This window comes from Vipera ursinii (genome assembly GCF_947247035.1).
Source record: "Vipera ursinii genome assembly, chromosome: Z".
NCBI classification, from domain to species: Eukaryota; Metazoa; Chordata; class Lepidosauria; order Squamata; family Viperidae; genus Vipera; species Vipera ursinii.
The window spans coordinates 83,243,146-83,387,324 of record NC_139517.1 but is presented as its reverse complement, the minus strand read 5'-3'; the positions used below and the strand labels follow the sequence as shown (position 1 = coordinate 83,387,324).

Here is a 144,179-nt window from a genome sequence, read left to right as displayed (position 1 = left end):
GTTTGCCAATAAATAAGCAAAAAGGGTGTGATAACACAGTAAAAGATTTTTTTCTCTGAAAAAAATAACATTAAATATTTAAAAATAACATTAAAATAACATTATTGGATTAAATTTTCTGAATATATTTCTTTTTATTTTAAAATTAAAATACATAAAAAACAGTACATATAAAGAAAAAAAAGAGAAAAGAGAAAGTTAAAGAAGCTGTTTCCAATCTTCAGACTTCTATTATTTATCTTCCTTTTAAAATTACATTTTATAGTTCACTTCTTCTGACATTCAAACCCTTTTATTCAGCAAATCCAGAAATCCACTGATTATTTTTGTCTATTTTCAGCCAAAAAAATCATAATTGCTAAACAAATTGTTGAAGTACCGTATTTTCCGGCGTATAAGACGACTGGGCGTATAAGACGACCCCCAACTTTTGAGATGATTTTCATGGGTTAAAGTCTTATACGCCGGAAAATACGGGTAAGTAGGAAGTCAGGGCTGCTTCTCAATTAGGTGAAGGTTTATCAAGAGCTTTTGGCCTCGAGATCAGCTTTGCTCTGCCTCACCTAAACCTCGTCTCCTTTCGCCTTGGCGCCCCCTTCTACTTCAGCCACACGCGCTGGCTGTTTCGGTCAGGAGCGACGAGCATTGTGGCCCAACACTTTGGGAAGGCACCAGATCCGAAAGAAGGCGGTTCTTTCCATAGGTTAGTTAGTGAACAGGGCAGTGGAGGAGTGGGGGGGAAGAAATGGGTTCAGCCCTGCGCCGCAAGTTTAAGATTCACACACACACCCTCCCCAAGGCCGCCTTCTACTTCAGGGCGGAGGGGTGACCCCGGGCTGCTGAAGCCGCAGCGCCAGCTTTCCGCTGCGGTCTGCCTGTCACAATTCCTGAGCTGCGCCTTCCCGGGCGGGTGTTGCTGTAGGTTTGCCGTGGCACCACACCCTGAAGTCAAACTCCCAGGGTCAGGTGAAGCTTAGCTCTGCACGAACATGTCAGGTCGGCCTCCGCCTGGCTTCCCGCGCTCCCTTGAGCTCTCATGCTCGCGGAGCGCCAGCGGCTCGGCACACGCTTAACTCCCGCTCCCTTCCAAAAAAAGGGCTGCTACCGTAGGATACCGGTAAGCTGGAGCCTCAACCTCGGTTGGGCTGGTTGGTTTATTTATGAGGAGGCCGTCTTTCGCCATTCTCGAGCACTGGATTTGTCCGTTTCCACTAACGTCTCTGCTCCCAAGGATTTACTATTTTCCGGCCTATAAGGCGACTGGGCGTATAAGACGACCCCCGACTTTTGAGAAGATTTTTATGCGTTAAAAAGTTGTCTTATACACCGGAAAATACGGTAGGTGAGAGTCAAGGGAATCAATGGATGCCAACAGTCCTTCTAAAAGCACTACCTATGAGAATGTAAAACTTTAAAAGTTCACAAAAAAGAAAGGTCCAATGTTTTGGATACTCCAGAAACCACAAGCAGATAAGAAACTGGGTCCACCTATAGAGATTGGGAGCTCTTCTGGATGTGCTAAGAAGGTTGGAAAAGGTGGGAAAGCAATAGTGCTCATAAAGCATCTTAGTAAAGTTTATTCACTGCTGAAAGCCCCAAGAAAGCTCTTTCTTGGGTAGATTCTCTGCTAAGTTGAAACAACATGCAACAGAATTTTGTCCAACAAGGCAGTTGAGATAAGAATAAATCCAAATCAATTCAACATAAAAAAGACTTGCTTCCATAAGGATATAAGAAACCATTTTAGGTACTCTGTGAAACAAAGGTCCACATTATTTTTAGCAATTTATTTTTCAGTTCTATGGATAGACATTATTATAATATTCCCATCAAACTATACCAAAAACAGGAGCATATGCTTTCTCTTTGAAGCATATGATGTAACCCCCACAAATACATACCTTTTTAATATATAATTATAGCCAGGCGTATCAAACTTGCAACATCACGTGACATCACATGATCTATCATGACTTTTTTCCCATTGCCAGCAATGGGATGGGTGCAGATTCGGTGTGACATATCCGGCCTGCAGGCCAGCAGTTTGACATGCCTGATTATAGCTGGGGTTTTTTCTTTTTTCAAAACTCTCTTCTTTCCCTCATCACAAAACAAGGTGTTACTGAAATTGGAATGGTTTTTAATGTCTGGAATGGTTGTCTGAACCGAAAAAGATCTGAAAGTCTGAGTAGCCTACAAAGTTATGAATCCTTTTCAGACAAAATTCCATTTGAATAGTAACTTAATAGTAAGATTTCACATCAGCAGCATATATAGTAGCTTCCTGGTAGTCAGAAGTTCTTAAGACTGAATACCAGTATATCTGGACAGTACCAAGTTGGGGAAATCTAGAATGGAATGGAATGGAATGGAATGGAATGGAATGGAATAGAATGGAATGGAATGGAATGGAATGGAATAGAATGAAATGAAATGGAATAGAATAGAATAGAGCTGGAAGGGACCTTGGAGGTCTTCTAGTCCAGTCCCCTGCTCAAGCAGGAGAACCTACAACAGTGGTGGCGAATCTATGGCACGCGTGTCATATGCACCATTGCCTCAGTACTAGGCCTCCACCGACGTGTGCAAATATATATATATAAATCAATTTCAACTTCTCACAGGAAAAAGAAAGATCTCACAAAGTTGGAATTGCTTGATTGAACTTTATTTTCAATCCCACACAGCGGCAGAGGAAGTGACACATCAGAGCTGGAAAAAAGGTGCCATGGGGGTGGGGGGAATGGCGGGAGAAGGGCATTCCATGTTAGGGGTGGGGCGGGGCTGTTGCTTCCCTCTCCCTTCCATACACCTGCCAAAGCCGCTCAGGGTAAGGTTGCCGCCCCCGCCCAGATGCCCTCGTCTCCCCCAAGCGTTTTTTTTTACTAACCTGCATTTCAGTTACATTCCATTTCTCCCTTCTCTTCTCAGCCTTTGCCACGTGTTTGTGGGACAAAAAAAAGTTCCATGAGACTTTCTAACTTCTCGTGATAGTCCCACAAACATGTGGCAAAGGCTGAGAAGCAAATGGAGAAACGAAATGCAGCTGAAAGGCAGGTTAGTAAAGGCGAGGACATCTGGGTGGTCCTTCATCTAAGTCAAAGTGGTTTCATGTGGCCTGCAAACCCATCCTGGAAACAGTAAGGGAACAGCCCCTGCTGCCTTGGCCCTGGCCCTGGCCGGCCGTGAGCCAATGTACAATTTTGTGGTGGCAATCTATGCTGAAACGCATTCAGTCTTAGCTCCACAAGGCCATCTGGAAACAGCGAGGGACCAGCCCCTGCCACATCGACCCCACCCACTGGGTGTGCGCTGGGGAGTTATCACCCTTTGTGAGGAATGAAGAAATGCACCATTGCCTGGAAGTGGCCAGCACATGGCCCTCCCTACTTTGGACAGGCTAGGGACTGGGCAGCATTGTGCTTCTCTTCAGATTCATGCCACCTGGCTCAGCTTCTCGGCACTCTGAGGAGAGCACCCTGCTGCCTGCCAAAACTGGGCAGGCTTGGGGCTGGGCAGTATTACGCAGGTAACATTGACTCATGCTGCTCATGGCATCCCCTCCCCAAGAACCCAACAAGCCGGATATGTGAAGTAGGCGACTGACTATCCAGGGGAGTTTTAAAACATTGAAAGAATAACTTGATCCTAATTGGAATTTTATTTTTTAAAGTTTGTGAACTAAAAGATTTTCTATTCTTACTGAATATCAGGGGTTTTACTTATAAAAAAGAAGCAAAACTGAAAAGATTATAAAAACTTTAGATTTAAAAGAAAACTTTAAATGGTAGGGGTGACATCTTGTGGCTAAACCTGATACTACAATTTGTTATTGCTTAAAAGAGACTTGGACAGCAGCCCAGACAATAAATAAAACTTATGTAACCTTGAGACATCAGCTGTGAGAAGCTCAGCTGTGTTCCATATTCAGTGACAATTTTTTTTGCATTTTCTGATTGTAAAGCTTTTAACCTGATACACTACTAAGAGAATATAGATGAAGATCAGGAGCAGATTCTCTTTATGTTGAAAGCAATTCATCAAACTATTCTTACAGCTACTGATGAAATAAGAGGTTACAGAAATGAACAAGATGTCAGCCCAGATATACAAACTCAGACTTTGATTACAACTAAAAAATCAACTACACAGAATATAACAGAAAAGGTGGAACAATTAAAGTTCATGACAGAAGATTCAACTGATCAACAAAATACAGTCAATGGAAAACCCAGAAAAGGGACTGACAACATGGAAAAAGGAAAAGGTTTTCTACATAAATGAGAAGGAACCTGAGGATCAAGAAGAACAGATTGAAGAGAAGATAAACAATTCAGGGTTGAGATGGAAAAATAGAAAGACGATTTGTTAGTCCTCTCAAAAAAAATGGTGACTGGATGGTTTTTTCTATGTCAAACAATCTACATAAAAATACAGGGAGATTTGTTTGATGACTCAAAAGCACGGACATGGAAGACAACTTGACAAAGAAAGAAAGCCAGAATAAGACTGAAGAAAATTGGTGTTTTGACTTACTTGTGAGAATTAAAATAGAATATACTCAAATAGATAAGATATGTACTTTGAATACTAGATATTGTTATGAGTTGAGATAAAGAAAACCTTGGTCATTTATAACTTAGAAGTATAAATATTAATAGTTAAATTTGAACATTGATTTGCTTATAAAAGGTTAAATGAAAAGATAATTAAGACATATATAACCTAAAAATCTATCGATGAATAATAAATATGCATTTATTTAGTGGTAATAATAAAATTATTAGTTTAAATATGAGATAGTAGATATTAAGAGAAAAAGACAGGAAGTATTAAATGTTGAAATAGCAGGAATTTTGGTTACTAAATTTAAGATATATGAAAATTACCAGAAAATAAGAATATTATATTGTATTACTAATTAGTTGGTGTAAGATAGTGAGAATTCAAATAGATAAGATGTGTATCCTGAACATTAGATCTTGTGATGAATTGTGATAAAGGGAATTGAGAGTTATTTAAAATTTGGAAATTATAAATATCAAATATTAAATATAAATATTAATGGGAAACTAAAAATTGGGAAAAATTAACCAGGACATTGATTGTCTAAAAAGATTGAATGTTAAAACAACTAGGATACGTATAAACTAAAAATTATTGAGAAATGTAAGAAAAGTTATTTTTATTTAATTGATATAATAAGAATTGTATTAATTTAAATATGAGACAGTAAATACTAAGGGGAAAAGAGAGGAAACATTTAATGTAATAGTTTGAGATCTGTACTAAAGATATTTGTATGTTGAATTATTGACCAACCCAGCCACCACGTTGCTTTTCAAATATTTAAATGTAAAACTAGAAAACCAATAAAATTTTATTTAAAAAAAACACTTTAAGGAGACAATGGTAGTCAAGTCCTGGTAGCAGCACCTGGCATACAACAGTAATTGTTGGTCCCTAGTAACAGCAACCTGCTTAGGACAATGTTAGCCAGTCTCTGATAGTAGCAACTTGCCTATGACAATGTTAGTCAGTCTCTGGTAACAGCGACTTGCCTAGGGTGATGGTAGTCAGTCTCTTGTGATGGCAGCTTGCCTAAGCCAATGGTAATCAGTCTCTGGTGACAGCAACTTGCCAAAGACGATGGTAATCAGTCCCTCTCTGGAGCTCACAGGAGCCCTTTATCCATACTCCTTCTCTCTCTCTGCCCTCAATATATGTAATCCCCCCTTCCCTTCTTTATCCCTTTTTTGCCTCCTCCAGCGGTTCCTATAAAAACCCCTCTACTTCCCACTAAAAGACATACCCTCAACCCGGTGAAACTCTTTCCTGGCTCTCCCTTTGCCCAGCTGGCTCCAACAAGGGAGAAGAAATAAAACTCCCCAACCTACCCTCTTTTCCTCTCTTCATCTGGCCTTCTTATTCTCTATCTATCTCTTTGCTCAGCTAGCTCTGGATGGCAGGCTCCATTAAGCTAAGCTCTCGCTCTCTTTTCCTCAGCTGGCTCCACCCAATCTCCCACCAAAAACCTCCCTCTGGTCTCTTTCTCTCCCCCCTCCCGTCGGCTTTCTCCTCCCTTTTCTTCCCTCCTCAGAGCCATGCCCCGCTGCCAGACCCACAGCAATTGCCGGAGCTCCTCATTTCCCTGCCGGATTGGCAGGGCTCCCACAAAACCTCTCAGCCAGCCCCATTCTCACCCCAGCTCCGCTACACTAGTTTCTTCCCTCTATTTTTTTTAAAGTTTTTGAGCTCCAATTCTTTTTTGTTCTTTACTGGGGGTCTTCCCTCCCTTCCTATTGGGACATCAAAATTAACTGTTGCCTTCACTTCTGTTGCTTGCTACTCCTGCCTCTTGTTGTTTTCTCTGCTAGCTCCCTTCTGTCTTTGGTGCTCATCTCTGCTATGGTCAGGCCTCTCGTTGGCTGCTCTGTCTGGTCTGTTCTTCTCAGCTGGCCTCTCAGTTTGAGAAATCAGAGAGGTCTCTGGCTTGAAGTGTCTCTGTTGCTACTGCTGCTGTGTTTCTCCCCCTCCCCTCAGGTTTGGTGCCTCCAATTCCTCATAGCCAAGCTGTAGGCCTTTTGTCCTCTGCCGGCCAGGCTAGTAGGAAGTGGGGGAGGAGGCTGCTGATCTCACTGGGGAGAGAACGCTGATCCAGTCCTCCCGCTGAGGCTGGAGGGAGGCAGGGAGAGGGCTGTGGGAGTCGGGCTGTCTCTGCTTTGCTGGACCCTGGCTTGGGCTGCTTGGCTGCCCCCTCGAGCTGGGCTGCCTTGATGGGGGTGTAGGCCTAGGCAATTGCTGAGTGAATGCTGTGACCCACCGGTTCACTGCTTCCAATAGTCTCCCTCCTTCTCTGCTGTTCAGATACCAGTTCACTGCTCTCCATTACCTTTTTTCCAGTGTTGGGCTGCTTAGCTGTGCTCCGGAGCTGGCTCTCTTGTTCTCTGTTGTCGGCTGCCTCCGACTCCATGTGCAGCCATTCATTCGCCATGTTATGCTGTTTCTTTGTCCCACTTCTCCCTGATTGCATTTCATATTTTCACATTTATAAAATCAAACATAGCTTAGTTTTCTGAAAATGTGGGAGGAAAAATGATCCTGTAATTACAGCACTCAGTGGCTTGCATATTTAACCTGGTTACTGACAATCCAACTTCTGGCTTCACATGTCATGAACCCATAAAACAAACCAACTTTAATTCTTGTGTTACCATGTTGTGCAAATACAATCATTAGATCTTCTAGTATAGATCTAGGTTATATGAATGAATGAATGAATGAATGAATGGCCACTAGATGGCTTCCAACCACAGATCAAACAGAATTTTGTAGCTCAGATCCCATAGTCCTGAATTTATATGTGTTACATGAACACATTTTTCTAGATAAATCTAGTTGCAGCCTTTCCAGTGTTTTAATCATGAACTTTTGTACCCTGACATTTTGCATGAAAAGCAAATATTCTGCTCTACTCTACTGGCCTCTCTTTTAATTAGAGTAAGACTGCTTGAAAATTGCTATCGTGCAAAGCTGAATCAGCTGAGAGCCTGCTCCAAGAATGCCATATCTGCATATCTTTTTTCCACAGGTCATTTGTGCAGTACTACCCAGATTGAGAATGTGTTCCAACCAGTTAGTTGAAGTATATTTGACATTTTTTAGCTAAAATGCCAGAAACAGCAGCCATTTCCTTAGAGAAACATCACACCTTTGACTGGCTAATTCATTATATCTAGATTGTAAAATTAGCTGCCCATGTTGTAAATTTTGTGGTAATAAATTATGTATAACATAACCTTCATTTTGTAATATGATTTGTTTTTTCCAACTGAAAAAAAAGAGAAGCAAATTTTTAAAATGCTCTTTTGTGCCAAGCAATAATAGGACCCTTTATTTCTTTATCAATCAAATTATTTTTTAAAACTTACTCTATTATTGTCCTGATTAATCTCTACCTCTGACAGTCATAGCCATTAGTATGTTAATAAATAATGTTCCACTGTCAGACAATTCATTCTGGGATAATTTTAATTTATTTTTTTAATTTTAAAAACTTGTATTAAAAAGTATAAAAACCTTAAAAGAAAATTATTAAAAAGAAAAAGTTATTAATTATTGGAACTATACCCATTATACCTATAATATGAATTTTTTTCTATCCAATATCAAATTGGAAGAACAATTTGTAAGAGTATTATACACCCAAGAATAATTTAGAAAATATCTCAATTTTCTGCCAAAAATAATGTGCAATGTACAATAATGCATCAGATTAAATTCCAGAAATATTTTTTCTGTTCTCCATTCTTTCTTTCTTTCTTTCCAGTCCTCCTTCTTGATGTACTCATTCAAATATAATGGGAACATATGTATATTATTACAAGATGAAGCAAATTTGGTTTTTCCCCCCTTTTATTTTAATGTACAAAATTTAAAATGTGTGCAACTGTGGTTTGATTTCCTTATATGGTAAAATATGATCTGTACAAACCAAAGGGCTGGATTCAAATTTAATTTCAAAACAGATCTTCTGAAACCAATGACACTTAGGATCCTTGGTTTTCACCTTGCCTACTGAAATTATAATTAAGTTTGGGCAATCTTATTTTAATTAATCAAAAAAGCTAGCATCATGGATTTTTATATATGAGTCAAGCAAATTTTCCAAACTTAAAAATATTTAGTCCTTATGAAATATTTGGTAGATATTATTTAGTTCTGGCAATTATCAGCAGTGAATCAAGTTTTTGTAAATTAAGATTCTGTGGCTATCAAAGTAACTAAAGAATATTGTCATTAGGTCTTTAGTGGAATTATAGTTTAACTATACAGTAGTTTAACTTTAATGAGCCTCCAACTATGGCAAACAAAGATGTTGTCAATATTATTTCTAGTAGTTCTGACAGAAAAGCTCAGTCACAATGACTTTTGTACATATCTAGTCTATTATCATTTTATGCTAATAGAAATAATCTCCTCATGTAAGACTAGTTGATTTTAATGGTCCACCAAGTGTCAGAGAACATCTGGAAAGTAATTTAGCCAATCTGGAGAATGACCCACATTGGGGTCTATGAATCACAGAAGTGTTGAAAAATCCCCTAGTAAACAAAGGAACTCCAGGAGATGAAGTGCCAAAAGAGATTCCTGGATTAACACTGGGAAAAAGCCACTGCAAATAAGTATGAGTTTAGGATTAAGCATACCAAAAAAAAAGAGTAGGGTAGTAGTAACACTTTTCCATTCTTATAGCATCTTAAAGCAACCTGGTGTTTATTGAGACAAAATAGAGTAGAAGACTAGTGTGACTACTGTGACTTTCTGGCTGCTCATTTCTCAGTAAAATTGCTGACTTTGCTTGGAGTTTGAAGCTAGGCGGGCAGATTCTAAAGAAGGGTGAGGGGTGACATATTGCAGTATCATTAAGAATTAGTTCGGCCTGTAAATCCTGAAGAAGCCAGTTTTTGTGAAACAAATTATGTCACTTGCAGGCTTAATCCTTGTCCCATCTAGCTGGTTCAATTAGCCCCACATAAATAAGGGAAGCTGTCTCTTTACAAAAGGAAAATTGTAACCTCTGTTTAAAGGAACTAGTCCTGACCCACTACATGAGTCAACCATTGGCCACTTCCATTTTGGGGGACAGTTGTTGAGAAAGCCACATGGTTTTTCTCAAGAGCAGCAGACATGATTTTTGCCCCATGATGGGCCTGAACGCTGGCTGAAAAAGAGGGGAGGTAATCATCCTGCTCTAGTACTTTGTAGAAGATCAGCTGATCTTAAGGAATGACCTGTGGCAGGATTTGTATATGGGAAGTGTGAGTCCCTTTCCCTGCTGGATTTCTCAGCAGACTTCAGGATTATTAACCTTGGTGTCCTGAATTGCCTGCAAGTATTAGGATTGGGAGGGAACATTTTGCTTAGTTCTGTTCTTTCCTACTTGGATGGTTCCATTTGGTATGAGTAGGAGAGAAGAGTACACTGTACTGTAGGGTTTCCCAGGGATTTCTTTGATTTATTCAAAATCTATATTTATTATTTTATTGAATTTATTTGCTGCCCATCTTGTGATAAAACAATTCTGAGCACCTTAAAACATTGAAATCATAACAAATAAATATCTCTAAAACAATAAAAATAGAAAACCTAGTCCAGATAAAATTATAGTTAAAAGTTGGGGAGGGAGGAAACAGGATGCACAGGGTGAGGTGGGGTTGCCTCTTAATTCATCAACCATGTCCAGCGTGATGCTTCCCCATTGGAACCCCAAGTCCTCTGCAGAGTCAGGTCTGGAGGCTCTTGTGGAAGGTTAGCAAACTGGGAGCCAATCTCACCTCAGGACACAGGTTGGCAACCTGTAGCTCCGGAGCCACATGCGGCTCTTTCAGCCGTCTCCTGTGGCTCCCAGTCCTCCAGCATGTGCAGTCCCCCCCCCCACAAAAAAAGTGGGACTAAAAAAGTTCAACCAATCAATTCAAACTTCTCACGGAAAAAAAACCCTCGTGAAGTTTGAATTGATTGGTTGAACTTCTTTGGTTTGTGGGACTGCCCACAAACCTCCTTTCTTCTTCGGACTCCACATGGCAGCAGCGGAGGAAGACACTGGAGGACTGCTCGAAAGGTGAGTGAGCCAATTTTATGTCTGTTGCGCCTTCCTCGGGCTCCCCTCCTCCGAACACACCGCTGCCATCTCACCCAACTCTCTTTCCACCCCACTCTTTTGCGGCAGGGCCATTCAGGCATTTTTCCATCTGCTGTGCCTTCCTCAGGCTCCCCTCCTCCAAACACTCCACTGCCGTGTCGCCCGACTCTCTTTCCACCCCACTCTTTCGCGGCAGGGCTGTTCAGGCATTTTCCCACCTGCTGCAACTTCGTTGGGCTCCCCTCCTCCAAACACCACTGCCGTCTCACCCAACTCTCTCCTGACCTCACTGGGCAAAACAGTGGAGCCCAAGGAAGGCGCAGCAGACGGAAAAACGCCCGAATGGCCCTGCCGCGAAAGAGTGGGGTGGAAAGAGAGGCAGGCGAGATGGCAGTGGTGTGTTTGGAGGAGGGGAGCCCAACAAAGTTGCAGCAGGTGGAAAAAGGGCTGGATGGCCCTGCTGTGAAAGAGTGGGGTGGGGAGGGAGTTGGGCGGCACAACAGCAGCATGGTCGGAAGAGGGGAGCCCGAGGAAGGCACAGCAGGTGGAAAAAGGGCCAGACGGCCCTGCTGCTAAAGAGAGGGGTAGGGAAGGAGTTGGGCAAGTCGGCAGCAGCCCTTTTTCCACCTGCTGTGCCTTCCTTGGGCTCTCCTGCTGCAAAAATGCCGCTGCAATCTCTCATGCCTTTCATTATTTTTTATGATGATGAGGGAATTGCAGGAAAAAGAGAGGGCCAGCGAGTTCGATGCTTGCAGGAGGGTGGAGCCGTGCTATTGGATGGCTGGAGAGAAGCCGAGCAGGCAAACTTAAACAATGAAAGCAAAAGAGAGGAAGAGAAACACCGGGTGGGGGGGAAGCACCCCGTTTCTTCTTCTTCTGGCACAAACTCTGTGCTCAAGCCGGAATGGGGAGGGGGAGGAGGAGGAGGAAGAGCAGCGACTGACAAACTGCCAGCCAAACTCTTTGGGAGAGGGGGCACAGGATGGAGAGGAGGGCAGCTTGCCTTGGAGAGGGAGGGAGGAGCCCTTCTCATCTGCCTTTCATTCTCTCTTTCTCTACCCTATTCCCCTCGCTGCTCCGCCCTTCTTCCTCCTCCTTCCCCCCCAAGTAAACTGCATGCAAAAATCCCACAAAAACCCTCAAATCCCACAGCAAGCTGAGATAGGCAAGTCCGAGCAGCAGCCTCGGAAGATTTGCTGCAATAGCTCCTTCTCCCCATCAGCCTTTTCCTCCACTCCCTTGGAGCAGTCTTTTCCAAGGGGAGGAGAAGCCAGGACGGCAGAGCCGTCCATACCAGAGCTGGATGGGGGCAGGGACGGTGCATGTCTCACCTTAGGGCGGCTCTACTCTTCAATCAAGCCCCCTGTTGTGTGCATGTGCATGCGCGTGCGCATGTGTGCACACATTTTGCGGCTCCCTGGGGTTTTTTGCGGGAACCGGTTCCAAGTAGCTCTTTCACTGTTTCAGGTTGCCGACCCCTGGACTATGGCTACTTGCATATTACGTAATAGGGAGATCTCATTAGTTCATGTTACATTGTGTAACAGGACTAGTGTTGGGTTTTTTAAATTTGTTTCTGCATGCAGTTAAAGTGATGTTATAACTAATAAAGTTCTATGTGATTTGGGACCAGGTTAGTTTTGTGTTCACCCAAGCCAAGTGACATCCATCCACCTAAAATGTTCAACCTGCACATTGACGAATGCTGGAAGGTAGTTCAGAAACATGCATGAACTGTTGGGGTTTTCATCTTCTTCTTCGCCTAAACTATATCACTTCTTCTTCCTCAATCAAATCTATGATCCTGGTTGTCTAGATATGCATTATTTCAGTGCAGAATCTGCACAAGTTCCTGTTCTGCCACAACACAGATAAAAAATCATGTATATTCTTTCTTTCTTTCTTTCTTTCTTTCTTTCTTTCTTTCTTTCTCTCTCTCTCTCTCTCTCTCTCTCTCTCTCTCTCTCTCTCTCTCTCTCTTTCCCTTTAGGCTTCCTTAACTTTATCTCACTTTTTATTGCTTTTCCTATGGGTTCTGCTATTGCTCATCAGTTACTGCCAGGATCTTATTCCTTTTTCTGCTAAGCCTACATATAGCTTAAGCTTTCCTTTTTAAAAAAAAAAAACCTACAATCACATGCGCTCTTAGCTATACTTTCTTCCTTGTCTTCTTACCAGAGGTGCAGTTATCCCCTCCCTCACCCTCTGCATTCCTTTGCCACATTAATCAGGATTTTAGTACATAATTTAGCTTCTCCATTACAAATTTTTATTTTGCATATGAACTGAGCATAGCTGAGTGGTTTCTCATTAGAAATTGTATTTACCCCATTATTTTGCAAATAATAATCACTATTGTATATAGGTAAATTTACAAAGCATTAAAAGTAAAGTAAAATATAGTAGATTGTACTGTTGTATTCAGTTTTACATATTCTATTGCATGTGGATTAAGACTGGAGCAATATGCTTTAATATGCTCCTTGATGCAATATTTTCTCTCACCACATGAGGGCAGCGTCAAACAACATTTTTGGAAATCACAGACATACTTCAAGGCAATTATTTTAATGGCAAAAGCTCAAGATTACTCTAGCTTCATAAAAGACTGTAAATCAGATTCACTAGTTAAAATCAATGAAATTAAAACCACCTGAGACCAAAGCTACATTCTAGACATCATACATTACCATAGTAGCTTAATATAAGTCATTCAAATGTTATGTTATCTGCAAACCTACATTGTATCAAATACTCACTACTACAAATAAAGGACTTATTCTCCACATGATTTTTGTTTACTAAGGAAGGAAACAAAACAACAAAATAATCCATCATCAATGTGTCTGCTTTTGTTACCTGGTTTTTTTTAAAAAAATAGGATCAGACTGCATAAGGAGGGTTGGAGACCCCTGGTGTAGATAAGGTGGCAAATGAAACAATGTCAGCAAGGAGTATTATTTACATCACATGTTTTTCTTTTTTCTTTTTTTCCTGCATTGCCCTTTGGTGTAGAATATTGTAATGACAAAATTTGGTAAAAGCATCTGCAAAAACCTGACTCAATTGAGTCTCAGGAGACATATTGTCCAGGGCAAGGAAAAACAATTTTGGGTTACAACTAATTCAGTAACAAACTAGAGGCCTCAAATTTTTGAATCATTACCTACAAATCATAAATAAAGGATCATGAACAAGGAGCACACTTGAGAATAATCTAATTCTCACTAGAAAAAAATATGTTACAATGTTGTATTGCATGAAATAGGCAAACATTTGTTGTGAATTTGGTAAGAGAACAGAAATATTATTTAGCTATAAAAAGAAATAAAACTGATTGAAGCTAGTATAACTTTTCCAGTGGTATGCACAGTTCATAGTTGAAAAGAAAAAAAAGTGCATTGTATGGCCTCTATTTTGACTTTCTTGATCATATCCTGCATACATCCTGTCTGCAGTTTTCTATTTTTGAAATTACAAATTACTAGAAATATCTAATCTTCTCTTGACTGTTTAACTCAGAGAATACTACCTAATTTGAGTTATGATACAGCTTTTCTTTAGTTATATCCAGCGGTGTGTGTTTTTTTTTTGTAAAAGAAAAAGGTGCCGGAACTCACACATGTCATACAACCCGCCTTGCCTACCCTACAAGGTTCCATCCAAAAAAGGTGCCGGAACTCCGTTGTGAGCGTTCTATGACAAAAAAAGCCCTGGTTATATCAGAAGAAACCACAAGCTGTCCAATTAATTTCTCAAGTCTTTCTAAATTTCTGTAAGGCCACCAGAATATTTAGGATAATTAATTTGACTCAAAATGAGCTAAACTGCAACATGTGACAAATAATGTTGGTATGTGACAGATACAATTAGGTTGCTCTAAGGTTAGCTAAACTACCTGGTCTAGCATAGATACTGCTGATCTCATTTTTCTCTTCAGATGAACACTCAAGGCAGCAAACAAAATGTTAATATAATACAAAAGACTAAAAGAAGGAAATTAATACTAAAAATCAGTCTGAATTATTACTCTAAAATATGAACATTTGAACAAATTGTTTGTGTGTGTCTGTGAAGATAAAGGTAAAGGTAAAGGTTTCCTCTGTTCACTTATGTCCGATTCTAGGGAGGGGTGCTGGCAATGGGGAAAAGCTCCGATATGTCGTGCAATGTCACGTGACGTCTCATGTTTGACATGTCTGCTCTACACCAAGGTGCATGGAACACTGCTACTTTCCCAAGACTGCTACCTGTTTATCTACTTGCATTTACATGCTTTCAAACTGCTATATCCAGACAATTTGAATATGCTATATATTCTATTAATTTAAAATCTTTTTTGTTGATGTCAAGTCTCTAAGCAACAAATAAAGCTACTTTTTGTATCAAGTATTATTTTTATTTTTAGTATTATTTAGAGAGCCATAATGGTGCAGTGGTTAAAATGCAGTTTTGCAGGCTAATTCTGCCAAGTGCCAGAAATTTGATTCTGACCAGCTCAAGGTTAACTCAGAATTTCATCCTTCTGAGGTCAGTAAAATGAGGACCCAGATTGTTGGGGGCCATATGCTGATTCTGTAAACTGCTTAGAGAGGGCTGAAAAGTACTGTGAAATGTTACATAAGTCCAAACGCTCTTATTATTGCTATTTCTGAAAAATAAATAATAATAATAATAATAATAATAATAATAATAATAATAATAATAATAATAATAATAATAATAATAATAAAATAAAAAATAAAAGACTATGAACAATATATATAGTAAGTCAAGTTAAAGTTGTTCTTAAGTTCTACATCACTTTTTAGGAAAGGGATGAACTTTCTGAATATAATTGAAAATTCACAATCTTTACAGGATTCATTGCCTACAGCAGCACTATATTACCAGCTCTTGGAATAGTAAACTATTAAACTGGCAAAGCTTTCTGTAAGACTAATCTAAACTATCTAAAACAATAATAGGTATCAAACCAGTACGTACTACTTTTCCATACCTCACATTCTGTCCCAGTAATACCAATGCATACAACCAATTCTTCACAATTTTGAAGCCAACCGAGCATTAGAAATAACCACTGCCCTGAGAAAATCATCAAGCTTCAGCAGCAATATGATCTACAGTATTCAAATAATGAAGCTTTTTATAGCACAGAGTTCAAGAAAAAATATGGTAAATTAAGTAGCAGGTTTCACAGTTAGCAAGTCAGCTTTGAGGAGATCATGCAGAGATGCAAAATTTAGCCATAAAGGCAATTCCAATTTAATTTCTCAATTTAATTTAATTTCTCAATTAATTTCTTAATTTTCTATTGTTGCTGTACGTGGAACAATTTATTCACAAAGCGTGTTAGAATAGGTTTTTTTAAATAATGTGCTACAATGCAATCTGTATTTAGAAGAGGTTTTAACAGATATTTCTTACTAATTTGTACACTGTTAGCAGTTTCCATAAATTTTAATTTATTAAGTATAATTCAGTCTATTCGCTACTGTTCTTTATTGTTTGTATTGAACTTCAGAAAATTAAGAGTGAGTTCACAGCAATGCATTTTTCCACCTTATCTACACCAGGGGTCTCCAACCCTCCTTATGCAGTCTGATGCCAGGCTCCAGTCCATTCAGAACTGGGCCATGGAAGTGGTGTGAGTGCATGTGTGCATGCACAAAACTGCATTTGTGAAAGCGGTGCATGTGTGCAACCATCCTCTCTCCTCCCCTGCCACCTCCTATGGTTTGCTGAGCCAGAAAAGTTGGGGACCACTGATCTACACCATTCTTCCATGTGCTGAAATGTTGCATAGGCTTAGGGCACCCTAATAAACAGGCTGCAGTACAATAGAAAAGGACGTTTTTCTCAAAGTTGGTAGAGGCATATTTCATGAACAAAGTGTCAACTCTACAACAAACCTGGGTGCAGCCATCTTGCTCATTCTAGGTTGCCACATGAATGAGAAGGGGTGCGGAGGATCTTTGCTAGTCTAAACAATTCTATGTCCTCTGGGAACCACAGTCATTCTATCAGTTATGCTAGGGGGTTGGGCGGGGTATTAGCACGTCAAACTATTCTATTGGGGAATGTAGCCGATTGCATAGTATTGAGGTGGGAAGTTTGGCTTTGCAATAGTGTAACTCTCTGGAGGGAACTTTAGACTTGGTTTCACTTTTGACTGTGCTGATATTTTGTATCCAATAACATGTTGTTTGAGGAAGCTTCTAGCTAAGTTGTGTGTAGCCACCTGAGTGTTATTCAAAGAAAAGAAAGATGGGTCTTTGAGATTGTGCATGGACTTTAAAGGGTTCCGTGCTGTCAGCATAGAAAACATGTACCCCCTTCCTCTAATGAAAGACATGGTAGCCCACCGAGCTAAAGGAAAGATCTTCACAAAACTAGATTTAAGGGAGTTTTATTACTGGGTGCAAATTAAGGAGGGGGATGAATGGAGGACAGCCTTCAATTGCCCCTTAGGAAGTTTCTAGTTCAAGGTGATGCCTTCCGGCTTCCAAAGGGCTCCTGCAGTGTTCATGCAATTGATTAACCAAGTGCTACATGACCATCTGTATAAGGGAGGTTTGGTTTACCTTGACTTAATCCTCATCTACATTGAGACTATGGAGGAGCACATTATGTTAGTTCATGAAGTGCTCAAAAAGCTACTACATGCTAAACTCTATGCTAAGCTTTCTAAATGTGAATTCCATGAGACGCGCCTCGACTACCTGTGATACCAAATCTCTAGCGAGGGAGTAGAAATAGACCCTGTCAAGGTCAAGGCATTCTAGAATGGCAGCTTCCATGGAACCATAAGCAGCTTCAAAGTTTTTTAAGATTCACAAACTTTTACCGGCGGTTCATCCCCTCCTTCATGAAAATAACTATGCCAATTACTGAGCTATTGAAAACCAGAAAAGGCAGGGAACCCCCGACCTTGTCAACCTTTGCAATGGATCATGGAATGCAGGTGGAATTTGAGCGATTAAAAAGACTGTTCACTGCAGAACCAATCCTTAAACATCCTGATCCTGAGGAACAATTGATCATCCATGCTGGTGCAAGTGAAGTCACAGTGGGAGCTGTCCTCCTACAAAGAAGCCATAAGGGGTACCTACAACATTGCGCCTATACTTCAAGAATGCTCACAGACACAGAGTGGAGGTGGGCTGTTTGGGAGAAGGAAGCTTTTGCGATAAGATGGGCATTAGTAACTTGGTGCCATTTCCTGGAGAGGAACAAGATGCCTTTCAAAGTATGGACTGTTCATAAAATCTTAGAGGCACTAAAGACCCCTCAAACATTATCCCCCAAGCAAGGTTGGTAGGCAAAGTATTTCAATCATTTTAATTTTACTCTAAAATACCTCCCTGGGGAAAAAAACTTTCTGGTGGATGCTTTATCTAGAATGCCCCAATATAAAAGACGTGGGAGGAAGTTATCAATTCCATCATTCCTCTACCACAGTCAGCTTCTCAGGTAACCACAAGAAATAAAACATAAAGGCAATCTGATGAGCCTGATAGTTGTTTAATGCAGAAGCTCAAGGAGGAACTAAAAAACAAACTCCTGGTTCAGGGACAATAAATCGCTATTAACCTATCAAGATGGGTAACCTGGAAGGGAACTAAGCTGTAACTTCTGATTCCCATCAGAATCCAAGTCCTTCAATGTAGACATGATGCCAAGCAAGCTGGTCATTTTGGTTTTCTAAAAACTTTGCATTTGGTACAGCGGCAGTTTTGATGGCCAGGAATGAAAAAGGACATTGAAAATTATGTAAAAGGTTGTGCTACCCGTGCGGCTATGAAAAAACATCCTGATAAGCCTCCTGGTCTATTGCAGCAGGTAACAGATCCTTCCAAACCCTGGGAGGAAATATTCAGGGATTCTATTATGGAATTGCCCAAGAGAAGGGAAAACACAGTAATCTGGACTGTTATTGACCTTTTTTCAAAGCAAGCTCATTTCATCCCTTGTTTGGGGCTTCTGTCTGCCCCAAACCTAGCCAAGCTATTTTTGAAGAACATCTATTGACTCCATGGAGCCCCCAAAATAATTATATCATACAAGGGGATTCAATTTACCACAAAATTCTGGAGGGATTTGTAAAACTGATTGGGTCCACCCAGGGGCTTTCATCTGCTTTTCATCTGTGTATGAAAGGTTTGACAAAATGTACGAATGCAATGGTAGAACAATACCTCAGATGCTGTGTTAATTCCCAACAGACTAACTGGGCAGACCTCCTACCTTTTGCTGAAGTGGCATACAACAGTACAGTACACAGTAGCACTGGATTTATTCCCTTTAAAATAGCTACTGGTCGAGACTTTGTTCCATTGACTGAATATCCCTGGGAGCCTCCCACTTTGCAGACCCTCGACCAGTGAATTAAAGCTCCCACAGGTTTTAGGGAAAGTTCACCCTGTTTTCCATTGTACTTTGTTAAAGCCAGTCACAGAGTCATCCTTGAGATCTATTCCCAAGAAGGCACCTGGTCCCATTCTTGTAGAAGGACAAACCCACTATGAGATAAACTGCATTCTTGTCTCTAGATTATATAAAGGAAAATTACAATATTTAGTGCAGTGGAAAGGTTACCCCTTGTCAGAAGCTACCTGGATGAAAAGTACTGATGTGAAGGCAGAAAGGCTAATAAGAAGGTCTTATGACAAACATCCTCAGAAACCCAGGGGGAATTCCTAACTCATATTTTTGTTTCTTCTGCAGGAATTGTTTTCTCTTTGGGGGGGAATCTGACTGTCAACTCTACAATGAATCTGGCTGCAGCCATCTTGCTCGTTCTATGTTGCAAGATGAATGGGAGGGGGTGCAGAGGATTTTTGCTAGTCTAAACAATACTGTGTCCTATGGGAACCAAGGTAATTCTATCGGTTATGCTATGGGGTTGGGCAGGGCATTAGAAAGTCCATCAAACAGCTTCCGGTTTGCACCTGCGGTGCTTTCAGATGCGCAGGGGAGAGCTCCCTCCCTGCCGCCCGATCCTTCTTCATTGGAGGACCCTGAAAAGAGTCAAAAGTCACCCTGGGGGGCAACCACAACAAGGAGACCCTCCTGTGATCGTGGAAGGGTGGCAACCCTCCACTTGAATCCAGAGCAGCTCCTTTTGGCCCGAAGAAGAGACCGGCCAGCAACATGGCTGATCACTAAGCCGCTCCCTGCTGAAAGCCAAAAGCACCATCTAGCACAACGAAGCAATCTGGAGGACCTGGGTGAGACCTTTCCTTTTCTATTTCCCTAACTGCCTGCCTGTGGGACTTTTCTGAAAATTTTCTCCCCCCTCTTTTTGACAAAATGGCTTTTGTATACCTGGGGGATCAACATTTTAAGCTTTAAAGCATTGAAGAGAAAAGAAAAAAACCCTAGCTGATTAAACAAAGAAACTATATAATCTCATTCCTACTTATTAAAAAGCTCCTATTTTTGTGGGGATCTACTACCCTATTTTCTGTTTAAGATGTGAACTAAGGAAAAAAGAATGGACTAATTATACAAAAGCTTTATATTAATTTTGGGGAAAAAAGAACTTTACAACTTATTCTATATGCCACTGATGACATTCTGTGGCTAAACCTGGAATTGCAAGTAAACCTTTTGCTTATTTTGAGACCTGAGAGCTGTCCTTGATATTATCTTTAAAGACAAGTGTGGGAACACCTGGCACTGTAAACAACTTTTAGAAACATTGGAGGTGGAAAATTACTGACTCTTATTAAAATAGCCTCCATGGAAGACTTAGCTGTAAACACTAATGAAATGGATGATTATATCCCACCACTTAACTACAAATTGATATTGGACACAATATTGGCTATAACTGAACAAATTAAAGCCAAATTGCATGATAAATCTGACAACTCAAAGCCACCAAACCAAACTTTGACCTTAAATAATGAACTGACAACCCAAAAACAAATAGAAGTGGAAATCAATACTAAAATAGGAGACTTCAAAGAGCAACAAACTCAGCCCCAAAATCCAACTTTAACTACAAAACTTACAATTCAAAAAACAACAATACCCCAAGAAAGCAACATTAAGAGCGAAGATATCAAAGGTCTCCAAATACAGTATGTTGAGGATTCATCTAATCAAATGATAACAACATTAGCTACTACTTACTACCTAACCCAGAAGGAAATGGAACAAGAAAAAGATCAGACTGAATTAATGGCAATCATATCACATCAAACATCAAAAACTGAGCTATTAAAGCAATATTTCAACGATTATAAAGGGGACACTAGCTTGGCAAAACTGTCATGTGGATGGTCTCCATGGATTCAAATAAGAGGTGGAGGAAGAAAGCGAGACACATTGGAGAACTTAAAGGCATTAAGATGGAAGCCTGATTGGCACAAAAAGAAGGCGAGAGTTAGATTTAAAGACTTAGATTTGTCTCTTTTTGTTTTGGGATTTGTAAAGACAGAACTTAAAAAATTTCTTTTGATGGACTAAGGGGAATCTTAAAAAATATATAAACTGATTTCATATTTAGGTTCTAGATTTTAAAAAGAAAACAAAATTAAGCTTTTAGAATAAAACTTTGAATTATACAATAGAATTTAGAATCTAGCGCTGATCTTTTTGGATGCTGAAAAAGCTTTTGATCAATTGGACTGGAAATTTTTATTTAAGGTATTGGAGAAAATGGAGTTTGGGGATAATTTTTACAACCTGTTAGGGCAATATATCAGAAGCAAACACCTCAAATAATAGTCAATGGTAGTTTGACAGAAACATGTAATATTGAAAAGGGTACAAGACAGGGGTGTCCGTTGTCACCTTTGTTGTTTGTTTTAACGTTGGAAATATTATTAAGATACGAGTTTCAAATAAAATTAAGGGAATTAAAATAAGAGATCAAGATTATAGATTGTGAGCGTTTGCGGATGACTTGGTTATTACATTAAGTCAACCAACTTACTCAGTTGTAGAATTGATGGAGATAATAATGTCATATGGAAAAGTTTCTGGATTTAAAATAAACACGCAAAAAAACTAAAATATTGTCTAAAAATATGACCATAGAACAGAAGGTTGTTTTAGAAGAGCTAACGGGATTTGAAATAGTTAAAAAGATTAAATATTTGGGGGTATATCTCTGGGCCTCAAATGTAAAATTATACAAAAATAATTATGAATTGTTATGGTTAAAAATACAAAAAGAGTTAAGATAGTTGGAAAAAATTACAATTATCCTTATTGGGAAGAATTGCAGCAGTAAAAATGAATGTTTTGTCAAAATTTTTATTTTTGTTTCAAATGATACCTATTACTTAAAAAAGATTCAAATTTGGAGGAATGGCAGAAAGGTATTAATAAATTTGTTTGGGCAGGGAAAAGGCCAAGAGTCAAATTTAAGATAATACAAGATGTACGTGAAACAGGTGGTCTTAAAATGCCCAATTTTAAATTATATTATGAGGCTGCTGCTTTATCATCAATTAGTGATTGGTTTACTTTAACACAAGGGAGATTATTGAATATTGAGGGTCATGATTTGTTATTTGGTTGGCATTCATATTTATTGTATGATAAGAAGGTGGATAATGTTTTTAAGATACATATATTAAGGTATGCTCTGTTGCGAGTTTGGAAAAAATATCGACATAAGTTAAATTATACAGTAAAATACCAATTTGGGCAATACCTAAACATGCAATAGAAAATATAAATTTGGGATTTAAACATGATGTTATTACATACAAAGAAATTTTAAGGATAGAAAGGAATGTATGGCAACTAAAGCCATATAATATTTTAAAAGAAGAAAAGATAGTACAAACTTGGTTCCAGTATGGGCAGTTACAAGCAAGATGGAAAGAAGATCAGAAAGTTGGTATCTCGATAACTGATGGAAATTTGGTAAAACAAATTAGTTTTAGTTTTAGTTTTATTTGATTTCTATACCGCCCTTCTCCCTAGGGACTCAGGGCGGTTCACAGGGCATATATAAATAACGGTACAAAAGTTAAAAGGAAATTAAACCAGTGCCCAGTTAAAAAACAATAATAAAATACTAAAAAACACCAATTTAAAAAACCCATATTCCCCCATCAGGCCAGACCAGCTAATTCAAATAAGTGGGTCTTCAGCCCGCGGCAAAAGGTTCGGAGGTCTGATGCCATCCGGAGCTCAACCGGCAGTTGGTTCCATAATGCCGGAGTGCCCACAGAGAAGGCCCTCCCCCTGGGGGCCACCAGTCGGCATTCCCTGACCGGAGGCACCCTGAGGAGGCCCTCTCTGTGGGCACGTACTGGGCGGAGGGAAGTTGACGCCGGCAGCAGGTGGTCCCCGAGGTAACCCGGACCCATGCCATGTAAGGACTTGAAGATCATGACCAAGACCTTGAACCTCACCCGGAAGACAACTGGTAGCCAATGCAGCTCGCGGAGCAAAGGTGTAACATTAGGTGTAACAAAGGTGTAAATTAGAGATCAAGGTCATATAATAAGGATATATAATGCATTGATAGAAATTGACTCAGAAACGGAACTTGTTAAAGACTGTATGATAAAGTGGGCCCAGAACTTTCAGGAGGTTATAACAATGGATACATGGGAAAAGATTTGGGTCAGAAATGTAAAATTTACACAGGCTTTAAGAGAGAATTTTTATAAAATGTTTTATAGATGGTATTTAGACCTTAAAAATTAGCAAGTATGTATCCGAACTGCCAGCCTAAATGTTGGAGGTGTGGTTGTGAGGATGCAACGTATTATCATATATGGTGGACTTGTAAAAAAGTCAAAGCTTTTTGGATTAAAATTTGGTGGAACATGCAGAAGATATTTAAGAAAAAGATAAGGTTTTCTCCACAGTTATTTCTGTTGGGTATCATCACATATTGTACTGTCATAGATACTAAATTGATGTTGAATTTAATTATGGCAGCAAGACTTTTAGTAGTGCAATATTGGAAGAAGGAAGAACTGCCTACCATAGAAGAGTGGACTTTGAAAGTTTCAAACCTGGCGGAAATGGCAAAGATTTCAGCATATTTGAAAGAACAATCGCAACAGAGATACATTGTGGAATGGAGAAGATGGATCGAATATATTCAGAATAAATATGGGACTAAAAAGTTTCATTTAGCATTTGAATAAGTATTAGTTTTATATGATGTATTATTAGTTATTCATTATTTGTTAGTAATTTAGTTATGTTTAAGGGGAGTTAAAGTGCGCTGGAATTTAATGTGTCTTTTTTAGTTAGTTAGCATATTTTAGCTTAAGCTTGTAAGTTTATACCCTATATTCAGCTCTGGGAAGTCGGGAGGGGAGGGTAAGGGAGGGGAGGGGGGAGGGGAGGGAGGGAGTTTATGTTTTTAAAATGTATCTTAAAACTCTTCAATAAAAAAGAAGAATTTAGAATCTTATAATAGAAGATAGTATTTTATTAAGTGTTGAATGGTTAAGACAAAAAAATCTTTTTTAATAATTGGTGATGTGTTAAGATGAAAATTAGATTTTACTGTTAAATCATAAGTATGATTTGTAATGAACAATGTAAGTTTTATAGACAAGAGAATTACTTTTTATTGAAATAGGGAATTGTAGGTTACCCAAAAAGTAAGCTCTTTTTTGTATATTATAGGCTACCTTAGAGTATTTTTATTGTAATTAGGTAAAACTTAAAAACAGGATTTTGATATGTATTAGTCTAAGTATATTGAAAACTTTGTTAATTGACTAGCTCATAACTAGAAATGTATTAACTTAATTACTTTGACTATGTGAAAATTAAGGGAATCAGAGAGGGAATTTTTATTGATGCAAGCTGAACTACCTACAAACAACTTATTTGTTACTTTTGACTACCCAACCACCATATTGCTTCACAAATATATGTATATACCCCAACCCCTAGCCTTAACCTTTCCACTACCCTATTCCAAATCCCCATTTCCTTACCTTCCTTTTTAACCCTATAAAACTAATTAAAAAAAATCCAAAAAAGAGAAAGCCCATCATATTGGGGAACGTAGTTGATTCCATAGTACTGGAGTGGGAGGTTTGGCTTTGCAATAGTGTAACTCTCTGGAGGGAACTTTAGACTTGTTTTCACTTTTGACCATACCAATATTTTGCATCAATAAAAATGTTCTTTGAAGAAGCTTCTAGCCTCGGAGTTCTGATTTATTTGGCTCTATCAGAACCATGACACAAAAATAATGTAAATGATCAGTTTATATACAAACTATCAAAATATTTATATAAATATATAGGGATTTTGTCTTTCTAGCAATGCTTTTAGAGTCAGTTTTGTCTGGGGGGAGGGAATGAAATGCATCAGCAATTAAAAAATAGTGACAGATTGTGATATTCAATCTAGTGTATTATTTAAGATATGTCTGAATACAATGCATTATGTGAATATTTCTTTGAGTGCTTCCCAATGAAAAGTATTTCATAGCCTTGCTAGGCAATTGAACTTTAAAATTAAACAGAATAAGCCCCCTCTCAGATTTCAGAATTATTTGTATTTTCTTAAAATTAGAGTAGTAAGGCCCTGGCTGTATTCCCATTGTTATGTATCCAAGTCATCTGCAAAGCAACAGCCACCAGGGGGCGTTGGCCTGGACGGTTTTGGCGGGAAACCTAGTTTTGGCGGGAAACCTAGGGCCAACCCCATTGGCTGGTCGCCTACCTGGCTGGTATTTAAGGAGGTCAGGTAGCCCTTGTTCCCCAGTACGCTACCACCCCCAATAAAGAGCTGAACACGTACTCCGGCTGGCGTCTCTTCCTTGCGTCGTACCCACTACCTTACAGTGGCGACGAAGGTGGGATACTGCCGACAGAAGGATCCAGGGAGAATCCATCAAGGCCGTCTGCAAAGAGTTCGCAGACATCTTCGATGGGACGCTGGGCAGGTACACAGGGCCCCCCATCTCATTCAAACTAAACCCGAACGTTCCCCCCCTTAGGGTCAGGCCGCGGCGAGTTCCCTCCACGCTCAAGCACAAGATCGAGTGCGAACTGGATAAGCTGGTGGCCCAGGGAATCTTAGAGCCCATAGATGGGGGGAATGGGAGACCCCGATAGTCACCCCACTCTAAACCAATGGGGAGGTGAGGATCTGCGCTGACTACAATTGCTCAGTGAACCGTGCCTTAAACCCACACACTTACCCAGTCCCCACGGTCAGCCACGTTCTCGCTTCCCTCCAAGGCAGCGCCATCTTTGCAAGGCTCAATCTTGCGCAGGCGTACCAGCAACTCACGATCACCCAGGCAATGGCTGATGCCCAGACGATAGTGACTCACAGGGGAGCGTTCAGGATGAACAGGCTGCAGTTTGGGATCAGCGTAGCTCCTGGCATTTTCCAGGAGATCATGGAGAAGACGCACAGGGGCATTCCAGGGGTTTGTCCTTATTTTGATGATGTCCTGATCGCAGGAGCATCAACGGAAGAACTGGCAGGTAGGCTGAGGGAGGTCCTATCCAGGCTGCGCACTGCTGGGCTCAAATTGAAGAGGGAGAAGTGCAGCATTGGGGTCCAATCCACGGAATTTCTGGGATTCAGGGTAGATGCCAAGGGAATCCACCCCACAGAGTCCAAAGTGAGGGCAATCAAACTGGCACCCACACCCAAGAACAAGGCAGAGCTACAGGCATTCCTGGGCCTGCTTAACTTCTATCACACATTCCTTCCACACAAGGCAGCCATTGCAGAGCCACTTCACAGGTTACTGGACAAGCAGGCAGCATGGGTCTGGACTTCCGTCCACAACCAAAGCTTCAGGGCCTTAAAAGCACTACTGTCAGATAAGTCCACAGTAACCCACTTCATCGAAACAAAGCCCATATGCATCGCGTGTGATGCATCCCCTTATGGTGTGGGCGCAGTACTAAGTCACCTCAAGCCTAATGGGGCTTAAATCCCCATAGCCTACTATTCCAGGACGCTGTCTGGAGCAGAGAGGAACTATGCCCAAATTGACAGGGAAGCCCTGGCAATCGTGGCCAGAATCAAGAAGTTCCACGATTATCTGTATGGCAGGGAGTTCACTGTCTACACAGACCATAAGCCCCTGCTAGGCCTATTCACAACGGACAAGCAGACCCCCCAAATAAAGTCCCCCCAGAATGCTCGTGGTACATCTTCCTTGCAGCTTACCATTGCAAGCTGGTGCACAAGCCAGGGAAGGAGATAGGCCACGCAGACGGCCTAAGTAGGCTACCCATAGACACTACTGAACCAGACCCAGCACCAGCAACACAAATCCTAGCCCTGCAGGAACTATCAGAATGCCCAGTATATGTCAAGGACATTGCAACCAGCACAGCTGCTGACAACATCATGAGCAGGGTACACTCATGGGTTTGCACGGGGTGGCAGGACAAGTCTCTGGGGACTGAGTTCCAGGCCTATTTCACCAGGCGACATGAGCTCTCCACGCACCGGGGTTGCCTCCTTTGGGGAAGCAGGGTCATCATTCCCACCGCAGTCCGGGGCAGGGTATTGGAATCCTTACATGAGGGACATCCGGGGGTGGTTAGGATGAAGGCACTGGCCAGAAGCTACCACTGGTGGCCAGGGCTGGACAAGGACATTGAGGAATGGGTCAAGGCCTGTTACACATGCCAGAGATCCAGGTCAGAGATGCCTCACACCCCAGTGCACAGGTGGGAAGCCACACACACACCCTGGTCCCGCATTCACATCAACTATGCGGGGCCGTTCCAGCACCAACTGTTCTTAGTAGTAGTGGACAGCCAAAGTGGCTGGAGGTAGTCCCTGTTCCCAACATGACCTCAGCAAGGACAATCCAGCTGCTCAGAGCCCTCTTTGCCACACACGGTTTCCCCGATGTAATTGTGTCTGATAACGGGCCTCAGTTTACCGCTACTGATTTCCAGGCATTCTTGAAGGCGAATTGGATTAGGCACGCCACCTCTGCGCCCTTCCACCCATCAACTAACTGGCAAGCTGAACGGATGGTGAGGACAACCAAGGACGCACTCCGGCGCATCATCAGTGGGGACTGGCATCACAGACTGGCAAAATTTCTACTTGCCCAACACACTACACCATGTGTTGCTACCGGAAAGAGCCCAGCAGAACTACGATGGGAACGGCGCCTCATCACCAAGCTGGACCATTTACACCCAGACCGAGTAGCAGCCGAGACAGTTAGACCACCATCACCATCAGCATCATCACCATCATTATCTTCATCGCCACCATCACCAGCACACAGAGTGCTCAAAGTGGGGGACCTGGTTTGGGCAAGGAACTACGGGGCAGGGCATCCATGGGTTCCAGGGACAGTGGTTGAGAAAACTGGACCCCTCTCTTACATCGTGGGGGTGGAGGGGGATAGACACATAAGGCGACACATCGACCAGCTCAGAGGAAGGGTCCCTGAGTGCACCACACACGCCCAACAGGATAGCCACACCCCAAGGGAGGTCAGCCCAACCGGAAACAACTCAGAACCAGAACCAGAGGAGGAGGGCCTCCTGCAACCAGCTCTGCTCAACCCAGCACAGAGGCTTCACAAGCCTGCTGTCCAAGTCCAGGGCCAAGGCACACCCAGACGATCCACCAGGCCCCACAGGACACGTGCCTACTTAGCGGACTATGTGTGCAAGTGACCTTCCAGTAGCTAAATGTGTATTGGCACATTGTATATAGTTGTGTATGTACATAGTTGTAATGTGGTTCTTCTCTAAGGGGGGAGGGGTGTTATGTATCCAAGTCATCTGCATAGCAACAGCCACCAGGGGGCGTTGGCCTGGATGGTTTTGGCGGGAAACCTAGTTTTGGCGGGAAACCTAGGGCCAACCCCATTGGCTGGTCACCTACCTGGCTGGGTATTTAAGGAGGTCCGGTAGCCCTTGTTCCCCAGTACGCTACCCCCCCAATAAAGAGCTGAACACGTACTCCAGCTAGTGTCTCTTCCTTGCATCGGACCCACTACATTACACCCATAATGCAGTTTATGTGTTTATACATACTACAATAAGATATACAGCAATTCATTTTGCTTTCTTACATCTCAAGGATATCTGTCCCAGAAAAAAGAAACCAGACCCATCTGTTAGGCTTTAAAGGAAACCAATGACTTGAATTTGACCCAGCTTAGCTCAAAACAAGAAATAAATACAATCATTTGGGCTTAACTAATTTGTGGTATGCAGTCCTACAGAAATTCTGAGATAAGGTGAAAAGTTGATGGTAAGTTTAACTCAAGCTTCTGTTTTTCCATACTAAGCAACATGTGACGAGAGAAAATATACAATTTCCTGCAATATGGGAAAGTTGTAAATAAAAGCCAGTTTGGGATAATGGTTAGGATGTTGGATTTAGTTACTCTCTTTTTACTCTTGCAACTGAGTGACCTAATGACCATCCCTTTTTCTCAATGCAATTTATCTTACATGTTTGCTATACAGATAAAATAGTTTATGTTCGCTTCCTTAGGTTTTGGTTTTTTTTACAGAGGACAAAACCTTTTCCCATGTGTTGTTTTAAAGATGTAAAAAATTCTGAAGTGATTTATCTTGGTCTGATTTTTTTATATCTTAAAACCTGGCATTTTAACAGGTGTGTGTAAACTTTTTATATCCACTTTGTGCATGTAACTCATTCAAATGCAGAAAAAATATATACAGTAATCCTCTCATTTTTGTTTTATTGGCCTAGTCTAAGTTAGAAGGGTTTTGGCAGTAAGGTTAAAAAGCCAGAATGATTGCTGTGACTCTGTGATCAGTTGTGTGTTTCTTTTTATGTGCATTGCAGGGTTCTGACACATGGTCATAACTGCCATCTTGACCTTTTTTTTTACACCCCTTCACCTGGTTGCCCCTACTAAATTAGAATTTAGTTTTGGCTTACTGTATGTCATGAAGCTATGATAGCTGATAAGGCAGACGTGTTAAACACAAGGCCCGGGGGCCAGATCCGGCCTGCGAAGTGGTTTCATACGGCCCGCAAAGCCACCCTGGAAACAGTGAGGGAACGGCCCCCACTGCCTTGGCCCTGGCCCAGAGACCCTACTTCCGCCAGAGACCCTCAGATCTGTCCCACTCCTGCGCAGGCCCCCATAGGCACCCTTGATGCGAACCATGGAGAGCTGGCCACGCCCACCCAGTAGGCCATACACACTCTAGCCACACCCACCCAGCAGGCCACGCCTACCCAGGCCACACCCACCCGCCCCCCTGAGGGCAACCGCAACGCTGATGCGGCCCTCAATGAAATTGAGTTTGACAGCCCTGTGATAAGGCAAAATTCATGAGATGCAATAAACCGAAAGTATGGATTGTGAGAGACTATGTTGTTTAAAGCCTGTTGTGCTTATTTAGTACATTGTTAAGCAAGCAGAAGTAACTTTTTTTTTTTTAGCAGGGAAGTACAATTCTGTGGGCATAGCCATGAAATAACTGTTATGCTTGTTTTCAAACTGGCTGCCATGCCAGAGAAGTTACATTTATAAAAGACAAATTTAGGTAGGGGTGGGGGGAGGGGGGGATTGTTAAAGATAAAATGTACTCTAAAACTTTTCAATAAAAAAAAGACAAATTTAGGTCTCCAGAATATCAATAAAGGAAAATATTTGTAGCTCAGAGTTGAAATGAGGTGTCGTTGGTGCTCTCCAGCTTGGTTGTTTTCTTGCAGACATCTCATTACCCAAACTAAGCAACATCATCAATGATGTCAAGTGATGTCAATGATGATGATATCTAGTTTGGGTAATAAAACATCTGCAAGGAAACAGCCAACCTCAGAGAGCATCAAGGATCTCTCATCTCTAGAATATATTCTGCTATTCCAGTATAACTGAGCCCCAAAGACATTCCTGAAAATGATGTAAATATTATATCATGCTAGGGGCTGGTTCTTGTATATGTTAGTTACTATTTATTTATATTATGAAAATAAGGCAAATGAAACAATAAACAAAATTATAAATTATCTCATTCAGAAATGAAATAATTTGGTCTTCATTAACACGATTCACCTAATTTTTCCCTAACACCACAGACAAAATCAGTTACAGACTCATTACTTGAAAAGTTTTAATTTGATCAGCATTCTAACATAGATGAATTTCATAAATTCTTGTTCATTTCTCTCAGTCTAAAGCAAGATGGCTAAGACAGCAACTGTTGCCTGTAGGGAAAAGAAGGAAGGCTATCAATGTAAAGATTTTTATATAATCAAACAGCTTGAATTATAGCAAGCTCTATTTACAAAATTAAAAGAAATAAAAGATCCACATGCTTGAATAACATTGTTAAATAATCTTGCAACCAAACAGTTAGTGGAAACTATCTTACGCACAAACATGTGAATAATATCGCAGATCAAAGAAAGTATAACAAGCATTCAGAAGGATACAGCAGATGACTATATCCCCCACCCAGATCCTCAGTTAGCTATCTTCTTCTCAACAAGGACAAGATAGATGGATTTGTTTTATTTTTATATGCATACAAAATCAAATAAGCCACAAGACAAGTGAATTGTTTGAAATCAATAACTCATTAATGTTTCATTTATAATTTATTCCCATGGGAACAATAATGATAAAAGGAAGCAAAAATGTTTAATAATATTAGATGGTTACCAACATCATGAACTGAGGCCAGAATGCTATTAGGAATCAAAGGAGGTATTGTTGAAGTAGCACGTTTGTCTCATGACGAATTGGATCACTGGATTCTATACTAGCTGCAGCTACCAAATAACTTTCAAAGCAGTTCCAGATATAGTATATTGCAACAGCCACTGATGTTGGTAGACCAATAACTGGTATATCAGCCAACCCTATGGCCCAGCTTCTAGGAGAAGCCAAGATTCTGAAGGTTCCAAAACTCATGAGAGGGACAAGACTATAAGTAGAATAACTAACATGGCTGATATTTATCTGGATGTTTACAGATAAACAGCATGCTGTCATGACAGAATTTAATCTAAGCATCTTTCTTCCCAGAATTTTTACATCTCAGGCTTAGCCTGAGGTGATAGCCAAGGGGTCAAACACACTCATGTCCTCTGACTACTGTTTGGTACAGCTTGCTCAGAGGCTCCAGGCCTTTGCAGAATGCAATGGTTGATGATATGAAACACCACCAACATATCAGACCCCAAAAGACTGCTCTTCCCCTCAAGATCTACTGTAGAAAATTTATTTCTTCTAGTACTACATTCTCTTCATTTCTCAAAAGCAAAGATTGGTGATGGGGCAAAATTTGTTAAAAAGCCCAGAGCAAGAGATGGTTCTTGAAGTTATAGTGTACTACTTCAATTTTCATTCCTGGAGGCATTAACACCTTCCCTCAGAGAACCAGTGGCCATTTCCTGAATTGAACTGCACAACTCTACCTGGCTGCCTGAAGGACTCAATAATGGATCAGGAAGGGCATGGGTCTAATCTGCAGGTGGAAAAATTAATAGTTTAAACTATCTGCTGCTTCAAGCTCCACAGATCATAAGAATAATAAAAAAGATTATAGCACAAGGTATTATTCTGTTAAAATGGATCCAAACCATAGTGGACACAAATGACTTTCTCTGGAAGAAAACCACAAATTCATATGGCAGTCATTTTGTGCCATCTATTCTTTCCTGTCTTATTGTGAACTTAGTTGCTTGGAAGGAATCTGGCAAAGAAGAATTGATGCTTTACTGCTCTTAATGCCACTGTATAGGCTGGAACATGTGCTAAAACCAGTGCTTAATCTTATCCACAATTATTCCCCCAAGTAGTGCTAATGCAGTTGGCCTGGAAAAACCCAACACCAAGAGGCAGATCTTCCCTCTATTATAATGGCCAACTTGCTATTCCCCACTATATCTACCTTTGTGCACCATGGTCCAAATGTGAAGATGGTACTAAGTTTGACACTTCTATCCAGATTGAGATATGCTCCTAATTGCTCTTTCAATATCTGGAGGCTATAGGGATCTGGATGATGAAAAGCAGAATTCAACACAATCCTAATAAGATCAAATGGCTCTGGTTTTACCTGAATCAGGTAATTTGTTCTGTTTAGTTTTATTTGGGGTTGCACTATCCCAAACAGAACCAAATTGCAGTTTTGCATTTCTCCTGGATTCAAGACTCTTGTTCAAATAAGACCCAGCAGTTCAAGGAAGAACTGCTAGCTCTTCTTTGAACAGGAGCTTTGAGTCCAGGAGAAATAGCACCATTTCCTGTATCAAAAGGCACCATTCATGGTCGCTCCTACCCCAGCATTAATTTATTGCAATGTATTCTACAAGGGTTATCTTTGAAGAACATTTGGATCTTCAGATGGTCCAGAATCCTTGAGAATCCTTAAGTCCAAGAGGAATTGCACCTTTTCCTGGATCAAAAGGCACCATTCATGGTTGCTCTCACCCTGGTAGACTATTGCAATGTATTCGACAAGGGCTATCTTTGAAGAACATTTGGATCTTCAGATGACCCAGAATACAACAGTCAAGCAGTCAAAGGTGTACCTTGATATGCCCATGTTATACTTTTGCTCCATGAGTTGCACTGGCTTTCAATATGTTCCTGGATGCAATTCAAGGTCCCTATCTTCCGTGCAATAGAGCCAGATTATCTGTGGCACTGCCTTTCTGAAATTATTTCTAGCTGTCCCACCTGGTTCAACAGAAAAGAAGTGGTCTAGTTCCATCTATTAGGAAATGTCATCCAGCAGATCCTTGGAAGAGAGACATTTCTATTATGTTAGCTCCTCAGAATCACTGTGTGAAATGGGTGGCTATATAAATTGATTGCTTCACTGGCTGAAACAAACAAACAAACAAACAAACAAACAAACAAACAAACAGGGGCTGGACTAGAAGATCTCCAAGGTCCCTTCCAGCTATATTTTATTCTACAAACATACATACAATATGTTGAACAGAAATTAGTCAAATATTCAGTACTAATGAATAACACCTAAAGAATTAGAATTAACTTTTTAATTAAGCTTCTTTAAGAAACACTGTTTACTTTAAACCTTGTATTAAAACTGAAGCATACAAACCTAGATTTTAGAAAAATAGACTAAATGGCTTATATGATTTAAAAAATTTAAGTATTTAAAATAAAAATGATAGTTTTACAAATCTCTCTCCCATTTAGAAATCAAATTTGTTTGATAAACTGCTTACTAATTTCTGATGCCTTTCTTGTCCAGTTCTGCCAAATCTTCTCATGAAAAGCATAGAAAGAGACTATAAGATTGTCACCAGTTAGTTCTGTCTAATTGTTATGAAGGCTAATTGCATGTTCTACTGCATGAATAAACAACTTAAGCTAAGGCTATATGTCAGTCTCAAAATGTATAGGTCTGGAATAGAAAAAGAAAATGCCACCAACCTATAATTTCTAAAATGACAAGAAGAAAGAGGAAGCTGGCTTAAGGTAAATGGACTATGTGTATCGTTTTAATAAACTTAACATATACAGCGTTCTTAATTAACTTGTTATGAATTAATGTAACATAACTTACCTACATTTAAATTAAGACAAATTTTATTTTTGTCCTCAGCATGTTCACATATTTGTCCTTTTTCTTCCATGTCTCCACGCTCCAACACATCATATTTACGCTTAGAGCTAAAAAATATAAAAGGATGACATTGATCTTGATTTTATACCAAATTGATAAGGTATCACAGATAAATTAGAGAATTGCAAATATTTCATACTATTAATTTAAGCTGTGAACTTCGCCTCTGTTGTGAATTTCATTCTTTCTATGCAACTGAAGAGTTGTCAGGAAAGTATAATTTTGAAATGCAGGCAGTTGTATCCACAGGATATGCATCTAAAAAATCAAGGCTTTCATCATGATGTGTGACATTGCTTTCATAATTCTGACATCCCCATCTCCTAAGAGAGAATTAACAGGAAAACAAATTTTATCAATTGTCTTAAGCAATTTCAAGAGGATGGAACAACATACAATATTATCTAGAATGGAAACACAAATGGAGTAAGTGGAAACTTATTTGAGAAAACTGAATACATATTCTATGTTTTAATTAGACAACTATATACAATATTTATCCTCTTACACTTGGAATTGTAAAATACACGTAAACACATTTCCTCTCCTTTTTCTTTCCTTGAATTGGCAAGCTGGCAAAGATATTGACTCAAATCTTAAACAGAGTAAGTACTAGAAGGATTTTTGAGACAGGTGTACTGGAATCTAGTTAGAGAAGTCAATGAATAGCAAAATAAATACGTTCCATTATGAAATATGTGAGTTTATTATATATAATACTACACCTTTCAACTATGAAGGCCTTCAACCTAAGATAAAGACTTCTGCTGATTTATGCAACCATATAAAAGATGATTCTGGTTGCAGCTGCTACAGGTACTGTCTGATTTCTTCCTCCAGTGAAAGTGTAGTGGTGCAGATGGACACCATTATTGGATAAAGGATAAAAGTGAAAATCCATAGAAGATAATGGGAAAGAAAGGATTCTGAGGGAAGGTCAACTCTCTTGGCAGTTTCTAATATGGCTCTACAAATGAAAACAAATCGTGTGGTGATTTATTCAAGCTGTATTTACTTCTGGGATGGAGCTGTTGAACTACAGTGAATATAAAATGTTTATGCACCGGTTAAAAATGCCAGGTTTCTCAGATGTAAAAAAATCAGACCAAGAGAAATCACTTCAGAAATTTTTTTTACCTTTAAGGCAATATGCTTTAATTAAGAAGCAGGCGAGACAGCAAGTTGAACAATTAACTTTTTATTCCGAACCAGGCAAACAACAGAAGACATGACTCTTATTTATACTGGCAGCTGTCAACAGGTTAGCCAATCAGGGCTGAGCTGGTTCCCGCGCCGTTCGTCTCCCCCAATCGGAGCCGGCTGGTTTTGACAGCTCGGAGCTGTCAGTGGTGGCGCGTGCAGAACTGTCAGTCGGTTGCGCTTGCGTAGTTCTGTCCGGCAGCTTTTGACAGCTGTCAAAAGCTGCCGTGGCTTTTACCTCAGCCCTGTTAATCTCTATTACAATAATATGTGAATACATAACAATGTGAATAATGAATACATAACAATGTGAATAATATGTGAATACATAACACCCCTTACCCCTCCCTCTGATTGTGTTGATTTTTCCCCAACTGTTTCTTTTTTGGGTTTCCCCATTCGAAGTCTTGTAAGTAGGCGGGGGGTCTTTTTATCCTTTCGGAGCGCCGGGGTGTTGTCTCAGCTGGTTGTTCCTTTTCCCCAGGCATCTCGAGGACTGGTTCAGGTGTCATGGGGCATGGTTCCGTCGTTCCAGCGTCGTTTGGAGTGGGGTTTTGAAGTGGTACATTCTGATCGGGGGGGTTTTGGCGTGAAAGTGTTTGCGGTGGGGCTTCTGCCTGCATTTCGTCGTTCCCCCTTTCCCCTATATTTTGTGGGCTGCGCCGCCGGAGTTGGTCGATGTGTCTGCGGATGTGGGAATTGTGTCCTGTGTCTATGATGTATGATAGGGGACCAGTTTGTTCAATGACAACCCCCTGTGTCCATTTGTTGCCCCCCCGTAGTTCCTTGCCCAGACAGCTTGCCCTGTGCTGAGAGTTCTATGCTGGAGGGGCAGTTCTGGGTCTGGAGGGGATCTGTCAGGATGTAGACGGTCCAGTCTGGTAGTTAGTCTTTTGCCCCAGCGAAGCTCTGCTGGAGACTTTCCAGTAGTTGTGCATGGGGTGGTGTGTTGCGATAAAAGGAATTGAGCCAGTCTGCGGTGCCAGTTGCCGGAGATGATTTTCCGCAGTGCCTCTTTGGTTGATTTCACCATCACCTTTGCCAAGCCGTTCGTGGATGGGTGAAAAGGAGCCGTGGTGGTGTGCCTAATAGAGTTCGCCGTTGTGAAACTCTGGAATTCGTAGGAAGTAAATTGGGGGCCATTATCGGAGACTATTACATCTGGAAGCCCATGTGTTGCGAACAACCCCCTTAGAACTTGTATTGTGGCTGCTGAAGTTGTGCTAGTCACTGGTGCCACCTCTAGCCATCTCGAATAGCTATCCACGACTATTAGGAATGATTGTCCCTGGAATGGACCTGCATAGTCTATGTGGATACGGGACCAGGGTGTCTTTGTAGTTTCCCATCTGTGTATGGGAGCCTGTGGCTGGGTGGCTCTAACAAGTTGGCAGGAATAGCAGCCGGCTACATGTGTTTCAATTTGCTTGTCTAATCCTGGCCACCAGACATAGCTTCTGGCCAGAGCCTTCATTTTGACGGTCCCAGGGTGACCTTCGTGGAGGCTCTCTAACACCTTGAGTCTGTGTTTTTCAGGTATGATTACCCTGCTGCCCCATAATAGACACCCCTGATGGGTGGATAATTCCTTTTGCTTTAAAATATAAGGTTGGAATTCTGGGTCTGGGGGTGTGCATTGCCAGCCAGACGTGACATAGCCTAAGACTCTGCCTAATATTTTATCTGCAGCAGTGGCTGCAGAGATGTCTTTTACAGATAATGGACATTCAGGCAGGTCTGAGATAGCCAGTATCTTTCCAGCTGGTGCTGGGTCTGGGTCGACTATCGGTTGGGGCAGTCTGCTAAGCCCATCAGCATGGCCCATGGATTTCCCTGGCTTGTATTCTAAGTTGTACGAATAGGCTGACAGAAAGGTAGACCATCTCAGGATGCGGGGAGATATTTGTGGGGTTAGTTTGTTTACTGTAAAGAGTCCTAATAGGGGCTTATGGTCCGTAAAAATGGTAAAGGGTCGGCCGTATAGGTAGTCATGAAACTTTTTTACGCTAGCCACTATAGCTAAAGCCTCTTTATCAATCTGAGCGTAATTACGCTCAGGTTTTGACAGCGTTCTGGAATAGAACGCTACAGGGGTCTGCGTTCCTTCCTTAGTTAAGTGGCTTAGGACCGCTCCGATGCCGTAGGGGGAGGCATCACAAGCCAGACATAAGGGCAGCTGTTCGTTAAACAGGGCTACTGTTGCATTGCTGGAGAGTAAGTTTTTTAGTAGATTAAAACTTTTATCATGCTCAGATGACCAGTTCCAGGGTTTGCCTTTATCTAATAGCCTGTGTAGGGGTTCAGCGATGGAGGCTTTATGAGGCAGGAAGGTATGATAAAAATTAACTAACCCTAGGAAGGCTTGAAGTTCTTGTTTGTTTTTAGGGGTTGGTGCTGTTTTAATGGCTTTAATTTTTGTTTCAGTGGGGTGAATTCCCTTAGCATCAATTTTAAATCCTAAAAACTCTGTTGAAGGCACCCCGATGGAGCATTTGTCTCGTTTTAATTTGAGGCCAGCCTCCCTGAATCTAAGGAGCACCTTAGTTAATTTGTCAGCTAGGTCTTTTTCTGATTCCCCTGCAATTAGGATGTCGTCGAAATATGGACAGACCCCGGGGATCCCTTTAAGTGTTTTTTTCCATGATTTCTTGGAAGATCCCCGGGGCTGCAGAGATGCTGAATTGAAGGCGGTTAATTTTAAATGCTCCTTTGTGGGTGACGATTGTCTGAGCTAAGGCGGTGTCAGGGGTGACAGGCAGCTGTAAATACGCCTGCACCAAGTCTAACTTGGCAAAAATGGCGCCTGACTTAATGGCTGCGAGGATGTCTTTGACAGCCGGGACCGGGTAGGCATGGGCATTTAATGCACGGTTGAGGGTCGCTTTATAATCGGCACATAATCTTATTTGGCCATTTGGTTTAATTGGGGTCACTATGGGTGTCTCCCACTCTGCCCCTTCTACTGGTTCTAGGACTCCTAAGTTAGTTAATCGGTCTAGCTCAGTTTCTATTTTTTCTCTCAAGGCGAAGGGAACTCTTCTTGCCTTGATTCTGACAGGCATTACATTAGGGTTTAGTTTAAGCGATACAGGCGGTCCTGTGTACTTCCCTAGCGAGCTGTCAAAGACGTCCGCGAATTGAAGGCAGACGGTTTCTAAGTTTGACAGCTGAATGGCGTTGATGCCTGTCAACGCTATCCCTAGCGCCTCAAACCAGTCTAATCCTAGCAGGCTGATTCTGTTTTCCTGGGTCACTAGTATAGGGAGGGATCCTTTAAATTGTTTGAACTCCACGGGGACGGAGGCTTTTCCCCGGAGTTTAATGGGCGTTTTCTGAAAGTCAGCTAGGCGGAGTTTGGTGGGTCGAAGCGCGGGCCGTTTTCTACTTTGGTTACAAATGTCCCTGTAGGTTTGCCACGAAATGAGTGAGACGGAGGACCCAGAGTCCACTTCCATCTCACAGGGAATTCCATGAATCAGAACGTCCACCTTGACTTTGGGCTTAAGAGTGCTGTGGACTGTGTGTTCCCCCGCCCTTCCCCTCACATTAAGCACTAGGGGTTTGGAACTGTGCCTGGCCCTGGGTGTGTGTTGGCTCATACCTGCGGGCGTCACCTCCAGTTCATGCAGATTTTCTCGGCTCTGGCTGCGGCACACGGCTTTGAGGTGACCTGTCTTTCCGCACCCGTGGCATTTGGCACTGCGGAACCGGCACGTTGCTCTTGGGTGGCTTCCGCCGCAGCTGGCACACTTAGCCCTGTTTGGCTGGAAGTTAGCGCCCCTCTGATTGTTGGCAGGTCCCCCTCTGTAGTTGCGTTGCAGCCTGAGCTTTTCGAACCGCCGCTGTACCGCATCAATGTCCATGGAGACGTCGCCATCTTCGGGACCGCTGAAACCGCCGTCCTCTTGGTGCACGGACCCACTGGGCCCGCTGTCAGGTGAACGTCGGTTGTCACCGTGGCTGTCCTCATATGCAATGACTTCCCTCGCCACATCAGTCATTGTCAGTTCTGGCTTGGCGATCAGCTTCTTCCTCAGCCGCTCATCTTTGAGCCCTATGACGATTTGGTCCCGGATTCGGTCTTCTAAGTCCGGGAACCGACACCGCCGTGCGGCGTGTCTGACCCGGGTTATGAAGTCATTTGCTGGCTCGTCAGGAAGCTGTAGTCTTCGGGCGAAATTTACCCTCCAGAAGAGTTCTGACTTGATGGGCATGAAGTATTTACTCAGTCCCTCGGTGAGATCGGCGTAGGAGATAGTGGCGATCGGTTCAGGAGTGAAGATTCCCACAGCGGCATCATAGACAGCGGGCCCGCTGAGCCAGAGGAGGGCGGCTGCCTTGGCCCGGTCGTCCGTAATCTTCTTTACCACCAGGTATCCTTCTACCTGGCCCAGATGAGATTCCCAGCATTCTGGGTGGCGGGTGTTGAACTCTCGAATGTGGCCATGGTTCGTCATGCTGTCTGTGAGCCGTGGGTGCAGCTGCTTGCGTTATATGGAAGTTCGGCTTCCGAGTGACTTCAGCGAGTGACTAGCTCGAGCTAAGGGAAAAAATCTCTTCTCCCCTTAGGTAGTGACTTCAGCTTAGGCAAGCAGGCATCCCATCCTCGTCGCCAGTGCTTTAATTAAGAAGCAGGCGAGACAGCAAGTTGAACGATTAACTTTTTATTCCGAACCAGGCAAACAACAGAAGACATGACTCTTATTTATACTGGCAGCTGTCAACAGGTTAGCCAATCAGGGCTGAGCTGGTTCCTGCGCCGTTTGTCTCCCCCAATCGGAGCCGGCGGGTTTTGACAGCTCGGAGCTGTCAGTGGTGGCGCGTGCAGAACTGTCAGTCGGTTGCGCTTGCGTAGTTCTGTCCGGCAGCCTTTGACAGCTGTCAAAAGCTGCCGCGGCTTTTACCTCAGCCCTGTTAATCTCTATTACAATAATATGTGAATACATAACAATGTGAATAATGAATACATAACAATGTGAATAATATGTGAATACATAACATAATATATATACACTGTACAATTCAATTGACAAACTGAAATCTTTTAGGTGGAAAAATAATAAAAAATGAAGAAATTTCATATCCATTATAGGTCTGCTGAAGATAGCCTGTTGGTGATTCCCCCCACCCCCAATGTCATTTCATTTCCCCTGACTAGTTCCTAAATTCCTGAGAACAATACTGCTGCCAAAATTGAGAATTTATGACCAATACCTCCTTGACTACTCTTACTTGTAAGCATTCTACCCCCATTTCTTTTGCCCATCTGGTTGACATCACTATTCTTTCCCTTTAACTTTTCAATGTACTTATCTAGAATTTATCTTAGTAGGTGGCAGAATCTGTTGACTTTGTCTGAGATGTCAAGAAGAATACTAGGGTTGTAGATTAAATGTTAAATCTACCTACCTCTAGCCATTACTTGCATCACATTCTGATCGCATCATGCCTTCTGATACTCCATAAAGCTTATCTAATAAGTAGAAAGGAAAAAGAGGCATGATAAGTGATAATGCTAAACTGAGAGGCATGATAAGTGATAATGCTAAACTGAGGCTCTTCAAGACAGTGAAATAGGCCCAATGGCCTATTTTTTGATAGAGAAGTGAGACTGAAGCCTCATTTTTAAGGTTAGAGGAAGCAAACCCAGAGGAGGAATGGCAGGAAACCAGTGATGCATTGTCAGTTATTTTATTTTCTTATTAAAAGCTGTATATAGCACTGATAATTTACATAATTGGTAACACTTGATCATCTTTTATACTACTCTGAATTCAAACCCTAAATTAGCTTCTGCAGATCCTAATTAACAGTGAAATCTAATTTTCTAGTGGATTCTTCTTCCTGTTATATGCTAATCAAGTTACTTAAATGTTAATTGATAATTAAAATTGTGATTACATCTTTATTATAGGTGTAATTTAGTTTCATTCTTTTTCAACCACACTTCCAATTTGCATATTCATAAGTCTCTGTGGGTGCTCTTTATAAAGCCAAGTGAATTTAATAAACCTGACAAAAACTGGTTTATTAAAGTCAAATTAAAGCTTTAGGCCCATAATTTAAACTATAGCTCAGAACAAATTAGTTTTAAAACCAAGAACTAGTGAAAAGAACAATCACAATTTGAAACATGGACAGGACTATTCTCCACTACTGCCAATTAATGTTAATAGTTAGTGAAATAGGAGCTGAGTTCAAAGCACTAGAAGTTTATTACATACTACCAATACACACAAGAATTTGGTCTACTTATGGTCAAGCCAAATTGGCCCAAGATCAGGGGTCCCCAACCCCTGGTCTATGGACCAGTATTGGGCTGTGGCATGCCAGCAACCAGTCTGCACAAACAAAGCCCCCCATCCATGAGATAAGGCAGCACACTAAACCACACACCCTCTGGTCCACGGAAAAACCTTTTCCCACAGAACCGGTCTCTGGTGTCCAAAAGGTTGGGGACCTCTGCCCTAGATGAAGGTCAATGGAATTCACAGCAATACATCTACAGGTTCTAATCACCGCTCCTAAAATAATGAAAGTGAACTAAATCTGATCACAAAAATCACTTCAAGGGCAGAGCCATCAATTACTAAATCCACTATTCTCTTTTCTTCCCTTCCCCACCAAAAGAGTAAAACACACTTTTTCTTCACTTATTCTGGTATGTGAAATTATATTAGCTTAATATAATAGCAAAGATTCTTGGAGACTTTTGAAAAAAGAAACAAGAATAAATAAGAGCTATCAAGTCTACCTTGAGGAAATTAAAATGATTCTGAGCTTGCCTAATATATTCTGAATATTTATTTGATACATATAGTATCTTAATTTTCAATCAGAAACTCAAAGCATACAGAGCTGTACAATTTTATGAAATTAAGTTACTCCAATCAAATTTAACTATTTTATATATACACACATTGCTTGGAATACATCAATGGATAGGATAGGATAGGATAGGACAGGACAGGACAGGACAGGACAGAACAGAACAGAACAGAACTTATAGGTCTTTTAGGCTAACTCCCTGCCCATAGCAGGAGACTGATTTATCCTTCCCAGACAAATAGTTGACCAATCTTTGCTTGAAAACCTCCAGCGATGGAGTACCCACAACTCCAAGAAACAACCTGTTCCACTGATTAATTATTCTCACTGTCAGGCAATTTCTCCTTGGTTCCAGATTGGATCTCTCTTTAACAAGCTTCCATCCATAGCATCTCTCCTTCCCTTAGGAGCTTTGGAAAATAAGTTGATCTTCTCATTTTTGTGGTACCCCATACCGGAAGACAGCTATCATGCCATATTTTAATACACTCTATGTATTTAGTATACAGCTGTAAACATACATAATGGAAGTATATTTAACAGGAAAATAGTTCAAGTTGATGTTGGAAGTTTGAACAAACACTATATTACTGTTTATTTTGAATACAACCCAATTTAGCTAACTAGTTCTGATGGCCATGAATATGAAGACATAGACTTCAAGGTAATACTTCATATCATTCACAGATGTTACACACTGCACTCCCTTGGCTAATTTTACATCCTATGTGTAAAACTGCCTGGAAATTTGTTACTTTTTTAATCAGAACAAACATTTGCCAGTTTTTCTGGTATAATAAAATAAATAAAGCTGTTGCCTCCCCTGATGTCAACAGTGTTTGCTGACTTTTTTACCCAGCATTCTAGGCATGAAGCCAATATTTTTTTCCTTCTTTCCCTAATCTTACTTCTGATTATCACAAAGTACTCCAACATAAAAAAAATAATTCTAAAAGAACTTCATGAGTGTATAATATGTGCAGGATTACCTAAACAATTATCAATGTACATTTGGATACCTGGATCTGTGATTTCTTGCAGAATCCACAAGGTTTTTGGAAGAAAAACAAAATACAAAATATAGGCCTCATTTAACTTTTTAGAAAGCATAATAGTAAATCCTTTGTACGTTATAGCTATGGACTTTAATAAGGTACAATGGAGCATTTAAACATGGGTAGCATGTATAATTGTGAAGGTAAAACAAATTCTTAAGTCTTTCTTGTAAGCAATTTCAGATATGCTTGGGTGATTTAAGGGATGTCTCACAGTAAAGCATCTTTTTGTATACTTTGATTTGAGCTGCCATTCTGTTAGTGGAACATATTTTAAAATTTCAACATACATTTTGTGAATCCTCAAATCATCCAATGCAATGTATTTGTCATATATAGGTGAAACTCGAAAAATTAGAATATCGTGCAAAAGTTCATTTATTTCAGTAATGCAACTTAAAAGGGGAAAGTAATATATGAGATAGACTCATTACATGCAAAGCAAAATAGTTCAAGCCGTGATTTGTCATAATTGTGATGATTATGGCTTACAGCTCATGAAAACCCCAAATCCACAATCTCAGAAAATTAGAATATTGTGAAAAGGTGCAATATTCTAGGCTCAAGGTGTCCCACTCTAATTAGCTAATTAAGCCATAACACCTGCAAAGGGTTCCAGAGCCTTTAAATGGTCTCTCAGTCTGGTTCAGTAGGAATCACAATCATGGGGAAGACTGCTGACCTGACAGTTGTGCAGAAAACCATCAATGACACCCTCCATAAGGAGGGAAAGCCTCAAAAGGTAATTGCAAAAGAAGTTGGATGTTCCCAAAGTGCTGTATCAAAGTACATTAATAGAAAGTTATGTGGAAGGGAAAAGTGTGGAAGAAAAAGGTGCACAAGCCGCAGGGATGACTGCAGCCTGGAGAGGATTGTCAGGAAAAGGCCATTCAAAAGTGTTGGGGACTTTCACAAGGAGTGGACTGAGGCTGGAGTCAGTACATCAAGAGCCACCACACACAGACGGAACCTGGCCATGGGCTTCAAATGTCGTATTCCTCTTGTCAAGCCACTCCTGAACAACAAACAATGTCAGAAGCGTCTTACCTGGGCTAAAGAAAAACAGACCTGGTCTGTTGCTCAGTGGTCCAAAGTCCTCTTTTCTGATGAGAGCAACTTTTGCATCTCATTTGGAAACCAAGGACCCAGAGTCTGGAGGAAGAATGGAGAGGCACACACTGCAAGATGCTTGAAGTCCAGTGTGAAGTTTCCACAGTCTGTGTTTATTTGGGGAGCCATGTCATCTGCTGGTGTTGGTCCACTGTGCTTCATTAAGTCCAGGGTCAACGCAGCCGTCTACCAGGAGATTTTGGAGCACTTCATGCTTCCTTCCGCAGACAAGCTTTATGGGGATGCTGACTTCATTTTCCAACAGGACATGGCACCTGCCCATACTGCCAAAAGCACCAAAACCTGGTTCAATGACCGTGGGATTACTGTGCTTGATTGGCCAGCAAACTCGCCTGACCTGAACCCCATAGAGAATCTATGGGGCATTGCCAAGAGAAATTTAATTAATTTAATTTAATTTATTGAGATTTATATACCGCCCTTCTCCCAAAGGGACTCAGGGCGGTTTACAGGGCATAAATATAAATAAGATGAGAGACATGAGACCGGACAATGCAGAAGAGCTGAAGGCTGCTATTGAAGCATCCTGGTCTTCCATAACACCTCAGCAGTGCCATGGGCTGATAGCTTCCATGCCATTCTCATTGAGGCAGTAATTGCTGCAAAAGGGGCCCAAACCAAGTACTAAGTACATATGCATGCTTATACTTTTCAGAGGTCCGATATTGTTCTATGTACACTCCTTGTTTTATTGATTGCATGTAACATTCTAATTTTCTGAGGTTGTGGATTTGGGGTTTTCATGAGCTATAATCATCACAATTATGACAAATTACGGCTTGAACTATCTTGCTTTGCATGTAATGAGTCTATCTCATATATTAGTTTCCCCTTTTAAGTTGCATTACTGAAATAAATGAACTTTTGCACGATATTCTAATTTTTCGAGTTTCACCTGTGTAGAAGAGAGTGAAGTAGGTTTAGGTTTAGGTTTATTTGATTTGTATACCGCCCTTCTCCCTAGGGACTCAGGGCGGTTCACAGGGCATACATAAACAACAATACAAAAGTTAAAAGAAAATTAAACCAGTGCCCAGTTAAAACAACCATAATAAATACTAAAAAACCAATTTAAAAACCCATATTCCCCCATCAGGCCAGACCAGCTAATTCAAATAAGTGGGTCTTCAACCCGCGGCGGAAGGATCGGAGGTCAGATGCCATCCGGAGCTCAACCGGCAGTTGATTCCATAATGCTGGAGCGCCCACAGAGAAGGCCCTCCCCCTGGGGACCACCAGTCGACATTCCCTGACCGGAGGCACCCTGAGGAGGCCCTCTCTGTGGGCACGCACAAGGCGGAGGGAAGTTGACGCCAGCAGCAGGTGGTCCCCGAGGTAACCCAGACCCATGCCATGTAAGGACTTAAAGATCATAACTAGGACCTTGAACCTCACCCGGAAGACAACTGGTAACCAATGCAGCTCGCGGAGCAAAGGTGTAACATGGGAGTATCGGGAAACTCCCAACTCTCGCGGCCGCATTCTGTACCAGTTGGAGCCTCCGAGCGGTCTTCAAGGGAAGCCCCATGTAGACAGCGTTACAGTAGTCTAGGCGAGAGGTCACGAGCGCATGAGTGACCGTACACAGGGCATCCCAGTCCAGATAGGGCCGCAACTGGCACACCAGGCGAACCTGGGCGAAAGCCCCCCTAGTCACAGCTGCTACATGATCTTCCAGGGTAAGTCGTGAATCTAGGAGGACTCCCAAGTTGCGAGCCCTATCCACGGGGGGTAACAGCTCACCCCCCATAGAAAGAGATGGAACATTTTGAATGTCCCGGGATGCCGGAATGTACAGCCACTCAGTCTTGTCAGGGTTGAGTTGAAGTCTGTTCCTCCCCATCCAGACCCGAACCGCCTCCAGGCAACGGGACATCACAGCGAGGGCATCACTGGGGTGGTTTGGGGTCGAAATAAAAAGTTGGGTATCATCAGCATATTGGTGATACCCAACTCCAAAACCACGAATGATCTCACCCAGCGGTTTCATGTAGATGTTGAACAGGAGAGGCAAGAGAACCGACCCCTGAGGAACTCCACAAACGAGAGACCTAGGGGCCGATCTCTGCCCCCCTGCCAACACCGACTGCGAGCGTCCCAGGAGATAGGAGGAGAACCACTGAAGAACTGTGCCTCCCACTCCCAATCCCCTGAGACGCCGCAGCAAGATACCATGGTCGATGGTATCGAAAGCCGCTGAGAGGTCTAATAGGACTAGGACAGAGGAATGTCCCCTATCCCGAGCCCTCCAGAGATCATTCACCAGAGCGACCAATGCTGTCTCCGTGCTGTACCCGGGCCTGAAACCCGATTGGTAAGGGTCCAGATAATCCGCTTCCTGCAGGACCAGAGGGAGCTGACGCGCCACCACTCTCAACAACCTTCGCAAGAAAGCGAAGGTTGGAGACTGGACGAAAGTTGTTCAATACAGCTGGGTCCAAGGCAGGCTTCTTGAGGAGAGGTCTCACCACCGCCTCCTTCAAGGCGGTGGGGAAATAACCCTCACTCAAAGAAGCAGATATAACCGCCTGGAGCCAGCCTCGTGTCCTCTCCCTAGCTGCATAAACCAGCCAGGAAGGGCACGGATCCAATAAACATGTGGTGGAGCTCAGCTTCCCCATAATCCTGTCCACTTCATCAGGGGTCACAGAATCAAACTCTTCCCAGATAACGTTGACAAGACCGCCCGTGTCCTGATCGCCAGACTCTGCCCAGCTGGAGTCCAAACCGGTCCGAATCCGAGCGATTTTATCCGACAGATGTTGACTAAATTCCTCGGCACGACCCTGCAAGGGATCCTCCCTCACCTCCTGATTAAGAAGGGAGCGAGTCACCCTAAACAGGGCGGCCGGGCGATTATCTGCGGACGCGATGAGGGTGGAGAAGTAATTACACCTCGCCACCCTCATCGCTGCGAGATAAGACCTAATATAGGTTCTTAACCGCAACCGGTCGGATTCAGTTCGGCTAGACCTGCAGCAGCTCTCTAGGCCCCGTTTTTGACGCTTCATCTCCCGGAGCTCCACGGAGAACCATGGAGCTCGCTGGGATCTGCACCGGGTCAGGGGCCGCAAGGGTACAACCCGGTCAAGTGCCTCAGTGGCTGCCCTTTCCCAGGCTTCCACTAAGGCATCCGCCGAGTTGTGAGCAATGGAGGCAGGTGGGGACCCCAGCGCTGCTTGGAATCTATCAGGATCCATTAAGCGTCTGGGGCGGAACCATCTAATTGGCTCCGTACCCCCACGGCGGGGGGTGGCAAAACGGAAGACCATCCGCAGGAGATGATGATCGGTCCATGACAGGGGCATAATAAATGGAGAGCCCCCACCAAGATCATCCAACCACCGTCCAGATAAAAAAAATCAGGTCAAGGGTGTGGCCTCCCTCATGAGTTGGTTCAGAAATTACTTGCGTCAGGTCCATGGCCGTCATGGAAGCCATAAACTCCCGAGCTAGTTCAGATGAACCTCCCAGGGATGGTAGATTGAAGTCTCCCAAAACTATAAGTTTGGGAAACTCAACCACCAACCCCGAGAGGGTATCGAGCAGCTCGGGCAGGGCTGCTGCTGCGTGACTAGGCGAAATGTACACCAGCAGCAAGCCCAACTGCGCCCCATAACCAAATCTCACAAAGAGAGACTCACACCCGACTATCTGAGAAACGGTGGTCTCCCGCGGACATAAGGTCTCCCTAATAATCACCGCCACTCCCCCACCCCTACCATGAGCTCGTGGCCGATGTAGCACCCGGAAGCCTGGTGGGCAGAGGTCAACCAAAGGGACCCCACCCTCTGGGCCCAATCAAGTCTCCGTGATGCAAGCCAGGTCCGCGTGCTCACCCTCAACTAAATCCCTACCGAGGGGAGCTTTATTAACCACGGACCTGGCATTCAGGTACACCAGCCGGAGCTCAGGAGGCTGCACATCCTCGCTCCCGGAGCCTCGGGGAAGAAGCAGAGGGTCGGAGCGCCCAACCGCTTGCAAATAGCAGAGACGGCCCTCCCGGTAACGATACGGCCCTCTGTCTATCCACCTGCTGCCATTCCCCATCGTGGGAATCGGTAATCCCACGACCCGCTCATGAGCCCCGGAGACAACCACACCCCGCTCTCCCCCCGAGCGGTCGGACCCAAGTCTGGCCTGAGCCATGGTTGATTGGCCACCCCCCATAGCCAAACAACCCCTATCTCCCACCCCTCTCCCTAACCCCATAAAAAATTTCGATAAAAAAGTAATCAGAGGCCTTCTATTAAATTTGTATTAAAGGCCTCTGCCCCTGCCCAGCCATCTCTCCGGGTCCCAAAACTCGGGCCCGTCATTGAGGTTACGAGTATTTAAGGAGGCGGGTCGCACCCAGGAGAGGGGGGCACCCCTGAGGGCGTACAAGTCCGTGCTAGTGTATTGTCGCATGAGTCTAGGAAGTCCAGGATAGGCATCCCATTAGTTGTCCATGGGAGGATCGAACATGGAGACAGATATCTGGGTCCCCACCCAACTTCACTGCCACTCAGTCGGGTGCCCCAGAGACGGGCCGCCCCCCGCCCTCTCACGACGGGTTGCAACTCTGTTCCTGGAGGTGGACCAGATATCCTCTGGGTAGGCAAACCCCATAGAGCTCCCACCTCTATGGGGCTGCAAAAGTAGAGTTCTCATAAGTAGATATTCATTTATAGAACATACGATGTAAGTATAGTTTCCATTTTAACAAAAGTAAAATAAATCCAGCTTTTGGAAACTCAAAATATTCTCTTATCTGGTGAAGAAGCCAAGATTTATAGCCCAGGCTTCCAGTGTCTTTTTATATGTGACATTCAGTTTAACCTAATTCAATTTTGACTCTAGATTACATAGGAACGTTACAGTACTTCTGTTTTTGGCTAGAATTGATCTGTTCTTTTTTGTTGCAAAATATAGCTCCAAAGATAAGTAATATCTCATCAAATTACATCAATGTTTTAAACAAGTAGACTATTCCAGTATCTTCAGTTTTAATGTGATATTGTCTCAAGGCACTGAGTATTGGAAAATGCAGGATGAGTGTTATATTCATCTGTACAATCACTAAACAACCCATTACTTTTTAAATAGCTTTGAGATTCTGTGAGACTGAAAGGCATTACATAAAATCAAGTTCTCCTGTAGTCAATTTACTTGTTGTCTGTAAGACACAACCAGTGAAATAGGAAAAATGGTAAGTTAAAGTGACATAAAAACCATGAAGGTCTCTATTCAACAGGGTTAGTGTAGCATTTCTCAAGCGTCTGTCAGGAGAACTCATGTAAATGTCTCAGGGGGGTTAACTGTGTATTTCTCCTCATGGAGGTTTTTTTTAGGCCAAATTGTTTTTATACTCTACGCAAGGAAATGCTAATAGAACATTAAGATTATATGGGAAAACCTAAGTAAAAGGAAGGAAACAAACAAACAAACCAGAGTTAATGACCCCTTTATATATCTGGAATTTCGGAAAGAAAGAAATATAAGGAAACTCCATAAGCTGGCAACAGGTATTATTAAACATTGAGAATTGAATCCATACAATGTATTCATTTTTATGATGAATGTTGGATATGATAATCTTGTCAAGCGGTTTATTTCAAGTACTAACATGAATCTGAGGTTCCCTGAAAAATGGATATGTAGAATTTTATAGCAGGAAATAAAGTTTGATTAACTTTGTGGTGAAGTAGGTGATCAGTAGCCCAGGGCTTTCTGTGGTCTTATTGTATTACTAATAATGGAAATCACTGTGTGACTTTTGAACAAGAAACAAAAAAAGGATAGATGATGGTCTAACAGAGGCTTAAGTTGGTTTGCTTTTCATTTTGTTAAAGTAAAACCTCAAAATTATATTGGGAAAGAGGGTACAGGTAATCACAATGTTGTGTATATTACATCATCACTTTTGGCCTTCAGAAAGAAAAATCATGGCAGCAGCTGAAACATTTTTCCTTTCCTGCTGTAGGGCAATCTTTCTTAACTTAGGGGTGGAGGGCATCAACACATATAGACGGTAAAGATTAGAGAAGTTATTCTGTTACGTTTGATTCATCAGTCCAGGTTGGCCTTAGGTTTTTACTGTTGATTAAAGTAAAAACCAGCTCCAACCCCTTTGATGTCTAATCCAAGTATGTAATACATATGAAAGAAGTATACTGCAGCATAGTTGTGTCATTAATTAACATTTCAAAGGATTGATGAAAAAATATATTTAGCTGTGTGGGTACAGTTCAGCACAGCAAACTTGTAGTTATTTAAGGTGCTGGATTTAAGGTGCTGGTACTTACCTTTAAAGGCCTACATGGCCTAGGCCCGGGATATTTGCAGGACCATCTGCTGCCGGGGACGACTTCCCATCGCCCAGTGCGCTCACACAGAGAGGGCCTCCTCAGGGTGCCGTCGGCTAGACAATATCGGCTGGCGACCCCCAGGGGGAGGACCTTCTCTGTGGGAGCGCCAGCCCTGTGGAACCAACTCCCCCTTGAGCTCCAGATGGCCCCGGATCTCCGGTCCTTTCGCCATGACCTCAAAACTTTCCTTTTTCATCAGGCTGACCTGGATTGACGACGGGTTTTTAAAATGTTTTAATTTTTAATTGTTTAGTTAATTTATTTTGGGGCTGTTTGTTTAATTTCTTTTAACTTTTGTATTGTTGTTTTTATTGTTGTTAGCCGCCCTGAGTCCTTCGGGAGATAGGGCGGCATATAAGTCCCAAAAATAAATAAATAAATAAATAAATAAATAAATAAATAAATAAATAAATATTTCTATAGCACTAAAGAGTGAAGTAGCTTTTAAAATATGGCATATATTTATAAGTTATGCTTCCATTTCTTCCACTTCCAGGCTAAGCTTTGTATAAGTAACTTTTTTAATTAATAAATTAATAAACACATAGATATTTTGTTATATAATAGCTAAACTGAAATATTCTGGTTTCCTTTGGGATTGTATAGGATTCCTTAAAAATATGTAAAGTTCCAATTGCTAAGGTTTCATTAACATAAACCCATCAATCAATAGCAGCTGGAATGAGATTGTATTTTAGCTGATATTAACTGCAAGTTTCAACTGTTTTTTTAAGTACATTCAGATATTTTATTTGAAATATTTCCAAAGTTATGAATAGATTTATTGAATTATATCATTTATTATATACAAAAGGAAAAGAGAGATGAAAGAAATGGAGGAAAAGGCCCTCTATTTTTATTTTTTGTAAAACTGTAGTGGGAAATTGAGACAAGGCTAGTTTATCCATCTTATAATTCCATTTCTTTTTTCTTGTCTGTATAATACCATGAGGACTCTGTTAAGTATTGGGTTCCGACACGTAGAGAAGACGCCAGGGAGATGAGTACAAACAAACTAATGTTTTATTAGCAGTCATTATCTGTACTGAGGGGTTAGGGCATACAAGCAAGCTTATATACTTTTGTACAGCCAGTCAGATTGAACCTAACAATCCTGCCACTAAAACTCCTGCCAGAACTGTTAAGAGTTCAAATATGTGAATAGCTGTTTCCAAAAACCTAACACACAACAGACTCCTTATCTGAAGAGGAACAGGGGAACAGAAGAATCAAAGACAGAAGGAAGCAGCAGTTCCAGGCTTGTGAAGGTCAGAAGCTGAATAATATAACAGAGCTATATGACCTGTAGAGCCTCCTTCAAATCCTAGAGAATGAATCCTAGAGCATTTGAAAATGCATTCATTCACCAGCGAAACTTATTGTATGTGTATTGATCTATCTCAAATAAAAATTTAACATTTGGATAGTTGGCTACTTTTGTTGTCAAAGCGAGACATCAGGTTCACTGACTCACATGATCTTTATTTTTATTTTTTGGGAGATAGCTGGTTCAAATCTTTATATGTGATATTATCATTCTGTGTGAACATAAAGCAGTTCAATATGTAAATGTGATACTGAGTTGTACTCCAGAAAAAAATGGAATTGATATCATATGAAGAAGTCTAGCTGCATCAAGCAAATATTATGAAGATAGAAATAAATGCATATTCCTGTATTTAAAGAATGGATTCAAGTGTTTATACTATAAAAATTAAAAATGGAATAGTATCTTTCTATGCAGTCTAGATTTATGTTAAGGCGTTGAGCTCTGTATTAATATTATATAGCTCTTTTCCCTCAGTTTTCCTTCATTTTGATCGGTATTAAGCTTACAATTATTTTTTTAAAAAATATGTTTTATTATTTTTTTAACATAATAACCTTAATATTCAGTAAACAGTGTGTTGTCTGGGTTTACATTTAAGAAACATTCACTAACAGTTGATTTCTATAATCTATAATCCACATAATAACTTTACTTTATTTCCTCTTTTTCCCATAATGTTCTCTTTTAACAACCTTAAATTAATACAATTCTTGTTGTTTTAATGAATGATGATTGAGAATATTTCTAATATTTCTACAGGTAATAATCACATCCTTTTCTATCTAGTCATTCTGGTGGTATCATCATAGATCCTGTTTACAGTTCTTGTTTACATCTGTTTTTCTCATAATGTTCAAAACATTCTTACTGGTTAAGATTTTCTCAAAGTTAATTACATTTAAATATTTAAGTCTATTTTTTCTCATGTAAGCCAACCCAATACTTTTACCTTTCTTAAGGAATAAATAAGACTAAAAAGGAAAAAAGAATAAGAATAAAAAAATAATAATAAAAAGATAGCATGGTACTTAAAATCCCTATTTCCTATAAGCTAATACATATTTATTTCCAAAATGTTTTCATTCTTTTTTACCACAATTAAAAATATATTTAATCTTTAAATATTCCATTTAATAAATCTAGTCCTCTAGTCTTTTAACTCTTATTCAAAACATTTTTTAATCCATTGTAATTGTCTTAAAGGGACACGGTGGCTCAGTGGGTTAAGACGCTGAGCTTGTCGATCAGAAGGTCGGCAGTTTGGCGGGTCGAATCCAGAGTGCTGCGTAACAGAGTGAGCGCCTGTTACTCGTCCCAGCTTCTGCCAACCTAGCAGTTTGAAAGCACGTAAAAGTGGAAGTAGAAAAATAGGGACCACTACGGTTGGGAAGGTAACAGTGTTCCGTGTGCCTTTGGCGTCTAGTCATGCTGGCCACATGACCACGGAGACGTCCTCGGACAAGCACTGGCTCTTCGGCTTTGAAATGGAGATGAGCAGCGGCCCCTAGAGTCGGAAATGACTAGCACACATGTGCGGGGGAACCTTTACCTTTAATTGTCTTAAAGTCAATCATCTTTAGATATCTAGAACATTTCCTTTATATAAGCCATTCCAACTCTTTTATATTACTCATATCAAGAAATAAAATTTAAAAAAAGAAGAAAAAGAAAGTACTATGTTACTTGAGGGGCTCTTCCCTATTAAAGTCAAATTCACATCCAAAATTTTTCTATTTCTTTAACCATATTTGAACAGGTGTTTCTTTTTTAAATATTCTCTCTGATAGGCCCCATTATCTATTTTCTTAATTTTCATTTTAGCCTTTTTCTTTTGCCCAGTATTTTTCTTAATCAATATATTCTTGTAGGTGTTACTGTAGATATAAAAGGTAAGTCAAATACAATATCTTTCTGAGAGGCATTTGCCCATTCATTTTTGTTGAAAATCTTGTTTTCTTTTTTGTCACAGCTGTTCTTTATTGTTAGAGCTTTGAAGGTCACAATTAGAGATTAGTTTTTTCCAGATTTTGCCAAGTCCTGCATGAAAGCCATAGCTGTCGTAGTCTTCATCCACCACTAGATGTCAGCACTGGTTTATTTTCCAAATTTTCAAAATGAACAAATTGCCTTTAAAATGAGAATCTTAACCATTCAGTAACTTCAAACTTACCCAAATTTAGGTTTTATAGTAATTTTATTTCATTTCAATATGTTTTGGTCCTCCGTAAAAGGTTTAATTCACCACTTCCATTAGTAAAAGGGTGGGGCAAAAATCCCCCCCTTCACTTTCAGAAATTTTTGGCTTCTTGGGATTTTTTTCTTCAGGGAAGTTGATAAGTAGGATAGAGAAAATCGATGTTCTTACCCAGATTCAAACATGCTGTTTACAATCAGCTTAAAATTGTGCTTTTAACTTTGGTTGCTTGCAGCTTGGGCTAGACTTGAAAGTTAGGCTAGCCTTTCTCCTGTTGGTTTCTGGAAGGCTTCTCCTGGACCGATTGGATCGACCTCCATCTCCCCACGGTCACCAGGACTTACTTCCTTCTTTGCTGGCTTTTTGGGGTGGCTTCCGGCCATTTAGGGTCCCTTAACAGGAAGAAACTCAGCCGAAGGGCATGGAGTCCCGAACCTTCAACTGCTGCGCTGCTGCGCAGGACTGGAAATCTAAGCTTACAATTATTTTCTGATCATATTGTCAGTGTTGAATTATTCTCTATTAATTCATTGTTAATCCATTTTCTATTTCAACAAAATGATTAAAAATAAGTTTGAATATGAAAGCTATGAACTGTAACACCCATTTAAAGCAGAGGCTTGGTAGAATTCACCCTTATGAATTCACCTTATGAGTTCACCCTTGCATTGGAAATGTTTCTCCAAGTCATGTTTGCCTAGGTCAGGGGTCTTCAAACTTGGCCTTTTATGACTTGTGAACTTCAATTCCCAGAATTCCTCAGCCAGGCACGCTGGCTGAGGAATTCTGGGAGTTGAAGTTTACAAGTCATAAAAGGGCCAAGATTGAAGACCCCTGGCCTTGGTGGATGAGTCTGCTAGAGAAGCAGACCCAAGACCTGTGGGAATCTGATAAGGAAGGATGAGTGGGAGAGGTAGGCAAGGGTGCAGTATTCCTATGGTCATTCATAAGGGTGAATGACAATAGGGGTGCTGCAGAAGCTGTAACTGAAGCTGGGTTGTAAGTAACTTTTTGGGGAGGTCTGTTGTAATTTTGTCAGGCTGTAAGTCAAGATCTGCCTGTGATGCAAGATAGCTGAAACAGTAAGAACATTCGGATGCTAAGGAATAGATGAACATTGCCTTGATGATTGTTTGCTGCTATAAATATGAATGCCTGGTACCAATATCCCCCTCTCCCCACCATAAATGAGAAGGAATGTAGGTTTCAGTCAGAGAAGGAGGAGGGGTATGTGAAACCACTACAAAAATGATATTTGATTCCTGGGAAAAGAGAAACAGAAACTCAAAAGAACTCAAAAGGTATAATTAGAGAGAGGCTTTAGAACAGGCATGTCAAACTGCTGGCCTGTGGGCCGGATGCGCCATACCGAAACTGTACCCACCACATTGCCGGCAATAGGGAAAAAGTCGCAATATGTCGTGTGGTGTCACGTGATGTCACGAGTTTGACATGCCTGCTTTAGAAGGCTTTCAAGAGCCTGCTGCAAAATCCTAACTGCATTACATTAAGACTCCCAATGATACTTGTTTCCTTAGGCTGACAGATTTCAATTTCCTGCTGGTTGATTCCTATTAAAACATTAGTTCATATTAAATATTTTTATTACTGTATATATCTAAAATACAAATGAAAATGAAAATAGTGGGAAAATGGGAAAGAGATAAAAAAAGAGAGAGGTATAGGATAAAGAAGGAAGAACAAGGAAAACATTGATATCTGACTTTTTAGTGCAGTAGAATAAAATAACTTTGTACATACTTAATAATTAAGTAGCTACACTATTTCTGTAACAACAAAGATAACTAATCAGCAAAATCCAAAGTCAACATAAAATCCAGAAGTTGAATGTATTCTTTATTTTGATTAAACCAGTTAATTCAGCCATCTCTGCTAATTCCATTAGTCTTTCCAGCCATTCTTCCATTGTAGAAATTGGGCTATCTTTTCATTTTTGTGCATAAAGCATTCTTGCTGCTTTCAATACAGCAATACTTATCTTACAATATATAACAACAAAGTTCCAGATTCTATTTCAAGTTAAGCCTAAAATCCATTAATAAAAGTCCATAAAAGAAAAGTCGCTGGTTTGATTTTTATATTCTGAGAATCTTTTGTACTTAAATCTGAATCTTACCTCATTTGCTTTATCACAAGTCTACCAAAAGATGATAAAAAAGTTCTTCTTTTACATTTATATTTCCAACATATATTTGAAATGCTTTTATACATATTTGAAATACTTTTATACCTCTTAGAAAAAATACCAATCAAACTTCCGGTGGCGGCGCGGCGCCGAAGACAGCCTCCCCTGGCTGCCCGCGGCTCAGCTGTTTGTTTTTTCGCCCGAAACAGCGCCGATCAGCTGTTCGGGCGAAATTGAAGCCCCCTCCTCGGGAGAAGAGGAGGGGGTGAGGCCCCAGGTAGGGGTAGAGTTCTCCGGGGCCGCCTGAGCTTGGAGCTTGGGCGGCTGAAGGATTGAACTCCCCCGAAGCCTGGGTTGCTCCCAGCTGGCCGTCGTCTCTGCTCCGAACTTCTTGGAGCAGAGCCAGGCGTCTGCGAACCATCCCTGCCTGAAGAAAGGACTATGATTTAAAGGAGCAGGCAGAGCGGTACAAGAGGAAAAGGTGAAGAGGATTATTTTACTATACTCTCGAGCTTGTTGGACTTTTTAAACTTTAAGTGAAAGTGCGTCATAATTGAGGACTAAAAGATGGCGGCTAAACCTCCCCCTAAAACTCTTCGGAGTGGTGGATCCTCGCCGGTGCAACAATCATCACTACAGGCGTTGCACCCTCCTGAAGTGCTGACATCGAAGGATTTGCGAGATGCTCTGGATAAACATGCCCAGGTACTTTTGGAATCAATTAATCAATCAATTGCTGATAAATTTGCACAGATGGAGGAGAAATTGGAGAAACTGGAGGAAAGAATGGAAGAGAGGATGGAACAGAAGTTCAGCGTGATGAAGGTAGACATTTTGTCTTCAGTGCATAAAGTGGCGGAATGTGTGGAAGATTTAGATGAAAAAATGGATGATTTGGCTCAAAGGAATGCTATATTAGAAGTAAAAGCACGGGAGAATGAAAATGCAAGAGACAAAATGGAAAGGGAGTTAAGCCTTGCCCAATATTACCAGATGCAGTTTGCTGTCAGAATTAGAGGTTTAAAAGAGAATATTAAAGAAGATTTAAAGCAGCTGATCTCTGAGGCTCTCGAAGTGGTATTGAACCAGCCAGCATCTGAAATAAGAGCAGCTATGGATAAAGTGTTTCGGGTGAATTCATGGATTGCTAGACAGAGAAAGTTGCCTAGAGATGTGGTGGTTTACTTTGCAAAAAGAGAAATTAGAGATCAAGTTATACAAGCTGCCTATGATGCTAAAGTTGTGATTGCTGAACAAGAAGTCTTGGTTTTAAAAGAAATTCCTCCAAGGATTTTAAGGGGAAGGAAGGACTATACATTTCTCGTGCATGAGCTTAAGCAAAGAGATATAAGGTTCAGATGGGAGATTCCAGATGGGCTGATGGTGATGCATGAAGGTAAAAGGTACAGGCTGATTACTGTGAAACAAGCGCGTGATTTCTACAATAATGTCTTAAAAGCAACCCCATTAACGCTTCTGGAAGCTGGAAAGGGATCTGGAGAAGAAGAACAACAAGAGGAGGAAACAGAGGAAAATGGTGCTGGAGGAGATCAAGCTACAATTTCTTTGGATGATCCTAGAGAGCAAAGAGTAACGCGTGCTGCTTTAAAACGAGCAAAGAAAATAAAAGAACAAGATCAGCAAAAGTCTTCAGATTCTTTACAACGCATTCATAGCCAAGCTGTGGGAGGAGCACGGCCTAAAGAAGTTAGTCCTATCAAAGCTGTGGTCCAAGAGCTTTTGGAGGATATACATGGCAACTAAATTTTTAACCTGGAATGTTAATGGACTAAATTCACCGCAGAAGAGGAAGAAAGTTTTTCAATATTTAAAACAATTTAAGATAGATGTTATATGTCTGCAAGAAACGCATATTAGAGTTTTGGATCAAAAGTACTTATTGAACTCGAGGCTGGGTACGCAATTTGTTGCTTCTGCAGAGAATAAGAAAAATGGAGTGGTTGTTTATGTTAAAAGTGCCTTAACAGCGGACTTAATTGAAGCAGATAAGCATGGAAGATATGTTATGATTGAGCTGTTGTTAGAAGGTAAAAAGACGCTTTTAGTTGGATTATATGCACCAAATCAACAACAAGCTGACTTTTTTAGCTTACTTCACACAAAGCTTACCCAGTTGGATTATAAATCTTTTATTTTTATGGGGGACTGGAATGGAGTTATGGATGTACAGTTGGATAAGGCTGGAGCTTTTAAGCGCATTCCAAGTCATGCCAGACTGCCTAAATCTTTTTTTGAAATGAAGGATGACCTGGAATTGCGAGATATCTGGCGTGAGAGACACTTGCAGGAGAAGGATTATACTTTTTACTCTGATAGACACCAATCTTTTTCGAGGATTGATTTTATTTTGTCGACTAATGATTTTTTTTTGAGAACTAAAAAGGTGAAGATCTGTGCAAGAACTATCTCTGACCACAGTCCAGTTTGGTTGGAGATTGATAAGGAAAAAAGAGATAGGCGCTCATGGCGCGTAAATGAGAATTTGTTTAGAAATCAGAGAAATGTGGAAGAATGCAAACAGCGGATGAAGGATTTTTTTGAGATTAATATGAATAAGGGTACTTCTATGGATATGGTTTGGGATGCTAGCAAGGCCTATATGAGAGGGGTGTTGATATATATGAATAATAGACATAGATGTGCAGTGGAAATTAGAAGGAAAGAACTGGAGAATGAAATAAAGGAAAAAGAAAAGGCTTTGATTTTGAACCCAGAGGATGTGAAGATCAAGGAGGCTATTAGACTGCTAAGAGGACAATTTGATAAATTAATGGCTGATCAAGTGGCGACCAATCTGCGGTTTGCTAGGCATAATACTTTTTGCAATGCTAATAAACCAGGCAGATGGTTAGCTTATAGACTGAGGAAAAAACAAAGGGCATCTAATATAGATAAGATTGAGTATAAAGGAAGGGTTGTGTTTCAACAGAATCTTATTAAGGATGCTTTTGTGGATTTTTATTCGAAATTATATACTAAAGAGGAAATTAATGCAAAAGATATTGATACGTACTTGGAGAATGCTAGCATCCCGGTTCTTACGCAAGTATAAAAAGAGGGGATTAATCAACTGATTACAGAAGAAGAAATTTTTACAGCAATTAAGGAACTGAAGGTGGATAAAGCACGAGGCATGGATGGCTTGACTGCGGCCTATTATAAAAACTTACAATTAGAGATGATAAAACCGTTAAAGGAACTGTTCCAGACAATCCAGAGGGGGGGAAAGGTGCCACCGTCTTGGAGAACAGCTTTTATCTCTTTGATTCCGAAGGAAGACCAGGATGCTACTCAAGTTAAAAATTACAGACCGATATCGCTTTTAAATACAGATTATAAGATATTTGCTAAGGTTTTGGCTAATAGACTGATGAGGGTTCTGCAACAGGTGATTCATGGGGATCAAACGGGGTTTATTAGTGGTAGACAAATGAAAAATAATGTGAGACATATAGTTGATGTGTTAGAGTTTTTGGAAAGGCACAACCAGATCTCTGCAGCGCTAATCTTTTTAGATGCTGAAAAGGCTTTTGATCAATTGAATTGGCAATTTTTGTTGAAAGTTTTAGACAAAATGGATTTTGGGGAAATTTTTTTACAACCGATTAGGGCATTATATCAAAAACAAACTGCCCGAATCATAGTTAACAATAGCCTGACAACAGCATGTAATATTGAGAAGGGCACAAGGCAAGGGTGTCCGCTATCGCCCTTGTTATTTGTGTTAACATTAGAGATATTATTGGTTAAGATTCGGAATTCGGAAAAAATTAAGGGGATACAAGTTGGAGATCAGGACTACAGATTGAGAGCATTTGCAGATGATCTGGTTGTTACAGTGACCCAGCCAGAGAACTCTGTTGTGGACCTGATGGAGATAATAACACAATATGGGAAGGTTTCTGGATTTAAAGTAAATATACAGAAAACTAAAATTTTGGCTAGAAATATGACAGTTTCACAGAAGGCTCTCTTAGAAGGATTAACTGGATTTGAGATTGTTAAAAGGGTTAAATATTTGGGGGTGATTTTGTCGCCCTCTAATACAAAGCTATATAAAAATAATTATGAAAAACTATGGGGGAAAATTCAAAAAGAATTGGAGAGTTGGGAAAAATTGCAATTGTCTTTGTTGGGACGGATTGCAGCAGTGAAAATGAATGTCCTGCCCAAATTTTTATTCTTATTTCAAATGATACCGATTCTTAAGAAAGATTCTAACTTGGAGGAATGGCAGCGTGGTATCAATAAATTTGTGTGGGCAGGGAAAAAGCCACGAGTTAAGATTATGCAGGATACTCGTGAGAGAGGTGGCCTTAAATTGCCTAATTTTAAATTATATTATGAAGCTGCTGCATTAGTAGGAACAAACGATTGGATTAATTTGACGCAACCGAGGTTATTAAATCTTGAGGGCCACGATTTGTTGTTTGGCTGGCATGCATATTTGTTGTATGATAAGAAGGTAGATACTGTGTTTAGGATGCATATTTTAAGACAGGCACTGCTGAGAGTTTGGAAGAAGTACAGACACAAGTTAAGCAGCAAGATACCATTGTGGGCAATTCCAAAACACGCAATAGAAAATATACATGCTGGTTTCAAACATGATGAGACTACCTACAAGGAAATTTTAAGTTTGGAAAGGAATGTTTGGTGCTTGAAATCATATAATTTCTTGCGAGAAGAGAAGGTTGTTCAAACTTGGTTTCAATATATTCAGTTACGGGCCAGGTGGAAAGAAGACCAGAAAAATGGATTTGCAATGACTGATGAAAATTTGATAAAGCAAATTAGAAATCAGGGACCAGCACATATTAAACGGATATATCTTGCATTGATAGAGATCGATTCAGAAACAGAGCTGGTTAAGGATTGCATGATAAAATGGGCCCAAAACATTCAGGAAGTTATTACAATGGACACGTGGGAAAAGATTTGGGTGAGGAATGTAAAATTTACTCAAGCTCAAAATCTAAGAGAGAACTTTTATAAAATGTTTTATAGATGGCATCTAGATCCTAAAAAGCTTGCAAGTATGTATCCGAATTACCAGCCTAAATGTTGGAGGTGCGGTGATGAAGATGCAACATATTTTCATATATGGTGGACATGTAAAAAGGTTAAGGCTTTTTGGATAAAAGTCTGGTGGAATATGCAGAAGATTTTTAAACGGAGGATAAAGTTTTGCCCGCAATTTTTTTTGTTGGGAATAATTGTTGACGCTACAGTTGTGGACTCCAAGTTGATGTTGAACTTAGTTACGGCAGCAAGACTTTTGATAGGTCAATATTGGAAGAAAGAGGAACTGCCGACTATACAAGAGTGGATTTTAAAGGTTTCCGACCTGGCAGAGATGGCGAAGATTTCGGCCTATTTGAAAGATCATTCGCAAGAACATTATATTATGGAATGGAGAAAATGGATTGAGTTTATCCAGAACAAGTATAGGGTTAAGAAGTTTTACGTAGCATTCGAATAAGTCTTCTTTCGTTTTGTTCTCCTTTTTCTATTTTAGTTTTTTATATATATTTAATATTGCTAAGGTTTGTTTTATCCTATATAAGCTAGAGAGTGATGGATTTTAGAATTTGTAGTTGTTAGTATATGGTTGTTTATGATTGCTTTTATATATATATATATATACCTTGTATTTAGCTCTGGGAAGTCGGGGGTGGGAGGGGGGGTGGGGGGGAGGTAGGGGGGGAGGAGGGAGGGGGGGAGGGGGGGAGGTAGGGGGGAGGTAGGGGGGGTGGGGGGGAGGTAGGGGGGGAGGAGGTAGGGGGGAGGGGGGGAGGTAGGGGGGAGGTAGGGGGGGAGGAGGGTGGGGGAAGGGGGGTTCTTTAAAGGAAAACTGTATTTTAAAACTTTTCAATAAAAAAAAAGAAAAAAAGAAAAAATACCAATCATACATCATTTTATAAAAAATTCACTTATATTATAGTTCAATGTAAATTTTATTCCCTTCATCCATATGTTTTTCCCCTTTGTTCAAACATTATATTATATCAAAAATTATTCACCCATTTAAGTATATAATGCTTCACCTATTCATACTCCAAATTAAGGTAAGGTTCTACATTTAGGCAAGAAAAACCAAATGCACAGGTACAATAGGTGTTACCTTGCTCAATAGTAGTAACTGTGAGAGGGATCTCGGAGTCCTAGTGGACAATCACTTAAATATGAGCCAGCTGCGTGCTGCAGCTGCCAAAAAAGCTAACACAGTGCTAGGCTGTATTAACAGAGAGATAGAATCAAGATCATGAGATGTGTTAATACCACTTTATAATGCCTTGGTAAGGTCACACTGCATCCAGTTTTGGTCACTACGATGTAAAAAAGATGTTGAGACTCTAGAAAGAGAACAGAGAAGAGCAACAAAGGTGATTAGGGAACTGGAGGCTAAAACATACAAGGAACAGTTGCTGGTATGTCTAGTTTAATGAAGAGAAGGACTAAGGGTGACATGATAGCAGTATTCCAATATCTCAGGGTTGCCACAAAGAAGAGGGAGTCAAGCTATTCTCCAAAGCACCTGAAGGCAGGACAAGAAGCAATGGAGGGAAACTAACCAAAGAGAGAAGCAACTTAAAACTAAGGAGAAATTTTCTGACAGTTAGAACAATTAATCAGTGGAGCAACCTGCCTCCAGAAGCTCCAACACTGGAAGTTTTTAAGAAGAGACTTGACAACCATTTGTCTGAAATGGTATAGGGTTTCCTGCCTGAGCAGGAGGTTGGACTAGATGACTCCAAAGTCCCTTCCAACTCTACTATTATGATTACTAAATTCAAATTCAGCAATAATTTATAAATCATCATTACCACATAGTATAATTTAGAATTCATTTTTTATAACATCAAACCCATTACTTGTTTTATCTAGTTCAATTCTTTCTTGCACTGGAATTTCTTTCCAGTGCAAGAAAGATTTGAACTAGATAAAATAGTAATAGAAAATAAATTTCTAAGCACAAATTCATTGTGTATCCAATCACACTTGATAAATAAAGAATTCTATCCTGTCCTGTCCGTCCTATCCTATCCTATCCTATCCTACCCTACCCTATCCTATCCTATCCTATCCTATCCTATCCTATCCTATCCTATCCTATCCACTGATGTATTCCACGCAGTGTTTATATACAGAATAGTCTAACAGTTAAATTTGATTGGAATAACTTAATTTCATAAAACTGTATAGCTCTATATGCTTTGAGTTTCTGTTTGAAAATTGGGATGCTATACGTATCAAATATATCAAAATATATTAAGCAAGTTCAGAAGCATTTTAATTCCTTCAAGATAGACTAGATAGCTATTATTCTATTCTTTCAATTGCAAGTATGTAAACCAGTGACAGCCACATCCTTTTGACTCAAACACTTAAGGATAGGTGCATCTTGATTAAAAATTATTATTTGACTCTAAATACACGTCTGACCTTTGTCCACAAATGTTCTGCATTCAATGATCTTGCTTCCTGCCTTAGTGATACATTTGTCACAAATTTAGGTACATAGAAAAGTAATTGTAGGACCCTACTTTGTACTGTTTCTAGAGGTTTATAATTAGGCAGTGGGCATAAGTATGCACCATAACCATTTGAGCCATAACCCCAGTAATGCCACTGTAAAGACTTGCTTCTATAAATGCTTTTAAGCAAAATGTTTTTACTGATGTGCCTATGATGGTTGTTGTTGTTGTTAGTTGCGAAGTCGTGTCCAACCCATCGCGACCCTATGGACAACGTTCCTCCAGGCCTTCCTGTCCTCTGCCATCTTCTGGAGTCCATTTAAGCTCACGCCTACTGCTTCAGTGACTCCATCCAGCCACCTCATTCTCTGTCGTCCCCTTCTTCTATTGCCCTCCATCTTTCCCAGCATTAGGCTCTTATCCAGTGAGTCCTTCCTTCTCATTAGGTGGCCAAAGTATTTGAGTTTTCCTATGATGGTATCTAATAGTATTCTCTGATTTTCAGTGGAGTATGAACTAAGGCATGATGTTCCATGTAAACAAAAAGAGAAGGAATTTATTTTAATTCATACTAAATCTATCTCATAGAAGGAAAAGCAACTAGGAACGTATTTGTAATGTCAGTAAATACTGCATCAATATTATTTTGACTGATAATGGCAAACTCAATCCCTTGCCATAGAGCAGAGGTCACCAACCTTTGTCGGTTGGCAGACTGGAGGAAAAGGGAGGGGAAGCATTTTACACGTGTATGCTGCAAACAGGGCAGGGCTAGTGCCCACATGATACTCACTAGCCCTGTCCCATTCTTGCATGGCACAGCACCCATTTTTGCACCCTAAGGCACAGGCGGCAGCCTGTTTTTGCACCATAAGGTGCAGCGGCGGCCCATTTTCACAATGTGAGGTGCAGTGGCAGCCTGTTTTTTATGCCCCATGGTGCGGTGTCCTGTTTTTGTGCCCTGAAGTTGGGGCACTATCACGTGAGGGGTGACCAGCAGTGACCAGCAGGCCACGGCCTACTACCAGGCCATGGTCCACAGATTGGGGACCTTTGCCATAGAGCACAATGACTTCTAAACATACAGATAGTCCCCAAGTTACGACTAAAATTGAGCCCAAAATTTATGTTGATAAGTGAAACATTTGTTAAGTGAGCCTGTCCTATTTTATGACTTTTCTTTCCACAGTTGTTAAGTGAATCACTGCATTTGTTAAGTTAGTAATGTGGTTGTTAAGTGAATCTGGATTCCCTATTGACTTTGCTTTTTAGAAGTTCACAAAAGCTGATCACATGACCCCAGGACACTGCAACCATCATAAATATGAACCACTTGCCAAGCATCTGAATTTTGATCTCATGACCATGGGGATGCTCAATGGCTGTAAGTTGAAAAACAATCATAAGTCACTTTTTTCAGTGTCATTGTAACTTTGAGTGGTCACTAAATGAGCTGTTGTAAGTCAAAGACTACTAGTATAACTCTCAATCCACTGATTCGTGCTCTGGATGAATCTCCTTAATTAATCTTGCATCTTCCTAGAAATAGCTTAATAAGATTTACAACAGCCTCAGTTTATGATATAGACCACGGGTGTCAAACTTGCGACATCACGTGATGTGTCATGATGTATCGTGATTTTTTTCCACATTGCCGGCAATGGGGTGGGCATGGTTTTGGCATGAGGCATCTGGCCCATGGGCTGGCAGTTTGACACTTGTGATAAAGACATATCCATTCAGGTTAAACATTTAATATGCTGGCATATCTGAATTAAAATCAAAATCTCTGGCACAAGAATTAATAGAAGCTAGTGCTGCTGATTGGATTGCTGTAGTTCTTTCCCAAAAACAATTGAAAATTTCACCCCACAATTGTTCATCATCTACCTTATTTTAATCTACTATTCCAGCAATGGCTTTTTTTGCCTTCTTTACAACACATTGATATCTAAATGATGATATGACTTAAGTACCCGTCTCTACTTCCTTAATCAGTATTGACCAAGGCTCTGAAGACAATATAATCACTATTGGAGATGTTGTCTTGGTTGAAAGAAAGAAGAGTAAATAAATAAGAATAAGTAAGAAGCAGCAATAAATGGTAAATGAGTTATAAAATGGAATGCTATCTAGATACTCAAAGCTCATGAGATGGGATGAGATTATTCATGTGATAATAAAAGTGTTATCTGGAAGCATTTAACATTGATGTCCATCACAAAATATGTAGCAATGCATTTTATAATTTAACTGTAGTTTAACAGTAGCACAGGATTTTGTTCGTATTAGCAGTTATCCGAGAAAAAAAAAGAGCTGTCAAGACTAAGTGTATAAACTAAGCCACTTTTCTAAAACCATGGTTTATGGCTTCATGTGTTATATGAACTCAGCCAATTGTAGTTTATTAAACAAATAATTATTGTCATAGTTAACTCACTAAATGAATCCAGTCATGGGAAAAATGACCATTCTACCTCCAATATAAGTAGGTATTGGTTAAAAAAAACAGTGACTATATTTTCAACTGTCTATCTTCTCATTATGTAAAACTAATTATGTTCAATGTGATGTTTTATCAGGTTCATTTATGCAGGACTGCAGCCTTAATAATATAGGACTGAGGAGAAAGACAAGTCACACTGAATAAGCTGCACTGAAAAAAAATGATGTTTTGTAGAACCTTTTTATACCACTAAATATACAATGATGTTATAATTTCTGTTCAATAGACTGCCTGACAGGAAAGTGTGTCAGTTAAACTGATACCAATTGAAACTGGTATCAGGGATAGTTTTACCTCACTTGCATCAATTTATATTTTATGTGTATGTGTATAGACTACTTTGAAAACAAGAGATTTATTTGCTGCTTGGGAGTAGAGTTGAAAGTAACGCATTGTCTGTTGTATCCAAAATAAGTTTAATGGAGATCATTTTACTTTATTTTTTATATTTCATGCATAGCAGGGTACCTCTGACATTTGACAGTCTTTTTCAAGCTTCACCCAGTGGTGGGATTCAGCCAGTTCACACCATTTTGGCAGAACTAGTAGCTAATTTTTTGTTGCCCAGGCCCAGAATGGACTTCTGGAAGCAGCATCCACACAGAGAACCGTTTGTTTACATATTTGAATCCCACCACTGGCTGCACCCTATCTATTTGGTGGTTCTCAACCTTGACAACTTTAAGAATTCCCCAATCAGCATGGAAGTCCAAATGTCTTAAAACTTCTAACAATGAGAAATACTTTCCCTAGTTGTAAGATTAAGGAACCTAGTGGCTACTATGCCACTTACCTAAATCCAAGGTGGAGGCAGATAGGAACACTTTCCAAAGGCTGAGCAGTGTGCAGCAATAGCAAAAAGGATTCTAAGCTAATAGTCTGATCCATTGAATTGCTTTTCATTTTATGCCCATCATGTGAGCTTGGTAACCCATTTCCAGGAGCTAGAAAATTTACCATCCTCTACGTTCACTCCAATTAATTTTATTAAAAATTTATTTGAACACAAATCAATCGAATTGATATCTCATATACCCTGTCTATGCAACAAAACTCTCTTTGGATGTTATTTATTTTCACAATATGTTTCCATTGATATAGCAATCTGTGCCACATCAATGAATATTTTAATTGGCTCTAATGGCTTTCTTCTCTTTGCAGAGGTTAGTTAGCAATTCATTTGGTTTACACAAATATTGCTTCTTGCATAAAAAAAATTACAGAAACATTCATGTAAAACCAGTTTTGAATCTATTAGTGCATTATTAATATATTACAAACCTTTCAGCAGATAATTTATCCAATATTCCTTAGACAGCCTTGACCTTTACTTTCATGCAATGTGAATAACATTACATCACATCTACAAAGAACAATGTAATCATCTTTTCTATTTGAAGCACTAAGACAGTCAACAGCATTTGATACAATCAGCATGTGTCTTGATACTGAAGGCACATGGTGACAAGTCTAACTGAATGTAGTTATTCGGCTGTCATGAAATGCACCTTATAGTGATAAACTTCAGCCATAAAATTGGAAGACTATCACATAAACATGTTTCATGAAGAAATACACTAAGAGAATTCAATGCAAGTTTATTGCTAGAAAACTGTGCTGTATTTATTACTGCACAATTTTTACAGTAAGGCAGTACTTGAAAACTCATTACACTTTACAATGAAGTAATTACTGGATGCTGATTCTTTTATTTCAACCAACAATAGTGTCTAATTATTGTACAATAAATTGAAATGCTGAGATTGGGGAACTGTGAAAGACTTAGCACAGTGGGCATTGGTTTTAGCTCACACAGAATACGTTGTCTATTCAGCTATAATTTAACTGGATTGTTGCTTGCACAAATATGCACAACAGATTTTTCTTTTTTTAGCTGAACTTAGAAACTTGTTTACCCATTTGGTTATTCTGGCCTAATTACTCCACTCCAGTTGTATTCCTTTCTATTTCACTTCTGTTTACACAGTTACTGAAGGGATGATGGATTAGAGACTGATTTTAATCAAAAGTCATGTTCCCCTTGATGAGACAGGGAATCTTGTTTTATTTTCACTTCTATATCTCAATCAGTGGTACCCAACCTTTTTTCCCAACTAACACAAGCTAAGAAATAATATAAAAAATAAAATAAAAAATGCATAGAAACAAAGCAAAATGATATACAAAGACATAACTTTTCTGCTATATCCCCAATAGTTAGGCTTTTTAATTTGTTATATACCGTATTTTCCGGCGTATAAGACAACTTTTTAACCCATGAAAATCTTCTCAAAAGTCAGGGGTCGTCCTATACGCAGGGTGCTGAAACTTTAGGGACAGGGCTGGCTGGAAAACCTGGAGCGGATCTCTCATTTAGTCTGCGCTGGGAAAGTGGGATCATTTGGAGTAGAAGCTGCAGTCTGTGATTTTTTACAGGCTGGGGTCTGGGCGTCTTTCCTTCTAAAGTTGAAGAGCAGCTGTAGTCTATCCCAACTTGAAAGGCAGGTGGGGAATGCCCCAGCCAGAGCAGCTGCTTAGCTCTAAGGACACATTTGACTCAGGAACTGGGCGGGCTGGCTGGAAAACCTGGAGCGGATCTCCCATTTGGTCTTTTTTTTAAAAATCCCATTTATATCCCGCCCTTCTCCGAAGACTCAGGGCGGCTTACAATTTAAAGCACAAATCAATGTGCTTAGCAATAGCCTTCATTCTATGTATATGCCTGCTTATTAGAGCTTTTACCCCCCCACACACAAGCAGCATTATTACAAAGTCAGCTTATTGCTCCCAACAATCAGGGTCCTCATTTTACCTACCTCGGAAGGATGGAAGGCTGAGTCAACCTTGAGCCTGGTGGGATGAGAACCTGCACTCATTGCAGGCAGCTGGTGTTACTTAAGGCTCTGCGCAGGGAAAGCTTTAGAGTGAATTAGGAAAAGTGAAAAAGTGAATTAGGAAAATAGGAAATGGTTGCTGGAATTGGGTATTTATTTATTTATTTATTATTTTAATTCCATTTATATCCCGCCCTTCTCCGGAGACTCAGGGCGGCTTACAAGCTTAGCAGTAGCCTTCATTCTATGTATATGCCTGTTTATTAGGGTATGTGTAGTTTAACGAAGAGAAGGGTGAGTGGTGACATGATAGCAGTGTTCCAATATCTCAGGGTCCGCCACAAAGAAGAGGGAGCCAAGCTATTCTCCAAAGCACCTGAAAGCAGGACAAGAAGCAATGGATGGAAACTAGTCAAGGAGAGAAGCAACCTAGAACTAAGGAGAAACTTCCTGACAGTTAGAACAATTAACCAGTGGAACAACCTGCCTCCAGAAGTGGTGAATGCTCCAACACTGGAAGTTTTTAAGAAGAGACTGGACAGCCATTGTCTGAAATGGTATAGGGTTTCCTGCCTTAGCAGGGGGTTGGACTAGATGACCTCCAAGGTACCTTCCAACTTATTATTATTATTATTATTATTATTATTATTATTATTATTATTATTATTAAGTTTAATCCACTTGCACTGTTTTATGTTTACATGTTTGATGACAAACAGCCTTATGTTTATAAGTGACAGTTTTCCTACTAAGTACCTGCATGTCATAAGCATTTGAATTAAAATTACCATATTAAAATCAAATCTGATGTTTTTAAATTTTTATTTGGTGTGCGTTGGAAGAGGGGTAGTCTTATACGGCGAGTATAGCCCAAACCCTATAATTTAACAGGAAATGTAGGGGGTTGTCTTTTACGCCCAGTCGTCTTATACGCCGGAAAATACGGTACCTGAAACAAAGATGAACCTTTAACTCTCAAGGCAACGTGTTCCACTAAGAGGCAGCTCTCAGTTATAAAAACTGAGATGTTTTCTTTGAATACAATATATCTTTTTTCTTCATAAAAGGATGGAGATGTATTCACATTGCATGCCATACTTTGTTTCACTCATGATTAAATAATTGAATAATTGAAATGCCTGGCTACATAAGACATACTAAGTTAGAAACTATGGCTAACTAACACAATAGCTGGGTTCAAACTGAGTTAAATCCAAACAAATCACTCATGATATATGGACCTAATTTAATTAGAGTAAATGACAAACAAATTTTTCATATGAAGAATCTGACATACTAGGCCATTTAAAATTGTAATAATCTATCAGTTATCTCAGAGTAATACAGTTTTTGAAGGAAATGCATTCTATTAATTTTCTGCATATTTAAATGAAGTTGTAGTGAAATAATGCCATACAAGAAAATGGGTTTATGTTTCTCATAAAGGGTGAGTGAAATATATCCCCTAAATGTCACTTCTTTTTCCTTGTCATTATTTATGGAGTGATATCTAGCAAGTGAAAAAAATCCATTTCAAATTCCACTATGTTGAAATAAATTTCCTGTGAGCATCAGATAATGACAAGCGATCATAGTTAAGATGGGAGAGAGCAATGTCTTCTCAATAGCATCCTTTGATTCTTTTGGCACAATTGCCTCTTTATGTTGCACCAACATGTCAGAATTCTGCAAATGTCTTTCACGCACTATCCTATAAAAGATATATGGTAAAAATCAAGAAATGTCTGTGTAAGTAATTTTATATTTTATGACTTGAGTCCCAAAAGGTCTTGAACTGTCAGATTGATGGTCTATCCAGTTTTATGACTTCCAGTTGTATTTATTCTTTGGTGTTTACAATCAACTGTGCCTACATGAGCTCTTGCTCATGAAGCTTCCATATTGCTAATCATTTTTAAGCGTTAGCTGTGTTCTTCTGTTTGCATCAATCCCCCGAGATTCACCATTAGCATGAATCATTTTTTTGAAAATGCACAGTGCAATATGAACTTCTTGATCAGTCAGTTATTCATTGTGATGGAAAGAAATGATGACCTTCACAGAACTAGTATGTTACAACTAAATATCTGACAACATTACCATCATTGTCTGACTGCTAAGTTTATTTCTGTTTCTTTCCGTTTAGCAGAAAAAATGCTTCTGAAAATGTTCTTCTTTTCAAAATCAAAGCCCAGGAAAGTCTTGTTTGATTTAATATTTTAAAATATACTTATTCCAATTTAAGAATCTATATCAAAACCAACAAAGATACACAATAAAAACACTTAAAGCACATAGCGATTAAAAATGCTATCCACTTTTGGATATAATTATGTAATAACATAATCATGTATTAGATCACACTATTTCCTTTTGGGGCAAGAAACATTATGAAAAATGAAGAAATAATAGAGAATAAACCAATGAAATTAAGGCATAAAAGAAACTATCCAGTTTACATTATGCATTTCCATATCATTCATTGCATCCATATACTAATTGTATGTTACATTTTGCTGTTTAATTATCTTACTTCTCTCTTTTGGAGGTTATCATTAATTCAATCCAATAAGAACTTTCTCTCTCTTCCCTTCTTTCCTTCTTCATACATTTTTACAATTTGACCCTCATTCATTCTGTACATATGGCCAACCCATTTCAAAATACTTTTTTGTACAAGTTACTCACTTCTATTCAATTTATATTTATAAACTACCATTTACTTTTTATTCTTTTTTCTCATTATACCTCATATTTTAGGTATGCATAGTATATACAAATGCATAGTGCAGTTGTTCTGTATTCAAACTATTTTTATATTTCTTATTATATACTTAATTTTTAATTCCATGTGTAAGCCATTTTTGCTTCTTTCAAAAACATGCATTACTCACAAAAGACTGCAAACTACCCCATTAGCTTTTTATTCAAGTCTTAAAATGTCTCCATCCATATTTATTAGACACAAATTCATCATATTTGTTCATTTTTTTCCTGTTGAATATAACTCCTTGCTTTTTGATACATTATTTTTCTAATTCATATTCTTTTCTGCATCACACAGTTTATTTAATATTTGCTGCAAATCATTCTGGTTCTCGGTTAACAACACAACATTATTGGCAAAAGCAAACATGCATTTCTTGGTCAATGTCCCTCTACCATTACCACAAGCATTCTTTATATTATATTAAAAGACTCAAGAGTAGATTAAGATCCTTGTCTTATTCTCTATACAAAGTTGAACCATCTAAGCATTTCATTAATTCTAATGTGCACTTTATTATACTACCCATACCACATTTAATAATTGACTTTCAGTTTACATACCCACAGAAAATAAGTGAAGCCTATCTACTTTCTATATCCTTTCTCTGAATCAATAAATCTAGTAAAGAAACTTAGATCATATAAAGCCAGAAGTGGTTAAAAGAACTTCTACATTGTTAGGTGTCACCAGTACATCAGTGACTTAGTAACTGATACCACAGTTTAGATTTTATAAACTTCTGCCATATTATCAAGGTTATAGATTATATTCAATCTTTCAATTTTATTTGACATGAACATCCTTTCACAATATGTATGTAGAAATTCCATGTTATTAACCAAATGGAACAGAACAGAATAGAATACTGTATTTGGCCAAGTGTGATTAGACACACAAGGAATTTTTCTCTAGTGCAGAAGCTCTCAGGGTACATGCAAAGTAACAGAATAATGATAATCATCATGATCATAATGCCAATAACGGGGTAGTAAAGAATATAAGAAAGATAAATAATAATATTACAGCCGTACTACATGGATAAATATACATAGACATTAGACAGCACTATGAGGATTAGGTGTCCCTGTGTCTAGTGGTTTTGACCTGCAATGCACTGTAGCATTATCCTAAGGGGAGGAACTTAAAACAATTTATATCTCGGATGTGAGAGGTCTTCAGATATCTTCTCGGCCCTCCTTTTGACCTGTGCAATGTATAGGTCTTCTATGGAAGGTAGGTTGGTTGCAATTATTTTTTTTTCATAGTAAGCTTTTTATTGTGTTTTTTCCTCTACATACATATGTTAATTTTTCAATCAGAAAAATTAACAGTACGAGTGTTCTCTCGTACTGTATTGTGGTTTGGTATGCTGGTCTGACAGCTGCGGATAGGAAAGCATTACAGAGGGTGGTGAGCACAGCACAAGACATTGTGGGCTGTCCCCTGACACCACTGGATGACATTGCCAGGGCTCGCTGCCTTGGAAGAGGAAAATTCTCAGGTATGACTCATACCCTGGATGGTATCACTTTACTCTCCTACCATCGGGTAGGAGATATAGGAGTACAGCCAGCTGTACCAACAGGCTGAAGAACAGCTTTTATCCATGGGCTGTTAGGCTTTTGAAAGGGAAATAATTTTATAAACTTTATGCATGATTGAGTTGCGAGGCCGGTGTGTTGTACAATTAGCTCACATGGTGTAATAAGATGGAGGGTTTGTGTCACTGTAAGTTGGGGGGGCACGAAGGGAGGCTCAGCCAATCTCAGTGTATACATGGTTGTACTTTGACAATAAAGGTTCATTCAACAGAGCTGAAACAGTGGCTGCTGTGCAACTACTTATACAGTTGGCCACTAGGCGGCGGCCAATAGGTTTAAAGTAACCCATTCCCGCCCCACATCATCCAATGATCTTCTTGGAGACAAGTCTGGCTTAGTCAGTGACCGTTACACAGACATACTATTGAGCAACCTTTAAGCAGTATTCAAACGGACATGTGAATCAGTACTATTAAAATCCCAATACATTCCAGTCACCATGAGTTTGAACGGATTGTTCCCACTTTCTACAACATAAGTATCCTTACAATATTTTGATCATTCTAAACTGTTCTAAGCTTGAAACAAATTTGAAATGTTTTATATAATATTAATTTTGATCATACAAAGGTAAGAGTTTACTCAAACAGTTCAGTTTTCTGCCATTCTAATAAATATTACCAAATGATCATCAGGCTCCAAGGGGAAACTAAATGAATCAATGCACAATATCATTTTATACTAGCACCCAGGAGAGAAGCTGCACTGTTGCCTGCTCTTTACAGATTATTTACAACTATCCAGATGGAATCTCTCTACGCAAAGAGATAGTTAGCTTATGCTGGGCATAAAAAAAATGTTGCCAAAGGGATAATCTTTGGGAACTGCTCTTTGGGGACTTTCTTTAGGGAATGGTATCCTGCTGGTTGTAACAAAGCCAGTTTGATCTAGTGGTTAAGGGACCATATAGGAAACCAGGAGATTCAAATGCTGGTGCCACTTTAATCATTTGACTTTGGACCAGGCACTATTTCTCACCTCATGGTACCAGGCTTGGTGAATTCCAGTCACAAACAATAGATAAAACATTCAATTGATCTGAAAAGCACACTTTACACCTGTGAGAAAAATGCTACTCCAGAACTTCATACTGAAATTGAGAGGGTAAGGGAAAGTGCAGAGATAAGGGACTGCAATCAATAGGAACTGCCTCTGAGAATCTGATGATTTTGAATGAATGGTGCTTGGATGCTATGGCAATGTAGGAATATGTGAGTATACTGTTCACCCTGTTACATAATACTCTGTTCCTGAGCCATTTGAAATTATTTATGACATGGAGCTGAATCACTCCAAATGCCTTGTGGGATTTCAGTGTTCATATTAAGTTTCTGATTCAGCAAATTTCAATACTATTGACCATAGGGTCCTTCTGAATTGTGTATCTGGATTAGACCTTGGGGAATACTGCTTTGCAATGGTTTTGCCTTTTAATTGTAAGATATAGAAAGATTGGTGCTAGTGAATTACCGTTCTGATCTGTAGTGCCCTCAAGGCTTTATCTTCCTCATTATACTATTCAATATTTGACATCACTGTGGTGGGTCATTTGGAGCTCTGGAGTAGAGTGCTATCAGTACACTGATAATACCTAGTTTTATTTTTCAGTTGCAAGGAAGCAATTAGTACTTCTAAGTGATGCTTGTTTTTGATAATCAGTTTAACCAAGGAGAATAAGCTAAGACTAAATTTAGCCAATACAGGTAGTCCTCAACTTATGACCACAATTGAACCAAACATTTTAATTGCTAAGTGAACCATTTGTTAAGTGAATTTTGCCCCATTTTACAACCTTTCTTGCCACAATTGTTAAGTGAATAACTGCAGTTGTTAAGATAGTATCATGGTTATTATGTGAATTGACACTGACTTTGCTTGTCAGAAAGTCAGCAGTGTTGCTCAGGACACTGGAACGGTCATAAATATGAGTAAGTTACCAAGCACTGAATTTTGATCACATGACCAGGGGGATGCTACAATGGTTGCAAGTGTGAAAAATGGTTATAAGTCGCTTTTTTCAGTGTTGTTGTATGTTTTACCATGTAGATACTTTACCTGTCTGAAAAATGTATTTAGACATATACAACCCTTTGGGATAAAGAAGGCATACACTGACATCACTGAATAGGTCACTATTTGGTTAGTGAGTACTGAGAATTGTAATCCCAATGAATTGAGAGAATGCTAGCTTTAAAAAGGCTACTGTGAGGTAGATAATAGTCTGCCATATTTTCAGTATAAAAAATAAATGTAAGCTAAGAAATTAAATCAAACAAAACAATTATAATTCCTTTAATTACTGCAACATCACCATCATATCATATTTGAAGAATCACAGCTTGCAGTAAATTAACTTGGGATCATCAAATTAATTTTCTTTTGGACATTTACTGTCATATACGAGGAATAAGAGATTTCATTATTATGAATCCCCATAGAGCTGTAAACCTCATTTTGTTTTACATTGAGGCAAAGAGTGTGACATCCAAAGTCAAACAGAGATGTTCAATGAGGAATAATTGATGAAAAACTGCTTTCCCCATGGATATTAGAGTACACTTCTTTCCTCAGACTCAGACATTACCTTGCTCATGTACAGACTGATTTTTAAATCACCATGAAAGGTGAATTTGAAATAATTGTTAATTATGCCAGAATACAGTGAAATTGTCCTTAAATACACACATCAAGAGCAAAATTCCTTTGAGGGCACTAAATAGCAATATTTTGACAGTTTAATTGATTCACAGTTCTTTGCAGGTATCACTCCATTGGCAATTTTTACTTTAATTATTCACAAGGCAGCAATTGATTTAAAAAATTGGTAGTATATTTACATGTTTTGGTATACTCTTAATTGCAGTTTTTAAATAATCATTTAACCTAGATATGAAACGGAATGAGGCAAAAATCTTACCTCTACAAGATGATTATTTTTCTTTTAAATACTGGCTGTCATAAATTCTAGGTTGCAGAATCTGGACTGGTCAAACTAAAAATAGAGGAGAAATTTAGCATTTTAAAATTTTCTTCTCTTCTTATTCCAAGTACCCTCTTGAATAAAGAATATTTTTTTCTACAAAAAGCAAAGCCTGTCCATTTGGGAGCAGTGTTAGGCAGTTAGGAACTTTAGCAAACAAAGATTTAAAGCATTCACATGATTTCCTGGCTATAATATCTGGGTCCAAACCTTTCCTTTCTATTTCCTGAGTATTTCCTGCACAAATGTTTAAGGACAAATTAATTCAGATGTTACAAAGACAACATATAAGCAAACTAACATACTGTAAAGTTTGCCATGATAGAGATTTCTAATGAAACTTCTGCTGCACAATATCTCATCTTTTCTAGCTGTTGTAATATACCCAATATATCAGAAAAATTCAAAACCCAGATGTGAAAAGTGATGGTACAAGCAAAGACATTCTTGCATCAACATAAGTTTCCATTTCCTTTCATATCCCATATTATGAGATATATTATATCAGAACCTTGCGTGTTCTCCATATAATTATTTCTGTTGTCAAAATTCTGGTTTGCATGTCAATCTTATTCTTCAGCAAATCAAACAACATTTAATAATAATAAGTCTTTATTGATTAGCCCTTGGGCTATATCAAAGTGCAAAGTTCCATCAACAAATTGTTACTAAAATTTGATAAAGCCAATTTAAAATGGAATTTGATAAAATACAATTTAAAATGGAATTAAAATAAAATACAATTTAAGATGAAATTCCCCTTCATGGATTACTGCCTTGTCATGGCAAAGGGGCTTGCGTAATTCAATGAAGCTATGAGCTATGCCGTGCAGGGCCACCCAAGACAGACAGGTCATAGCAGAGAGTTCTGACAAAACATGATCCACTGGAGAAGGAAATGGCAACCCACTCCAGTATCTTTGCCATGAAAACCCTATGGACAGTACCAAAAGGCAAAACGATATGACGCTGGAATATGAGCCCCTCAGGTCAGAAGGCGTCCAATATGCTACTGGGGAAGAGCAGAGGGCTAGTACTAGTAGCACCAGAAAGAATGAAGTGACTGGGCCAAAGCCAAAAAGACGCTCAGCTGTGGATGTGTCTGGTGGTGAAAGGAAAGTCCGATGCTATAGGAACCTGGAATGTAAGTTCCATGAATCAAGGAAAGCTGGACATGGTCAAACAAGAGATGACAAGACTGAACATCGACATCTTACAGTAGGTATCAGCGAACTAAAATGGACAGGAATGGGTGAATTTAATTCAGATGATCATCAGGTATATTACTGCAGTGAAAGTTGGACCATAAGAAAGACCAAGCGCCAAAGAATTGAGGCCTTTGAGCTATGGTGCTGGAGAAGACTCCAGCGAGTCCCTTGGACTGCAAGGCGATCAAACTGATCAGTCCTAGAGGAGATCAACCCTGACTGCTCTTTAGAAGGCCACATCCTGAAGTTGAAACTCAAATACTTTGGCCACCTAATGAGAAGGAAGGACTCACTGGAGAAGAGCCTAATGCTGGGAAAGATTGAGGGCAAGAGAAGAAGGGGACGACAGAGAATGAGGTGACTGGATGGAGTCACTGAAGCAGTAGGTATGAGCTTAAATGGATTCCAGAAGATGGTAGAGGACAGGAAGGCCTGGAGGAACATTGTCCATAGGGTCGCGATGGGTCGGACATGACTTCGCAGCTAACAAAAATGAAATTGTAATAATGTACAATAATTTAAGATATAGATAAAATATGATAACATTATATTTCGGAGTCGCCCTTGCAATCTACCCCAATCAGTCCCACATATGCAGATCTCAACCAGATCATTTTGTTTAAGTTCTCTGTTACGTTAAATGTTATTTTCAAGTTCTGGCTGGACATAAGGTAAGTTATTTTGATATGGGGATCCCAATGGGTCATTCGTTTGGTATATAGACCAAGATACCTGTCTCTCACCCTCTTATGCAAACAACAGTCAAATAGGATGTGAGCTAGGTCCTCTTCTGCAAATGAAGAGACGCTCATTGTATGGTATAGCATGAAATCTCCCATATCTGACCGTAGTGTCAAGCTGTTTGAATCTCGTTCTCATAAATATCTCCCTAAGATGTTTTAGGAGTTGTAACTTCAAATAACTGTCTACCTGAAAAGTACGTTTGTATTTACTCAGCCATTTCAAGGATACTAACGATACTAAGGATAGCTATATCAGTTTGTGCTTCTATATCATTAATTCTTTGGGCAACTCTTTTTTTGGATTGTTCTACTGTTACACAAGAGACAGGAAGGCCAGGAGATTTGTGATCGTAGTTTTATTTGCTCTAGTAGGCATAACTTGGGGAGTCTATCAGTCTCCATTTCATTAACTTTGCACCAGTAGTTATAAGCTCTAATTTTAGATAATGCCTGAATTGTATGAATTTCCAATTCAGCTCTAACTGCTGCAGCAGATGTTCTTGGATCTACACCCAAAATACATCTGAAATGCTGGGACTGTGTTTGTTCTAGGACTGTGGTTGAGTAAAGACCCCAAATTTCTTCTCCATACAAGAGCATTGTGGTAACCTTAGACTTATAAACCTTGATTAATGGGGCTAAGGACCCTGGGTAACTATAGTTCTTTAGTTTGAGCAATAAATTCAAACGGGCTTGCTCTAAATGTACTCCATTGATGATGGCAGGCCCAAGATCCAGTCTTGGAAAAAGTTACGCCCAAATATACAAAGGTGTTAACCTGTTCAATTAGTTCACCATCTAATTGCCACTTATGTCTCTGATGGTTTCTTCCAAACACCATTATTTTTTTATTTAGATTTGCTAATTATTAGGGAGTTATCCTGGCAATAAGAGCTGAATCTTCTTAATAGCCTACGTAATCCTACTTGTGAGTATGATAATAAAATCATATCATCAGCATAAAGCAAGCTGTTACAGTAAGTATTTAGGATCATCGGCATGTGTACCTTGGTATCCTTCATTAACCCTGGCAAGTCATTGATGTATAAATTAAATAATAATGGGGCCAGGATACACCCTTGCCTTATCCCTTTATTTGTGTGAATCTTGTTTGACCCCATACTGCACCCTCAAATAGGTACTTGTGTAAAGGGCTTTAATCAAAGCCAGGAGTCTGGGTTCTATTTTAAGAGATGTCAATTTACTCCATAGTATGTCTCTATTTACCATATCAAATGCTGCTGTAAGGTCTATGAAAGCAGCAAACGGGGGTCTCCTCTTATAGGCATATTTGGCAATTAGATGGTTCAAGACAAAGCAGTTACCAATAGTAGATCTGTTTTGTCTAAAACCTGCTTGTTCTTCTGTGAGGATGTTGTTTTCCTCTACCCAGATTTCAATTCTGCTCAAAAGGTACCTAGCATATATTTTTGCTATGATGTCAATCAGGCTGATGGGCATATAATTACTAGGATCCTTTTTATTCCCTTTTTTATATATGGGGACAACTATTGCCATCTTCCACCCGTCTGGTAGATGGTAGGTGTTATTTATGTGTGTAAAAAGACCTGCTAATACAGGGCCCCACCAATTGGGAAATTTCTTAAATAATTCTGCTGGTAAAAAATCCTCACCTGGGGCTTTATTGTTCTTTAAGCTTTTAATGATGGACAGTATCTCCTTTTCTGAGATTGGTGGCGGGGGGGGGAGTTCTAGGGTTTACTAAATCACTGTTTAAAAATAATTTCTTTAGCGGTTTGGTGGGGGCAAAGAAGCACTGATAATAATTCTCCCAGTCTTCAGCAGAGATTGGTATGTCAAACGCAAATCTCCATTCTTTCAGGATACCTGCTACAGAGTGCCAAAACAATACTGAGTTATGACTTCTGGCAGCCAACTCAAGTTCTGGCCAGATTGAAATGGCAAAACTTTTTTTCTTTAATGTTATAGTTTTTTTATATTCCCTTCTTGTGTGCAGCATCTTAGCTTGTATATGGGCAGTAGGATTCCTCTGGGCAAGCCTCATGGCTGCCTTCAATTTCTTTTTCAGTCGCTGGTAATCAGGATCAAACCAGCGAGGTCTATCCACTTGGGCTCTTTTTGTAGTAGGTTTAGCTGTTAGGTGTTTTTTCAATATATTACAGAGATTGGAGAATGCATTGAAGGCTGACATCCAGTCAGTAGTAGATGACTGGATTGTTCTAGCCCACTTAGTAGCATTCTCTGTTTTAAGGCATTCTACTGTAATATTGCCTTAGTATCAACTTTGGCCCAAATTAACCTTTTATTTTGGGTCACCTCTACCTTTTTGGTGAGCCATCTGTCAGCCATGTTATATTGTCTTAAATATAAGCGGTCTTGCAATGTTTCACTTACAGGCTGATGGTCGCTATTGTCGCTATGGTGTACTGTGACCTCCGAAAAGAGGTCAGCCTTATCTCTAGACACACAAGAGATCCAGTATACTACTTGAATTGGCTGAGTGGTACGTATAAGGGTTTGTGTAATTCTTGTCCTTACCTCCCAGATTACCCTTAAAAATTAAGGAGACTAGGAGCAGGCCAGCAGTATTACTTTTACAGTCTCTCGAGAGCCACTGAGGATGGTTATCAAAGAACTCCCCTGGGATTTCCTTCTTCTGGGCAAGCTCATACAGAGAGGGACCCAGTCTAGCATTCAGATCTAATGATACCACTATGAACTGAGGGTACAGTATAGATATAGCTTCTAGGATAACTTCCAAGCCCATCCAATATTCGGAATTATAGTGCTGGGATGTGCTTGGAGGAATATACACATTTACCAATATTAACTCAAACTGGTCATATTCAAATATGACAGCTAGGAAGTACGGATACTTATCTTCGTTATGTAATTTCTCCCCCTGCCATTGCAACTCTTGCTTTAGAAGAATGCATAGCCCACCAGAGGGTCTCCCTTTGTTCTTGGTTTTTTGGGCTGGGGAGGCCCATCCCTGAAAGCCTGGCAGTGGTACTGGTTCGTCCACTTTGGTTAGCCAGGTTTCCTGAAAGGCTATTACGTCAAATCTAGAGAGAAAGCTCATTAGTCCACTATCAACCATCCCTTTCCAGCCAGCTATGTTCCAGGTCATCAACTGTATGGGGTTCTCAGAGGCAAGGTGGTCTGGCTTGGTTGATTGGCTAGATGGTAAAAATGCCAGATGTCAACTTGACATTGGAGCCGGGTCGATATCATCTATGCTTCCCATATAAACATAGTTGTTGTGAGGTTCAATATTTCTCCTCATGGGTTGCAGAACTTGTGTTGCTCCTCTATATCTTGGTTGTCAGTGTGCCTCTGCTCTTGCTCCAAGAATGATTCTTTTTTCCAATGGGCAGGTACTCTGGTTTAAGTCTATAAATGTAGATTTATGTCCATTTTCGGAGGGGCATAGCTGAGGATTCATCTTGTGGAAAGATGTTGTGGGAACTTCTAAATCAAATGAGAGATGGAAGCTGGATTATATCCTAAGTGTTTGTCAGCTTAGGGGGCACTGTGTGATGAAGCCCTTTGTCTTTCAGTTGTTTCTCAGAGGCTGGGTCAGTCAGTGCAGTTACCCCATTGTCAGCCTGTGTGACAGTACCTTTTTTACTGTTGAGGTAAAGGCACATTGTTGATTAAATATATATTAACCGCCCTGAGTCCCTTTGGGAGAAGGGCGGTATATAAATCTCAATAAATTAAATTAAATTAAATATTGTCACAAGGTTGCGTGGTTAGTGGAGCCAAATTAAATAGAGGCTTTGCTGTAGATTGAGTTGTTGTCAGTGCCCCTTTTAGGTCATCCAATCTTTGAATGATGTTAACTTGCTCAGGTTCTGGCAATGCACTGAATAGGTCAACCAACATTTCTTCTGGCAGATCCTCAGCAGTTCCTGCAGCTGTGGGTAACACAGTTTGTATATTGCTTCTTTGCTTTCTCAGGGTCAGTTCAGTTGCATCAGCCTCAGGCTTAGTAGTGAGAGGGCTGTTGCAGCCTGGATTTAAAGCAACAGTTCCCTCTTGGTGACGCTGTTTCAGGAGTGGGCACACTTTTTCTGAGCAAAAGACCCTTATTGGAAATATTTAAAAGATGCTCAGAAAGGGCTTCATTCTGAAAAGCATGGAGGGAATTGTGGGCTGCTTGAACGATAGAATTCTCATACATTGCGTTCTTGCTGGCAGCCACTTTGCATGTAGTAGATCTATCAGAGTGAATTCACAGCGGAGCAGCTGGCTCAGGGACAGCCTAATAGCTTCTCTATTACTCCAACTCCCTCTATTTACTCTCTTGTCATAAATTTGCAAAGTAACCTGGTTAATTTGCAGACTGTAGTTATATTGGTCACCTCTTAGGCCTTTACCTGATTGAGTGTTTTCTCTATGTGTGTTCAAATTTTTGGGAGGAAAACAAGGTCCTTCTCTAGTTTCATTTTCTGAGTTAGCCATCCCATGTCTATCCATGGTTATCCTCCCAAATCCTTCTACAGTATTTGGGTGGCTCCTAACAAACTTTGCAAAAGATTCTTTCAGGCAGTCAACCTTATTTATGACAATCGACAAAAGATCATATATTGCGTTTACAGTTTGAGCTGTAAGCAAACATTGTGTGGAGAGGAAGTCTGTCACATTTTCTCCCTTTAAATTTGTTACATCTCCCTCCTGTGTAAAGAAGGCTGCTGCTGGGCTCCAAGGATGGGAGGCACTCTCCGAGAGGGAGGAAGACAGCTCTACACGCTGTTTGTCTTCCAGTTCGGTTTGTAAGTCCCATTCCAATGAGTCACATAAATTAAATTTATCTGATAAGGTGCCTGTGAATGAGTTACTTACTGGAACAGATGGTTTGTTTGCAATATAATCTTCCATTTTCTGCTGCTTCAAAGGCTTGGATAAACTCTCTGCTGCAGAGTGCTGTCTCTTCCTCCTTTTCCCCATTCATGTTTGTTAAGACAGGTTTAAAAATAAGTTTAAAACTAGGTTTTAAAAGGTTAAAATGGGTTAAAAATGGGTTTAAAAGGTTAAAAAGGGATAGGTTAAAAATACAATCCCCTTCATGGATTACTGCCTTGTCGTGGCGAAGGGGCTTGCGTAATTCAATGAAGCTATGAGCTATGCCGTGCAGGGCCACCCAAGACGGACAGGTCATAGCAGAGAGTTCTGACAAAACGTGATCCACTGGAGAAGGAAATGGCAACCCACTCCAGTATCTTTGCCATGAAAACCCTATGGACAGTACCAAAAGGCAAAACGATATGACCCTGGAAGATGAGCCCCTCAGGTCGGAAGGCGTCCAATATGCTACTGGGGAAGAGCAGAGGGCTAGTACTAGTAGCGCCAGAAAGAATGAAGCGACTGGGCCAAAGCCGAAAGGACGCTCAGCTGTGGATATGTCTGGTGGTGAAAGGAAAGTCCGATGCTGTAAAGATTTTTTCTCCATAGGAACCTGGAATGTAAGATCCATGAATCAAGGAAAGCTGGACGTGGTCAAACAAGAGATGACAAGACTAAACATTGACATCTTAGGTATCAGCGAACTAAAATGGACAGGAATGGGTGAATTTAATTCAGATGATCATCAGGTATACTACTGCAGTGAAAGTTGGACCATAAGAAAGACCAAGCGCCAAAGAATTGAGGCCTTTGAGCTATGGTGCTGGAGAAGACTCCAGCGAGTCCCTTGGACTGCAAGGCGATCAAACTGATCAGTCCTAGAGGAGATCAACCCTGACTGCTCTTTAGAAGGCCACATCCTGAAGTTGAAACTCAAATACTTTGGCCACCTAATGAGAAGGAAGGACTCACTGGAGAAGAGCCTAATGCTGGGAAAGATTGAGGGCAAGAGAAGAAGGGGACGACAGAGAATGAGGTGACTGGATGGAGTCACTGAAGCAGTAGGTATGAGCTTAAATGGATTCCAGAAGATGGTAGAGGACAGGAAGGCCTGGAGGAACATTGTCCATAGGGTCGCGATGGGTCGGACATGACTTCGCAGCTAACAAAAATGAAATTGTAATAATGTACAATAATTTAAGATATAGATAAAATATGATAACATTATATTTCGGAGTCGCCCTTGCAATCTACCCCAATCAGTCCCACATATGCAGATCTCAACCAGATCATTTTGTTTAAGTTCTCTGTTACGTTAAATGGCAAGAATCCCTCAGAAGAAATGGAGTAGCCTTCATAGTCAATAAAAAAATAGGAAAAGCAATACTGGGATACAATCCTCAAAATGACAGAATGATCTCAGTTCGAATCCAAGGCAAACCATTCAATATCACAGTAGTCCAAGTCTATGCACCAACCACCGGTGCTGAAGAGGATGAAATTGACCGGTTCTATGAAGCCCTACAGCACCTTATAGAACTAACACCCAGAAATGATGTCCTTATCATCATGGGGGATTGGAATGCTAAAGTAGGAAGCCAAAAGATAACTGGAATAACAGGCAAGTTTGGCCTTGGAGTACAAAATGAAGCAGGGCACAGGCTGATAGAATTTTGTCAAGAGAATACGATGGTCATAGCAAACACTCTTTTCCAACAACCCAAGAGACGGCTTTACACATGGACATCACCAGACGGTCAACACAGAAATCAGATTGACCATATGCTCTGCAGCCAAAGATGGAGAAGCTCTATACAGTCAGTAAAAACAAGACCAGGAGCTGACTGTGGCTCAGACCATGAGCTTCTCCTTGCAAAGTTTAGGCTTAAATTAAAGAAACTAGGGAAAAGCGCTAGGCCAGTCAGGTATGAATTAAATCATATCCCTGTTGAATATCCAGTAGAGGTGACAAATAGATTTAAGGAATTAGATCTGATAGACAGAGTGCCTGAAGAACTATGGACAGAGGTTCGCGACATTGTACAACAGGTAGCAACCAAAACCATCCCAAAGAAAAAGAAATGCAAGAAAGCAAAATGGCTGTCTGAGGAAGCTTTGCAAATAGCTGAGGAAAGGAGGGAAGCGAAAGGCAAGGGAGAAAAAGAAAGATATGCCCAATTAAATGCAGAATTCCAGAGAATAGCTAGAAGCGATAAGAATGCCTTCTTAAATGAACAGTGCAAAGAAATAGAAGAAAACAATAGAATAGGGAGGACCAGAGATCTTTTCAAGAAAATTGGAGAAATGAAGGGAATGTTTAATGCAAAAATGGGCATAATAAAGGACCAAAATGGCAGGGACCTAACAGAAGCAGAAGAGATTAAGAAGAGGTGGCAGAATTACACAGAAGAACTATACAAGAATGAGCTTAACGTCCCTGATAATCACAATGAGGTGGTCACTGACCTCGAGCCAGACATCCTAGAATGTGAAGTGAAGTGGGCCTTAGAAAAGCTGAGCAACAACAAAGCTAGTGGAGGTGACAGTATCCCAGCTGAGCTATTCAAAATCTTAAAAGACGATGCAGTAAAAGTGCTACACTCAATTTGCCAGCAAATTTGGAAAACTCAACAGTGGCCACAGGATTGGAAAAGATAAGTTTACATTCCAATTCCAAAGAAAGGCAGTGCCAAAGAATGTTCAAACTATCGCACCATTGCACTCATTTCTCATGCTAGTAGAAGTTATGCTTAAAATCCTAGAAGCTAGACTTCAGCAGTATGTGGATCGAGAACTACCAGAAGTTCAGGCAGGATTTCGAAGAGGCAGAGGAACTGGAGATCAAATTGCCAACATACGCTGGATCATGGAGAAAGCTAGAGAGTTCCAAAAAAACATCTACTTTTGCTTCATTGACTATGCTAAAGCCTTTGATTGTGTGGATCATAACAAAATGTGGCAAGTTTTTAAAGAGATGGGCGTACCAGACCATCTTATTTGTCTCTTGAGAAACCTATATGTGGGCCAAGAAGCAACAGTGAGAACTGGACACGGAACCACTGATTGGTTCAAAATTGGGAAAGGAGTCCGGCAAGGCTGTATACTGTCACCCTTCCTATTTAACTTATATGCAGAGCACATCATGAGAAAGGCAGGACTAGATGAATCAAAAGTTGGAATTAAGATTGCCGGAAGAAACATCAACAACCTAAGATCTGCAGATGATACCACTCTAATGGCAGAAAGTGAAGAAGAACTAAAGAGCCTCTTGTTGCGGGTGAAGAAGGAGAGTGCAAAACTTGGGTTGAAACTAAACATTAAGAAAACCAAGATCATGGCATCTGGCCCTCTCAATTCCTGGCAAATAGATGGGGAAGAAATGGAGGTAGTGACAGATTTTATTTTCCTGGGCTCCAAGATCACTGAAGATGGGGACTGTAGCCAAGAAATTAAAAGACGCTTGCTCCTTGGGAGGAAAGCCATGGCAAATCTAGACAGTACACTAAAAACAGAGACATCACCCTGTCAACAAAAGTGCGTATAGTCAAGGCTATGGTCTTCCCAGTTGCAATGTATGGCAGTGAAAGCTGGACCATAAGAAAGGCTGAGCGCCAAAGAATTGAAGCCTTTGAACTATGGTGCTGGAGAAGATTCCTGCGAGTCCCTTGGACTGCAAGGCGATCAAACCGGTCAGTCCTAGAGGAGATCAACCCTGACTGCTCTTTAGAAGGCCACATCCTGAAGCTAAAACTCAAATACTTTGGCCACCTAATGAGAAGGAAGGACTTCCTGGAGAAGAGCCTAATGCTGGGAAAGATTGAGGGCAATAGAAGAAGGGGACGACAGAGAATGAGGTGGTTGGATGGAGTCACTGAAGCAGTAGGCGTGAGCTTAGATGGACTCCAGAAGATGGTAGAGGACAGGAAAGCCTGGAGGAACATTGTCCATAGGGTCGCGATGGGTTGGACACGACTTTGCAACTAATAACAACAATAACAACAAAAATACAATATTAAAAGAGGTTAAAAAGTTAAAATAAAAATAAAGTAAAATAAAACTTTTACTTTTGGAGGAGCTCTTTACAGCCTTTGCTGCCTGTCCACCATCTTGGCTCCTCCTCCCCTCAATCCACTTCCATCCCATTTAATAACGTATTGGTTACAGCCCTTCTAAGACATTGTAAATATATAGCCTTAACCCTAGACTTAACTGCATTGCAAATAAAACCACTGAGACTTTACTCTGAGATAGGGTGAGTTAATACATAAGAATGGATATGCTAGAATTCGCATACCATACAAAGCCAGGAGATCTCAAATTCGAAGTCAAAAGCAACTTCGAAAGGGGTGGTATTTGTTTTAAAGCTGATCAGAATTGTACAAACAAAGCAGGAGCTCTGTTAAAAGTCACTTGTGCTTTGTCTGAACAAACACAGGCTTGCTTAGGCTGGATGGTGAGGAGAGGGAATTTTGAAATGTAGCTAATCCATGAATCTAGCCATCTGTCAAACTCATCCTGCAAATCACAACACTTTTATTTTTATTTATTAAATTTACTATTTATTTTTTATAATTTACTATTTTTATTTGCTTTTATTACTTTATAAATAACTGAAGGCAGAAAACATACATAATACTCCTTCCTTTCTTATTTTGCCCACAACAACCACCCTGTTAAGTTAGTTAAGCTGAGAGAGAGTAACTAGCCCAAAATAATTCAGCCGGATTTTTATACTTAAGGTAGAAAAGTAAAACTCAGTAGCTGGTTGCTAGGTCAGCACTTTAACCATTATCCCAAACTAAATGGAGAGGGCATAAGTCTATTTCTCATTTAGGTAGCTGGGATTAAAAATTGAGATTCATTCTCATAAAAAATTATTTGAACCCAATCAACTGTTGCTTATTCAATGAAGTATACAGGTGGCCCTAGCTTATAGTACACTTGTTCAGAAACTGTTCAAAGATATAACAGGGGTACTTACTAAGGCCACTGTAGTTACAACCATTGTAGTGTCCCATATAGTCACATTATTTATTTATTTATAATGATACTTGTATGCCGCCCTATCTCCTGAAGGACTCAGAGCGGCTAACGACAATAAAATACAAATAAATACAAATATTAAAAAAGAATTAAATTGTGTCAAAGTCCCACTAAAACCAATAAAAACATTTAAAATCATAATTAAAACCCCCATTATCATCAGTCCATGTTGGCCTGTTGGAAAAGATATGTCTTAAGGTCATGGCGAAAGGACCGAAGGTCTGGGGCCATTATTGCCTTTTGAAACTCAATGCTGGCTTCTTACAGTCAATAGGGAAGCTGGCAAGAGAGCCAAATGGTGATCATATGATTGTGGGACATTGTAATTACAAGGGAATTGCCTAATGATAGCAATTGTGATAGCTGGAACTGCCATCCTATATCACCACAGTTGCATTACATTGTACCTTACAGTTGCATTGCTTAGTGATAGAGTTCTTGGATTAAGTGCTGTTAATAAGTGTAGAAGTAACTAATCCAACAATGATTTAGCAAAATGAATGAGTTCAGCAAGTAGTTCAGCTCCTTCCTGTAGATTTTTAAAATTATGATAAAATAGCATTAACAATGTTAACTTATTTTCATGGATCTCTGGATACATGAATGTAACCATAAATCAACAGACACTATATACCTTAAGGTGATACGGGAGACAGAAAATCTATTAGATTAGAAGAATAGATAGTTGGAAAGAACATTAAAAAAACAAAGTAAAAATCTGCATCACTCAGAATGCTGAATATTTGACGAATGTCTGCTTACATAAAAATTTGATTTGAATATGTGGAAAAAGCATTAAGTACACACGGCAGAAGGTGCACAAACAGAGGGCCGTATCGTCACTGGGAGTGTCATCTCCGCTCTGTACAAGCGGTGAGACGCTCCGACCCTCTGTACTTCCCCGGAGGACCCGGGAGCGAAGGTGTGCAGCCTCCTATGCTAAGGCTGGTCTACCTGAATGCCAGGTCCGTAGCTAACAAGGCTCACCTTGTTCGTGACCTAGTGGAGAGCAAGCACGCGGACCTGGCTTGCATCACGGAAACCTGGCTGGGCCCAGAGGGTGGTGTCCCTCTGATTGACCTCTGCCCGCCAGGTTTCCAGGTGCTGCACCAGCCTCGGACCCATGGGAGGGGCGGGGGAGTGGCAGTTATCATCAGGGAATCCCTTAGCCCGCGAGAGACCACCGTCCCTCAGATGGTCGGGTGTGAGTCTCTCCTACTGAGATACGGCCCGGGGGCGCAGTTGGGCCTGCTGCTGGCATACCTACCACCTAATCGTGCAGCGGCAGCCCTGCCCGAGCTACTCGATATCCTCTCAGGGTTGGTGGTTGAATTCCCAAAACTCATGGTCTTGGGCGACTTTAACCTACCGTCCCTGGGAGGATAGTCCGATCTGGCTCGGGAGTTCATGGCTTCCATGGCGGCCATGGACCTGTCGCAAATAATTTCTGGACCGACTCATGAGAGAGGCCACACCCCAGACTTGGTGTTCTTGTCTGGACGGTGGCGCGATATCGGTGGGGGTGCCACGGCTGTTACGCCCCTGTCATGGACCGATCATCACCTCCTGCGGCTAGACTTCCCCTTTGCCACCCCCCGCCATGGGTGCGCGGTGCCAACCAGATGGTACCGCCCTAGGCGCCTAATGGACCCTGATAGGTTCCAGGCAGTGCTTGGGGACGCACATGCACTCCCTGCTCACAGCTCGGCGGATGCCTTAGTGGAAGCCTGGGAAAAGGCAGCCACAGAGGCTCTGGACCGAGTTGTACCCTTGTGGCCTCTGACCCGGCGCAGATCCCAGCGAGCCCCATGGTTCACCGCGGAGCTCCGGGAGATGAAGCGTCGGAGACGGGGCCTAGAGAGCCGTTGGAGATCCAGTCGATCCGAATCCGACCGATTGCGATTAAGAATCCTCACCAGGTCTTATCTCGCTGCGATAAGGGTGGCAAAATCCAACTACTTTTCCACCCTCATTGCGTCCGCAGATAATCGCCCGGCTGCCTTGTTCAGGGTGACTCGCTCCCTACTGAACCAAGAGGTGAGGGAGGAACCCTTGCAGGGTCGAGCCGAGGAATTCGGTCAATATCTGCTGGATAAAATTGCTCGGATTCGGACCGGCCTGGACTCCAACTGGGCTGAGCTGGAAGAACAAGACATGGACAGTCTTGTCGACGTCATCTGGAAGGAATTTGATCCTGTGACTCCTAAGGAAGTGGACAGGATTATGAGGAGGTTGAGCTCCTCCACATGCTTACTGGACCCGTGCCCTTCCTGGCTGGCTTATGCAGCTCGAGAGGGGACACGAGGCTGGTTCCTGGTGGTCATCTCTGCTTCTCTGAGTGAGGGTCACTTCCCTACCGCCTTGAAGGAGGCGGTGGTGAGACCTCTCCTCAAGAAGCCCACCTTGGACCCATCCTCATTGAATAACTTTCATCCAGTCTCCAATCTTCGCTTCCTTGCGAAGGTTGTTGAGAGCGTGGTGGCGCACCAACTTCCTCAGATCCTGGATGAAGCAGTTTATCTAGACCCGTACCAATCGGGCTTCAGGCCGGGCTACAGCACGGAGACTGCATTGGTCGCTCTGATAAATGATCTCTGGAGAGCCCGGGACAGGGGCCATTCCTCTGTCGTAGTCTTATTAGACCTCTCGGCGGCTTTCGATACCATCGACCATGGTATCTTGCTGCGACGCCTCAGGGGACTGGGAGTGGGAGGCACAGTTCTGCGTTGGTTCTCCTCCTTTCTCCAGGGTCGCTTGCAGTCGGTGCTGGCAGGGGGACAGAGGTCGACCCCGAGGCCTCTCGCTTGCGGAGTCCCTCAGGGGTCGGTCCTCTTGCCTCTCCTGTTCAACATCTACATGAAACCGCTGGGTGAGATCATTCGCAGCTTTGGAGTAGGGTACCATCAGTATGCTGATGACACCCAGCTTTTCATCTCAACTCCAAACAACATCAGTGATGCCCTCGACGTGATGTCCCGCTGCCTGAAAGCGGTCCGGGAATGGATGGGGAGGAACAGGCTTCAACTGAACCCGGACAAGACTGAATGGCTGTACGTACCGGCAAGCCAGGATACTCAGAACATCCCATCCCTTAACATCGGGGACAAGTTACTACCCCCTGTTGATAGGGCCCGCAACCTGGGTGTCCTCCTAGACTCGCAGCTCTCCCTGGAAGATCACATAGGAGCTGTGACCAAGGGGGCCTTCTCCCGGGTTCGACTAGTTCGCCAATTACGGCCTTATCTGGACCTGGATGCCTTACGTACAGTCACCCATGCCCTTGTGACCTCTCGCCTAGACTACTGTAACGCTCTCTACATGGGGCTGCCCTTGAGATCCACTCGGAAGCTTCAACTGGTGCAAAGTGCAGCGGCACGGACACTCTTGGGAGCCTCCCGATACTCCCATATCACACCTCTCCTCTGTGCGCTGCACTGGCTTCCAGTTGCCTTCCGTGTGAAGTTCAAGGTGCTAACAATGACATACAAAGCCCTACATGGCATGGGTCCGGACTACCTACGGGAGCACCTTCTGCCAATGTTAGCACCCCACCGTCCCGTGCGCTCCCACAGAGAGGGCCTCCTCAGGGTGCCACCGCTCAAGGAATGTCGGCTGGTGGCCCCCAGGGGGAGGGCATTCTCAGTGGGTGCACCAGCCCTCTGGAACTGCTTGCCAACCGAAATCCGGATGGCCCCCGACCTCCGCACCTTCCGGCGCGACTTAAAAACTTACCTGTTCCAGCAGTCCGGCCTGGCCTGATAGCTCTAATTGGGGTCCCAGTTTGTTTTTACTATTGTTTTTCACTATTGTTCAATCTGTATACCTACCTTACTCTGTACACCGCCCCGAGTCCCTCGGGAGAAGGGCGGTTTATAAAAATAAATAAATAAATAAACAAACAAAGGAATTAAAATAAATCGAAAAGTATGATTGAATGGATTGTGAGGAAAGACAAAAAACTAGTGAAACAAAAAGAGGTAATAAGATTCTGAATATGGAGAGTTTTCTTTTTGAGAGTGGTAGAAATAGAACCTGGGAAAATAACTGTGGAATAAAAAGTAAGAAGTGGAAAAATGACCCTGAAAATAGAAGAACTGTAGGAAAAGAAAGTACTAGCCTTTTATTGAAAAGTAGTAGAAACAGTAAAAGGTATGGGACCAGAATGAATAAAAGATGGGTATAAGGAAATGTGGAAGCTCCTTACTACTGAGTTAAAAGAATTGTAGTATGATATAAATCTGTGGAATTATACTAATGGGAAGTTGTGGAATGATAAAATGAAAGAAACCATGGATAAGGAAAAATATTTCTCAACTGCTACAAAAATAAAAATGATAGAAAAATGCTATAACTGCATACCTGGAGAATAATATTGTTACACAATAGTGTTATTTTTAAAGAATATAACTAAATCAAATTTTATTAACTGTTGATATATAAGAAAAGTTATGGTGAAAATTATATTTTTCACACTTTCATACTCACAAATTTATGTATATATGTATGCATGTACGTAAGAATGTATTCATTCCATTTGTATGCCGCCTAAGTATCAATGCCTCTATATTCAAAACTGTGATCTCAAAAATTGATGTGTAAACATTCCAAAGTAAAAACCCTTCATCTTCAAATAAAAATATATTATTTTTTAAAAGGATCACTAGTTAAACAGAAACATGAGAGACTTATATTCATTTTAACTTATTTAGGAAATAATGTAAGAGTAACTGATGCATAAAAGAATAGCAATATTCCAAACTCCTATGACTTAAATTGGCTAGCAAGAAATGAAATAGCAATATATGGAAATCCAGCAAGAAAACTGTATCTGATTACACACATTTTCTAGGGTAATGGGAATCTGTTTGCTCTGCTCAATCTGTCAGTGATCCCTTCTGCTTACTTTTATTGCTTACAGATATTCATCAGCAAGGTGACAATAACAAGAGCAGAAAAAACAACTGGGGGAAACTTACCAATAGCTGATTGACCCTTGTAACCAGAAAATGTCTTATTTGGGTTAATTACTCCAGCCCTATTAGAATATCCTTTGGTTATGTTACAAGAAATCTAAGGAAGTTTTGATTTTTGAACTTTGATTCCAGTCAAACTTTTAATCTGATTGTTGCACAGCTAATTTGACACATGGGAAGAATGCATTAATAGCTCTAGAGACTAAAATCAGAATCAGAAATGGTGTGCATATTCCAGACATAATTCTAAATTTCCTCTTTCAAATATAGTTTATTTGTTATGGAGTAAGGATTTCTAATCAATGTTGCATCATTGTTGAACTTCTATTACATAAGCAACATAAAGTTAAAAAGAATTATAAATAAAAAGTTAATAATGGCTTATGATGAAACATCCGTTAGGTTGTTGAATTTTGACATAGGTTTCTTACATTTAATAATGTTTACACAGTACTTCCTTGAACTCACTTGGATTGTTAAATTTGATACATCTTTTTTTCTTCCATTGTGTTTAAATATTATGTAATCGCCATTCTAAGATAAACTGTCCCACAAAGAGGAAAGAGTTCTCATATCGAATGGAAAATTACAAAATGTTCTTTAGGCACTAGAAAGGACACAATACAATTTTTACATTTATTTACTTAATAGTACATCATGCTATATTGTATAAGTCATTAACAGAACACCTTATTTTTTTCTAGATATTTTAGACTATCACCATCAATCCCAAACAGGGTAGCCAACTAATAGCATAGGATTGTGGAAGTTGTAGTAAAAAAAATTACAAAGCTGCCTAACTCTTACATTAGGCTTACTTTCCAGATGATTTGCATTACAGCATATTATGCATCTTAAACATAACGTACACATATTAGTTTGCATTAGTAATTATCTGCATTTGTTTAATATGGCAAACATGTAACAATGTTAACATTACTATGTGACTAGGAGAAAATCATTAAGGTTATTTTTGTAAATAGCTGCATTTAAGGATATGTACAAACCAATACAAGTGTCATGTACATTTATGTTATTTGAGTTCTTTCAGATGATAACTCTGAACAGCCAGAGCCTTCAAGGCAAATAGTGACAGATACTGACAACTGTAATGTAGCAACGTTTGGAAGACTACAAGTTCTTTCTCTGTAGTTGAACATCTTCCTTTGTATATGCTTGCCAGCTTTATTATTTATCTGATTCTACATCACTAAACACACTGAGGTGTGTTTTCTAAGGTATTTTCTGAGCAAGTGTATTAATTTATATTGTATGGGTAAAGTTTGTTTCCTAGGTTTATAAAAATGGCATAATAATAATAACAACAATAATGTTTTTCCTTCCAACATTTCTAAAGATAATTGGGAGAAGGCTAAAAATTGTAACAAATAGCATCTTAACATTCACAAACTCTATTACCCAGTTTGCTACTTGGCTCAGAGCAACATGTTATGTACATTTGAAATGCAGCATCTGAACAGAATGCCTACATTTCTAAGAAAGAGAATCAATAGACGTGTACAACTAACAAGGTTTAAATGTGATTGTTTATAGATTACCATAGTGTGTGGATATAATCCGCATAATTAACTGATGGTTTATTCTGTTGCATAAAATCAGACAAGTTAGTAGTTTAGTTAATATGCTGAGTGAATACATCCAGATAGCAATATATTTTTTCATGTGAAGAACTGAGATAAAGCATCTCGGTTTTTTTTATAAGAGTATTGTCAGATAAAGGTAAAGGTAAAGGTTCCCCCGCACATGCGTGCTAGTCGTTTCCAACTCTAGGGGCCAGTGCTCATCTCCATTTCAAAACTGAAGAGCCAGCGCTTGTCTGAGGACGTCTCCATGGTCATGTGGCCGGCATGACTAGATGCCAAAGGTGCACGGAACGCTGTTACCTTCCCACCATAGTGGTCCCTATTTTTCTACTTTTCTACTTTAAAAAAAATAGGATTGTCAGATAGGCTACATTATATATCTCAACACTATATTTCACTCTAATCATTTATAGAATTTACTTTTTGTTTGTTAGGCATTATGTGTTCCTAAGAACTTAAAAGGGGGACAGTAGTTCTCTTCTCATAACATATCAATAACTTCATTTTAGCCTGATACATAGCTTGAGCCCAGTTCATGTAATTAATTTATAATTCAGAGTGTTAATGTAAACCCCGAAGTGTACTGCAAACCACTGTTATGTAAACCGTAACATAACATAGCATGTGTCCTTGTTGTTTACAATATAAAGAAAGCACTCCAGTGAATAGTTTAAAAAAACTATTGATCTGCACACATATGTACAGATTTATTGGCCAGACAGGTAACAAAGCAGAACACGTGTTAGCAAATGTAAACACTTGAGCAATACATAACTCACAAAAGCAATACAAGATGACTGTTCACTTCAGCAGTTGCTATTGCTCCACAGAAGACCAGTGATTGCCATGTTAATGAACAACAAAATTAGCCTGTGGGCTACAACTGTTCAGAGCTATCATTCAGCAACTTTTGTGGATCACAAATTTTTCTTGCTCTGAATAGGCCTTGCTTTCATGTATTCAATTATAAATGTACATACATGATGACAATGAATCATAGAGAGGGAGAGATATGACATCATCTTTCTCCAGTCTACAACACAGTCCTTTCAGCAGTTCCAAGAATGCTCCAGACCCATTTCCAACACTCAGGTCACCTTGAAGACACAGATAAAATTCCAAGTGGTCTCAACGATGTCTAAAAATGCAAATGATCAGCTGGAGGCAAGAAATACCATCATCCAATCAGAGCTGAAGAAGCTTCTTGGATAAGAAGCAAATGTCTTCCAAGAAAAACAAGAAAATCCAGTTGCCTCTTGAAAAAGCACCTTTGGGACAATCATGGCCTAGATGATTGAGAATCTCCATACTGAATCATAAACTAATCTATTTTGGCTGTGTTGCACAAATATGACTGCATTTAGTGAACTCAGGAAATTGGGTTAATTCCATTATTAAATTAGCCATGAGTAAGCATGTTGTACAAAGATAGCCTATAGATTTAAACTCAATGAGTTCATTATTCTGGTGAGCAATAGTGACTTGCCCACAGGCATGCAGGATGGAATTATAACTGAAGTCTCACAGGGCCAAATCTGACAATCAAACTGTTTGAAAGCTGTTCTTCTTTTGCATCTCAACAATAGCAATGGTCCCTTTGAGGTTTATTAGCTCTATTTCTTCACAGTTCCTTAACGATGGAACATTCTTTATAGATTTTCCAGTCTATTAATTTTGAAACAGTCATGGCTCGAGAGTAGAATGTAATATAGAAACAAATGGTATGGGATCCCTTTATTCATGTTTTCTCAAAGTCTTCTATATTTATATATTGTGTTATTTTCATCTGACCCTTCTAAGGAGTTTAGGGTAGCCTAAATCATTATTCCTTTTTAATTTCATAGTTATCCTAAAAAATATTTTAACAAAGGTAGGAGTTTTGAACTATTCACTGATAATTTCTATAGCTAAGTAGAAAATTGAACCTCTGTTTCCTCACTTTTTCAACCTCACATTACAAAAGCTCTAGGGATATTTGTAGATTTTTGAAAACAAATTTTAAACATTTGAAAGTGAAGAACTTTACATGCTGGATATTATTGTTTCAGATAAAGCTCTGGCAGCACTGTGGTAGAATGTATATATGATGTGTATCATTATTAATAGAACTATATACAGCCATTTGGATTTTCAGGGAAAAGAGGGATTTGAGTGTGAAAAGAAGTCCATATTAGCCTGTGTGTAGATTAAGGGGTTTCCATAGGTGCTAAGACTGTCATACATAGGTATCTGCCGAGATGAATGATGTCTTCATGCAGATACTGTGGCTTACATATCTACATATTCATGTCAGAAGAATGTAAAGCTGCCAATATACATGAGGAAACATTACAGAGGATACCATGTGGATGTCATTGTGGTTTGTTAAAGTTGCTCCTGGTGCCTCAAATCTCTCAATCATTGTACAGCCTTAACAACTGATTTGGTATAAAAATATCTACAGGAACATCCATATTAATCTGAATTCATTTTGATTGGGCAAGGAAAGGCCACTTTGTTTGCATAACCTACATACCAATGATTTATTTAGTTAAGCTCTATAATTATGTAGTTGTCTGAGTTGGTATGGCATACTGAATTGAAAACTAATTATTCTGGATACATTCATACATGGCTAAAACCTGATTTGTTTTCTTGTGATTTAATATGTTATACAAACCTATCCTTTCTCTTCTGAAATCCCTTTGACATTTTCAAGGTCTGGTCGTGGCACTGCAAATTGCCTTTAGTTTATATCTAGAATGACTAGGTAAAGAACAAAACTTAGCTTCTGCATTTTTATAACAATATACAGTATTGCATGGTATCTTGCTGCGACGCCTCAGGGGACTGGGAGTGGGAGGCACGGTTCTGCGTTGGTTCTCCTCCTTTCTCCAGGGTCGCTCGCAGTCGGTGTTGGCAGGGGGACAGAGGTCGACCCCGAGGCCTCTCGCTTGCGGAGTCCCTCAGGGGTCGGTCCTCTCGCCTCTCCTGTTCAACATCTACATGAAACCGCTGGGCGAGATCATTCGCAGCTTTGGAGTAGGGTACCATCAGTATGCTGATGACACCCAGCTTTTCATCTCAACTCCAAACAACATCAGTGATGCCCTCGACGTGATGTCCCGCTGCCTGAAAGCGGTCCGGGAATGGATGGGGAGGAACAGGCTTCAACTGAACCCGGACAAGACTGAATGGCTGTACGTACCGGCAAGCCAGGATACTCAGAACATCCCATCCCTTAACATCGGGGACAAGTTACTACCCCCTGTTGATAGGGCCCGCAACCTGGGTGTCCTCCTTGACTCGCAGCTCTCCCTGGAAGATCACATAGGAGCTGTGACCAAGGGGGCCTTCTCCCGGGTTCGACTAGTTCGCCAATTACGGCCTTATCTGGACCTGGATGCCTTACGTACAGTCACCCATGCTCTTGTGACCTCTCGCCTAGACTACTGTAACGCTCTCTACATGGGGCTGCCCTTGAGATCCACTCGGAAGCTTCAACTGGTGCAAAGTGCAGCGGCACGGACACTCTTGGGAGCCTCCCGATACTCCCATATCACACCTCTCCTCCGTGCGCTGCACTGGCTTCCAGTTGCCTTCCGTGTGAAGTTCAAGGTGCTAACAATGACATACAAAGCCCTACATGGCATGGGTCCGGACTACCTACGGGAGCACCTTCTGCCAATGTCAGCACCCCACCGTCCTGTGCGCTCCCACAGAGAGGGCCTCCTCAGGGTGCCACCGCTCAAGGAATGTCGGCTGGTGGCCCCCAGGGGGAGGGCATTCTCAGTGGGTGCGCCAGCCCTCTGGAACAGCTTACCAACCGAAATCCGGATGGCCCCCGACCTCCGCACCTTCCGGCGCGACTTAAAAACTTACCTGTTCCAGCAGTCCGGCCTGGCCTGATAGGTCTAATTGGGGTCCCAGTTTGTATTTTACTATTGTTTTTTCACTATTGTTCATTCTGTATGCCTACCTTATTCTGTACACCGCCCCGAGTCCCTCGGGAGAAGGGCGGTTTATAAAAACAAACAAATAAATAAATAAATAAATTAGAAGGAATCTCCATCCATGTACTTTTAGCAAATTAATCTTTAAAAAAATTAATTGCTTTTAAATTAAGTGCAGTTACTAAAGACAGTATAACAAGAGCACATGTTGACATGTGTGATGTGTTATCATGTACTTCTGACAAAAATATGCAGCCTTTGGTCTGTTTTCTGATTATTAGCAAGAGATAAACCTCCTTTTCGCATTTTCATGTAAAAGCATGCTTGGAGTAGAATGATGGATTTTATATGGAAGGAGTTGTTAACTTGGTTATGGGTTCATCACAAATTATTTCTCAAATATGTGGACAGAGTCTCGGTCTTAAATTTTGGTAAATTTTAGTAAAAGTTACTAAACCATAGTCTATCTAATCATAATTTATTGAATAAATCACAATTTATGGCATAATGATGGTTTATAACAAATATTATAACAAATATTATGCAATAAAGTACTTCCTGGAACTATAATAGCCTGTAAAGCAAACAAACCAAAGTCTAATAGTCATATCATAATTTGTCTAATGTATGAACTACTGTATCTGGTTTGATTGCCTAAAATTCTAGGTCTGACTTCAGTTACTGTAACACTGCAATCTGAAAACTCTTTGGACTCAAAAACAAACAAGCAGGTTTCACAGACTCTCACAAAATCAAGTTTGTCCTTATCCTGCTAAGTCTATGCTTGCATATGGTACTTATCTGCTAAACTAAAACCAAACGAACCATTATGTCTTAGTGTGCTGTGTGTACCGAACTCACATAAATTTGGTTGATTTGGTTTTGCAGGGGGTGAAAAGACATGCAGCTATTGCAACTTGTTAACTAGTTTAGCATATTGACTTTTACAGTTTGGAGCTAGCATAATGCATTCAGACTTTCAAATGAGTCCCAAAGATTAGGAAGCATTCCAAGCAGGCTGGGATCTCCTTGGGAACCCTGCTTTAGTCCTCATATTGGGGCAGCACCCTACAGTTGACGTTATTGTTACACAAAGCACTATTTAGAGACGTGTGCGGGGAGAAAAGAAGAAGTGAGTTGTGCCTTTTCTCATTGCCCTTCACTCTCGAATAATCTTACAGAGCCTTGAAACGAAGCTGCTGCAGACGCAGTAGGAGAAGAAAGAAGTACAGGATTTCACGCATACCTTTCCTCAGGAGTTAAAATCTGCCTTCTTTGGGAAAGCAAATTGGGGGGAGGGCGGGAAACCGCTCGGCGTCCTGGCTGTCCTCGTCGTTTAGAATAGCTTCGATTAAGCAGGGCTTTAAGTAGAAGCCATAAAGAGACGCACTGGCAACGATGAAGTAAATAAAAAAGCTTAAAGACCGCGTCAGTAGGCGTGGCACGACGGCACGTGGACTGGCGAGAGCTGAGGCGGCGGCAGCGGCCTTGTTGCTGTTTCTTAATCTAGGCAGAGGCAGCGAGTGCCCTTGGCAGGAGGCGACGGCGAGCGCGCATCCGCCAAGGTACTGTAAAAGCCTTGCTGGGGCTTGGGGTATAATTTCTAGTTGCATTATTTTTTGTATTTCTTCATCCCACCGCATAGTTAATTAATTGTATAGGAAATAAATAAGAAAACAAAGAAAAAGTGAGACCGATAGAAGGATGCTATTCAGCTTTCGTTGTGGCTCCTGCTGCTTCTCTTGGCATGAAATTCCACCCGAGCACTTTATTTTTCAGAGTGAAATGACGTTTATTCGTCTCCTCCCTCACTTATTTTGTCTAGATTCTAGACTCTAGAAACTCCACTGTGTCCTGTAAGGGGAGGGTGTAGATCGACAGGGAATAAAAATGGTCCTGTTCCCACTCCGCTGGACGAGTAACATGCTGGCTGGCCGTTTTGACTTCCAAAAAGCTGACATTCATTTTGTAAAGAGCAGCAAGGAAGCGCAAGCAAATAAATCGGGGTGGTGGTGGTGCTTTAAACTGAAGGTCGGAGACTGAGTAGGATTATTCCGATATTGATAGGTCTCCTTTCTGCAGTAGCAGAACAAGAATAAAGTTTATAACGGGCGGCAGATGATCATCCGGCTTTTGAGTCGCGTGGGTTGCTCAGCGTTTCTTAGCGGTTCCCGTTTCGGTTGTCTGTTTCGAGAGCACAGACCTGATGCAAACAAAGTTGCTGCTGGAGTGCCCTGTCCTAACTATATCCTACCCTTCGCTCAATTCAGGTGTAAGGCTCTTTAAAGTTTGGTATCGACTTAAGAGCCCGAAGCTCGGGGTGACACCCGAAGTTGGTTGCTTTTCCTCTTCTACTCTGTCTCTTCTGGGTATACCCAGATGTATATCTGCAAGCGGCATAGATGCTTATGTGGCATGAAGAGCTAGCAGTCATCGAGATGATGGAGTGAAGCTGGGGAAATTGGACCTGAGGCTCAAAACGGCAGTCGTCATTTTGAACTGTCGCTAGTATCCTCTGAAGGTGGGGTTGATTGGACATGGGGTGACTTTTAGCAGCTTTGCAGGAAAGTTAAACGTTTCTCCAGCAGGGCAAAGAGAGCAGCCATCATAGTAAATAGATATCTGGATAAAACTGATGCTATGGTTGCAGGACGGGCTGGACCGGAATTTAAAGTTATGTGCTCTGATAGCAAGCAATTGAGATTGATTGCCTTTATAGTAAAACTCTTAAGTGATAAAGCAGATTGGTAGATTTTTAAACTCCACTAATTTCTTTTTTTCTTTAAAAAACACCTTGTATAATAAATGCCTCTTCCTTCTCTGTGTGTTACTGTGGAAGCCTTAGGACATAAATGAAAAATATGGCTAGGCAGTTTATCAGAAGGGAAGTTTTAAGTGGAGCTTTAAGCAGGATTAAATGGGATGTGTAACTGCTGTAAAGTACTGATGAAGCAATAAAATAGCCCAAAAAAGGGGGAAGTAATTGTAAGAAGAAAATAAAAGCTTTACAAGGATTATGGTGATGAACTTATAACAGATGATATGATGTAGTAATTATTTTCTTATTTACATCATTAGCAATAATAATTTAACATTAATGCCTTGGTATTTTATTCTTATTTGCAGACAATGGCACATCTAAGACAGGGAGTAATTTAATAAACTAAAGTCATTAATAGAAAACACTAAACTATGCTCAGAAATCTGACAATATAAATACAACCCCATTTGCTTTTATTATCTGTTATAATTCTGTTTATCATCACTTGCATAAAGGCATAGCAAAATTGTATAGTAAACCCATTTCTGTGGGTTAAAGAACCGTCACTATGAACAAATTTGTTTGACTGTTATAGGGCCCCTTTTGGGGACTCAGGCAAAAATCTTTTAAATTAGCTTGAACTTTTTATGGAACAAAATTGAACTAGAATACAAAATTGTTCTCCTCTGAAGCAGCAACATTTCACAACCTGGCCTTTCATTTGTTTACATTCCAAACAAAATGGGCCTTTTTCACCAGAGTTTGTCTTTAACATAATCATCTACCTATTGGAGACTGCTACGTAACTGAGCTAAATTCTGTGAGGTCCAACAGTACTAAAAATATGTTTCTAAACACTGAATTGTCTGATGAAATCAAGAAAAGGAGATAACGTATTTTTATAGATAACAAAAGAAAGCTCATAATTGCCAGTCAAACATTTTCTCTCACCTAATACACATGGAATTAAGTACTGTACATGTTGTTGCTCTTGATTTTTTTTATAAGTTTATAACAAGACCTTTCTTGGGCAGTGTTTCTCCAGACATAGAATACTTGGTACTCTCCAGAAGGCAGAAATTCCCAGTTCCCATAAATCTCAGCTACTGTAACTTATAATACAAAATTAATACCACTTAGTTGTCCTGAAACAGAATTTTGCTCCAGAAAAACCAAAGTCTCCTTAACTACTGTATGGTATTCCTCCCAAACTGAAAGAATAATCTTGCAGAATAATAGTTGCAGTTGGGAAAAAAGCAGATGTGATATAATAGGGCTTGGAAAGAAGAATCATCCTGCAATGATACTCAAGATTTCCTTTGTTCAAATGCTTGTAGGGAAGTCTAGTATAATATAGTGATTAATATTGGATGTTTTGGACTGGCATTGGGGAGACAGCGATTCTGATCCACCTTAGCCTAGATGTCCCTTGGGTGACTTTGGACCACATGAGTTGTCTAGAACCCTGAAATGTATCAAGTGTGCTAGTGGGCACAATCCTATCAATTTCCAATCTAATCAGACCAGTGACTATCCTGTATAAGTAGTCCTTGAGTTATGACTATAATGGAGTTTGCTCATTAAGTGAGATGGCCTTGCTTAAGGACTCCCACCCTCTGATGTGGCTGTTAAACAAACCCAAAGGTTGTTAAGTAGAGCATAGATTGTCTAGGAAAGTGGGTGGCCGTTCCCACCCACTGAGACACCTCATTCTCTTCTGCTTGCCCCTCAGGATCTTGCAGTTCTTCAGCTTACTTTCCATCCAGAGACCTAGGGGAGAGCAGGCCGGCTGGAGTTTGCAAGCTTTAAATGGCAAAGGGAAATCAGCTTGCAAGCTTCCACTGAGCAAGGGAAGATCAGGCCAGCTGGAATTTGCAACTTCCAATGAGCAAGAAGAGATCATGCTGGCTGGAGTTTCTACTATGGCAAATTCATGTTATTCTGCGATATTGTAAAGCAATGATCACCAACCTTTCCATCTTTGTGGACTGGGGGGGAGGGGAGAGAAAGGGAATGGTTATGCATGAGCAGCTCCATTTGTGCAAGGGGCATTCACACATACACAAATGGAGCTAGGCATGTGCATGCTCACTTCTTCCACAGCCCGGTTTACAAATGTGCCAAGGCCCAGTAGTGGGCCTGGGGGTTGGGGACCCCTGCTGTGAAGAGCTCCATTTTTTAAGGAGGTTCTATTTGTTTATGGAGTTTATGGAACTTCCTTAAAAAAGAGCCCCCTACAGGTTTGTGAGAATAATACATTTTGCCAATGGGCTAATTCTATAAGAAAGCCTCTTTCATTGCAAAAAATATAAAAGTAACTTGGGAGTTGCCCAGCCCTGGAGTAGGCTGAGTCCTGGGGTGGGAAGGCAGCTGGAGACTTACAAGCTGCAGATGGCCTAATCTCTACTTGCTGGTTAGGAAAGAAGCAGGAGGCTTACAAGTTCCACCTGATTTGCGCATGTTACGGCCTGATCTCATTTGGATGGATGAGTGGATGTAGGAAAAAATTGGGTCTAGATGGGTGGGTGAGCACTGCAATGTCCTTGTGATTGGCTATAGGGATGAATGACTTCAGGGGTGCTGCAGCGGCTATAATTTTGAAACTAGATCATAGACCTTGGGGCAGGGCTCTGTTATAACTTCAAATGATTACTAAGCAACCAGTTGTAAGTCAAGGCTCTATATCAGTGAAGAAAATTTAACTGGCGGATAACACCCAGGGGGAGGGCCTTCTCTGTGGGGGTGCCTGCCCTTTGGAACCAGCTGCCCGTAGAGCTTAGGACTGCCCCTGATCTTCGCTCATTCCGCCGGGACCTGAAGACTTGGCTCTTTGAGCTTTCTGGCCTGGACTGAGAGTATTGGGGTTTTAAATTGGATTTTAATTGGGGTTTTATATTTATTCAAGGTCTAAATGTAATTATTTTAACTGTTCTTAATTTTTGTAATTGTATTGTTATTTTAAAAAAACCTTGTGAACCACCCTGAGTCCTACAGGAGAAGGGCGGTATATAAGTCTAATAAAGATAAAGATAACCACCTTGGTAATTCTGTATAGTCTAAGATCCCATTTTGACAAATTATTTTAGGATTACAAGTAGTCTTTTTCTTTTCTTCTGAACATACACTTTGGTGAGTTAATTTTTTTTGCTTAAAGATAATTTAAATTAGCTTCCTAAGATTAATTGCTTTAATGCCTTAAAAAGTATCCTTCTTATAAGCAATACTCTTCTATTAATTTGAATGACAGATTGTCATTGTGGGTATTTGGAGACTATCTCTGGTGTGCCCTCACTTTGTGGACTTGTTTTTCCCTAGAGGTCTGTTTGGTACTAGTCTTGATATTTCTCTATAAAGTTGCCAAGAGAGGGCTATTCTGCATAGCATTTGATAGCTAATGTTGCTTGATAGTTGAGTATTTGAAAATGTTTACTTGTTTTAATTATTTTATTATGTTACTGTTTGGGGGTTTAATTGCTTTTAATGGTTTGGTGTTTTAATTGCTTTTAATGGCTAGCATAAACTACCATGTGTCGCAAGATTAGGCAGTAATACAAGCATAACAGATACCGTACATACGATGGTACTATTCTGTGTAGCTTATGGCAGACAGAAGGCATCAATTCCACCAGAGTAAACAGGCTTAATTTTTAGCATTTCCCAATTTGCTCTTACTTTTACCTTGGTTCTAATGTTCTCATCCATGTTCTCATACTAAATAAGATGACTTTGATCACTTTTCCTCAAGTGATCACAATATTGAATTGGAACAATTTTGTTTTAACTTGTATTCTTGGTGCTTTGGTGTGATAGGAGAACAATGCAGAAGCAAAAGGAATTTGCTAAATTGTTATAAAAAGCAAAAATTAAAACATAAGCCATAATGAATAAATCAAACCTGAAGTTTTGAGCTGTAGAAGTCCATTTTCAAATTACTGAACTTGCTGTTAGTTTAATGTGTCACAAAGGTAACAACAAAAAAGTGTATTTGAATTGCAGGAGAGAGAGAGAGATATTGATTTGTAGAATCAGTCAATTGATGACTGTACACATGCAGGCCATAAATTAAACCTACTTTGACCAATATTTTTTCTTGTTACAAAACCTATCCAAGTATATTAATATTTAAGCCAAAAGAAAATTAAAATAATAAGTTGCAGAATAATTTGGCATAGATGAAAAATAGATTATGTTCAAGTTTTATTCATTCTTTGACCCTTGCAGCCTTTTTGGACCAAATATGAGGGCAATTCGGAAATAAACCTTTGTTTGGTTATCAGTGACAGACACTCGCAGATACAGAACTTTTATTATACACATTGGAAAACTACATTACATTACTTTTCAACATAATTGCCATTTAAATTAAGGCACAAGTTTTTAAATTCCTTAATAAGGCACCAAATCTGGTCTATAGGGGGGGTGATCAAAAACATCTCAACGGAACTGCTCTCTCTCCTAAGTCCCTGGGATTTCCTTCCTTCAGTCCACCACTTCAGGGTGGATTCTGGCCCCTTAGGGTCCCCAACAAAAAGAAATTTCAGCTGGAGGATTGAATTCTCCAAGTGCTACATTGAAAACAGAAACCGGAAACCCCCTTTTGCGACCTTCTGAGAAGCAAAGTCAAGCCGGATTCAGTTAAGCAACTCTGGGACTAACTTAACAAGTGCAGGAATTCACTGAACAAACATGGCAAGAGAATTTCTTAAAGTGGGGCAAAATGGAGCTGCATGCATGTGTACAAGGCTCTCAGCGATGGCGGTGTCTGTGTGAGGCTTGTCCTGCCACCACCAGGCTCACAGCAATGCTACCACTAGCGCTAGGATCATGCCACAGCCCACAGCAATGTTGCCCAGGTGCAAGGATCATGCTGCTGCCCCCATACAAAGATCACATCGCAGCCCGCAGTGATGCTGCCCCAGCATTAGGCTCATGCTGCCCCATGTGAGGATTGCTCCATGGCCGGCCTGCCATTTGCAGTACTGACACTGCCTGCACAAGGTTTGCAGCAATACTGCCACCCATGTGATACTAGTGCTGCCGTTGCCCGCGTAACACTCGCAGCAATGGTGGCACAAGGGATGAGTACACGTGCACATCTGCGCTTCTGGGTGGCTGTATCACCTGTAGCCCAGCGCTGATCCTGGACTCCTGCCCAGCTCGCTTGTGGAAAACATGCTGCTTGCTAAGTGAAGGCCCAGGATCAGCGCCTCGACCTCTGCACGCGTACAGGCAGGGCTGCAATGTCAACAGTTCACTTTGCCTGGCCACTCCGTGTGATGAGAATGTGCTGCTGCCTGCCAAAACTAGGCTGGGGTCTGGGCGGCATAGCGCAGGACAATGGGAGGGAGGGAGAGAAGGAAGGAAGGGACAAAGGGAAAGGAGGGAGGGAGGGACAGAGGAAGGAAGGGAGGGAGGGAAGAACAATGAGAGGGAGGGACAATGGAAGGGAGGGAGGGAAGAAGTAAGGGACAAAGAGGGAGGGAAGGAAGGAAGAAAGAAAGAAAGGGACAATGGGAGAGGGAGGGAAGGCACCCACCCTAGTCTCAACCTCCTCCACCAGAGACTCATGGATTCCTCCCCCCACAGGCACCCTGCAACCTGAGTGATGAGCTTGCCATGCCCCCCCCGGCCATTGATCACATGACCCTGTGACACTGAACATCATAAATATGAATCAATTGCCAAGCATCCGAATGTAAATCACATGACCCTGGGGGTGCTGCAAAAGTCATAAGTGTGAAAAATGGTCATAAGTCACTTTTTTCAGTGCTGTTGTAACTTCAAGCAGTCACTAAGCGAATTGTTGTAAGTCAAGGACTACCTGTATTTTATCATTTTTTCCTCATTTTTTGGTCAGGTTTTTGACACCTGGTGGTAATCAGATATTGTCATATCCTAAAATTGGTATAATGGGTGAAAAGGTTGAAAAGCCCTGTTGTAAAGCACTATGAAGCAGTATATAAGTGCTATTGCTATTGCTGTAGCTATGTTGAAATAGTTCAGTCCACTTTCTGTATCAAAAACAATTGCCTTGATCTCTGATAAAATTTTTTGGATCCTTACTCCTTGTTGCATTTTATTTATTTATTTATTTATTTATTGATGGGATTTATATCCCGCCCTATCTCCCGAAGGACTCAGGGCGGCTAACAACAAAACATATAATAAGTACAGAAATTAAGATAAAAATAAAATTAAAATCATCTGTGCAATAAATTAAAATTAAAAACTAAAAATAAATTAAAATTCTAAATATAATTAATTAAAATGCCTGTCAGTCCAGGTCAGCCTGGTGGAAAAGGAGTGTTTTGAGGCCGCGGCGAAAGGATTGGAGATTTTGGGCCATCCGAAGCTCAGGGGGAGCTGATTCCATAATATTAGGCTGATTCAGCCTAATATTCTCTGCATATTATTTTGATTCTCAGGCAACAATATGTATACATACATACATACATAAAGTATACATACAACATTCACATTTCCAACCATGCTGTAATCACACATTCTTCACAGTCTGCATTCTGATGTACTCAGCATTTAATTTCATCTTCACATAGATGTGCGAAGCCTGTTCACTTTATCATATGCTTTTCTGGTTTGACTAACAGCAGTGAACATTCTTTCTCACATTCTTACATTTTTCTGTGGCTTGCTAAAAAAGCCCTTGGCATAAAACTATACTGCTTATTGTGTTTGGTATCCATCTAGTCCACTGAGCTCTGATAGCTAGTTTCATGGTTTTAGGCATAAGTCTAAATAGCCCCTATTCCCCAGTACAGTCCCTTCCACCAAATAAAGAGCTGTTATGTTGTACTCATTGTCTCAGTGCCCTTAACCAGCACGCTTACCCGGTCCCCACGGTCAGCCACGTTCTCGCTTCCCTCCAAGGAGGCGCCATCTTTGCTAAACTAGATCTAGCGCAGGCATATCAGCAGCTGCCAGTTACTATGGAAACTGCTGAAGCTCAAACAATTGTAACGCACAGGGGAGCCTTCAGAGTCAACCGCCTGCAGTTTGGCATAAGTGTGGCTCCTGGGATTTTTCAGGAGGTAATGGAGCGAACACTTAAAGGAATCCAAGGTGTTTGCCCTTATTTCGATGATGTTGTCATTGCAGGGGACACTGAACAAGTGCTGGCAGACAGACTTAGGGCAGTCTTAAATAGACTTTGTTCTGCAGGTCTCAAGCTACAAAGAGACAAATGCAGCATAGGGGTTGCATCCACGGAATTTTTGGGCTTCAGGATAGATGACAGTAGGATTCACCCCACAGAATCCAAAGTGAAGGCAATCAAAATGGCCCCAACTCCCAAAAACAAGGCTGAACTGCAAGCCGGCTGCCCAGATACTAGCAATCCAGGAGCTACCTGAATGCCCCCTCCATGCAGGGGACATAGCAGCTGAGACAGCCTCAGACAAGATCCTGAGCACAGTTCAGTCTTGAGTATTCACAGGGTGGCAGGATAAAAGCCCAGGCCTAGAATTCCAAGCATACTTCATAAGGAGACATGAGTTGTCCGCCCATAAGAGATGCCTGTTGTGGGGTAGCAGGTCATCATACCATCAACTTTAAGAGATAGGGTTCTACAGTCCCTACATGAAGGGCACCCAGGCATAGTCCACATGAAGGCGCTAGCTAGGAGCTACCTGTGGTGGCCAGGGCTAGACAAGGCAGTGGAAGCACAGGTTCAGGGATGTTACACTTGTCAAAGGTCCAGACCTGAGATGCCCCAAGCGCCTGTTCAAAAATGGGAGGCAACACATACACCCTGGTCCAGGGTCCATATAGACTACGCTGGGCCATTCCAAGGACAGCTTTTCCTAATAGTGGTAGACAGCCACTCAAAATGGCTGGAGGTAGTGCCAGTCCCAAATATGACCACGGCCAGAACAATCCAAGTGCTCAGGAGACCTTTTGCCACACATGGTCTGCCTGATGTTGTGGTATCTGATAATGGGGCTCAATTTACCACTGCTGAATTTCAGGCCTTCATGAGAGCAAACTTGACTAGACACGCCACATCCTCACCCTTCCACCCATCGTCCAATGGACAAGCAGAAAGGATGGTGAGAACAACAAAGGACACACTCAGGCGCATTATCGTAGGTGATTGGCACCACAGGTTGGCGGAATTCCTATTATCACAACACACCACACCTTGTACATCCACGGGGAAGAGTCCTGCGGAGCTCCGTTGGGGCAGGCACCTCATCACCAAACTGGACAGGCTTCACCGTAACAGAGTGGCATCTGAGGCCGCACAACCCAAAACCCCAAGAGAATTACACCCGGGTGACTTGGTTTGGGCCAGAAACTATGGTCCGGGACACTCATGGATTTTGGGGGTGGTGGTTCGACTAGCACGTATGTGTGGGGGAACCTTTACCTTTACCTTATAAAGCCTCAGTAAGACCACACATGGAGTACTGCATCCAGTTTTGGTCACTACATTGTAAAAAAATTGTTGAGACTTTGGAAAAAGTGCAAAGAGCAACTAAGATGATTAAGGGCCTGGAGAGAAAAATATATGAGGAACGGTTGCGGGAATTGGGTGTGGCCAGCCTTGAGAAAAGAAGGACTAAAGGTGACATGGTAACAGTATTCCAGTATTTGAGGGGCTGCCACAAAGAAGACGTGGTCAACTTATTTTTCAAAGCAACAGAAAGGCAAGACAAGAAACAATAGATGGAAACTGACCAAAGAGAGAAGCAACCTTGAATTAAGGAGAAGCTTCCTAACAGTGAGGACAATTAACCAGTGGAATAGCTTGCCTTCAGAAATTGTAGGTGCTTCATCACTGGAGGTTTTTAAGAAAAGACTGGACAGCTATCTATCTGAAATGGTAGAGGGTTTCCTGCTTGAGCAGGGGGTTGGACTAGAAGACCTCCAAGGTCCCTTCCAGCCTTATTCTGATTACTGCAGGAAGTCCTTTTGCTCCCTTAAACCAATGCCATAACTTGGGGTTGGAACAATTCTACACTCTGTTTTGCATTTGGACAAACAAGTACAGGAAATAAAATTTTGGCTTTTTTTTTAAAAAAATAGGCATACTCTATATCTTACTTGTAGCTAATTTAAGAAATTCACTAGCAGTAGGAAAGATAAGACCGGCATTATTCAGTGATTTCAAAAGATATTAAGATAAAGTAAAGAAGGAATACAGATTAGCAACTACTATCAGATATGGTCAGTATACCATATTTGTACAATATAAGTTAGAATGTACAGTATAAGTTAGAAATACAGAATGCAGAGTTAATGAACACATTTATAAAGTACTTAGTTTTTTGGAGTTGATTGAAAATTGATTTTATGGATGATCAGTTTGTCTGCAACTTATTTATAGCGTAGAAGCCGTAGAAATATATGCACTTTGATACATTTGGTTTTAGTTTTCCACAAATTGGTGAAAAGCGTGGTGGGCACTTCAATTCCTAGTAGATGTATGGGGACTACAACACCTAGCATTCCAATTGATATGGGCAGAGAAAATTTAGGGAATTAAACTAGTTTAGAATAAACTGGGTTGGGAAGATTTAATTGGATACTCCTGCTTTTTATAAAAGTGTTTCTGGATATTATAGAATTCATATGATATGACTACACAGCTACTATAACATAAAAAAGGAAAACAAACATTTCACAAATCAAACCTGACTTCAGTTTCCTTTTTGCCATTTTATTTCTAGGACTTGCTATTGCTGCTATATCATTACATCATGTTTATTATGATTGGTAGACTGAATTTGGCATTTGACATATGGAATCCTTCTGAACGACCTGGGATAGGCAGATGTTGTTAGATCTGGCATTAAAAGTATCATAGCATGATTGCAAGCTGTTCCAAGTAAAGCTCCTTTACTTTATTCTGTGATTTAAAAGGCTCCTTATTTCTTCCTTTTTCTCCTCAAGCTGGAAGATATTTTAGGTGCCACTGTCACATGTGCTTTGCTTCTGCTATTCATATGATATGTTGTAATGTAAGGTAAGTTTAAAGATTAGTCATAGCAGTTCTGAAAAGATGTTTCTTTCTTGAGCTCATTCTTGCAGCATGAATCTCTTAAAAAGCTAGCAAAAAGTACTGTAATAATGGCTACCATCATTAAACATTGCTAAAGGTAATCACTACTAGTGTGTGCAGTGCTTGAAGCTAGAATGAAAGCTGTAATAATGAGGGGATTTGGATAACTTTAATAACATTTTAATTGATTTAATTAGTATTGTGTTAAACAATCCATTATTTCAGCTTCACCCTGGGACAAAGTTGAAATCGAACAAATGAAGGCATCACCAAATTCTCTGCAGGGTCAAGTGGAGGGAAAATCCCCTTATTTTATTTATGGGTGGCATTCTCTCTCTCTCTCTCTCTGTCCCTCTCCTGATACATTCATTCTGCCAGACTTTTAGTCCTTCATTTTTAGTGTCCCACTAATCACCTGCTCTTGAAATGGAGCGCTGTACTGTAAAGGCTGTGTTAGACTTCTGTGTTGCTGCATGTTAGGGAACATACATGTCCCTTGTTTGGAGATGGTTGCATAGCTGTTCCATTTATATTTCTGTATATGTTAACCTTCTGGCCTGGGGGCACTGAACAGAGCACTAGCAGGAAGCCAGATAACCTATCCGCAGGCAGGATGGACATCTGCACAATATACAGATGAGATTTGGGATATGCGTTAGGCCTTTCTGCAACCATCTGGAACCTATGCTTACCCATCAATCCCTTTGCAGAGTAGGTATGCCTCAACACTTGGACAAGTCTAAATCAAATTTAACTCTTAAAGGAGGACAAAAGGAGATAGCATACTGATTTTAAAAGGGCTGTTTCCAACCAATTAGGGACAGCCTTCACTAAAAGTGAAGATCTCTTCCAGCTCCCAGTTGTATTTTCAGTATTCTCTGAGAAAACCCCTGCTAATTTCTTATGAATTTACAGTTTTCACAAACACTGGGACCCTAATTTGCCTTGACAAAATTTACTTACTCATTCAGTTTAAAGAAATAAATATAAATTAAGCAACAAAAAAGGGAACATGTATTTCCATAGCTTAGCATAAATGTTTGTTTGAAGTAGCCCAATGCTTTAGTGCTTAAAGTTGATAGAATGTTTGGCATTTTTATCCATGGTGCCTATATTCTCATCCAGGAAGGATATTTTCTAGGTAATTAGAAAAGTGTTTTCTGCTTAAAATGAGGAATACAAATGCCCATGTAACAAAAGGAGATTTGCCTGTGAATGCGCGCGCACACAGAGTTTTTAATTACTGGTACATGATAATTTTTACAGATCTTCCAGTGAATCATTTTGGCCACTGTGTTGTCATAGTTTATAATCAGTTTATAGGTATATGAGCTACAGCTTCTTTGCATTAGTCTGCACTTTGGATCATTTGATGATTTGTCCATTTTGGCTTTGATTGCATTAGTTTGAATAGCTTGCATGTGTTTCTTTTTCAACAATTTGTTTGACTTGAAATACAGATAGTGCTTGAATTATGATAATTGGGACTGTAACGTCTGTTACTAAGTGAGATGGCTGTTAAGTGAGTTGTGCCTGATTTTACAACCATTTTTGACATTGATGTGAAATGAATGATGATGTCTGGATAAGCGAACGTGGCTTCCCCATTGACTTTCCTTGTCAGAAACTGGCTGGGAAGATTGCAAATGTTATCACATGACCCTGGGATTGCAACCATCTTAAATCCATGTTGGTTGCAAGTAATGTGATACAGGTACACTGCAATGGTTGTAAGTGTGAGGACTAGTCATAAGTCACTTTTTTCAGCAAAAGTGTAACTCTGAGCAGTTGCTAAATGAATAATTGTAAGTAAGGGACTACCTGTAAATCTTTGCCTCCAGTTCTGTGGGAATAGATACTTGTAGACTTCATCCTTATGGCTCCTGATAGTTTGGTCAGTCAGCATTTCAATGTCATTGCTGTTTGTGATTTTATCCTTATTCTGTGCTACAGTAGCACATTTTTCTGGGCCAAATTTCTTTGCTATATCCATGCTAAAAAAATTTACAGTGTTTGCTGATAATTAGATTTCAATTTCTGGATTTCCATAAAGCAAATTTCCTCTTCCTCATTATTATTATTGTATACATCAGATGTGAGGTATATTATGCATAGATAATCTATAGTTAGGTTCACAGTGTAAAACTGGTGGAAACTTAATAATTCAAGTCTTGACCAAGGACCTTAGAATTATTAAGGTACCATCTAAGAATATAGGCTGTTCCAAGCAGGGTTTTCTTTTGTAAAATTAGAGCATTCAGGTCTGATAAATTTAGTATTTCCAGACGTTGAGGGAGTCCTTTCTTTTTCCTTAAGTGATCAACTTCAGTCTTCAAGTTCTGGTATTTTGTATTTTTTTTCTCATTGTTTTTCCTCAATCCTAGCATTACCTAATATAGCAACTTCAATGAACCAGACTTTTTTTCCAGTAAGTGTTATATTAGACATGTTGTGAATAAGATGCCTCTCTATTTGGTTTTTAAAGTCCCTTAAAGGTTTTTACCTCAATTTTGAAAACCTTCCCAACTTGATAGCCCCAATAATTTTTACTACATTTGAAATTAACCCTTTGGTAAAGTTTCATAACTTGATCATGACACTGCTTGTAATCAGTTTGTGAAATTTTGCTACAGCCACTGGCCAAATAGTTGCTTCATCTTTTTTGCCACAGAGGTGACATTTGCTTTTGTTTGTTACATATTGAATTTTTGCCTTCATGCAATTAGTTGGCAAAACGTGTTCTTGAGTCACTAAAACAAAACCATCAGTTTCTTTCTGTATCATTTCTGATTTTAACCATATCCATGTGGGTTTTTATCAGTTTTTCCTTCTATAAATCTAAAGTATTGACATTTTATTTACTTGTTCTTCCAATTAATAAATCAGTTTTCAAGAGCTTTTCTTGATTGACTTCATTAATTATTATTCTTGTTTTGTCTAATTCATATGCACAGTTTGTCTTGTTTAAAATTGTTTACACTGGGTCCATTTAAAGAATAAATGTGATAATGAATCAAATTGGAAAGTTTCACACTTGATTTTGACTTTTCCTAGCTCTTCCCCAATAGCCTCATTCATCAAAACTTCATTGTATTCATACATTACAGAATGTTTCTGTTGATTCCAAAAACTTTTCAGACATTTCCCCATCCAGCTATGTGAAGTAAAATCAAATTCCTTTTTATAGTCTGTCCCAAGCCATAAACATTTTTTAACTCTTTAAAACTAATTTGTTATTCAGTAATAATGCTTTGTTCCTCTTGAATTTCTGCAGCATCCCTTTTGTTCTACACAGAATAAATCATTTTTTTTCAAATAACTATTTGCAGTTATGCCCATAAATAACATACATTGTTGACAAAGAAGTGATGGCTTGGTCACTTCCAGACTCATTCTCCTCTTCCTTATCCCTTTTGAATTAGGAATGTCATTCCTGTTGTTAGCCATTCTTTGTTGTCTGGTGCTTCCAAAGACCTGTTCATCTTGTCTCCAACCATAAGTGCAGACTCGTTAATGATATTAGCCAGAATTCATTTAGATCATCTGATCCAGTAGCACTTCAGTTTTTGACATTCTCTTATTGCTTTCATACCATTTATTTGGTTATTCTAATCTTTCATATTTAGTACTTTCACCATGTTTTCAACTTGTCTGATCTATATTGAATTCCTATTATAACTCCAGTTGTTTTTCCACAAACATTTCCAAAATTTTAGAGTCTCTTCTTTAACAGGCTTTTTATTATTTATAGCTAATTCTTTCCCACTTTTAAGGGTTTTGTAGAATTGATGTTAATCTTCATATGCATAAAGTTCTTCTCCAGAATTCAACATATTGTAATGTTGTTGTTGTTGTTAGTTGCGAAGTCGTGTCCAACCCATCGCGACCCTATGGACAACATTCCTCCAGGCTTTCCTGTCCTCTACCATCTTCTGGAGTCCATTTAAGCTCACACCTACTGCTTCAGTAACTCCATCCAGCCATCTCATTCTCTGTCGTCCCCTTCTTCTATTGCCCTCAATCTTTCCCAGCATTAGGCTCTTCTCCAGTGAGTCCTTCCTTCTCATTAGGTGGCCAAAGTATTTGAGTTTCAACTTGAGGATGTGGCCTTCTAAAGAGCAGTCAGGGTTGATCTCCTCTAGCACTGATCAGTTTGATAGCCTTGCAGTCCAAGGGACTCGCCGGAGTCTTCTCCAGCACCATAGCTCAAAAGCCTCAATTCTTTGGTGCTCGGCCTTTCTTATGGTCCAACTTGTAGTGTAAGGACCTTGAATATCACAATGTAAGACCAACATTTTGCATGAGATTGAATAGTTGCATTTCTTATAATACAATAATACCCACATTGTCACATGCATTTTTTTTCTCCTTTCTTCTTGTCTCTGTCACCTTGGTTGCACGTGTGTGTGGATGCGAGTAGATGTTTTTTACACTAGCCTTCTGGTAAATGTATTTGAGAAGAACTGTATTTTGTCTTTAGAACTATAAACCAAGGAATCAAATTTCACCCTCTCATAGATAGGATTGTCAAGTGTGAATTCACTCATTGATGTGTTCTAATGTGTGAAAGCGCTGTGGACAGCCATATGGTGATAAATCATCAGTGACAATTACCTCTTATCACTCCTAGGTCTTTATCCATCTAGTGTTCTTGTCAACAATCATGTAACATGTGATGGAAGTCACCCAAACTGAACTTTTGAACTTGCCCTCAGTTTTCCATCCTGTATCTTTAAATTCTTTCCCACTGGATCACTGTATATGCCTCTCTGCAAATGGTTTTAACAACAAATATTATACAATGATTCCTTGATAATCTTAAATTTGAAACTAGGAAAGAGCATCTTTGCTTATTCAAGGCACATTTTCCTATATGATGTACATTGTGCAACCACTTTGCATATTTTGGATTATAACCAGATTTCTAAGTATAAAACAATTTGGTTACTGTTATGTATTACTGAAATTCATTGAGCTTTTTTGAAAAGCTCTTGGCTGTTTGCTAAATTGGAGGATGTGCATTTATGTGAAATATAACTAGAAAAACAAAATATTAAAAGTCATTAAAGACTGATTATATCAAACTCATCAGTAGATTGCCTTAAGCCTATATACTATAAATAAAAATGCCCTGATAGGATAATATGGAATGTATAGCTTATGATCTCTTAACACGGACTTCCAGCATGTGTAAATGGACTGTGAGAATGTCCTGTCTTGTATTCTTGCCAGAAGATTCTCAGATAGTGTCTGTAGAATGAGTGAAACTTCATGGTTCTCAAAATGAGGGCAGGCTGATATATGCAAATGAATAACTGTATCTGTCCAATCTTTAGTCATGTAAAGTTTTATGGGTTATAACCAAATCCTGAATTATTAAATCAGTGAACTATAGTAATAGGGATGTTTTAAGTATCTTATAAATAGTCTCTCCTTCTAAGAAAAGTCTCGGCTCAGTGGGTTAGGACGCTGAGCTTGTCGATCAGAAGGTCGGCAGTTTGGTGGGTCGAATCCCGAGTGCCGCGTAACAGAGTGAGTGCCTGTTACTCGTCCCAGCTTCTGCCAACCTAGGAGTTCAAAAGCACGTAAAAATGCAAGTAGAAAAATAGGGACCACTACGGTGGGAAGGTAACAGCGCTCCGTGCGCCTTTGGCGTCTAGTCATGCCGGCCACATGACCACGGAGACGTCCTCGGACAAGCGCTGGCTCTTCGGCTTTGAAACGGAGATGAGTACCGGCCCCTAGAGTTGGAAACGACTAGCACGCATGTGCGGGGGAACCTTTACCTTTACCTTTACTTTTCAGAAGCATCTCATCTAAAGCACATAATATTACTTCAAACAAAATGTGTCAGATGTAACATCTGATTTCAGTAAGGCATTTGATAAAGTAGATCACAACCTACTACTTGATAAGATAGAAAAATGTGGGTTAGATAGCATCACCACCAGATGGATTCGTAGCTGGCTGACAGGCCGTACTCAGCGTGTGGTCCTCAATGGAGCTGCATCTACATGGAAGAAAGTGTGTTGTGGGGTGCCCCAGGGCTCTGTTCTGGGCCCAGTGCTCTTCAACATCTTCATCAACGATTTGGATGAGGGGATAGATGGGGAACTCATCAAATTTACAGATGACACCAAGCTGGCAGGAATAGCCAATACTCCAGAAGATAGGCTTAAGATACAGGAGGATCTGGACAGACTCGAACACTGGGCACTATCTAACAAAATGAAATTCAATTGTGAAAAAAGTAAGGTTCTGCATTTAGGCAGGAAAAATCGAATGCACAGGTATAGTATAGGTGGTACCTTGCTCGATAGTAGTAACTGTGAGAGGGATCTCGGAGTCCTAGTGGACAATCACTTAAATATGAGCCAGCAGTGTGCTGCAGCTGCCAAAAAAGCCAACATAGTGCTAGGCTGCATTAACAGAGGAATAGAATCAAGATCACGTGAAGTACTAATACCACTTTACAATGCCTTGGTAAGGCCACACCTGGAATACTGCATCCAATTTTGGTCACCACGATGTAAAAAAGATGTCGAGACCCTAGAAAGAGTACAGAGAAGAGCAACAAAGATGATTGGGGGACTGGAGGCTAAAACATATAGGGAACAGTTGCTGGAATTGGGTATGTGTAGTTTAATGAAGAGAAGGGTGAGGGGTGACATGATAGCAGTGTTCCAATATCTCAGGGGCTGCCACAAAGAAGAGGGAGCCAAGCTATTCTCCAAAGCACCTGAAAGCAGGACAAGAAGCAATGGATGGAAACTAGTCAAGGAGAGAAGCAACCTAGAACTAAGAAACTTCCTGACAGTTAGAACAACTAACCAGTGGAACAACCTGCCTCCAGAAGTGGTGAATGCTCCAACACTGGAAGTTTTTAAGAAGAGACTGGACAGCCACTTGTCTGAAATGGTATAGGGTTTCCTGCCTTAGCAGGGGGTTGGACTAGATGACCTCCAAGGTCCCTTCCAACTACTTCTTCTTCTTCTTCTTCTTCTTCTTCTTCTTCTTCTTCTTCTTCTTCTTCTTCTTCTTCTTCTTCTTCTTCTTCTTCTTCTTCTTCTTATTATTATTATTATTATTATTATTATTATTATTATTATTATTATCATCTCCCCAAACGGACAAAGGTATTAGATGCAGTATAATAAAAATGTTTTTTTTAAATTGCTATTATATATCAAGTATCACTTCTTGGTAGTTTTATAGAAATGGTTTTCCATTTTTCTAGGATGTTTTCAACTGAAATTCACAAATGGTAATACATCCAAGTAATAACTAAGGTTGATCCTGCTTATGAAATCAATCAATGTTGACTAGATATTACCATCTGCTAATATTAGTATAGTAATGATTGCCAAAATGTGAGCAGATCATCTTCTCCTTCTTCCTTTTACTCTTCCTCTTCTTTATCCTTTCCACCTCCTCCTCCTCGTTCTCTTCCTGTTCCTCTTTTTCTTCTTCCTCCTCTTCTTTTTCTTTCTCCTCCTCCATTTCAGGTGTTGCTCTTCTGGTGGCCTCAACCATTATTGTTGTTAGTTGTCAAGTCGTGTCTGACCCATCGCAACCCCATGGACAACGTTCCTCCAGGCTTTCCTCTCCTCTACCATCTTCTGGAGTCCATTTAAGCTCACACCTACTGCTTTAGTGACTCCATCCAGCCACCTCATTCTCTGTCATCCCCTTCTTCTATTGCCCTCAATCTTTCCCAGCATTAGGCTCTTCTCCAGTGAGTCCTTCCTTCTCATTAGGTGGCCAAAGTATTTGAGTTTCAACTTGAGGATCTGTACTTCTAAAGAGCAGTCAGGGTTGATATCCTCTAGGACTAACTGGTTTGATTGCCTTGCATCCAAGGGACTCGCAGGAGTCTTCTCCAGCACCATAGTTCAAAGGCCTCAATTCTTTGGTGCTCAGCCTTTCTTATGGTCCAACTTTCACAACCATACATTGCAACTGGGAAGACCATAGCCTTGACTATATGCACTTTTGTTGGCCGGGTGATGCCTTTGCTTTTTAGTGTGCTGTCTCGATTTGCCATGGCTTTCCTCCCCAGGAGCAAGCGTCTTTTAATTTCTTGGCTGCAGTCCCCGTCTGCGGTGATCTTGGAGCCCAGGAAAATAAAATCTGTTACTACCTCTATTTCTTCCCCATCTATTTGCCAGGAATTGAGAGGCCCGGATAACATGATCTTGGTTTTCTTAACCATTTCTTAACCATTGTTAATTGTTGTTGTTGTCTCTCCATCTTCTTCTGGGCCTGCCTTGTGTACTTTCACCTTCTCCTGTGTGTAACCTTGTATTTATTTATTTATTTCAAGGTTCAAGGTCTTGGTTATGATCTTTAAGTCCTTACATGGCATGGGTTACCTCAGGGACCACCTGCTGCCGGCGTCAACTTCCCTCCGCCCAGTACGTGCCCACAGAGAGGGCCTCCTCAGGGTGCCTCCGGTCAGGGAATGCCGACTGGTGGCCCCCAGGGGGAGGGCCTTCTCTGTGAGCGCTCCGGCATTATGGAACCAACTGCCGGTGGAGCTCCGGATGACATCAGACCTCCGAACCTTCCGTCGCGGCCTGAAGACCCACTTATTTGAATTAGCTGGTCTGGCCTGATGGGGGATTATGGGTTTTTAAATTGGTGTTTTTAGTATTGTATTATTGTTTTTGAACTGGGCATTGGTTTAATTTCCTTTTAACTTTTGTATCGTTATTTATATATGCCCTGTGAACCGCCCTGAGTCCCTAGGGAGAAGGGCGGTATACAAATGAAATAAAACTGAAACTGAAACTGAATTTAATAATATTTCTATACCGCCCTTCTCCCGCAGGACTCAGGGCGGTGAACAGGGCAAGAATAAAAATACAAATTACAAAAGTTAAAACTAAAATAAATGCCCACATACTAAAATACATATTTAAAACCTAATAAATAGCAATAACAAACCCACCCCCCCAATCCCCTCATCAGGCCAGGCCAGCTTGTTCAAAAAAGTATGTTTTTAGCTCGCGGCGAAAGGAGCTAAGGTCGGGCGCCGTCCGGAGCTCAACCGGGAGCTGATTCCATAGCTCCGGGGCGCCCACAGAGAAGGATCTCCCCCTGGGGGAGATGTGTATGGAATCCCAGAACATCCTCTCCAGGTGAGCCAACTACTTTATTAGTTGTTTTGGTATATAATTTAAGATTAGTTCTATGCCAATTCTTTTCTTATGGTCTCATTTCTGATTTTATCTATTCTGATCACTCCAGCAGCTTTCCTCAAATATTTCATTTTTGTGGCAACTAACTTTTGTTTATATTTTGTTGTAAGTGTCTGTGTTTGGCACTGGTAACATGAAGTAGCAAAGAATACGCTTTGTATGAGATGCTTCTTTGTGCTGATCAGTACTTCCTTACGTTGTAGGAGTTGGGCATGCTGTCCCAATACTTGGTTTGCCTTAATACCTTGACCGTCAGTTAGCTCTTGAAATTATGAATACGATATTATTACATCCATTCCTATTCAGTGTTTATAAGAATAGGTGTGTGTTTGTGTGTGTGTGTGCACATGCATGTGTATTTTGGGAGATATAATTTCTATAAATACATTAAAATGTAAATCTGGCATTTTACTAAAATAGACTTCAGGGTGTTTTTTAACACCAGTAAACAGGTGCACAGTCCTAAACAAGACTTGTGAATTTAATAAACTTGTATTGATGGAATATTATATCACAAGTTAATTTTTAAAAGTAAGAATTCCTACCAATGTTTTCAGTACAAGAAAACTACTTGTACATAATTGGCTCTTTTGAAATTAAAACATTAGGTAAGTCTTTGAGTCTTCTTTAAATCACTGGTGTTGGTGATGCTTTCCTCTTCAGAAGTAACAATTCTTTCACACAAGAATTGTTTGAAATTATGATTAAATCCTTTTGTTTATAGTATTAATCTGAAGGATGAAATCATATTATGGGTAGTTCTTAAGTTATGTCCATTCATTCGGCAACTGTTCAAAGTTAATGATATCCCCAGACAAATAGTAGTTGTGACCCATCTTAAAGTTCTGATTGTTGCAGTGCCTCCATGGCCACAGCATCAAAATTTGTATGCTTGGCAACTGACCGGTATTTAAAGTTGGGTCATGTGCTTCTACCCTATGCAAACTGCTTCAACTTCAGTATCCTCACAGTTGCCTCTCTCTCCTCCATCTTTGCTCTTTTGGCCAGCCTGCATTCCGTCACCTACCCTTTCTGCACCCCTTGTCAACACCCTGAGTTGATTTTCATTGTCTTCTCCTGCTGCTGGCCTGACATGGTGATGTTTTGCTTAATGACCACTTTGCTTAAAAATAGAAATTCCTATCCCAATTATGGTCATAACCAAAGGACTATTTGTAAATTGTATTTTGCATGAAACCACTACTGTAACAAGAATATTTACATTGTTTTCTTTTTGTAAAACTTCAATTAACCCATTTCTTGCTTCCCTGTTTTTCAGTCTTTTAGTTGCAGAAAAAAATTAATGAGCTTATGTAAAATATGTATATCCTGCAATAAGTATGTATTTGAATATATTAGTAACCTTAAAAATCTGCTGGGTAGTCAGTGAAGGCAGGTAGATTTTAAATTTTTTTGTGATTTTTAGTTAAGAGATATGTCTGCAGTGCTGCTTTCAATTGTGTGGTTTCTACAAATATGTTGGCTTCAGGGGGAGAGATGTCAAACAATGCTCTTGATGATGGGTCAGTTAATTCACTTTCAGACGTTCAATAATCCATCTTCAAAGTGTCAGCAGCTTGCTCTTGTTAATGGTAAGCCTTTCATTTCTGTTAAATCAATTGTGAATAATGGAAACTTTCAAGGAAAAATGATGAAGTAAGCATTGATTTCCAAACTGGATGTCTGATTTGGATCATTAATAAAACACAGTGCAAGCAGACAACAAGTACCTAATACACTCTGATCACCTAAGCAGTAATCAGAGAAAAATCAATTATTTTTGTGTATGGCAATATATCATCTAACTTTTCACCTGCTTTCATTTGTCATGATATCTATAATGTCAATTTTATAATTGTTCTGATTTTTTTAAAAAAAATGGTTCATAGTTTGCATCATAGTAAGCAATTCATTACCTGTTTAGTGACAAATATCGGCCATTTGCCACATAGCCTTAGAGGCCAGATGCATTTTTTATTCAAATGTAATGGGGAGTTCCTATAAAGGTTTTAATTGCTAGCAAAATGCTTCTGGGTAAAAATAAGTATTATTTAATTTATTTGTGTACAGTATGTTAGACTTCCAGAATATTTGAATGTTTTTTCTGTATTTTATTTCTTTTTGCTTTTCAGAAAATTCTTCAATTACTTTGGTGAAAAATGATACCAACTGTGAGACATCACTGTTTGGGTAGAGACTTCCTGTCATTACATCACTGTTTGGGTAGAGAATTCCTGTCTGACTCAGGAATTCTGGGAATTGAAGTCCACGAGTCATAAAAGAGCCAAGGTTGCCTAAGCCTGGTCTAGGGGGTGGGGGAGGGGAAGCAACAAAGTTCCAATTTTACCATTTGTAGAATTGAATATAAATTTGCTTTTGAAGATCAGACATAAAAAGCATTGCTTTTAACTTTTTCAATTCCAACAGAAGGTTGGAATATTAACAACTTTAAGATATGTACAATTCAATTCCCAGAATTCCCCAGACAGCATGTTCAGGTAGAAGATTTGGAGAGTTCTGCATACAGTTATTCATGGGCTCTGCCTGTTTATGAATAAATACTTGATTTACTTTAGGAAGGATTTACTATAGGGTTTCCTGCCTGAGCAGGGGGTTGGACTAGATGACCTCCAAGGTCCCTTTCAACTTTATTATTATTATTATAAGTAGATTTAAGTTGCCATGCTAAATATTTTCAAAGATTTTTTTTTGTTTAAAAATGATTTTTTAAAGTATCTCTCTAAAAACACTCTATATCTCTTCAGGCATTTTTGTGATGATTTCTTGGAATACTGCAATGGATGAATGGCTGCAAAAGATGGTTAAATTGACTACTTTGATTAAAAGAACACAATTTTGATTTTACTTGCAAACCGCTTTTGGACTTTGTGCTTGAGATGGAAAAAAAAAGAAACTTTGGTTTTGGGTTTTGCTGATTAGATAGGCTAGCATATATTATCATATAAAAGTAAAACGTTGAGATTTTATGTTACTACCTTATTCTATTGCACCAACAGGATCCCACCCACTGCTTTTCCTGATACATTAAATTACAACATGGGTAGTTTTGCAGCACATGGAGAGCCTCAGGTGGGAAGCCAAAGGGAAGCATAGGCTTATGCGGCCGCCCTCCGCTCATAATCTGCATCACACTATTTGAGGCCACCATAGCCTTTGGTCTGCTTTCACTTCTGCTGGGTCCATATAGACATCTCCCCACCCGGGAAAGCTGTTTCATTGTTGGGCTTCATGATACGATCTTGGAAGGGTTCACCATTTTCTGAGGGACCACAATTCAATGTGGCTGCTTGTAAAATGTCAGCTGCTTCCAGGATCGCTACACATGGTCTAGCAATGAAATGGCTTGCTATGGTTCCCTAGCCTTCAGAGTTCTAGAGATCTTTGAAGGATAAGTGAGAAGGAGGTTGTGGGAATAGTGGGGTTGGGTGGGAGGCAGACTCAAGGCTGCTGGGGACCTGCTAGTAAGGATGAAAGGAATCTAGATGGGTCATTGCAGCATTCCTATGGATGATTGTATAGGTGAACTATTGCAAGGGTTGTGTCATATCTGTAATTTTGCGAATTGTTATAAATAGCTTTTGTATAGTCCCCTGCCATAACTTCAAACAAGATGCTAAGTAGCAGGTTCTAAGTCAAGGATTAACTGAACAGTGTAGGCTTTTTTAAAAGAAAATCCCAACCCTAATGAGTATGTGATATATAATTTGTATATATGTATATTGTGCTAATGTAATATGCTTGTATGATTTTTCTTGTATACAGTGAAGCAAAATACATTTTGTTTGGTTTTCACATCTGTGTTTATATGAGCATAATCAGTGTGTCCATTATCGTGATGATCATGTAATCACAGCCAAAAGTAGAATATTCAGCATATGGTTAAAAAAATCCAGGTTTAATATAACATATGCAAAGAAATTTTCAAAGACACCTGTCAGCATCTTACACTAAAAATACATCTAAGAGTATCGCAATATTAAAAAAGGATAATAAATTAATAAAAATGTTATTTTCTGAATAACCTATGTTATTGAAAATTATTGGTTATTAGACAGCCAGTTTGATCTAGTGATTAAAGCACCAGATTAGAAACTAGGAAACCTGCATTTTATATGTGTATCATGCTGTTTCATTTTGGGGAAGAAACAATTAAGTGTTTTTCTAAATGTTTGATTTTGAAAGGATGAATTTGGTATTTTTTTAAAAAAAATTTTAGGGTTTGTTTTCCATCTTGAAGGACAGTGCTACAACAGAATTACAGAACTCAGATGGGTTACAAAATTCAAAACAAAAGTACAAAATCAAAGAATTAAAATGAGTAAAAGAGAAATACCAACTAATATTGTTCAAAACATTCTAATACTTTATCATGGTTAGGTTTCATAAATGGGTTTTCAATGAAATGAAGAATGGCTTATATTTTGATTTTTATGTGTACCCTCAAATCATTTGCATTTTTCTGCAATGAAGAGAGAGGGAAATAAGATTGAATTGAAATATTGAATGTATATTTATTAATATGGGTTTTGGAAGCCGTGTATGAATTCCACAATTTCCCTTAATATATCAACTTGTAGCTGATAGCCTTGTTTCTCTTAATAGCTTTATTAAATCTGGGAGAAAGCAATAGCCAGGCTAATATCCTCTTAGTAATAGTGCGGATTTCCTTCTTTAATTGTTTGATGAAATTAGTGTCACTATAGAGCTATAGACCAATAAAGTTGGATAGTCAATCAGAGCGGGATTTGATTAGCCAGTTCTCCTTATGCTTACAAAAGCAGGCTTCTGATAAATGTTAAATGCTTAAGTAATGTTCAAAAATTCAGCCTTGAGATGAATAGCTATTATATTAAGCCTGGATCTATCTCTTTCTCTTTCTCCCTCCGTCTCTTACTCTTTTCATCTCCTCCTCCCCCTTCTCTTCCCTCTGTCCATCTACCTATCCACATGTGTGCAGTATTTCTCTGCATCTCCCTTCCCTCCACATCTTCCTTTTTTATTAAACTAAAATTACTTGATATTAAATTAAGTAAGCATGATGCTTTTAACTGGGTTTGTTTTTTAGTGATAGCCATCTGGCGAGTGTCAGTAATTTTTTTTTAAAAGTCTTTGATATACCGCACCAAATCTGTGAACAGGATAATATGCAAAAATGGTTAAAGAAATAAATAATATGAGATTACACAAAGCATATTGCTTTTTGTTGGATGTAAATAATATTTCCTAGAATTTGTAGACGGTAAATAAACAATTACCAGTTGTGGGGTACTTGTCTCATACATTCATTTGAAGGGGAGAAAATAATAAATAATAATACAAAAATTTTACATCCTGATTTTTTAACAGAACTGAATCAAAAAAATAAAAAATTGAATATAATAGGATAAAATTGTGCTTAAAAATTAAAAGCCCCTCATAATAGGCATTAAATTAATAAATACTAGAAATACTGAAGGATGCATTAAAATAATTGATATTATCTTGTATTAATAATTTAAATAAATTACCAATACATAAGGTAAAGGTAAAGGTTCCACCGCACATGCGTGCTAGTCGTTTCCGACTCTAGGGGCCAGTGCTCATCTCCGTTTCAAAGCCAAAGAGCCATTGCTTGTCCGAGGACGTCTCTGTGGTCATGTGGCCGGCATGACTAGACACCAAAGGCGCACGGAACGCTGTTACCTTCCCACCGTAGTGGTCCCTATTTTTCTACTTGCATTTTTACGTGCTTTCGAACTGCTAGGTTGGCAGAAGCTGGGACGAGTAACAGGCATTCACTCTGTTACACGGCACTCAGGATTCGACCCGCCAAACTGCCGACCTTCTGATCGACAAGCTCAGCATCCTAAACCACTGAGCCACTGTGTCCCAACCAATACATAGCAGTATGATATTGTTTCTTTTGCACTAATCACTTTGAATAAACTCATTTAGAAAAAGTGTTCAATTTTATAACAGTTTTATCATAAATCTGTTTGTCTTAACAGGGTTAGGTCAACCTGCAAATGTACAATAAAGAAATCAACATTATCCAGTGACTTGAAAAGTATGAATTCTCTTGGTTAGCATACAACATTTTTATTAAAGAATTTCTGTGAATAGACAGGTTGATAACTCTATTTTTGCCTAGCTTATGCTTAGTTTTGGGCACAGAGAATCTGATTAATAACCATGTTTAAAAAGAAAGAGAAAAAGATGAACATGCATCTTAAATGAAAGAAAGATTAAAGTAATTTATTATGAATTATTCAGATATATATCAGCCCTACTATTCTTATAGAATGAAATATAATAAATTTGCCATATGAATTTTCAAGTACAAGTATAGGAAATAACACACAAAGAATAAATTACTTTTTCTGTCTCCTAATTGTGATATTTGCCTCTGCCTTTGTTAAATATTTAATAAATTAGAAATAGTTTAAAATTCATATCCAGAATCCAGTAATTGTATTATTTGTGGAATGATATTACAAGAGACTTCAGTGTATGCTGCCTCATCCTATTCAGAGAAGAACTATAATAAATTGAAATAAAAACCACTATTGATTAATGTTCCATGTGTCATATACAAGACAAGTCTCATCTGTTCAGTACAGTTTGCTAAGGCAGCAGTATTAGTAGCATTTAAATGTTTTTCTTATTAAGGAGAAAAATGGCCAACAACTTCACTATTATCTGTGCCAAAGGCCATGTTAAGTACAAACTGTCTTCAGCACATTGAATTTTTTCATTCTGTCCAGGGAAGAGATGCAGTGAAGAGGTGAAATTGTTCATTTTCCAAATTAGAATAAGCTATTGGAGCTTATAGGATGGAAGGGAGAAACTGATTACAACATAATGGAATGTACCATATTCATCTCTTTGAATTATGACCACACTCAGCCTTTTTCATTTTACAATTGATTCTCCCACTCCCTTAATGAACTAGTATGCTCTGTAGTCTTTCTTGGAAGTATGCACATAAAGTATTACGGTGGCAAGGAAAAATTTCTACCCGAAGGTATGAAGAATTTATTTCTTTGATAGTTTAATTCAGTAATGCTGCACAGAGTATTAATGTGTCATGGTTTTTGAAATAATAAATAATAACATTGGGCATTCATTCTTCATAATATTGTGGGGTCTGCTGAAGCTCTAATTTTTTGCACTAGCACTTCATGCATATTGTTGTAAGCCATGATACTGTGTATTTTTGCTCAGATTTAAAAAAAACATTTTTAAAAATATAAATGGAATAAAAATTCAACAGTGTGCCTTCTAAAGGGAAAATAATTTAGTAATGCCTTTTAAGAGATACTAAATTTAATCATTTTAATAAGATTATTAGAGTTAAAAATATCACACTTGCAAATAAATGATATATTTTCGCTTCCAGATTGAAGAAATTGATTTATTATCTTAATACTTCTTTGTGATAAAAAGTTCTACAGTGTCACAATGAGGTATGCTTGTTGGATTCTTTTGAATTATTCACAAGACATTATAATACTTTATGCTATTTGGGTCTACCTACCAGTGATAAGATGCTAAGAACTGAAGGTTACAATTTATTTACCTCATGATTATTTCATAATTTATAATTGAAGTGAATTTAACTAAAAATGAGTTAATTTATAAATAAAAATCAAAAACAAACTAGTAAGGTTGTTTTCATTCCATACTTCACTCTGAATTCATGACTGGAAAGGATTTAGATAATAAATTTTCCACAGAAACCTCTGTAAATCAGCTTATAATTGTGTATGAGCTTGTATTTGGTCTTAAATGTCATTTATGAAAAAAATAATACAATGTCATTTATGACCTTTGTTTATCTCATGACAGCATTTGCCAACCTACAAAAATATTGGCTGCAGTAGTAAGAGGGAATTATAGCCCAGAAATTCTGTCAGAATCTTGTTAGGATGCCCTAAACCAGGGGTGTCAAACTGCCGGCCCATGGGCTGGACGTGTCACGACAAAACCGCGCCCACCCATTGCGGGCAATGGGGAAAAAGTTCCAATACGTTGCACAACATCACATGACATCGCGAGTTTGACACCCCTGCCCTAAACTATGCTTTGAATAGTAATTGTTAGGTTAAGAATTTAGAACTTAATTGGAAATAAATGTGAAACTGATAAATCTCTTTTTGATGTATGCAAATTATATAAATAAAAAGGATGTTGTCCATTCTCGCTGAAATATGTTGCATAAAATCAAGGTTTCACTGAATTTCTTCTCTTCCTTCTTTTCTTCCTTCTTCTCTAAGAAGAAGAAGGAACAGAGAAGGAGAAATTCAGTAAAACCTTGACTTTATGCAACAGATTTCAGAGGGAATGGACAACATTCCATTTTATTTATATAATTTGCATAATGGTGCCATTCAGTGATGTCTATAGCATATAGTCATAAAACTTTAGATGATGGCCTCAGTGAGGTGATCAAAGATCTGCCTGTTTTTATACAGATTGCAGAATTTGAGTTATAGTGTTGTTGCCACCATTTTAACTATAACTATTGACAACGTGCAGGTGATATATTTTCCAAATTAATAATGAAATAATGGACATTCTCTTTCCCCCAATTGTTGCAACAAATCAAAATTTTACTGTATTCATTCAAGCCAGGTCATTCTTAGCAGTGTTCTTTTTCTTTCACACAATTAATTAACAATAGTATAATTGCCCAGATTCAAAGCAGCATGAATACAGTGTTTAACTTTCTATTTAATTTGAGTGTCTATTTAAGATCTATTAAATTATTATTGTTGTTTCTGGTTATAATATATGAAACATTTTGATTATTTTAATGATTATTTTCCGTTTGATTTTTTTTAATTGTACAGTAGCATATAGACCAATATGTAAGTAAAGCAAATAAATAAATGTGCTTTTTCCTCTTAGGTGGTAGTAATATTTTAAATTATATACAAATATTAGCATTATGCAGTGCTTTCAATATGATCTTTGCTAAGTATCTGTATTTTGGAATTGTCTCATTGCTTGCCAGAGCTGCTATTTAAGGTATTTCAGATAGATGAAAAAAGTATTTCAGATAGATGGTTGTTTTCTTCCTAGCTGTACTGAAATATCTTTGATGATTATTTAAAAAAAAAAGGGTTGTCAAGGAAAGTCCCCTGGATGAGCTGAATTGACGGTTCCTGGTTGTAAAACATTATTTTAGCTGATGATAACTTTCTATCAAATTAAGCAGAACTATTATCATAGCTGTGGACATTTTTAGGTTTTTAATAATTTTTAAATCCTCAAAGGAATTATTAGTTTTTAATTATTTAATTAGGTTTTCATTGGTGAGACTATGAGCTGAGGAATAAAAAAAGATTTCCACTTTAATTGCTAAAATATTTTGAAGGTTGCTTCAATTGTTTTGGTTTTGCTCTTAGAAGTAATCACCAGCAGAGCAGAAGCATAAATAGAAATATACGAGAAGGCTATGAAATTAAAAACAGGATAGAGGAGAATGTTGTAAAAAACAAGCTCATTTTACTATTTTTATAGCTGTAATATTTCCAATATAACAGTTTTGTTGGAAAAGTTGTTGGGAATAAAAATTTCTCTTTTTGAATTGTTACAATTCTTACTTATGGAAAACAGTACTATTTTGGTCTTTTGTCTTTAAGCACTTTGTGCTCCAGTTCTTAGAAAACGTTGATTGATCTTAAAAAAGCTAAGCAGGGTCAGTCCTACTGGGACAGGAAACGTATAGGAGTGTAATGTCAAAAAGTTTCTGAAAAATCCTGGAAGAAAGTAGTGGCAAAGTTTATGCTTACTGTTGCTAACTTGACTCAAGGGAAATTTTACCTTTAAAGTATAAATTATTATTTGGTATTCTCATCTCAGAGTGACTTTGGGTGGCTTTATTTAAGTGTAAACAAGTTTCAGTATACTTATGTTTGTCTTCTGTGTGGATATTTTTTGTGGTGTGGGGTGGTGGTGTGGGGTGAGAAGCCCAGAGAAAAAATCTTTCATACTCCCAGCTTAAAACACAATGATAGTAGCCAATGCTTCTAAAATTTACTTCTCTCTCAATTTTCTGTTCCTCACCATATGTTAAGAAGAATCAGACTTTTTTAAATATAAATTTTAATATAAACGTTTTAATATAAACTTTTAATATAAACTTTAATATAAATGTAAAGTCCTAATGTAGACATAAAATGTTCTTTTTAAAAATTAAATTTAAAAGAAAACATTGTAAGGACTGTTTATTAATAAGTAAATTGATGGACTTTCTAGTTCTCTTTGATCTCTTGAGTTCTTAATGCTTCCTCTCCCCACTGCTGCTTAATTTATGCAGGGCTTTTTTGTCATAGAACGCACCGGAACAAAGTTCCGGCACCTTATTTCAACAGATTTGTGCATGGTAACATTAATAGTATTAATTTACCTTGAACAAAATCCTAGTCTTTTAGGTACACTAAAAACTGAAGGGGTTTTTTTCAACTACAAAGGCAAACCTTGTAGGGTAGGCAAGACAGGTTGTATGACGTGTGAGTTCTGGCACCTTTTTTTTTTTTTTACAAAAAAAGCACTAATCATATGTAAGAAGTTATTGGAAGAGGTCTCCCATTGATTTATAGTGAGATGTTAGCTTGCTGATAATGCCCAGTTACATATTGCCATCATTGGCTGAGCTGGAAATGCTATTGAAACCTTGATCCAATATCTGGAAGTTGTGGAAGACTTGGCATTGGGATATTTGAGGCATTTAAATAAATGTCCCAAAAGATGGAATTGCTATTCATCCAGAAAATCTTGGTCAATGGTACAAGGGGAAATAGCTCTTTGTCACTGTTCTTTACATTTGAATCATAATTTCCTAATTGACTTTCTAATCTGAATTGAGTTTCAAAGAGCTTGCACATCTTTATTAAGAATGGGCAAACATGACAAACTTAATGGTAAATAGTTTAACATTTTTAAACATTTGTTCATTTTTTGCATTATTGACCATTCTATAGGAGTAGGTAGAGGCAAAGTTAGGGTTAGGAATACATGATACTCTACATCCACGATGTAGAACAAAGACTGAGACTCTAGAAAGAGTGCAGAGAAGAGCAACAAAGATGATCAGGAGACTGAGGCTAAAACACATAAGGAACGGTTGCTGGAATTGGGTATGTCCAGTTTAGTGAAGAGAAGGACGAAGGGGGACATGATAGCAGTTTTTCAATATCTCAGGGGTTGCCACAAAGAACAGGGAGTCAGACTATTGTCCAAAGCAGCTGAGGGGAGGACAAGAAGCAATGGATGGAAACTAATCAAAGAGAGAAACAACTTAGAACTAAGAAGAAATTTCCTGACAGTTAAAACAATTAATCAGTGGAACAACTTGCCTATAGAAGTTGTGAATACTGTAACACAAGTTTATAAGAAGAGATTGGACAACCATTTATCTGAAATGTTATAGGGTTTCCTGCCTAAGTAGGGGGTTGGACTTGAAGACCTCCAAGTCCTGTTCAACTCTGTTATTCTATTCTATAGGGTTAAAGTCTAAATGTTTTATAAATTGGAGTCTCCAAACTATCCACCCTCTAGTAGTTAGAATTAATTTATTTGGAATAAACTATGAAGTGCTTTTCTGTTGTGTTACTCATTGGTACGTTTTTTCTCAGTGGTTGAGAAAGTAATTTAATATATGCTAGAATGATAAACAATAGCAATTGATTTCTATAACTTGTCTCCCAGTTTACTAAGTAGAGCATTTCAATGACATGGAATAACAAGGCAGCCTTTACCCTCAGTTGGCTTTTGAAAGCACATAAAGACTGCTCCAGGTGATTTTACTAGTCAATATTGTGACAGAATGGCAATTTTTTCTGTGATGTTGCCTGAGGCTACTTCTATTCTGAAAGGTGACGCTGTGAAAGCTGTGTTTATTGATGTTAACATGTTAGTTTCTTTCCACAAATGCAAGATTTCCATTTGATTAAACTTTTATATTAGGCACATATAGCTCTTTTAGATTGATTTTTAATTTCACTCTACAGATTCTGGACAAATTTACATAGGAAGTATAATTATTAAAACCATGCAACTATCAAGAAAGAATGAACCAAAGATTGATTGGCATGATGTTTCCCATAATGAGGTGTCTGTGGTAGTTTTTCTATTAGGTTGATGTATCCCAAAGTTTCAAATAATATTATGAAGGTACAGAGAATTTACACAATGAATTATCAGCTTTAGATGTTTAATCATGATGGACCCTTTAATTATTTAATTTATTAATTACTAATTATTAATTATTAAACTTCCATAACTTCTATAATGATGGATGCAAGTTTGAAAATTATTTTCTTATTTATTAAATTTATGCAGCTGTTCATCTCACAAATTGATAATTCAGTCATTTAGATCAAGAAAGCTAACATTTTGGATCCATAGGAGGCCTTTATTATAAATCACTTTATAAATCACTGAAGTTATCTTCATATATATTAGACTACAAATATAGTCCAATATAAACTGTTCATCCCCAGCCAGCATGGCAAAGTTAATGATACAACATCTACATGGAAGAAAGGTGGCCTGCCGAATTGGGAACTTTATTATCAGGCTGCCCTTTTAGTTTGGGGCAAGGAATGGATAGGTTTAAGGAATAATCGATTGTTGAGTTTGGAAGGATTTGATTTGTTGCAGGGATGGCATGCTTTTCTTTGGTGGGAAGGTACTCCTCCAAGCAAACAGTTCACTCGTCATTACATAAGGGATATACTGATTCGGAATTGGGATAAGATAAGGGCCAAGTACTATGCGCAAATTCCGTGTTGGTTATCAACCTTGGAAGCCTTGACCCATCCGACCCTACTCAAGAAGGGAAGAAGACCAACTTACAAAGAACTTTTAGATAGCGGGGGAGAACTCAAAACACGACTAGATCTGGCTCAGCAAGGGTTTCAGTTGGAGTGGTGGGCCTGCCTGCAGATTCAGTCAAGGTATAAGAAGGATAAGGAAGGAAGGGGTATTTATCTGAATCTGCAGGAATTAGATAAGATTCTGCTGGGTCCGGAAAAAGGGATGATATCTAAGTGTTATAAATTGTTGCTAATCAGGTTAGTAGGGGAGGAGGTGGTAAAAGACGCCATGATTGCCTGGGGGAAGAATTTTGGTTATGCACTTCCGCTTGAGAAATGGGAAGAGATTTGGTGGATTAATATGAGGCTGGTGGCTTCCATGTCATATAAGGAGAACATATACAAAATGCTTTATAGATGGCATCTTCCTCCGGCTAGACTTTCCAAAATGTTCCCCGGATTGTTGGCCGATTGTTGGAAGTGTGGCAAAGGGACTGCCATGTATTATCACTCATGGTGGACATGTCCGGAAGTGGTTAGATATTGGACAAGGATTCAAAAATGGATACAGGAAATCACAGGGTGTTTAGTTGATCTTAAACCAGAGACGTATCTGCTTGGCTTCAGGCCTGGAAATATTAAGAGGGGAATATGGTATTTGGTTTTACATATCTTAACGGCGGCGAGGATGGGATATGCCCAACTTTAGAAGGCAAATCATACCCCGCCGGATGAAGCTATAATTAGGAGAATACTTGATTGTGCAGAAGCAGACACATTGACCATTGTCACATTGAAGGGTAAAGAAGAGACACCAGCATTTCTATCATGGAATAAATGGTATATTTGGATGGATAAAAGATTAAAGAAATGAGGGTGGCTTGGAGGTTGGTCAAAAATGAAGTGATATAGTCTTTGTTAATGAATAAGCTTTGAATAGTTATAAGAGACTTAATGAGTGGAATATAATTGTCAGTTTAGAAGTAGATACAATTTGATTTTTTTGAAATGGTTTCCAATTTTTTGATTTCTTCATTTTCTGTATATTGTATGTTTTTTTGTCTTTGCTGGTGTATGGTGTGTGTTTTTAACATGAAATGTAAATAAAGACTTATTTATAAAAAAGGAAGAAAGGAAGCAGTTGGTCACCACAAGGTTCTGTTTTATGCCCAGTACTTTTCAATAGTTTCATAAATGACCTAGATGAGGGAATAGAAGGGGAACTCATCAAATTTGCAGATGACACTAAGCTGACAGGAATAGTCAACACCTCAGAAGATAAGCTCAGGATCCAGAAAGATCTTGACCGACTTGAACAATGGGCCATATCCAACAAAATTAAATTTAATATGGAGAAAAGCAAGGTTTTACACCTAGGCAGGAAAAACCAAAAGTACAAAGGTGACACCAAGCTGGTAGGAATAGCCAACACTCCAGCAGACAGGCATAAGTTACAGAAGGATCTTGACAGACTTGAACATTGGGCAGTATCTAACAAAATGAAATTCAGTGGTGAAAAAAGTAAGGTTCTACTTTTAGGCAAGAAAAACCAAATGCATACAGGACTTCTGGTTTGCCAAGCCAGCTGACATGGACGTCTGGAGGATGGCTCTCGTCTTTCATGTCCAGTTTCGCATTGCTGGGGGGTCCTAAAAGGGCTGAAGAGTCGCCTTGGAAGGGCAACCAGAAAGAAGGGGCTTTTTCAGAAACGTGGGGGAGCCGCAGACCCCCCCATTAGTGCCTGCATTCCCTTCATACCGGCGGACGAAAGACTGGCCATAGTTATATAGCCATTTACTAGGCTGCAGACAGCCGAAGTCAAACTTACCACCAGGCAACATTAAAGCAGCATGGAAGAGACGGGGGTAAGATTCCTCTCTTATACCTTAATCTTCTTCTTTTCACCTAAATAAGCTGCTAAGTACCTTCCCCCCTGTGGAGAGGGAGGGGGGAATTCAACCCTCCCTTCAAATAAGCGGTGAGCAAGCTCGGGTGTTTTTTAAAAAAAATGTTGAAAAAAGAAATGGACTAAAAGAAAAGAACTTTCAAAGTACTTGGGGGACACCCAGTGGCTAAAACTGAAATTGCAATCTGACTTTCTCTTTAAAAAAAATCAAGAAAATATTTAAGAAAAACAAGATAAGAATTAACCTTGAACACCAGATGTGAAACTCCACCATGGAAGTGTTTCAAAAACAAATCTATGCTATGTGGGAAATATCTTACCAAACTAATCAGTTCCTTTCTACAGCTGGCGATGAAATAAGATTTTTTGGAAAAGAATTAGCATCTCGAAGAAACAAACTCAAACTGTGACTATAACTAATATTTTATCGGGACAGAACTTAACAGAAGAAATTGAACAATCAAATACATTGGCAGAAGAATTTACTATTCAACAAACACAGACTTTTGAAGACCATAATGGGAAATAGGTGGAAAAAATGTATTCAGTCCAGGACAGTTATATCAACCCCCCCCCCCAATGCACAGGTACAGTATAGGTGGTACCTTGCTCAGTAGTAGTAACTCTGAGAGGGATCTTTGAATCCTAGTGGTCAGTCACTGAAATATGAGCCAGCTTCCAAAAAAGCGAACACAGTCTAGGCTGCATTAACAGAGGGATAGACTCAAGATCATGTGAAATGTTTTTTTTTATTGAAAAGTTTTACAGTACATTTTATCTTTAACAAAACAAAACAAAACCCCTCCCAACCCCCTCCCCTCTACCCCACCCCCTTCCCACTCCCCAACCCTCCCCAACCCCTCCCTCCCTTCCCCCTCCCCCCTCCCCAACTTCCCAGAGCTAAGTACAGGGTATAAGAATACAAACAATCATAATCTACCATTATGCAAACAATCATAAACTATTAAAACTATCGCACTTTAACTCATATAGATTAACTCCAAACAGTATAAATATCACATCAATAATTATTCAAATGCTGGATAATACTTTTTAGTCCCATATTTACTCCACAGTATCTCTCTGTTGCAAATAGTCTTTCAAGTACACTAAAGTCTTTGCCATATCCTCCAAGTTGGGAACTTTTACGGTCCATTCTTTTATAATCAGCAGTTCTTCCTTCTTCCAATATTGCCCTACTAAAAGTCTTACTGCCGTAGTTAAATTCAACATCCGCTTGATATCCACAACAATAGTGTCAATAAAAATACCCAATAAAAACAATTACAGACAAAACAAATTTACATCAATCATTAAAAAACCAATTTTCTATTCTTCTTTCCCAAGTTTATACAATCTTTCCTTCTCTTAATGTATTATACAGCTTCAAGTACCATACATTACTTTCCAAACTTAAATTTTTTTTATATGTAATCACATCATTTTTATATTTTCTATTACGTGTTTCATTATTGCCCATAAAAGTAGCTTACAAGTTAACTTTGATCCATACTTTTTCCCAAACTCGCAACAGAGCATGTCATAAAATATATACCTTAAACACATTACCCACCTTCTTATCACACAATAGATATACATACCAACCAAATAGCAAATCATAACCTTCAAAATTTCAGTAAGCACTACTACAATTCTTTCCCAATTAAGTTTTCATGATTATCTTAAAATTAAAACAACATAAAATATTACAAAACATAATTATTTTATATAACTCTACATGTGAGGGTGAAAAATATATCCCCAAATATTTAACCCTTTTAACAATTTCAATTCCCGTTTACTCTTCTAAAACCACCTTTTATGATCCTTATTGCATTATTATCTCCTTCAGTTCTACAACTAAATCTTCAGGCTCGTCTCATTCGTCTAGAAGCAGCACACCTCCTCCAATTTCTGGCCTCCTCCAGTGACACTGAAATTTGATCCACTCCTGTAACTTTCTCATCTGTCTGCATTGTTCCTTCAGCACCTTGTAGATTCTCTCTGTGTCGTTGAGACTCTCTCTCACCTTTCTTCTTTGTAGATTCCAAAAGTGGTATGGGGGCTGCTTTTAAGACATTACTATAAAAATCACGTGCCTGAATCACCGTAGTAAGACGATGCCTCATACCTTCATAAGTCACCACCATACCCACTGGTATCTCCCATCTAAACTTGATATCACGTCGTCTTAATTCTTGTGCCAAAAAAGCAAATTCCTTCCTTCTACTTAAAATTCTTGGAGGGATCTCTTTTAAAATCAAGACTTCTTGCTCAGCAATTACAAATTCAGTATTGTAGGAGGCTTGAATAACCTCATTTCTCATCACTCTCTTTGTAAAATAAACCACCACATCTCTGGGTAATTTCCTTTGTCTTGCAATCCACGAATTAACACAGAAAATTTTATCTATATCTTCCATTATTTCATCTGCTGGTCGCCCCAGCACCCCTTCCAGAGCCTCAGAAACTATTTTCTTCAAATTTTCTTTAGAATCTTCTTTTAAGCCTCTGATTCTCAAGGCAAACTCCATCTGATGATACTGTACCAAGGTCAAATCACAATCAGTTTTCTCCACCACATTTTCGGTTTCTGTCATTTTTACTTCCAATCTAGTATTATTTTGACTGAGATCTTCCACTCTTTCATCCAAATTCTCAATACATATAGCTATGCCTTGAAATGCAGATAAGATGTCTGCTCTTATTTCTGTTAGTTTCTCTGTAATCTTTTCATCCATAACCTCAGCTAGTTTTTCTGTTAACTTCTCCTCCAGCTTTTTATCCATTATCTCAGCAAATTGTTGCAATTGCTTTTCCATAATCTCTTGCATCACATTCTGCAAATCTTTAACTTTAAGGGCTGATGCAAATACGGGTGCAGGGGACAATAAGGCTTGCAACGAAGACTGCTGCACCAGAGCAGGAACTTTAGAAGATATAGCCACCATTTTCACCCACTATTGTCTGCTACGCACTTCCACTTTCAAGCTCAGCAAAGTCCATTGAGTTAAAGATCAAAAGACCACTTTCACCTGAATCTCCTGTATCGCTCTGCCTGCATCCTCGTTCTCCAAAGTTCTTTCTTGCTAGCAGGGATGGTTGCGGACGCCCTGTTCTGCTCCAAAAAGCCCGGAGCAGAAGCGCCTCGGTCCGGAGCATGCCCAGGCTTCGGGGGGGCTCAATCCTTCAGCCGCCAAAACTTTAAGTTCTGGCGGCCCCGGAGAGCTCTACCCCTACCTGGGCGCTCGCCCTCTCCTCTTCTCCCGAGGAGGGGGCTTCCGAGCTGCCGAAACAGCTGATCGGCACTGTTTTCGGCGGCTCTACGGAGCCGCGGGGCTGACAGCCTAAGAATGGCTGCCTCCGGCGACGCCTTACCATCCAGAAGTCAAGATCAAGTCAAGATGTGAAATGTTAATACCACATTACAATGCCTTGGAAAGGACACACTTGGAATACTGCAGTATTATTGCAGTTTTGGTCACCATGATGTAAAAAAGATGTTGAGACTCTAGAAGGCGTACAGAGAAGAACAACAAAGATTATTAGGAGACTGGAGGCTAAAACATATAAAGAAAGGTTGCTGAAATTGGATATGTCTAGTTTAATGAAGAGAAGGACTCGGGGTGACCTAATAGCAGTATTCCAATATCTCAGGTGTTACCACAAAGAAGAGGAAGTCAAGCTATTCTCCAAAGCACCTGAAGGCAGGACAAGAAGGAATGAATGGATGGAAACTAATCAAAGAGAGAAGCAACCTAGAACTAAGGAGAAATTTCCTGACAGAACAATTAATCAGTGGAACAACCTACCTTAAGCAATCCTGCCATATGAACTTGGTTAATCCACAACTGCTAAAACATGCCAGTGTTTTCAATGCTTACAGAAAAAAATTATAAGGAATTTTATTTAGTAACACTGGAAATATATTTTTAATTGTTTTAGCAATTTGTAAAGGATCTGTTTTGAATGTAGCATGGATATATAGTGAGTAGTATTTTATAAATAAATTTCAAACCCGTGCACTTTTTCCTGTACTTATTCTATGGAGTGGCCTTAGAGATGATCTTTGCATTCTCTGTTACATCACACTTTGAAAGAGAATTAAATTTGGGTTAGTTTAAGCTCTGGAAAACTTAGAAGAGTAAGCTAAAATTCTACAGTATTCTAAACCTTCATGTTGTTCCTATTAAGTTATCTTGACAGATGCATGGATAATAAATATAGCTGGTTCTAGGTTATGGTTGGAATGTTTGAATCTGGAACTGTTTTTTGGATCAAGGCACAATTAGAAACCACAGTTTGTTCTATCTTTAATTTAAAGAGCAAAGGTCAAATTGTAATTCAAGACCTAAGGTAAGGTAAGGTGAGGTGAGGTAAGGTAAGGTAAGGTAAGATAAGATAATAAGATAAGATAAGATAAGATAAGATAAACTTTATTGTCATTTTTTTTACTGTGGGCACAACGGCACACATCAAAAATGAAATTTAGTTGTCTGCTCTCAAAGTGAAACACATACATGACACACACCTAAAACATACTATAAACAACATGTATAGACCCACACTCCTACATATACATAACAGTAAAATATTAAATACTGTCCATCTTGAATATATAATGGAAGGAGGAAGCCTGAGAGTTCACAAGATTAATGCTGTATGAAATGAAATTATGGTTGAATCTGGCTATTCTGCTATGGATACCACGAAGCCTCCTCCCAGTAAGTAACAAGGAAAACAGGTTGTGAAGAGGATGAGTAGTGTCCCAGATAATCTTACGGACCCTGTTCAAACAACGCTTCTGTGCTATGTCCTGGATGGGAGTCAGGGAACTCCCAATGATCTTTTCGGCCATCCTCACCACTCTCTGCGCCGCCTTCCAGTCTGAAGCAGTGATGCTTCCAAACCAGTTGTTGTTAGCTGCGAAGTCGTGTCTGACCCATCGCGACCCTATGGACAACATTCCTCCAGGCCTTCCTGTCTTCTACCATCTTCTGGATTCCATTTAAGCTCACGCCTATTGCTTCAGTGACTCCATCCAGCCACCTCATTCTCTGTCGTCCCCTTCTTCTCTTGCCCTCAATCTTTCCCAGCATTAGGCTCTTCTCCAGTGAGTCCTTCCTTCTCATTAGGTGGCCAAAGTATTTGAGTTTTAGCTTCAGGATCTGGCCTTCTAAAGAGCAGTCAGGGTTGATCTCCTCTAGGACTGACCGGTTTGATCGCCTTGCAGTCCAAGGGACTCGCAGGAGTCTTCTCCAGCACCATAGTTCAAAGGCCTCAATTCTTTGGCGCTCAGCCCTTTTTATGGTCCAACTTTCACTGCCACTTCACTGCCATCTGGTTCCAAACCAGACTGTGATGCTATATGACAGGATGCTCTCAATCGTCCCCTTGTAGAAAGTGGTCACAACAGGGCAGGGGTAGGCAACTTTTGCTCTTTTATGACTCGTGGACTTCAACTCCCAGAATTCCTGAGCCAGCCATGCTGAGGGGAAAAGGACATTTTCCAAGCTGAGCCATGGTGGCTCAGGAATTCTGGGTGTTGAAGTCCTCCGGGTGAGATTCAAGGTGCTGGTGATGACCTATAAAGCCCTAAATGGCATGGGTCCAGATTATCTCAGGGAGCACCTGCTGCCAGCATCAGCCTCCCAGCGTCCTGTGCACTCCCACAGGGAGGGCCTCCTTAGGGTTCCACCGGTTAGGGAATGCCGACAGATGGTTCCAAGGGGGAAGGCATTCTCTGTGGGTGCGCCTGCCCTATGGAATGAACTGCCAGCAGAACTTCGGACTGCCCCAGACCTTTGCTCGTTTCGCCAGGACCTTAAAACTTGGTTGTTTGATCTTGCTGGCCTGGACTGAGGGGGTTTTAATTTTAATTTAATTTTAATTTTAATTTTAATAATTTGTTTAATTGTGAGCTAGTCTTAATTTAATTCTATTTTAAAGTGTACTTATTTGTATTGTTTTAACTCGCCCTGTAAACCGCCCTGAGTCCTTCAGGAATAGGGCGGTATATAAAATCAATCAATCAATCAATCAATCAATCAAATAAATAATAAATAAATAAATAAATAAATAAATATTTTTTTTAAAAAAAGAGCCAAGGTTGCCTACCCCTGATTGATCGATCGATCGATCAATCAATCAAATAAATAAATAAATAAATAAACAAACAAATAATTTTTTTTAAAAAAAGAGCCAAGGTTGCCTACCCCTGGAACAGGGGAAGGAAGATGAGTTTTTCTCATGTAACGTAGAAAGTGCACACGCTGCTGTGCCCGCTTCACCAGTTCTTGTTCAAATAATGTAAACTTTTTGAAGTATGCTGTTATTTAGCTTGTTTGTTTGTTTGTTTGTTTTCCCCATGCACAATGTAAATCTTTGTTGTCTTCTTCAAATTCTCCTTAGCTTCATTTTAAAACAGTATTCCTTTAAGTCTGACAACTTGCCAAAACATATTCTAGATTTCCCACACTGATGGTGAGCCATATGTTACTACTAATTATATAAATGAGATATTGTATAAAATGCAACTTGCTTAAGCACTTAGTGCTTTAAAAATTATATAAATGAGCACCATCACAAAAGGGGAAGTATGTGTTTTGAGCAGATGTTAGTAGCTTTTCTTGTGCAATCCTTTTTATTGGAATACATTTTAGAAATATAGATAATTCAAACATATCACTGCCAGACAGAAAATGATATTGATGACTATAGAAATACTCAAAATCATTAACACCTTTCCTGTTAGTTTAAAACAAAACCAAAGAAACAAAACAAAACAAAAAAATAGTGTAAGATTGTGCGATGTACTCTGAAGCCATCAGAGAATATTGCAATGTCGAGCAAGTGATCTCAGAGTGGTTGACAACTGGTTATAAATGCAAACTGGTTCCCAAGTATCCAGACTGTGATCACATGGCTGTGGAAGGTGGTGATGCAATGGTTGTAATGGCTAGAAGTCCTTTATGGACTGTAAAGCACCTTTTCCAAAGCTGTCATAATTTTGGATTACCTTTAAACAAATAGTTATAAATTGAGAACCATCTATATACTAATGCTAAAAAATCCTTTGCTAATAATAAAATATTGTTCTGGGAAAATAGGGAAGAAGGAATCGTGTTTAACACATATACACAGCTTGTAATGAGTCGAGCTTCTCTACCCATTCTCCCAACTCTGAATCTTTGCAAGACGATTAGGTTATCTGCTGAATAAAATGCGCTGTAGTTATTGTAGAATGAAAGGAAAGGAGGTGTTTCTGAAAATTGTGTGGAGCCACCTGTTGATAAGTGAGAGTACCACTTGCGGAAAATATTTATTTTCCTTGTTTTTGTTGCCAGTCAGGGGTAAGGAAAAGAAAGAAAGAAAGAAAGAAAGAAAGAAAGAAAGAAAGAAAGAAAGAAAGAAAGAAAGAAAGAAAGAAAGAAAGAGAAAGAAAGAGAGAAAGAAAGAAAGAAGAAAAGATTGATAGGCTCCATTCAGTATAGTCGGTCATAAAAGATGTAAGCCTGGCCAAATGCTTAGAAGGCTGTTAATGAAACAATTTGGACTGCTGAAATCCAGACATGTAATTTCCACCTTGGGAGCAAGACACAAGGGGCTAATCAAACTTGATGAATGGGATACTTTTAATAACATTCCATTGTTGCTTTTTGTCAGCTGCCTTTTCGTTGCTAGCAATCAGCTACCTTTGTCTTGCTGTATTTTATTATATTTTTGTTGTGTCCTACAACCTATAGAAAAAAAACTGTTTCCATATGCTTAGAAGTAGTTTGTATTGCTTATAAAATTAGTCTTATCTGCTGAAAATGCATCATGTTGTCACAAATGTAAAAATAATGCAAAGAGACTTCAGGAAAAGATGTTAAATTCTTTAGATTTAAATTCATTAAATTAGTACTACTCTCAAATACATAAAATCATACCTGGTCTAGATTAATGGGGTTTTTTTTGGGGGGGAGCTGAACCAATTACCTGAAAACTTGTAGGAGAAAAAGTCTGTCTTGTTAATAGGTTACTTACAGTTTAATATTGCGGCAGTAAGTGGGTTGTCAAAATGGCAGCCTCAATTCTTTTTATGTGCATTGACATTTTGAGTCCTGTAATGCTACAAGTTTTGAGTCCTTTCTCCTACAAGTTTCCAGGTAATTAGTTCAGCTCCACCCTCCCCCCAAAAATTAATCTAGACCAGGCATGATTTTATGTATTTGAGAGTAGTGCTAATTTAATGAATTTAAATTTAAAGAATTTAACATCTTTTCCTGAAGTCTCTTTGCATTATTTTTACATTTGTGGCTACATGATGTAATGCAGGGGTCCCCAACCCCTGGTCCGTGAACCAGTACTGGGCCGCACCATTGCCAGCAACCAGTCAGCACAAACAAGCAAAGCCCCATCCACAGAATGCAGGCAGCACACAAAACCATGCCCCCTCCGGTCCGCGGAAAAACCTCTCTCCACGTAACTGTTCCCCAGTGCCCAAAAGGTTGGGAACCTTTGCTGTAATGGCAATTCTG

At 39.7% G+C, this 144,179-nt stretch overlaps 1 long non-coding RNA gene across 1 annotated transcript; it reads right to left on the bottom strand.

The window, feature by feature from the left end:
* Positions 1–34,132: 34,132 nt before the first annotated feature.
* Positions 34,133–100,335, bottom strand: LOC310648383. Its single transcript, XR_014494081.1, has 4 exons — positions 100,192–100,335; positions 40,798–40,861; positions 34,328–34,511; positions 34,133–34,235 (listed from the first exon to the last, which is right to left on the bottom strand). It is a non-coding gene; the product is annotated as an uncharacterized lncRNA (long non-coding RNA).
* Between the last annotated feature and the right edge of the window lie 43,844 nt (positions 100,336–144,179).